Raw genomic sequence first — 126,454 nt, forward strand, 5'->3', positions numbered from 1 at the left:
CCCCGGCCGCGGTGCGGGGGCCCAGGCGGGAGGTGCGCGCCCGCGGAGGGGCAGGAAGCCGCCGGGCGGCGGGGCTGCGCCGCCAAGTAGTCCCGCGCCCTCCGCCGCTCCCGCCGCGGGCGGCTCGCGGGCGGCCCGGGCGGGCGGGGGGCGGCCGAGCCCCGGCGGCGCCCGGCCCCGGCGGGCGCGCCGCGAGCGGCCGGGCCGCCCCGTCCCGCATGGCCGCGGCGGCCGCCGTATCCCTCCGCCGGGCGGCGCGGGGCAGCGCCGCCGCCCCCCGGGGCCCGCGGGCGACGGCGGCGGGCGGGGGCGCCGCTGCCCCGCGAGACCATGCGGTCCCTCCCGCTGGGCCGGGCCGGGCCGAGGCGGCCGGGGGCAGCTGGGGGAGGGGGGGTCCCTCAAGGCGTCCCCAAAAGCAGCCCCCCCCCCCCATTTCGGGGAGCGGCCGGGAGGCGCCGCGTTTGGCCCCACCGCCGCCCCCAAGCTGGTCCCGGGGCGGGGGGAAGGTGCCGCCGCGGCCCCGCTTCGCCCTGAGCCCCCCCCCCCGAGTAGCGCTGTCCGTGCGGCGGGGCCGGGGCCGGCGGGGCGCCGCGCGGAAGCGTTTGCGGGGCGCCGGGGGCTGCGGCGCCCGCAGGTGCGGCGGGGCGGCCGGGGGCGCTCGCGTCTGCCCCGGCGGCGGGTGCGCCGTGCCGCGGCGTTGGCCCTCGCCCGCCCGAGGGACGCTCTGGCGGCCGTTTTCGCGAAATAAACGTTTTGCCGTGTCGGAGAGATCGTATCTGAACGTCAGAAAAATCCAGCTCTGAGTTCCTGAGGAGCCAGTCCTGTAACTTCCTGCGTGTGTCCGTGTTTCTGTGGAGATGGAGGCACTGCCTAAAATTTGCAGGCACGTACAGGATTGGACCAAGGATGGAAAACAATGTTTATGCTGTAAAGTTTAAGTGAGCGTAAGCAGATTTTGCGGAAATGTTGAAAATACTAGCTGCCTGGAAATGTATTTTGAACTTTTATTTTTTTGTTCTAAATGGAAAAACTAAAAAAAAGTACCAAACTTAGGAGTGTCTCTCACTAGCTTAAACTATGTAACTGAAACTTTTTTCCTCCATGTGCCCCCCCTCCTTTTTTTTTTTGACAAAACGTATTGGAGCACCCCGGGATGAAAAAAATAAGGCACAGAAATGATTTACACTTGCACTTTTTTTTTTTGGTGTGAGTTAACTTTAGCACGTGCTTATGTATTTTCAGGGTTTGTATTCATGATATGTGTTTTACAGTCTACTTACTTGTTTCAAATATTGTGAATGTACCATTTTTTCCCCTTCAGTTTTGCAAAACTTTCTGGAAAATTACAATTATCTTTGATACATTTATTCCTTTTTTTTTTTTTTTTACAATTATTGCTTAAGAAGTATTTTTGTGGCTTGTTTTTTGTTTTGTTCCAAAGACAAGCTTCTGTTTGGTTCAAGTTAAAATTTGATGGACTGAGGTACCAATTACTGCTTTCTGTCTTCTTTTTAACAGTTATTAAGCCTTTATACTTACCACTGTTAAGAATGCCTGTGAAGTACTCGCAAAGTGAAGATTTAAAAAAAAAAAAAAAAATGGTTAGGAGGAGTTTGATTGCAATCTGTTAATCCCACTCATAAATTTAGAATTTGTATTGTATTCAATGGTGTTCTCTGATGCGAGAGAAAGTAGTACATATTTACAATTTTTTCTTCTCCACTGTTTTAAAAATGGATACAATATAAGATTGAAGGATTTCAGTCATGCTTTTATTTATACCTTTTAAAATATCTGTCCTTTTGTTTCCAGACCTTTTTTCAGTATTCCTCCTGACTGTGGCCTTTTCCAAGTTTTACATATTTACCTCTTCTGTGTGAGTGGAAAAATGTTAAAAAGGCTGTTGAAGAATTGAAGTCTAGTCTATTCTTAATGAGTAAGTTTGACTTCTTCTTTGATAAAGTAAACTTAAAGATCCCTGGGATTTTTTTAATAATACTAGTTAATAGTTTTATTTATTATGTTGATGGTGTTTGTAGATAGTTGCATGCTATCCAAATTACCATTAAACTTTGTTATTATTTTGTGGTTAATCAGTTAAAGATCTCAAAACAGTTTGGGTATGTCCAGCTGAGACACTTTGCAGAACATATTTATGTTTTATCTAATTAATGAAAGGATGCCCAACTGAGGACCACATCAGCCCCGCATTAAAAGCTTGAGGTTTGTTCTCTGCAGCATGCTGCATTCACTTTTGGTTTTTATAGTGTAAGTTGTGTAAGTATTTCAGGTTTCAGTATCTGACAGTATTCCCTTTTAATTTGAACAACAAGCTGCTATTATTGGGATGATGTATTATATGATGCAACCTGTAAGCTTCATGTGTGGCATCTCTGTATTTAAAAAAAGTTCTTCAGTCAACACTCCCAAGTCATATTTTGGTCACTTATTCTTTATGTTGGAGTTTAGCTTGCTCCTGTTCAACCTCAAGGGATTTGTCACTGGCAGGAGAAGGCATTATGATACAGTATTTTTTTGGTGCAAATGGAGTGTAATATATATGAATTGTTCTTTTCTTAGGGCTAAAAGTAGAGTAATATCACATGTATTAATCTCCAGTGTGGAAGACAGGAAATGTATTGTTGTTCAATTAAAAAAGAAAAAAAAAGAGCATAAAGTGTTTCATTGTAATTTTGAGAGACTCCCAGTGTGATGTGGTTTCTTATACTTGTTTGTTTTGAATATCAAATGTGTAGTTGAAACGTTTGAGGTCTCATAATTGAAGAGCGCAATTAATTGAATTATAATTGATAACGAAGTCTGTATAAAAGGTAGAGATGTTTTGCTTATTTTCAAGAATTGCGTAGAATTGCTAATATCTTTTTCTAAGGAATACAATAAAACATATACTAAAAAATGTGTTTTGCTTTTCTTGCTACTGGGATGCGTAAACATGGCCTTGAAAATATTTCAGTCTCCTTTTTTTTTTTTCTTTTTTTCTGTTGGGTGTTTACATGTTTAATACTAGATACTCCCATCTCACAGGATTATGGGAAAATGTTTGGAAGACCTTAGTGGTCATGCTTATAATGGCTTGCAGCTCTTGTGCCTCAATGCTGTGAGGAGAGGATGTGATCATTCTTTCAGTTTAAATGTTAATAAATAGGATGATCTAATGACTTCCAAGTCTGCATTTCTTCAGAGTGGGTAAGGGAATAGGGGAGCGAGAACTGCTGATCAGATTTCAGCCAATGCTTTACTAACTTCTGCTACTAAAGAAGAAAGTGACGCTATGGCTCTTCCACTATGGAAAGAATATTTAGTAAAAAATACTATATACTAGGAAAGAGTGAGTGGAGTACAGCTTCTTGTTCCTTTTCAGTTTCACTTTTTGAAATGGAAATGATTTTCTGTGCTATTCCATTTCTGCTGATTTATGCTGACATGTGGGAGTGTTGTTTGAGCGTAGACTTCAGCATAAATTGTCGGTGCAGCCTGCTATAGAATAGCTGACATTAAGTCTGTAGAAAGAGAATGATACTGACAATACCAGTTTGAGCCTTTTAATCCATAGAGAAGTACTGTTGGTAGTCATACTCATGTTCTGAAAAAGATTGACCTATACGCAGGAACATATGGTGAGAAACAAAATTAAACTTCTATCTATTGGCTACTTTCTACTATTACACTTTCATTATGTGATACTAAAGGTGGCGTCGTGAAGCATTCATTGCGAATGAGCTGGTTTGGCCTTTTTGTGTGTGTGTGTGTGTGTGTGTGTGTTGATAAAGGTCATTTCTCCATTAGTGAGGGAAATCTTTTTGTTCAGGATTTTTTTTTTTTCTTTTTAAGGGCAATAGTTAGCTACTATGAGAGTAACAGCCTTTATTAGTTAAAAAAAAAAAAAGTTGAATTTGACTTGTTTTTAGTACTTCAGCTAGGCACAATTAATGATCCATGTCACAGAGGAGGTATTGAGTTTATATTTGCATGAAAACCTGGGTTTATCAGATCCTGAGTAAGTGCTAACTTCGTTTAAAAGAGAAAATCTTAAAAGTTCTGATGCTTACAGTGTGTCATAGTGGGACAAAGGTTGATGGCATGAAGTATCAAAATGTTTTCCTCTTTTTCAGTAGATGTCCCTTAAAGCTTTTTTTCCCCACTTTATAAATATTTTGTTTTTTAAAAAATAAAGTTATAATACAGTGCCTCTTTTTTGCCTCATGCTTTTTTCTCTCAAATGGTATTATAGCAATGACTTCAAAGATTGTCGTGTGTTCACTGATGAATTGTAGTGAGTGTTCTAATTGCATTATCTTTAAAAATAATATTTGCTATGTTTGTTCTCTAATTTCAGGAGAATAAAATGGGGAAGTTCTAGAACCCTGAGGATAATTCAGCACAGTAGTTTGCTGCAGGAACTAAGACTAATCTCAAGAATTCGTTAAAAAAAGAGAAGGAATACTTAAAATCATGCCGTCTGAGAAGGAACAGATTTTTTGTGATAAAAAGAAAATTAATTTGTTAAACTGCAATGCTGCAAAGAAACTTTCTATGGATCCTACTTTGGAAAAAGCACAGGTGAATGATACTTTGAGTATGATGCCTCAACCAACAATTGTAGATGTCAGTCTCTCTTATGAACTGAAAAATGTGAAAATTGATTTGCCCAAGGTGAACATTCCAAATGAAGTATTAATGAAACATGAAGTTGATAAATTTAGAAAACTATTTCAGTGTAAACAGCAAACTGCAAGGAAGTCTTTAAATCTAGAGAAAATAAACGGAAGCAATCCCAATTGTTCAGAGGGAAGTCACTTGCAAAATAAACCAGAAGTGCAATTTGAGGAAGGGTTGAAAACGACAGCAAAGATACTTAATTTCACTTGTACAAAGTGCAAGGATAATGTTCGATACAGCCCAAATGATCTACAGAAACATTTTCAGCTGTTACACTATGGCGAGTTGCCTTTGTATCCTTGTGAAATGTGTAACTTCTCAGCTAATGACTTTCAGTCATTTAAACAGCATAGACGCACCCATCGCAGCACTTTAGTAAAATGTGAGCTCTGTAATGATGAGCATATGTACACTCTGTTGGATTTGACAAAACACTTCACAGCAAAGCATTGTGTAAATGGTCACTTTCAATGTGAAAAATGTGGGTTTTCTACCCAGGATGTGGGCACGTTTGTTCAGCACATTCACAGGCATAATGAGGTTCCATATAAATGTGGAAAATGCCATCACATAAGCTTTACAAAAGAGGAGTTCCAGAAACATCTTCTTGTCCATACTGGTACGTTTCCTTTTGGTTGTCAATACTGCAGTTACAGCACGCCACGGAAAGATTATCTTTTAAAACACATTATAGCTTTGCACAGAGACCACCTGTATGCAAAAGAAAAACTGGAAAAGGATAAATGCGAGAAAAGAATAGTAAAGACTTCAGCAGGATTAAAGCTCGTGTTAAGAAGGTATAAAACAGGAACATCAAAGAAAGCACTGTGGAGACGCAAAAAAATAAGCAGTGGAAGTGACAATACGGAAGAAAAAAATTCACAAATATTAAGAAGTATGAATAAAATCCACCTGAAACCTGAGGAGCTGAACCAGTTTGTAAGAGATGTGGAAACAAATGAAGAAAAAGATGAACTTTTATATACTGAAAAGCATAACTTCACAGGTGGAATGTTGTCTACTACTGCACAGTACAATAAAGCAGATGATGGAACAAGTTATGGCCTGGGATTACTGAAGAATGCTGTTCATGGGCCCACGGTATTGATGGTCAAAAACAATAAAATATCTGTTCCAGCAAATTACAGTGCTAAATTTATGGGATTTAAAATGGTAGATGGAAAGCAACATATTGTTATAAAATTATTACCTACCAGTAAGCAAAACTCACATTTGTTGGGTCAGAAAGCTGATCCAGTTAAAGATGGCTCTACATCTTTGCTACAGACTGCTGATCCCTGTAGCTTGTCTTCAGGTGCTATATCACATATGACTGATCAGACAACCTTGAAGAACAATTCTGTTCACCCATTAACCTCTACTCCATTTTCTTTTTCTGCTCCTCATTCAGGAAAAACAAAAGTGGAAAAACAAAATAACTCCTTATTGTATGGTAGAAGCATTTCCCAAACTGTAGCACCTTCTAATGTAGCTGTGGAAAAAAGTTCAAATCATTTGCAAATGAAGTTGGGCTCAACTGTGCCTCCATGTGATGAGGTGACAAAAGTTGGAACTCGAAGTAATATCTCATGGGGGAGCTATAGTCCTCCAAGTCATCCTCAGGTATTACCACCTACTATTACAAATACGCTTCATTATGACCCTATGAAAATGCCCTTCTTTCCTGAATTGAAAATACAAAATGGTGGCCTGAACAATAGTAATGGAACTAATAATCTGTATTATTCGCCTTCAGTTGATTCTTCTAATGAAGGGTTGCTTTCTTTCCATAATTATTCTAAAATGGACACTTCAGATAACCAGTGTAGCATTTGGATGTCAACAGATGACAAAACTAAAGAATTTATATCCAGCAAAACACTTTCTTTTCAAAACAGTAGGAGAGGTGAATCTGCATCTTCATTTTCAGAGTCAGTGAAAGGCTTAAAACCAGAAAAAATTGTGTCACCTCAGTCAAATATTAATAAAACTTATGGACACATAAACACTAAGAATAATTGTATATCTTCTAAAAGCCAATCTAAATGTGTTATTGACAGAGAGTGTTTTATGGAAGACCAGCATAGTAGTGGCCAGCAGTATTTGGACACTAACATAAATCAAGGCTTTGAGAATGTAGCGGAGAAATTTCAAGAAAATGCCTCTGATTGTGTTAACTCAGCCTTAATGCCTAAAATCACATCAGTTTTCTCATTACAGAGTGAACAGGCAGCTAATTATTTGTCACCTGAAATAAACCAGTTATTGCAAGATGTGTTAAAAGTGAAAGCAACTACTCAGCAAGAATCCCATAGCAAGTCAAATAACTGTGTAAAACTGTGTTCTGACAAGTTGCTCTCCAGTCATGAGACAGGAAATAAAACCTTTATGCATTTAAAGAGCTCAGCAACTGCATGTGGGTTTCAGAGGCCTCCAGCTAATGTAGGCTTTCATTTGTATAAGAGAGAGTTGAACTCAAGATGTAGCACAAATGAAGGTATACATTGTGGGAAAGAAAGAAAGATACCCAGAGCATCATTTGATTCACAGGGAGTGGATAAATTATCCAGAACTGCAGGTGCTGGTACGTTGCTTAAAACCCATGCAGATGCAATCGTGACGCAGCAGTTAATAAAAGATAAAATGTGGTCTACAACCCAAAATCCTAGTAGCTTTTCACCAGTTCATCAAGAACAGAAGAAAACCCTTCTAGTTCAGTCCCCACCATCAGGATTTTTTGTACCTTTGCACCTTGCTAACCAGCCCGGACTACAGGTTGTTTCAGGAAAATCTCTTCCATCCACCAGTTCATCGGATGGTCATTTGACTAAAGGTGTACCCGCATCTTTTGTTTTAAATAAAGGACCTGGAATGATTTTGACTTTTAGTGGGGCAATTGGAACAGTTGCAAATGTCCCTAGTGATAGTTCTCAGGTTTTAGGAAGAGTTGCATCTAGAGAATATGGTAAAATAACCATACCAGCTTCAAAAACGGATGTGAGAAATGACAGTTTTAGAAGTATAAGAAGTTCCGGTAGTAGGAGAGCATGTAGTACAGCAAACGACTCATCGAATAGCATGCCATTCAAAGGACCTCTTGTAATTCCAAACTCGTCCGAGTCATCTATGAAAGGAATTTCTTCTGTGAAAGTGTTAACAGAGCATCAGGATGCTGTCTTTCGTTCCTTGGAGTCAGTAAAAGAACAGGAAGTTCAACAGAAACAACATGTTTATGCGCTTTTGCCTGATGGACAGCAGGCAGTTTTTCTGAAATGTATGACACCAAACAAGCCTGTAGTACATAAACATAGTGTTTTTCAGGATAATGCTTATTATCAAAATTGTCAACCAAAGAAAACTGGAGCCATGCAACAAAAGCTTTTGGTGAAAATTAAGACTTCTACTTCGGAGTCACTGGCTGCTGCAAATCGGTCAGTAGGCAGCTCAGTGCCCTCACTACAGTTGGACAACATGCAGTCCCTTACTCCTGCACTAGCACAGAAACAAGCTAATCTTACTTCTAGTGATGCCTTAATCTTACCAGGTAGGTTAATGCCAGCAAATGCCTCTGTGGCAAGCTCTAATCCAGCATGTTGTATTCGTCCTGTAGAACCTGTACATTCTGCCAAACCTGCAGGGACACGGTTGCAAAAAGCTTCTGCCAAGAGTACGCAAGTAATAACAGCTAACAATAGGAATAGCTTTGGTAGTCAGAAGTCCACATGGAGCACCAGAAACAGAATTACAAAAGTAAAACCTCGTTTAAAACGAACTGGGCCTAAAAATTCAGAAACTGTGGTTTTGCAAAGAAACAAGAATTTCAAACGAAAAAGAAAGGATAATTACTCAGAACCTCCAAGAAAGAAAGTAACATTGCACAGAAAGTGTAAGGAAAAGAATCAAACTGGAGTTGTTAGTGAGTCAGGTGGCCCTTATAAACCAAGGGCATCAAAAGAAACTGTGAGGACTTTGAAACTACTTCCTTTTAATTCTAAACAGCTTGTGAAATGCCCTCGGAGAAATCAACCAGTTGTTGTACTTAACCATCCTGATGCTGATGTTCCAGAAGTTGTAAATGTAATGAAAACCATTGCTAAATTTAAAGGACATGTTCTTAAGGTTTCATTGTCAAAAAGAACTATTGAAGCTCTTCTGGAGCCAGCTTTCTGCAATCCTTTGGACCTAACTACTGATGATCTTTCTCAAAAGAGGCACAGGACAATAAAACCTATTAGCCCTGTAAAAGAAAGATTTGTGTTAAAATTGACACTGAAAAAGACTAGCAAAAACAATTATCAGATTGTGAAAACTACCTCTGATAACACCTTGAAAGCTAAGTTTAGCTGCTGGTTTTGCGGTAGAATATTTGACAATCAGGATAATTGGGTAGGACATGGACAGAGGCATCTGATGGAGGCTACTCGAGATTGGAATTCATTAATGTAATGATGACCAGTGAAGAAAATAAATTTTAAATACCATGCAGTACACCTTTTAAAAAGAGAATCTAGTTGAATTATGATACGCAAGTCATTTTGTTTTGTATTTCAGTATTGTAACTGAAATTTAAATATAGTGCAAGATGGTTATATTTTAAAAGGAGGAACAGATTCTCTGTTGGCATCAAGCTTTGAGATACATCAAGGAGCTTTGTGGTTTAGATAACTTGTAACTAATTGAAAATACAATTCCATAAAAATATATATTATTTTTTGTTACTACTATCATGTCCTATATTTTTATTCTATGGAATGAGTCTTCAGGGCTTTTGTTCTGTACATATTTAAGAAACCTAAACATGTAAATATTTTTATACTTTTCAGTTATTTGGTATAATTTTTGCACAGAAGTTATCCCCCCCCCCCTTATTTTTCAGTTCTGTGCATGCACTACTAAAACCAATTTTTAAATTTTTTTTCAACTACACACAGCTGTTATCCTGGGATTTTTTTTCACTTGTTAGCTCTTGATTTTGTTTTTCAGGGATTGAACACTATTGTTAGCAAGTGCCTAAAAGATGTGAAGCAGTTTACATTATGTCAACTGTGTAACCATAGGTCCAAATAGGGCCATTTCCCCAATAGTTTCATTTAAACAAAGCCATATGTGAATGCTTTAAGCTATACTGCTATGCACATGACACTTGTACTATTTCTGTGCAGTTTGTCTACTTTCTTAGTGAAGTATTTTTCATATAAATTAATAAAACATGTTACGATTGTGTTTAATACAGTGAGCCTGAGGATGGAATCAGTTGAAAATATACAGTATATATATTCATAATGTATATGGTGTTTAAGAATGGTGAACATTCCTAATCTGTATTGACTCTGTCACTATTAAATTTGATATAACTTGTGTTTACAGAATATGACTATGAGCATTTATAGAAAATATTTCTATTTTGTTTTATACTATGTCTGGCACAAACCCTGTAAGAGGGGCAGCATATAATGAAGTGTAAAGCAACATTTCAGGCCCGTAGCTGGATAATAATTTTTTTACAGGTGAAAGTAATGTGTCCTCACAATGACTACATAGTAGTTTCTACTGTTGCATACTCAGATGAACTGCTTTTAGGGTATTTGGCATTTGGCAAAACCCAGGCTTCAGTTATTCCTCCCTCATTTTAATGGCCAGTAGGGTAATACTCCCAGGAGCCTGCTTGCTTCCTATTTGTTATTGTAAGGATAAGCAGCGAAGGAGAATGAGCTTCACTTTGCTTAATGTTCATATGAGGGTATGTGAACAAAGTTCCTTATCTGATCCATAGTGATGATGGAGTCTTTGTCCTCCAGATTCTTAATGAATCCAGAAGCTGGAGTGAGCCTTCAGTGGGAGTGCCCTTAGCGTATGGCACTTGGTGTCCATATTAGCCCTTACATGCAGTTTGATTGAGAGGTGAGGCAGTGTACAGTTCACGTCTTCCCTTGTAGCTGATGGTGTCGTCCTTCATGAAGCTCATGGGACATGTTCAAGGAAGAGCTTGAATAACTTTTTTATGGATATCATCACTGCAAGGTCAGATGGGAGATCTTGAGGTTGCGAAGAGTGCTGGGACCCATCTACACTGGTCAAGTAAGCTTGCCAGGAAAGGTGCTCATATCTACCCAGTGCACTCTAAATTTTCCCTTGGTGAAGAATGCGGGCAAGGTGTTTCCAAAGCCAGCTTTACACATGTTCTGCAGGCAAATAGAGTTGGCAGTGGGTGTTCTGGGTTTGCAGCCGAATGCTGTGCTACGCAACAGCATAGGTGTCGTCACAGAGTTTTGCCGAAGTACTGGAAGATTACATCTTAGGTGTGTAAGTCAGCTTCCAAAAGTATTGATGGAAAAAAATTGTCAAGATTGAGTACTGGACTTGGAAAAGGCTGGGGCATTTAAATCACTGAGATTTTAGATTGTATGCAAGTCCAATGGTAGTTCTCTGTGACTGTTTCCATAATGTGAAAGTGGAGCTTGACCTGCTGTCAGTGAAGTAACTAGAAGTCCCTTAGGGATGTCACTGGGAACAGAATTAGATTCATGTTACATTTAAAAAAAAGGTTACAATGAAAATGATTAAAAAAAAACCTTTGGTACTTAGATATGCTTTTTTTCTTAATGTGACCATGGGCAGGGAGATGCATGCCAGCTCTGTAGCTAGAGAGCTACATATAGGAGTCAGTTTAATTACCTGAGCCAGTCAAGACAGCATAGTTTGGGTTGAATTACTATGCAGTTGGAGTGCTTTATATATCAAAATTGGCTCATTTTGTGCTACAAAGTGTGCTTGAACTGTGACATGAGTTCTGACAGGAACTTTGAAGAAGACTAGTGTAGTGATGAGGAAGTTTGTTAGAAAAGGCATTATGAACAAGCATTAAGCTTTTTGGGTTGAAAAGATCTGTTGGCTACCTTGGCTTGCTCTCCTATAAATCCAGAAATTGAACCCCTGAATCCCAGACACTGCAGTTGCCGTTTCTGGCAGAAATATCTGTGAAGTTTGTTGCTAAAACTTACCTACTTGGTGCTGGTTTACCAAGGATGACAGATTTTTGTTACCAGTTACTTAACACTGAGGTAGAAGTCTTGCTGTGGAGTTAGAGGGTTTTCTCTGTATTGATGAATCATGAGGGTGTCAACATACTGTCATTTCTTTTTTTTTTCACCAGTTTGTTTTCCTATGAATTTGGGAGCCTTATACAATACTGTGAAGAACACTGTAAAATCAGGAAATGTTGAAATAAGGTTGCTTTATATGATCTTAATTCATTGTCATGTGTTACTTTATCCATGGACATCTCTCATTCAGTACAGAGAACTGTTGCTCACTAATGAGCAGTGATTTAATATTTTGTTTCCCCACTCTTAACTATGTTCCTGTATTATTTAATGCACATTGCTCAAGTATTGTTCTGAGTATAGATTTCTTTTTTTATTATGAGCTTTTGTATAATGCTTCATTTGAAGTCTTAAGAGTTTGGCACTGCTGTAGATCACATTCCAAGGAATCGCAGGTCAGACTTCCATTAAATGAGGTATTAAAGATCACAGTTACAGATCATCAGTAGAAAGTTAGGCTTAAACAAACTGACCAGCATCACAGCGGATGTGTAAATGGTGCAGGGAGTGCAGGGATGATACACAGTTCTTGAATAAAATGTTCAACTGCCTTAACTGTATGAGGCTACCTTTCTACAGGCAGACTCCTGCAATGTTTCTTTACACCTTTCTCAGCTTCTCCAGCAAGTGGGCAAGGCACCCTACAAACAACAGTCTGTCATTACACAACTATGATTTATCCCCAAAGTATCACTTCTGAACTAAATGAATTATATAAATCTATATGGAAAAACAGTAAATGATCATATATTTAATGCCTGTATTGTAATAGATATTGCTGATGTGACAAATTAAGGTTGCACAGTTTTCTCGATTTGAAAACCATTTGATTTTTGATTGTTTGACTTTGCAAATGTAATATTTTAAGATAGCTTGTAATATTGTGCAGATAGCAAGATAAAACTCTAACTTGGCTATTGTGTTTTGGGACATAAAAATAGGTGTAAGAGCAGGGTCAACAAATGTTCTTCCTATGAGAAAAACATGTAAACATGGATGTGGCCTAGTCCTTATTTGTACAGTGTTTGTGTGTTTCTGACTATGTAAAGTGGCCTTAAAGGAGGCCTAAAATCTAGCCCATTGTGTATTCTTTATAACATCAGTAACTCATTTTTTCTACTTCAATAATTCCAACATTTTAACAAAAAACTTGTGTTTAACATTTGTTCCAGGGCTGTTGTCATGTGAGACTTTTTTTTACAACATTTCATAAGAATCTCTGCCTGCTGCTGGTGATTTAGACTGAAGGAAGAATGTAGTTTTGTAACTAACTTGCATGCCTGAACACTCAAATTTTTGAGAATGCACGTTCTTACTCCTTTCATGGAACAACATTGACAGGAATAATTTGCAATACTCATTGTACTCTCATTTCTGTATCAGGTAGGCAGAAAAGACTTCATCTCTTATGTACCCTAGTAAGTGTGCTAGTTTGCCCTGAATTCTCAAACAAGAAAAAAAATTGTTCTAACTTCATTTTAAAGCCAGATTTTTAGTTCTATAATTTATTTTACTCTTTCCTTTGTCTTTTTAGGTCTTCAGTTAATAACAGTTTTCCAGACCATAAATGTATATAATAATAACAAAGCAATATAGGGGGAGAGGTGTTGATCTGTCAGAGATCAGACTAAAATACCTGCTACCTGGTGAGAACACTTCACAGCTTTAACTAGTGGCAGATGCTGGCACTGTAGCAGTTGTAAGAAAGTTTCAGGTACAGTATTTCATCAAGTTACCATTCCTTAGATTCAGTATTGGCTGTTGAATCAATATGGCCAGTATTTTTAACATAACATGCCCCAGCCTCAGTACTAGTATATCTGAGGTTCTTGGAAAATGTAGATCTTTTGCTCCTCCCACACAAAACTTTCTTCTTTCCAGCTTAGATCTTGTTTCAGAATATGTCTACACTGCAGGCTGCCCCAATCAGTTATAAAACTAATTGGGTAGTGGAAGCAAAGTAACTATTTTGCTTCCCGTACAACACCATGAGCATATGAAATGCGTGAGTGCATACTGTTGTGGTTTTTTGCATGAGGCCTCATTTTGTGCCTAGGATGTTCTCATCTCAGGATGAATGGATTGTTTTGTGGAAGAAGGTATTGCCTGTTAAATCCTTGCCTCATTTTGTTGATGAAATTGTAAAGTACCCGTGTAATAGGGCAGAGAACTGGTAAAAGGAAAAGAGTTTTGGGATGAATGGTTATCTGGAGCATATTATGGTATTTGTAGATCAGCCATGAAATAACGTAGTGCGAGTGCTGAATGCTTAGAGCTGAAGGTCAGTGGCTGCAGTGCTCTGAGTATATGAAGTGCTCAGTATTGCTCATTACTTTGAAAAATCTGGTACTTAGTCTAGCAAATGGAAGCCCACAGCTACACTTGAGTTTCACTTTTCCATGCCTTTTTCTCCCCAGTTGTAGAATGACAGTGATACCATATCTTTACTTCAGAGAAAATATATATGAAGAACCTAGATGATACTTTTGTGAGGAGCATCATATAAAGACCAACCAGAAACAAACAGTTGTTTTAAGAACAAAGGTTAAATGCTGTGGAGCATATGAGTGAGTAAGGCAAGGACTGTATGTGAATGGGAAGAAAGCTAAGTATGAAGTGGCAGCTTATTCATGGAATATTGTCCGTTGTGAGTATTGCTTGAAATGGTAACCTTCTGAAGAGATGTTTGATTTAATTAAAAGATATGAGAATACACATGAAGGAGTAAATCAGGCTTGTAGATGCAGCAGTAACTTTGCCTTTTGTTAATTTTGAGGCCTTGACTTTGCAGTCTTTATGATCTAAAGCTTACACTAGTACTAAGCATAGTAATAGTATAACACTAATTAATACTAATTGAATAACATATTAAACACAGAATTTATGCAGTACTGTAAATAGTATATAATAAGGTTTGTGTAAAGTCTGTATGTACATATTTCCTTACCTGACAGTATCTCATTTGCTTCACATATGGAATAAGTATTAACCTGTATTGCACAGGAAAGAAACAGGCCTAGCAAGGTAGACAGCTATGTGCTGAACATCTTTCTTCTATTAGTAAGCAGTTAATTCTAGAAAACAGTTGCATTATTTTTAGAAGTAATTGCTCAAAATCACAAGAAAGTAGTTGCAGAATACAGCTACAGGTGACTTGCTGAGACCTCTATCAACCTTACAGATCTGGGCCCAAGTTTGAGCCCAGTTTAAATGCTTTACTGACAATCTTAGAGAATACTGCCTGATCTAGAACAAAAAGAACAGAGCAGATGTATATAGAGTGTCAGTTTTGGAAAAAACCTTGATTGATGAGTTTTCAAATCTAGTGAAATAAAACACCTTTTGAACTAATTAACAACAGTTCCTAAGGAGTTTTTCATTGGTGCAATTGATGTACAAAGATTATAAAGCGTAAATCTAAAATTTAGTGAATTGTGCTTTATTGTACTGCATTTGTCTTTAGGTTTTACCAGCTGAGATTCCCTCCATTTAAACTGTTTATACAGCATCAATTAAATTTTCACCGCTTGCCCCAAACCTTTTTTGAATCTTTATCCTTTGTGGACATGACAGAGTTTGTTCACAGTAATAGAATAAGTAAATTAATGTGATAGAACAGGTTTACAAAAAGTTATTTTTTGTCTGTTAAAACTGATTCTGCAAGAATTGAGTTAGTTTAACAATGAAGCAATTTGCTCAGGCCTTCAATAGTAATAATTTGAGGACAGCAGATTTTAAGAATTATTAAGCCAAATGTGTATGCTAGAGATGTAAAAAATGATAGGTTTCATAACAACAGAATTTGTGAATGAGCTTACACAAATGTATACATTAAAAACAAATCAGAGATAGTGAATTGACCCTTTCTTGTTGGAAAGATGCTAACAAGTGTCAGCCAGTAATACTTCCATACATTACTGACTTTACAATATTTTTAATTTTATTTGCACGTTGAAAATACAAACAAAAATATTAATGAAGCACCGAGAGTAAAGCTGAGGAAAAGGACAATGCGTGTTCATTAATCTCAAAAATTCAGGCAGCTTTATTGCCACTAATCACATGAAGTACAGTCCTACTTTCAGCTTGTACACAGTGGTACCTTAGGTTTAGTTGCTCTAACTTCTGGAGCTGTGCACTTTACAAGGAAATTTCTGAAAGCTGTGATGTGTGGTAAATTTAACAAGTGGAATGAGTAGGTCACTGAGTCTTCTCACTTTTAAAGTGAGAATGTCCTACAGGAACTCTATCTTTAAATAGCAGTCAAGGAACCAGGCTGCAGTATGCAGTTGTTGTTGACGTGACTTTGAATACCCATGTTGTCATAGATGCAAACCACAGATAAGACTATGTCTGCTTTGGCTTCTTCTGTTAAATCTGAATGTTTTTCTGATAAAATGACACGGGGTTGAACTTTATGAACTGCGTCTCTTACTATTCAGTGGATGTTCTTAAAGAATATTCTCCATCACTTTGGATAATCTTCTTTAATACCTGATCCACAAATTTTGGGATGTTGCAGGAAGTGATTAAGAAAATCTTGTTCTCAGCAGTTCAGTTTGATTATGAAACTCTTACAATATGTTTCAGTTTTGTTGAGTCTTTTGTGTTGTTTTGGCTGTCAATTAGAACGAGGGATGTGCGCTGATGATTCTCTACTATTTCAGCAACACTGTCAAAGCGCTGGATAGAGAAAACAAAAATGAATTAGTAGTGTTAGCTTCCTTTAATGCTCTAACATTGACAGTAATTACTGTATTATCTTTTTCTCTTTGGTTCTCCCACCACTGAAGATGGTGGAACTGAGACTCTCATTATCAAGTGAGATGCTCTGCCTTTTAGTAAGAGCACTAGTCCTGTATTTAGTCCTGATTCTAATCACAGATTAAATTTGGGCAGTGGAAGAGATTACTGCCACTAGCTGTCTCATCTCATGCTCCTTTCCCTTTGTGGTTGCTGCCTGCACAAACTGAACCATACAATTTATAACCTGGCATATTAAACTGACACCACTTTCAGCTTACTTTAATATACCAAGCTGCAAACTCTGGCAGTTTTGGATCTGCTTGATTTGTGGTTCAGCCACCTGATAGAGGACTGGTGATCTCTGGGAGTAAGATGGTACAGACAGCTAGCAATGATAATTGTTTCAGCCATGCAATTTTAATCCCTTTGTCAATGTGAATTAATACCCTGAATCTGCAAGGTCTGTTGCTTTTCCTTTTGGTTTTCAGCCAAATACATATATGGGACTGTATCTTTCACTTCTTCCCTGAGGTCATTTTTGACCCTTTGTTGAGGGCCAGATGAGCTCCAGGCTATTATTTGTTCTGTAGCCTCAAAATGTTGCCTGGGAGGCAGATAATTAGGCTCAGGAAAGCCTTTCACTTCCCTGAAAAGCCTACTCTATGCAGTGGTAAAACCCAATTTTTATTGGTATTTGGATTCCAAATCTCTGTGCAGCTCTCAGAATAATTATCTGTGTGATATAATAGCCAAGCAGTGATTTTTACACTCTGGAACTAGAGTGTAACATTTTCTTTATGTGAAAATAGGATTAAAAGTACACTCATTCTTTTTTGATAGGGGTTTGAGAGAGGGAGCAGTGATGATTTTTTTTTTTTTGGAAAGTTATTGGCATGTAGCTATTCTTCCTTGTTCTTCCTTTACAGTTTTCCAAGAAACTTAATTGGAGCCCAGGTAAAAGGTGAACAGAGGACTAGAAATGACTGGAGAATTTATCTAGTAATTGCAGTTCTGATCCTCATAACTGCTCAAAATGGTTATATGAGTATGTTTTAAACTAGATCTGTGGTTTTAATTAGTTACAACGTGCAGTAGCTGATGTTACACTGGTTTAATTTGTCTGGTAAATCAGTTATCATATAGGGTATATTTTTATCTTGATGCATAAAGAATCCTTTTGGTCATAGTGCAAAATACCTTAATCCTTGCTTATAAAGCTATGTAACTGAAAAAAGTAAATGTGGAAAAACCACCCTCTCACCTCTTCACCATTTTTTTCTCTGCCCAGTGCATATTGTCGTGTTGATTCAATAAATCGTATAGGGATGTTGTATACTCTTCTGTTATAAAACACAACCAGTGTGTATGGTTGCCTTGAATCCTGTCCAGAACTCTTTCTTATTAGGAAAGATCCATCCTAAAGAAGGAAAAGAAAATAAATGAGTGTATTCAATTTATTTTTTCCAACAGCTTAGTCTGTTTTTAGCTTCATGTTTGTATCTGTATTAGCATTAAACCCTTTTCTCCCATTAGGGAAACTTCATAGCAGGAGATGGGAAGTAGCATGTATTCCTGCTGTCCAAGATTAGCTTACAAACGCGTCCTTTAAGAGCCACCTTTGCTGCTGCTTCTGCCTGTTCTCTCTCAGCCAGAGAAAGGAAGAAGAAATAAACATGCAGTGTCAGCACTCTGTTGGGGTCCACAGATGATTAGTAAATTAAGTTACTGTCAGTAGCAATAGGTAGGCAAGAAAGCAGTGAGAGGTAGAAATAGTTTCTGCAGAGCTGTAAAAAGTGCCCTGATCATGATCATCACCTAGTGTCACTGACAACGTAGCCCAGTGCTCACTAGCTAGCAGTAGCCTATGCTGATGATAACCTCAGGGCTCTGCCCCTCTCTCCTGCTCTGTGGAGTGATACAGAAGAGAGCTCTCAAGAGTGGAAATGTACCTCATGCTGAGGATGCAGCGCTACATGTGACTATTCCCTTTTGTGACATTAGTTTCATGTAGACAGACAAAATAGTTTAGGCAAGCACTTAAATTCTCCAAATAGCTAAATGCATACTGTTGCTGTTTCAAAATGTGTAGTAACATCGGCCTTTCTAAATAGTAACTGTTTTTACATGAACCATTGGGCGCTGGTGGTTAATATTTGGGATGGAGGTCATTTAAAAGCCGCGGGACTTTGCCTTTCATTTTAGAGAATGCATATGAACTATCAGATCTTCCTAGACTCTCAGCTTTCTCTCCAGTGCACTGATCTTTGCTCTGAGTTCCACTGATGATACAACTTTGATTGTCTTGGGAAGGAAAGCATAGAAGTTAAGAGTTTCACCACAGTAATTTCTTGTTTGACAGCATCTGCATGGGATAGTATTCTGACCTGTTCAGCATACAGCTCACATTCTTAGAATATATCTAGCTGTCTTTCCATTTTTTTATTTGAAAGATTTCCTAAAACAGATATTCTTTAAAAGTTTGATATACCTTATTTGATCGGTACAATGCATCTTCTGCTGTTTTTCGATCACAGGTAGCAGCATACCATGCTTTACTATGAACACCAGCATCCTAGAGAGAGAAAGAGAAAGTGTTACTTGTGTGACATCATTGGATATTACTGTCAAACAGCACTCATAAAATAATAATAATAATAAAAAAGAACTTGGGCTATAGGGGAGTTACTACTGAATAATGATGACTGAAGAACTCAAATACAGAACACTTCAGGAAACACAGAATTCAGACAAGCCTTTGGCAGGAGCTCATGGTTTTCATTGGCTAGAGGCAGTTCAGAGAAAAACTACTGTGTCAGAACAGGGGTAATGGATGTATAATAGAAGGCTGATATATGAGAGAAGAAAAATACCCTGAGGAAAGTCTTCAGGTACAGCTGGAGGGCAGTTTGGCATTTTTAAAGCAGAAGGCTATTCCAGTAGAATTTCAGGAGGGCTTTCAGGAAATGTTGAGGAGTAGTTTGACATTAACAATTTAAATGCTGCTCAGCTGTGGCCTAGCTCATAAAATGTCCAGATTTGTTAGGTACGTAAGGTTTTGTGAAGGAAATTTTCCATATGCTTAATGCTATTTGTGAACATGACCAGGATTGCCTCCATCTGGATAGTATGGAGGTAGGCTAAGTGCGTCTTTGGCTCTCTTTGTTGTTATTAAATGAGGATAAATGGATGGTGTCCCACAAAACACAGGAAGCATTAATACCTTCCATCTACTTACTCAGCAGTTCAGCACTCAGTACTTTCACTTGAGACGTATGAGATTTGGATTCAGTTGAGGTTCTCTTGTTGGAATGAGTCTGAATATATCTTCACATTTAAAACAGTGTTCCTGACTAAAAGGCATAAGCTGCCTCATGTTTACCATGGATACCATGGACAAAGATTACATCTGTGACAGAATGCAGAGGGGCTGATATTTTATAACATACCTCTTGGGTACCTTATTTGTGTGGCATGCCCCTGTCAACACCTCACCAAGATTACCCTTCTCTCCGTTTATTGCATGCTTGGCAAGGCTCTGTACAGTGACTGGACTTGTCCAGGAGCTGTTCTTCCAGGCAAAAGCACTGGACAAAGGACTTCGTCATGGGGACATAGGGTTGGATAAAGATACAAATTAGGAAGACTGGCAACCCAAAGATAGGTGGATCCTGTTTTAGAAGATAAAAGTTCTAGTAGCATAAGAAGTGTAAAGATAAAGAGATGGGAGGAGGTGATGGCAGTTGGGAGTGAGTGTGGTAAGAGATTATGATTCGGGTATAATAGGATGTGGTAGAAAACTGGGTAGTAAGATGATTTTTTGGGGGTACATTTGGGAACAGGAGCGGAGTTTAGGGGTAGGGTGTGGAGGGTGAAATTAGAGAGGTACAGAAGAAAAGACACTCCGTAAGACTGTAAGGGAAGGACAGGAATGAGGGACTAGAAACAACATGAAACCTGTGCATTATCAGGCTCCAATAGCTAGAACTAATAGTTTATAAAAACAGCAATCATAGAAAGTGAGCTCCTGGTGAGGAGGGTAATGCAAAAGCTAACCCCAGTGAACGGAGGGGCTTTAGAAATAGTGCTGATAGTGTTTCCTAATGAGTACTTCTGGGTACTGGCCTTCCTGCTCATTTGAATGGTTTGCTCCAACTCTGTAATAGAAAACTTATGATAAAATTCCTTTTTACAGAAGGTTTATGAAACCAGTCTGTCACCTTTGTATAAAACAGATTAAAGATGAAGTTGTATATTATGGCTGAGCTAGTCTAGCTGGCTCATGGTGGCCAAAAAGGGAAGGTCTCGGCCTCTCCCTTATGCTCGTTCCGTCGCTCCTCTGACCCCAGGATGAGATAGTTTGCTTTGATAATTGCGGGAAAGCATGTTACTTTTTTTGTTTTTCTTGTTTTGCGTTTGACTGCCAGGTTGGTTTACTGTCAGTTTAATGAGTTGGCTCATCTCACCGCAGGCTTAGAAGACCACCACAGTAGCACATGGCTTGGAGTGGGGAGGCAGTGAGGAAAGAGCAGAGCCTCCTTTTTGTGGGCATGAAATTCTTGGATTGGCTCAAGCCATATCATGTAACTTTACCCCTAGAGTCCTTCAGTGTTTCTCTCCAGTTGCACTATTAATTGGAAAAGCACAGGATGAGAGGAATTGCAAGTATGCAAGGTGCTCAGCCACTGTGGGAATGCGTGCATTCAACTGAACAAGAAGGAATTGACTGCCCCAAACCCTTCTTTCTTCCCAGCACTATCTGTGGGGCATACTCTGGGAGCAGAGAGCTGCTGCCAGTGTTTGGATGGGAGCCAAACAGGTAATGGACCTACAGTGGCATGAAACAGGTCTGGGAGCACTTGTGTAGTACAGCAAATGGTAGTACTGCTGTACATCATAATTGGTGGGAAATAACACCAACTTCAACAGTTAATTTTCGTTTTTTAACAAAATGGATGTTTTAAGGCTCTGGTTTTGCCTGTGGGTGTTGCATAAAAGCTGTAAATATAATTGTTACAAGCCATTTATTTTAGTGTCTACTGGGTTGTTTATTTGAAAGTGATTTTTATAATAATATCCAGTGTGACATACTGTTAAAATTGTTCCAGAACTTTGAGTCCTTTGTGTTCCTCACTGTTGTATTATCTTTGTCATGGCAGGTTTTAGAACATTTAGTGTTACTGGCTCTGCACAGTAGAGCCTTTGTTTTGCACTCAACAGAACTATTTTTACCTTGTTTGTGACTACTAGGCTAATAAGGACGGCTTCCTGCATTTTGTGGTCTCCCTTCATCCAAAAGGAAAGTAAGGAGTATAGTATGAAAAATGAAAATAGCTTTGTGTTTGCTCAGATGAATAATCTTAATGCTTGATGTTGGAACAAAACAGAAAAAAAAAAAAAGGTCATAAAACTACCTTAGTATTAACTGTAATGAGAAGAGGTCTGTTTAGGGGAGCAGAAAGGAGCAGACCAGTGTAGGGGGAAGCATCACAGAGTCCACAGAGAGGGGCAGCAGTGGCTTCCTTCTCAGTCCCTACAACTTTGCTGACACCCCAAACTACTCTAAACAGGGCAATGTTCATAACGGCATTCTGCTGTGTTGGGCTATTCAGCAGAGCTTCTTCCTTTTTCTCCTATAAATTTCTGGAATTTCTTAGCACATCTCATCAGTGCAGGCTAATGCTATAGCTGCAGATGGCTCATTGTATCTGCCTGGTGCAAAATTTTTTTTTCAGGACCCTAGCAGGCAAAAAAGTATAGCTATAAATTAGAAAAAGGAAAAAGGCAATTAAAAGGTCTTAATAATCATCTGTATCAAGGGCTAGACTAAACTACAGGTTTCCTTGTATCAAATGATATCTGAGTATTATGAACTGGGGATCTGGGAAGACCTGAAACTTAACTAAACTAAGAAGCTTTTCGGGTTTTGTAGAGTGCTAAGGTTTGGTATAATGCTGTTTAAGCATTTTTCTACAGTTTGTTGAAGCTCTCCTATGCTATGTGTTCTAAGCATTTTGGATGAAAAACATTTAGGTTATTTGTGCCGTAAATAAAATTTTCACTGCAGATGGGGCCAAAGTCCTTATATAAAGGGAAAATGGAATGTGTGCGGCCTCAGCAAAGGAGTATGACTTAGGAATGGAAATATTACTTTAAGTAAACTAAAGGATTAGAAGACTTCTGTAACTTGAATTGCCTTTAGCTAATGTTATACCTGGTCTGCAGTACTTGAAACTGATGAAAAACTGCTGCGAGGGGAAGCACCCAGAGAACGGTTTGCAGCTTCTGGCACTTCTAGAAAAGAGAGAGAACAACATGTATAAGTTTTCAAAGTACATTTTGTTTCGTTATACAAAATTGTTTGTTGTGAGAATTTTGGAAGATCTGGAAATGCTTGACCTGTGGTATCGTTCAGGAAAGAGATCTACTTGTATGGACCCTATGTGAGTGCCTTGTCTGCTCACAAGAGGATCCTTGTATGTAAAAATAGAGAAACAGTTTGGAAATAACTCGGTTAATAGCTAAAGCTATATTTAATATGCAAGGAAAAAACAATTCTAAGCAAATCAGAATATAGCAATGAGTAAAGAAAAATCAGGAAGACAATGTGAAAAGTACTCAATCTAATGTGAGAGGTAGTCATATAGGTGAGGGAGTCAGCAAAACTAATGTAGTTCAGAGATCATTTTTCACTTATTTCATCCAAATGAATTGTTTGCACATGCATGCAAGAAGCCTAGGCAGCAAAATAGAGAGGCAGAACTAGCAGGAAAGACTGTGAAGTTTGAAAATAACAGAACATAGTAGGAAACGTGATACTATTTTGTGAAAATAGAGCGTAGTAGAAAATAGCTATTATGGTTGAAACACAGATGTTGAAGAATGTGAGAAATCCAGAAATTAAGAGGAAAATGGTTGAGTACTGTTGCATGCTAATGATGTGACAGAAATATGGGAAATAAATATAGATAATTGGTTTTCTGGTAAAACAGAATCCTGGACAAAGGTAGTATAGGTGTCTGCTGTAGGCACTTGCAGTCAGAGTTGGGTACAGGTGGAGAAATCTCTAATATTAAGAGAAGATGACAATAGAAAGTTGAGTGTTAGAATTGTCAGGATGGGAGGATATATTTCCTGTTTATTTTACTTATTGGAAAAAAATGCTACTAGTATTGTTAGTGCTCACCTATTCCTGGATATGATACTTTGCAGACTGCTTTACCAAATAGTCACTAATATAATTCTGATTTAGATTTTGGTTTCAGAAAGTAGTAAGAATATGATAGTGTTTATGCAGTGATTCAGAGAATTAGAGAATACAGCCGGACTGAAGAGCTCAAAGAGCTCTGTGTGAAGTAGATTTAGATTTTCTTTACAGTAAAGAGGCAGTTATCGGGAAGCTGTATTCCAAGTGTGCGCGTGGGGTGAAAGTTGTAAGGAGCAGTTCCAGCTCTCAGTGAATGAATAATCCCCTGAAGAAGGCTATTAAAGATTAAGAATTTTGTTTTCCTGTCAAGTTTTGACTGACCAGCTGCAAAAGCTGTAGCTGATGACTCCATTGTATGAATAAAGAATTGCCAGAAGTCAGGCTGAATTAGACTTTACAAAGGAAATGAAAATAAGTAAGAGGTTCCTTAGCCATGCAAAAAAGAAAAGAGAAAATGGGACTGTCTTCAGTAAGAATTGTATTGAGTTTAAAGATAATCTAGGTACTAAATTAATAGGAGTTCTGGAAATTGGAAGCAAAACTATGGAAGCTTAGTACATTTGAACTGGCAGGCCCACATAATCTTTATCCCAGAAATCTGAAAAACTGGCACATGAAATTACAGGGCTGGTAGCAATTATTGTAAATAAATTTCAAGCCAGGGTGGTACTGTATTACTGAAGAATACCAAACATAATAGCTATATTTAACAAAATGGAAAAAGTGACCTGAGCGACTACAGGCCTTTTTGTCGGACTCAACAGAACACAAGGCCCTAGAAGAGAATTTGAAGGAAAGAATATTTTAAAATGTGGAGGTAAAGGGGAAAAAAAAGCAGGATAAAATCTGACATTTACCCAAATAGATCAAATCAGACTAACATTATAGCTTTTTCATAAAATAACTAATTTCTGTGAAAAGGGAATATGGTACTCTACTCACTGTGGACTTTGGTAGACCATTTGATAATATGCCATATGAGAAATTAGTGCTTTTAAAGAAGAAAATGAATGTTAGTGCAAGACTTGTGTGGTGATAAGGAAGAGGCAGCAGGTTGTGCTGAAAGGACATTGCAGATTGGGACCAGTTGCATCTGTGATAAAGTTGCTAGGGGCCTGGCACAAAATGAGAGTGTGGTAATGAAATTTGCTTATCAGAGCATCGTTTAGTACTAGATGACCTCAAAGAAGAGGGTAATAGAAATAGCACAAAATTTAATATTCCAGTAGTTACACTTAAGAGATTAGCAAGAATTTATGCTACAAGTTGAAGCACATCAGTTGCATGTGACAGGAGCAGACAAGCTTAGGAGCATCAGTCCATCACAAGAACATGAACCATTATTATGATTCCACAGTGTAAAAGGAGATGTAATTGCAACATACATCAAGCAAATATTTCCAGGAAATTTAGGGAAGTACTAATAACAGTATACAAAGTAAAAGCTAGACCACATTCAGACTGCTGTGTGCAATTCTCATCACCCATGTACATCATTATAAAAGATACATTCAGACAGAAATGCATGCAGAAAAGGGCTGGTAGGAAGGTCAGACAAATGTCTATCTGCTAAGAAGAGACTAGAGGAATATTAGATCTAATTTACACTTCTCTATGAAAGTGAGTTCATATACAAATTACTTGATTTGTTTTTAATTAACTGAAACTTTTCTAAATGCCTCTTTGAAAGTATTATTTACAGAAGAGGTTTAGCATTTGCCATTATAAAAATACCATTTTTTTCCCCGTAGAAAAAGAATAAATGATTGAGTGCAATAAAAAAATCTATCTAGCTTCCAGGCAAAAGAAGCTTGCAACAGCCCAGAAGAAATTATATTTGGAGTTTTTCTGTGGCAAGGAAAATGTATGGAATCTTTATTTTGATGGAAATTGAGCCAAACTGCCTTTCGTAGAAATTTCTAGTAGTCATAAACGGGAGCAAGGCACCTAATTCCCATTGATTTACACAGTAATTCTAGCCTAGTCCCTTAATTTTACTAGCTGAGCTAAATGTTATGTTGGATATTTAATGTCCTGTTCGTGTGCATTACAGAGACAAATGTCAATTCCAAACTAACGAATACACATGGCATCTGAAAATAATCTTAATTCAAAGATTAATTTGAATTTACAGATTAATCACATCTTAATTCAAAATCTGAACTGTACTTACTTGGCAGAGTGGAGGGCTTTTGGAGCAAAGACCTGAAATAAATATCAAGAGATTATAGAAATGTCTGAGGAGATCTACCTAGTTTTGAAAACATTAGAATTGTGTATTTGGAAGTGTGCAAGGGTAGGACATGTTCCATCTAACCCTTTTGCCCACTGAGAGATAAGGACCAGATACAGGTATTTTTAAAAATCAGTTCCCACTAGTACTGGCAATTAGGAATTTAAACATCTGGCTTAAGTCTTCTCCATCACCTACTTAGAGGTCATATCCACCCATGCTTTTTGATGTTGGTTATAGTATTTGGACACATTTGCTAGGTTTTATTTTTTGCTACTGTGAGGCTTCAAGAAATGTGGCTTAAAAAACAACAGCAGGCTACAGAGAAAACTGCTCCCCTTTGAATCTCCCACACCTGTGTCCAGACTGAGCAGTAGGAGCTGGTACACCGAACTATTCAAAAGAAGAGGAAAAGGGATTTTACTTTTGGGCACCACTTGGAAGTGGTGGAAGAGGAAGCTCTTGGCTGGAACCTCGCCGTCGTTCTGCTGCTGTAGGTTTCTCTGTAATTTGGGGAAACAAATTGTAAAGTCAAGATTTCTTCAGAAATATATTGTCCCAAATATGAGAGTCCCAGTACTTGAAGGATTTTAGGTGGTTTTTTTTTTTTTTTAAACATGGCAGCATGCCATCCCGCTGCTTTCTTTATTGACTGGTGGCATGCCACCAAATTTGTAGGCAAATAGCTGTGCTCTGAACGCCGTCAGGAATTCAGTGGGAGCCAGTGCCTTCCGAGGGGGGAGCTATGAGACCCGGGGGGCCGGCTGCCTGCGGAAACTCAGCCGGAGGAGCTGCGGCCACCTGGCTGCCTCTCGCTCTTGTGTTAGGCAGTGGCTCCCGTGGAGCGTTTGCCTCGGGGAGCTGCTGCCTTGCGCTGAGCAAGCCGCGTTTTCTGCCTGGCTGAGGGACTGGCTCTGGCCAGGAGCCGGCTGTGCGTGCAGTGGTTCTCGCTGAATTCAAGATGATGCACTTCCCCTCCCTTCCGCCTTCCCCTCTTTGAGCACTTTATGGCACATTGCTGGTACATTATGCCGTACGTTACCCTGCCAGTAACCTCAGTAGTTTTACTGTGGCTGTTTTTAGAGAACAATGATATTTAGTGCAACTATGGCTGGCCAGAGCCAGTTCTGTACTGCTAAAACCAAAAACCTTTCAAAAACCTAGAATAAACTAAATGTGATGTTGTTTGTTTCATGTTTTTAATAAGAGAAAGTTCTGATGAAAGTCAACTTTTTCCACAGTAGTGAAGATAATTTACCTTCATTTACAGTTAAGGACTCTCTGGATGGTAAACTTGGTTTCTACAATACAACAAAAGGAAATCAAATATTAAATGGCATATTATTTGTACAGAATATTATTTTTAATAGTTTTTGTTAACCAGTTTACATTTAGAATTGACAGCATCTCAGAGGGATTAGGAGATAGGGACATGGCCATTCTGTGACTATCCTCTAGTTGTATGATCGCGAAGCTTTGGATTTTGCAAGATAGATTTGGAAGGAATCCCAGTTTATATGTGTGAACAAGATGGACAAAAGTAAAATCTAGAGATGAATGCTTAATAAGATGAGTGCAAGGAATCCCCCCAGGAGTAAGTTTATGTTTTAACAAATGATTCATTCTGATTTCAAGGTGTCCAAAGATGAAAAGTCCATCCCAAATACTTACTTAAGAATCAAAATTTGAATATTCTCATCTTGGTCAAGCTGTGCCCACTAAATGTCTGAACGCTTCTCTTTACTGAAGTTTAAATTCAGTTTAGCTGACAGTAAAAACTGTCCCAGCCTTTCAGTTTCATATTTTTTCATTTTGAAACAATCAGAATAAACTGTCAGTTTCAAAACATTTTTTCAAATGGATTTATTTGAAAATTTGAACTAGTTCTCCCACTTTTTCCCACAAGAGGTTTTGGGATATTTTTCTAATGATGAAATATTTATTGAAAAACTTTTGACTAATTCTGGTAAAAGCCTACATCTTCCTTAAGCTATCATTCTTATAGTATATCCATGTTCTCCATATGCAGACCCTGTACATTTCAGCTGATACTTCTGAATGGCCCATGCTCCCATTTATTTCTCATTTTATTCAGTCTTTGCACTGTGCATTTATTGTTATAGCCTAGAGTATCATATCCAAACATCTATTTAATATATACATTCTTCTACTTGAGCTTTCTTACTGCTGCTTCATTCATATAACTACACCCAAATGCCTGTAATTAGTTTACATTCTTTATTTCACTCCTTTTTCCCTATTCTTTTCATGCCTTTATGTTGTGCCCAAATTTATGATCAAATGGAGTCTTGCAAGAAAATTAAAAATTACCTGTAAAATTATCACATAATTATGCAATTATAAATCAACTTACTGCTGGACTTACTGCATTAGAAGTTTTCTTTCTGCAGATTGGAAAAAAGAGTATGGTTACTTAACAGATGCACAGAATTCATTTAGCAACTAAGCATCAGGTTCATTGATGCCCAAGATATTTTTGGCCTAGGTGACACGTGGCTCTTTATTGGATAGAGGTAGCAGTAGTAAAAAAGATTAAGGGTATCAGATGTAATGTGGCTTCTCAGTATAGGTACGTGTGATATGCAAGGAAGCTATGCTCTATCCAAGGCCTAAGAAGGCAACTTGGGTGGGGTGGAAAAGTTTCAAGAAAAAAAAACAAAACCCCAATTATCTGCATTCATAAGCATGCACATGCCATTGCTGCAGTCTGTGACTAAATTAAGCAAGCCAGCTAGCATCTGCCCTCAGTGGCAGGCAGTGAAGGGCAATGGCACTGTTAACACAAACAGTATTCTTGCAGAAACAGTGAAGGATGTGATCCTGGCTTGCTTTTACCCAGTCAGGATATGTTTCATGAAAAGCAAAAGAAATTTCTCCTGAATTCTGGTTGCCCCAGGCAAGGATAGGATTCTGCTCCTAATAGAGCTAGCAATTAACTCCATCCCCCTCCGCATAGTAGTTGTATTGCTTTTTACTCACATGACCCTAGGTAATGGAGAAGGAGCTGCTCCAGTGGGAAATCTGGATTCCTGAGTGCTATTGAAGCTGTGATCTAGAAATGCATATGTTATATTTAGTAGACAATATTAGCAGTATCTGAACAGTGGGTTTTCTAAAGGTCCACACTGCAATGGTACAGCCATTTCAGTGTTAAAGTAATAAAAGTACAAAAAAGTATCCTTTGGTTTAAGTTCTTTCTTGACATGTTTTCATGCTGATTAAACTAGAAAACAGTTCAGTAGCCTTCCTCATTGCTGACTGATAAGGATAAAATTTACACAGACACACTCCACTGCATGGTATATTAAGGTCACCAATAACACTTACTACAACAAATCCCTCTCACATCACCATGTCTTCAAAAGAGAATACTTACTTTCTTCATTATCGTTTGCTTCACGGTCCTGTAATGGAAAAGATATGTTAGATCTCACAAGGAGCAATTAAAAAATAAATTATTATCTAATGGGAGGTGCATAAATAATCTGTTCTTGGCAAACTGCTCTAATATTTAAAAAGTATTGGTACAGAATGCATATAACATTCAGCACCCTTTTTATCAGCTTTCATCAGGGAATTAAAAACACTTTAGCAAACAAATTATTTTTGAATGTTTTGATAAGCTTGGGATTTTATGTAGCATAGAGAAAAGTGGCCTAAAATTTTGCAGCAGGATCTTGTGCTGCTGTGAGAGTGAACTAATGAGATGTTTGAGGTGCAATATGGCAATAGAGAGTGTTCTGAAGCCGGAGTATTCTTGTTAGCACTGATCAAGTGCAATCGCTGTCCAACATTCTCCCTTCAGATGGATTTTTTTTAACCTTATATTGGTAAGAAAAGCTGAGAAATCAACCATTTCATAAAAGAGAAGTCCTGGATTTGGCACCATTCAGGAATTAATTGTTCAGCATCTTACAGGATATACATCAAATTAATTGGAAGAATGTTGTGATCAAGTGCAAGGGAAACTAAAATGCTACTGCTGTTGTATTTAGCAGTGGGAAAAAAAAATCAGAAATATTTGGCATATCTAGAAATTTAGAGATTGAAAGTGAGACTATAAGATGTTCTTATACCATCTGCGTTATGTTGTTACCTTAGCACCCAACTTAGGTATGATCCCAAACTCCTAATTTTAAAAGCCTAATTTCTCTGTGTAGTCACTGCTAGAAAATGGTGTTTCTTAAGGACAGTTCAGAGCACTGGGCTGGAACAGAGTTCGATGCACATAGCTTTTGGCACTGATGCTGATGCAGTTACTGTCACCTTGATTCTTGGTAGTTTGCTCCTGATGCGCACTCTCGCTCGTGCTGGCACAAATGTTAGTGAAGCTATGGTGCAGAACAGTTTAGGGAACTAATCTGGCTGAAAAAGAACCTTTTCTGTATTTGCTTTTGCCCATTTGCTGCTCAGTTAGGTACATTTCCAACTTGTTTGCTTCATAAAACCTTTGTTCTTGCACACTGAAGGGGAGAGACTGGGGACAAGGGTAGAGGTAAAAAAGAGATGACGAACACAGCCATAGGAAATCCAAAGCTTATAATTACTGCTTTGTGGACTGCATTTTCAAGTGATATTGGTTATTCAGACTACCCAGTTTGAGATGTCATAGGAAGACTCCATTTTCCAGAAAATATTAATCCTTCATTATCTAAATATGAATGAGGCTGAAAGAAGGTGCTTCAGGTTGGGCAAAATCATGCATTGCTACTGAAAACAAGGTTCTTGGAGTGGCACTGGCATTTTTTAGTAAAAAAGGTTATTTTTGTGGACTTAGACTTATCTCTTAAACCACTTAAAGTTTTTCATAGACCAATACAGATGTCAAGTACGCTTCTTTTGTCCAACAGATTAAAGAACACAATTACAATATTAGATCAATCTGAAATTCAAAGTCATCTGTTCCTGTTATCTAATCCAGATAATAAAAAGCATCCATATATTACACAGATACTGGAAAAGCTTAACAGATTTTTTTTTTATAGCAGCACATTAGTTACTCACTGCTTTTGGATGAAGACGATTTCTGGGAAGAGGCACAATATTTCTGGAAAATAAACAAAATAGGTTAAACTGAGTTTTTTTTGTTGTTTGTTTTTTAATTGCTTGGCTTAGATATGTGTTTCAAGATCTAGAGAGGATGAGGTCCGCAGTAAATGGATGTAGTCGCAGCTAGATACACTTGCAATGACTCTTTGCCTGTAGTGTGGAACTCTTGTGGAAGAGCATCTGTCCTGGACCTTGGGTCCCCCGTGACTGTGCACGGGGCCTCCCTGAACACCCTACCAGATACAGTGTTGTGGATGCCACCTGCTCTTCCTGGGGCATGTGGCCTATTTTGTACAGTGATGTCCTAGAGATTAGACAGTGTCTTGGTTACCTAGCAGCTACACTTCTTCTGGAGTGAAATAGGCTGCATACTCCATTTTCCTTTGCCTCTTTTCCTCCAGAGAGTTGGAATATAAATTGTTAATTTACCACCCATGTCCAGCTTCTTTACCAGCCCTCCTGTGCCTCATCCCCTGCAAGGGGGTAGGGGATGTTTGCAAGGGTGCAGAGACTGACAATAGGACTCGAGACTGGCTTGCAGAGAGGTTTTACTCCTGCACTGCATCCCTAAAGGTATATTATAGAAAATAGTGCTGATTTGGCAAACTGGCTTGAGTACAGAAGTTGACAAGGAAGCTGAAACTTTCGTTTTTAACTTGTCCGAATATCCCTAGCTTGTTCTGTGTATGCGTCGTGACAATCATTCATTGTCCGAAGGGCACACAACAGAGAGGAGAAGAGTTTGTCTCTGTTCATATTTGTTACTGACATCAGCTGCTTTTGATTCACCTGGAAGTATCCAACTTAGGTGACATGTTGTGCATGTGGGAGTGCTCTGTATTCTGAGCAGGCGTAGAAGGAAGTGGCTTAGTGAATCTAGCAAGAAAACATGAATTCAGAAAGGAAAATTTTATTTAAAAATAATGAATAAAAAAGCATTTCTCCTCCCTATCCCCTCAAAATCCTAAAAATGCCCTTAAGAGAGATTTCTTTTTAATATGTATTACTCTGGTGTTATTAAAATTAACAGAGAAACAAACTACATTATTTTTGTGAAGATATTCTGAAGACAGATAATTATTAAGTGTATAGCTAGCTGGATGAGAAAATGTATTTTCTGAGAAATTTCAAGTAATGCACAAATATTCATAGCAATGGATTACCTGGTTACTGGTGGTGGTGATGGTTTTTCCTTTAAGAGAAAACACACTGAATTATTTGGTTGTCTTTAGATTTCATAAAATACATCCATATGATCATATTTTTGTTATCATAGCAATAATTCAGATTTACTAGGGCTGACTTTCTGCCTATCCCATCTTGGTGCAGATTCCTAGGCAGAGTTGTAGAAATCTATACCTCAACACAAAAACGTGAAGCCTTAAGTATGCTGCTAGGCCGTATGTCATGTCAGTAGTGGCAAGTAGGAAGCAAATGACTGTGTCAGAAGTGTCACCGTTCCTTTTGCTGCACTTGTGCTTCTAGAAAGCAGTCCCTCAGGCTGCTGCTTCCCAGCCTGACCACTATCACACAGGACTGGGAAACGTCAAACCTTCCCCATGTATTCTGCTCTGCCATTAAGTTCTAGGTGCAGACAGCAATTTGTTCCCATTTTTCCCCTTTGAAGGGCTGGTAATCTTCTCCCCCCTCCCACCCCCCTGCCACATTTGTGTTTTTCCTCATGGATGGAGGGCAGCATGAGTCATAAAATACATAATGGCCTTACCTCTTCTTCAGGAACCTCATAGACTTCTATAGGATAGGGAGGGAAAAACATGTTCTTTAGTTAACAAAAACGAAGCACAGGTTTCCTTAGCAAAAAAACTGGTTAGGATTGTACTTTTGCTTCTGGAAAAATAATTTGGAGAAGTCACTCAAAGCTTGATTCTGCCTGCTTTGTTAAATTGAGCTGATCCTAAACCCTAAGGTAGCCACACCCATATTCTTTTAATGGGAACTTTAGAAAAAGTCCCAGGAAGTCTGCATAAATAGTCACTGTATAAATGAAACTCTCCTTCCTCTCCTTCCCCCCACTTTTTTTTTGCAAAAAGCAAGATGAATGCTTGTGGTAACATTTAGCCTTTCCTTGACACTCAGGGAGGTAGAGATTAGGTGAATCATAAATCCAAACCGACTCATTTCTGTTGCTAGTGTCCATCCCTGAGCTCTGTCTCACAACTGTATTTTAATTCATGGATATTAAAAGCCAAAAATCACTAGCATCCTTATCTATGTCTAGTTTCTTCAATGAAAATTGAACTACATTTCAATAAATTTAATGTCAGGCTTTGTTGCTTTTATTGTGCTGAAAAGTGTTTAGGTACCCACTAGGGGGAGTTGTTTTATTTTTTTAGTGACAAATCTATCAAGACATGGTTGTTGGTCAAAAACTAATTTACAGAAAGGCCAAGATTGAAAGGGCATTAAAAATGTCTTAGAAGTATGCGACAAAACTTTAAGTCAATAAGAAAAACTTTGTAGTTTATGACTTGAAAGTTAAACACATTACTAATGAATATGCACAGCCTTTTAAAGAACTGTGTTAACAGTTTGTAAAGGTTACTTTCCAAGAAATTAGTATCATGTTGAGGAAACAAAACAGCTCAGAGTTAGCACAGCTAAGGGAGATTAAGCAATTATATCTGCACTTTCAAAAGCAAATGTGATTCCCCTCTTATTTGCTTCTGCTTTTTTTTTTTTTCCAAATAACTGCTTTTTACAGAACTTACAAACTGAAACACTGTATCACAGGGTGTGCCAAACATCAGTTTATACAGCATTTCATAAAGATTGAGTCTTGGTTCCTATAGGGTAATGAGATTAATAACATACTGAGTCTTGTAACTATTTTAGTTGTATTGATCCACTTGAGTTCTGCTACTAGAGCAGAAGACTAAAAATAAGTTAGTTTGGGGCAAATGGTTTGTTCCAGTTTTATTAATTCTTAAAACAGATTTACTATTAAAGGTAGGCAAAAAAATCTGCTACAAAACAGAAATACCTGAGGGGAGCATACTTTTATTTTGCAGAAATATGTCATATGGTTTGTATTTTGAATACATCAAGTGTAGTTTAATATTGTTCACTGTTAGGTTATGCTGTTTTAACAGTGATACAAAATCCACATACCTTGTGTGTCAGAAGTAAGAGAAGGCTTTGCAGAAGTGGGGAAGGCTGACTTTGTTGTTGGCTTCATAAATCTGTTCACAGGAGCTAAAAAACAGATATATGCAGATACAGATATGTGTGTGTGTATATCCATCCATATGTATGTACATACACGTGTATTTTAAAAAAAGTAACATTTATGCAATAAGAATAAACATTAAAAAGGTCCTAGTGATAGCCTACTGTTTTTATTGTGTGACCTTGAAGAAGTCAACCAAGGCAGAAAGAAGCTCTCATTTTAGAAGGGAAACATTATTCACAGCGTTCATGCCTCGCTGAATAGGTCTGATACTGTCAGTAATGTCAGAGAGCAGAACTACATACTCTCCTCTATTTAGTTTTCACCATAGGACTGTATTTTCATTCTCCAGCTAAATATACTTCAGATAGTGAGGTTAAAAAAATTAATCAAAGTCTTTATTTACTGAAAGCCTAAAAAGGCTCAGACAACAGAATTTTAATGCTGTGGCTCTCTTGAATGAGGAGAGAGATCTCACACCATGAAAAGCTGCCTGGATGTACCTGGGCTGGACTTTGAAATAGCTGAATGAGAGAGGTAGGAATTAAACATGGCTTCCAACATACATAAAGATAATTTGCCATGGCCTTGTCATGGCCAAAGGAGACAACTGCCCTTTGGCAGGTTGTATTCTCTTTAACAGCTGCACCTCCTCTCTTTGAACCCTAGAAATAGGCATTAATTCGATCTGTTTTTTCACTGTTGTTCCTAACAGGGTAATAAACAGTTATCAGCTTAAATGGTTAAAAAACTCACGTTTTGTAGGTAGTGACGTGCTGCTTTCTGTGGGTTCGATATAGTTATCATCATCATTGTCCACTGGCACAATGTAATTGTCCTATGAGAAATGCAGGACAGAAATCTACTGGTTAAATCTGCATCACTTCAAAGAACTGTTGGGAATGAAGTCCTGGCAGCAGCTCACAATAGTTGCCATTTCACAGTGACTGCTCTTTCAGACATTTATCATACTATATGGATGGGATTCCCTGACACTAAAAACCCTTCACTAAACTCCAATTACAGACTGGCGGATAAAAGCCCTCCCTTCCCTTTGTTTCTGGTGTAATGTTCAAGGTTGCGCTCTCTCTATTGCCTGCAGCTTGTTATGGATGAGCAGAAACTATTCTGTGCTCTAAATGGCTTCCACGGATACTTGAAGTAAGCAGATACCCACTAGGAATTAGCCTGGTACTCACAGATCATTGCTTGTGATGCACAGAATGATTTGAACTATAGACAGAGAGGCTGGTATGGAGACCAGCACGTGGAACTGCTGCATGGTCTACCTCATGATTGCTGTAGGGCCATCATTCATTTAAACCATCAAAACAAGTATATCTATGAACATTACCTCATCATCACTGCACTCCTTAGGCTTTGGTGGTACTTTTGGTTTTGGAGCAGTAGATGGCAACGGCAGAGATGGCTTGGATGGTTTCTTTGGTCTGGACAAGGCTGGACTGGGCATGGTTGGGAGAGGTTTGTTGATGGGAGGAAGCTGCTGGTGACTAGTGCGATTGTCTTTTAATGACAACAAAACAAAACAAAACAATTTTGGTAAAAATTACTTATTAGCCTCTGGACACTCTACCTATGCAAACAAATCTCTCTACTGTGGCTGCAACTTAGGTCAAAAAGCAGACCTGAGTGCCCACAGGTCCTGATTTTGAGACATGTCTGCAAACTAGTCCTATGTCATCACTTAGGGTAGCAAACCAGTCTTCTCTATCAGGCCACAGAGGCTGCCTAGACACTTGACTTATGCGAACAACTGTTTCTTAACTCCTCTGGAAGAAGATGGTGGCCAGATGGTGTAGCCTATTAGTTAGCATGCTCTGTGCCAGTGTGATCTTTGGTGATGGGAAGTGAAAGAGAACATATCTGTCATGTGGAAAAATGTCTGGGGCAAGGTCAGTGATATTTCCCCATACCTTTGCCTGAATTTTATGGTTAGTGGATGACTGTCAAAGTCTGTAGGCCTTACAATTACATTAAAACTCTAAGCATTGCTAGCAGCAATGCTAACCTGTTTCATGCTATAATAACAAATCATACCCCAGAAAGTTGAGGACCTGATTGTCAGAATTAAAAGCAAACTCTTGAGGAAGGGACAGGTTAGTCCACTTGAGGCCATTTCTCTTTTGATATTGATAAATAAACAATTATCAGGCTGATGTAACCAACTATTCCATATCTACCTGCGTATTCACCCCTAGAGATAGGGAATGCTGAGGGAATCTTCTTTTTCTCCTGCTCACTTGGAGGCGGTTCATAGCTGTCATCAGCGTTCTCTTCACTGGGGACCATGTACATCTCAGAGTCAGAGTGGTCATCTGGATTTTCATAATCACTGTCCTAGAAAGACAGAACTTCCCATTTCTCACTTCATAACACACTTTTGGCTTCATAGCAGGGTATGACATTCAGACATCTTTGCAGGAGTACAATTAACAAAATTACAAAAATGCACTGAAAAGACAAGTAACAGTCCTCTTCAATGTTCCCTCTCCAAACAAGCAGGAACTCCGCCTGTCTCCCCTTCACTTCTGTTCCAGGTCCCTTCGTGGTCCCCTTCTCCTTGGCACCTCCAAGGAGTCTTTGTCATATTAAGAGCTCAGTCTTCAAATTATGGACCAACAGCTTGTTTTTCTTCACAGGACATGTCCTTCCTAGCTCCAGCCAAAACTCTTGATATGTCCTGCCACCTCTTCTTCCTTTCCTCTTAAAGAGAGCTCAAGAGCTAACTCCTGAAGGGAATAGGTCACTTCAGGGTGATTGGTTGTACAGTGTGGCAATTAATTAACTGAGGAAGGTAGCTGGTCATGACTTGCTTCATTCTAATGTTGTCTAGAATCTGATGAGTTGTTTTTCATTTTTAAGAAGAAATGACTTTTTTCCCCCCAAAACAGAAGAACTTCCTTGTTTTTGAAATCACTGTTCAGTTTAAGAAGTCCCTCAAATTGATGCCACATATTTACTTGTCCAAAAGGCTTAGCATTCACGGCTGCCGTTGACAGTGCTTCTCATGTGTACCTTTAAGTTGAATGTAAAAAAACTGAGGCTCCTAAAAATCAGTGGCCTTCTGTAAATAATGTTGATGTCACAAACAAGACACTATTTCAGTGGTATAAGTTCAACCACGAGTAGATAATTCAAAAATAAACATTCATTATTATTGTTTGTGCTGAACTTGTTGCTACAGTAACTTCCTACTACCCCCCAAAAATATACTTACAAAATCATCTGACCATTGTTCCTCTTCATTGCCTGCATGTTCTAAACCAAACATTAGAGTTATTTAAGGAGATGAAATAGCATGAATGTGTATCTTAAGCATAGATTCAAAAAAATCTATCAATCATATTCAGTTAAAAAAATAAAAATAGCGAAGTTTTCTTAAACAGGAGACAAACACATCTGGTTTTGACTGTATAGTAAACTCTCCTTCTACTTACTTGTTTTTCATAAATTGTTATAGAGCTGTTGTAAAAGCAGTATAAAATGGTAAATTGTATCTGGTCTGAACAGCCGAGTGTGCGGTTTACCCAGGGTGTTGTGCTAACGTATCTCATTTTTAAATAGAAATAACAATTTCTATGTAACGAAACTAGTTCTGACCTTCTGGCTATTCAGTTTCTTTTTCTTTGTTAAAAGTCCCAGGGTAGGAGGCTAATGAAGAGTGGCAACAACCACCATTGAACGATTGGCTGATAACTTCCAGAAAGTGCCCTCTTCTGCTTCAGTATTTCATATTTTTTCCTTAACAACACAACTGTTAACGTATAAAGATGGGCATAAAGAAATTTGTGGGCAGTGCTGTATATAGTTCTACCTATACTTTAAGATAATTCATGATGTCATCATTATTATGTTAATAGTATCAAGTGAGTCTGACTCCTATGGTATGGTGATTAATTTGTTCAACTTTTTTCCCATATTTACTTTCACTTCACAGTTTCTGGCAGAAAGGGACAAAATGTGAATTCTACTCCATCTTTAGAGCAGCCTACATATAGCACCCTGGTAAATATTGATTCTGAAGGAGCAGCTGCTTGCTACTGTTTGTTCATGGTGAGACAGCTTGCCATGGTTTTCTTGCTTCACATTTCATAAGTGTGAGTTATCTTCAGAGCTGTTGGTAACAGTATACTTGTCTTGTCAACAGGAAATTATGAGGAAATGCATAGCTGAGCTAATCTAACGCATATAGGCATCAAATACACACAGACGATTTAAATTTCTATTAATCCAGTCTTACCTGAAGCATAATCCCTTTGTGGTACACTTGGTGGCGGTTTTTTTTTTAGCCTGTAAACAATAATTATTAAATTTATGATCTTATATGTAATAATAGCTAGAAGGAAGCATTAGCCACATAAAACGCTGATGACAAAAGATATCTGCAGCTGAAGAAATACAGATTATCATTGCAGATGCTTAGCGAATAGCTGCGAGAGAATGCCTTGAAAAGCTGAAAACACACAGGACATTAGAATCTAATCTGAGATTTTTTTTGCTAAGAACATATTTTGAAAGAACAGCTTCCTTGCCCACCCTCCTTTTCACTTTCAATACAGAATCTGATGATATAGGTCAAAGATAAATACACATCTATCTTAAGAAGAAAATCTGTTCGGGCTTAAGAGGTGTTCCTAAGTCTGTAGCAAGAAAGAAGGGTGTGACCCTCTGGTTCTATTTTATAACTATTGTTTTGCATGCACTTTATTTTCTGATTAATGTTTAAATGTATAACAGGTCTCAAGGCCAGATGCTGGTTCCACTGGCTATTATTTTATGGTGTTATACCCTTTTTTTGGCAAGTACTATTATAATAGCATTTTTAGTACTGAGTGAATCAAAAGATTACTTGTAGAAATACTGAAAGGATCTTTGCGTCTTTGTCTTCAATTGTAGCTTCCTGTGCTATATCTAGATTGTGAATATATATATATCCCTGCTTGCAAATTTCAACCTGTCCAGAGAACATACTGAATTACATAGTCAGTTGATATATCATTTCATTAATCTTCTAACATTATCTTGTAAAAAAAGATACAAATTTGTGTGTAAAGTCAAACCAAATGGTGCACGTGTGATATTACGTGCCAGACTGATGTATCTGAAGACAAGAAAACTTTGCTTTTTGTAGCAATATAAAATATTAATACAATTTACATTAAAATGGCTCTTTAAAGTGAGTTTTAAACACCATCTGACAGTTTCCCTGTAGCACTGATGGGACCTCACCATGGATCTGAACCGTTGCCCACTGAATTTATAGCTTCAATCATTCTTCAATCATGGAATTTCTTGATGTTATTCATTTGCAAAAATGAGCAAATTATTTACAAAGAATATTGTTCATTGAGAATTTAAAATATTTTCTTGTGATTCTCTGAGCAATAGTGATATCTACAAATTTTACTTTACGGAAAGAATTTGACACTTAACATTTAAGTCTTGAGCATACTGCTCAGCTGTTGTTGTTCAGATAACAATGTAACTCGGGGTGGTGGCACTCTGGCACTAACACATAGATTTTTTCAAGCCTGTTTTGAGAATTGCTTTGGCTGCTATTGAGTTGAATTCATGGAATTCGATTGCTCAGATATTCACAGAATAGAAACATGCACGAATGAATTAGTGAATGGTAAAGGCACTGCTCAAGCTCAAAAAAAAAAAAAAATCCAGGCACATTGTTTCAAAATATTTATCCAGCTTTGTGCATTACTAACAACACTAATGAAGGACAGCTGCATCTTTCTAGTCTTTTAACTTCCTGCAGCATGAATATAACTTAGTGTACAAACAGTAAATTAATAAGCATTCGTAACTGCACTGCTGTTGTGTTCTGCCCAGGTTAGCACAGGCATGTTAGAAAGAAAAACCCAGGGCCGCTGCCAGGACAGATAGCAGCCTTAGATGTTAGGTCTGGAGAGGGTAGACCAAAATCTATGCGTGAACTTTGCAACATGTCTGTCATGAGAGGTTCACAGACAGTGGAGACTCGGAAAACGGTGGACTGAGGCAAGAGTGAGAGGCCCTCTGGGTCACAGGGCAAAACATGTGGCCTAGCCCACGTTATACATTTCCAAAGTACTGAGCAGAAGATTTCAACGCTTTGTCCCAGGCCCTGTAAGTCCTGGCAGTGGCCCTGACAGAAAGTGTAAATATGTTACAACAAAAGCATACAAAGCACCGAACAGAGCTCTGTGTCTAAGCAACCTATCGTGCCATTGTGCAGCTCTGAAGTAGCATACCGATCCCAAGTATCTTTCCCAGTTTTGCAAATTAAGGCCACTTGTTCATTTTGGAACCTGAATATCAATAGAAGAAAAGAAATCATGTTTCCATCACAGAGCTGAAACAGTTCATGGCCACATCTATATTTATTAGAATCTCTTCAAATACTTATTCTAAAATTTAAATCCACTTAAAGAAGATCTTACTGTACTGGCACGATTTATTGAGTGCCAGAACTGAAATTCAAGCTCTCTTGAAGTCAATTGGAGCTTTGCTTTTCATTTTGCTGGAGCCAGAATTTTACCCACTTTGCAAACTGCAGCGCAAGCTCGGAAGACCTGATCCCTGTGCCAAGGAGTTGTTATCTAGCTATTTCAGATATTTGTGTAATTATACACATAGATGCTTGCAGTGTGACAATTGACTCATTCCTGTTCCCCTGAAGTTAATGGCAGGGGACTGAAAGAATCAAATCCCATCCAACTGCAGATACATATTTACGTGGAAGATGGAATGATTTTGTAACTTATCTTTTAACTGAGTTCTATAAAATTATAGCAAATGTAATTTCCACGTAAAATATTCTAGCAGTACTTAGTTCTGGACTTAATTAAAGCTGCTGAAATATCTCTGTTTTAGCTCTAATGGAAAAAAAAATCAAATAATTCAAGTTTCCATTGACTTCAATAAGATCAACTTTTTTTAAAATTTAATAGAAAATTAGTATTTTCTGGAGATTTTCAAATATCTCAGAGAAATTTCAGTTCTAAAAGACTCATCCATAAAATCCAAATACGTTTTTGAGAGTATATTTACAGATTTTTAGAAACAATGTAACACATCTTACTACATCATTAGCTTTGATAAATAACCAGTTAACATTGAGGCATTTCATGTAATGGGGCCTCATGCTGCTCACACAAGAACACAGTGCACCATACAGAAACACAAAACAACTTTTAGGAGAATAAATTATTTCATAAACAAACAAACAAACAAACTATATATTCTGAGATGTCCCCTCTACAGCATGCTGCAGTTGATCCAGCAAAGCATTTAGGCATGTGCTTAACTTTGGTCAGCTAACAAGTCCTATAGGAATTACATTTATGCTTAAAGTTAATATCACATATACGTGTTTTCCCAAACTACACAGAGAAGTTGTAATGAACTGCAGCAGAGGTCTGGGTTTTCTGTTCTAGCAACACTTGTTTTTAACAAACTGTACCCAGAAAGGCAATCACACTTCTGTAGTAGTGACTCCTTGTGTATAACACTTAATTCTTCTCAGATGCATTTCCTCACTAGTGTTTTTGCTCCCTCCCCCAGCTTTTAAGATGTGGCTAAAATCTCCTCATTTTCAAGAGCCCATCCTCTTAAACATTTTTACTTAATAGGATTTACAAAAACTATGTTGACATCCTTACTGAGTTGAGTATTTATAGTACATATTACTCCTAAGCGCACTAGATCATCACACTTGCGATTAAAAGATTAATTAATTGAACTTTGTCCAAAAGCTTTTCAGAATTCCAAACATGTGCAATCTAGCTGGCAGATAAACTTTCTGAGCTGTGTTCTCATGACTTAGTGGAATAGTTTGTTATGGCTTTGGAATTGCATGAAATTGGTGATTTTGGGGGGAAAATTTGGTGATTGCACAAAATAAATTTGCAGTTGTTTTTAATATTCTTGCTACCCTTTTACACATTTTCTTTACAACGTGCTGTAGCATTGAAATGGTATATAGTTGGTTTTTGATTTTTTTTGTTTTACTTTAATGAAATACTGTTCTACTAACAAAAATGTTCAGGTTGTAATGTAAAGACACTCAAACCATACTATTCAGCTACATGTGGAAATTCATGTTTCTTCAGAATACAGTTAAAACTTAGTTATTATACTTTCTCCTGATTTCTTTGCCTAAGTGTGATACAGCTTGATTTTAGTACTTTGTTCTCATTACTTAGTGCATAAAAGACCACTTTTCCCTCTGCCAAGGGTTTGATCACAGGTATCTTGTAGTTGCAGCTATGCAGGTTGAAGAGACATTTAGTGACACAGCTGCCTGAAGTTGCTCCCCCTCCAGTGTGCCAGCAGAATGGGACTGTGTGAGCACTCCTAGCCCATTTCAAAGTGACCTGGGATGGTAATGCTCTATTTAAATAGCTTAAGCTAGCCACATTACATGAGCAAATCAGCCAGCAGACTGGAGTGGGAGTAGGCTGCAAATATTTGGGAAGTCATGGGGGAGTATACCTTCTTGAGCTGGCACAGCTCTGGGTGGAAGATGATGTCTGGTCAAGTTATAAGTAGTATAAATAAATGGACTAGACAGATCTGGAGTCTTTCAGTTAGGTAAAGCAGATGAGATGAAGTTGTATCTTCTTGCCATTCTTCAGGTCACATGGCAAACGTGATTTCAAGAAATGGACACATTCGGATTGTGTGCATTATGCACATGTAGTTTCAGCTGTTTCTGATGGCTTTGCAAAAAAAGTTTCAGTAAGATGTGATATTGCAATAAGGTGAGTAATGTGAACTCCTAGTTTGTTATCCAGAACAGTAAGTCAGCACGTACCAAAACTTTAGGGTGAAATCCTGACTTTGTTTTATATGCAATATAAATATTAGCATTGACTTCAATGAAGCTATGAGTCTTCTGAACAAAGCCTCGAGGCTTAGCACTTGTGATCTGCAGATCAGTGCTATGTCTTTACAGTAGGTTTCAAACACAGGCAGCCATCCTGCAGAGTGAAACCAGTAATTTCTCTTTCCGATTTCCCTGTTTTGTATTACCAAGGATGTGGATATGGACCGCCTCCCCCCCCCCCATCCATCTGATTGTTTATACAACTTTGGCTATACCTATTGCTTCTTTAACACCTGAATGCATAATCCTCTTTGAAATCATGATCTTCCTAGCAAGTGGGACACCAGTGTTGTAAACAACTACACATGTGATTAAGGGCAAGCAGGTGAACAGTAGCCTGCAGTAGGCAATAGTTTTACTTTTACAATCAGAGGATTTTGAGTGAGGTTTTAAGGACCTTTAAGCAATGAAGAAACTAGCTCTAAATTTCTTTCCTGTTACCACAACTGTTCAGGCTGTTTCCACAGAATTTTAAAAGCTACGTGTGTATTAGGCATACATACACACCCCCCAAGATGAACTAGCTTGGAGAGTGAGACATTTGATGCAGACACTTTTCTATTCTGTGTGGTTAAGAGTCAATACCGATTTTAGAAATGTCCTAACAAATACTGGTAATAAATCAAATGTATACTGTAAGCCTGAAATTGAAAGAATGATCATGAAATACATGTTATTCGTGACAAATTAAGGCTTGGAATAAGCAGGTAAATTATCTGACTTCTAAGATTATTTCTACTTATAGTAGGTTTGAATCTGAGCCAAAATGATTTACATTTTTCTAGTGTATAGAAAATTCCAAATCCGTGCTACAGAAAGCCAAGTTTTTATACAATTTTTCCTGTTTTCATGATGTTTATGCCTTAGACATTCCATAAAATAATCATATAACTCAAATGAAGTGATCAACTGGATGACTTTTTTTTTTTTTTTAAAGCATTACAACCCTCCCGCCCCCACCCCAAAAAGGGTAAATTCAGTGGAATACAGCCAGTTCTAATTTTGCAAAGCTTAGTTATCTATTGTATATATCCTTCTCAAGGTTGTCAACTCCTGATACTGCAAGACTCATTATGTTGTGGGCTAAAGATTGAGTTCTTTTTTTTCCCCTTCATCTCATAATTTGTACTCTGATTTCATAGCTGGGGGAGGTAGAACGTGAGCTTTGTGCTGCAGTCACACATTAAGAAAGTTTTTATAAGCCTGCTCTTTTTGTGGATTTTTTTTTTTAATCTTGGGAGAATGAAATAATTGCAGCATTATAGCAGCTATCTTGTATCTGACATTTAATGATGGCACCCCTGACCTTCCCAGCTTTAGCTACCTTTAGTTCCTGTTATTTTTGCCTTGTCTGTCCTTCCCTTTACTCTCAGGGAAGGGCACACAGTCAGAGCAATCCTGATTAACAGCAGATCTCATGTCCAGGCAATCCTGGAAGACAATTTGTTGCCTCAAGTTATAAACTTGAAATGCTTCTGTTGTTTCTGCCATCTGGTTTCCTCTCTGAGGCATTTGCACTGGACCCATTAAAACATTATTAACATTAACCACACTTAAATTACTCTGAAGTAGAAAGCCAAAACAGAAAAGAAAAAATCCCCTCCACCACCCACACCCATCCCCAAACCCCCTCCACCAAAAGCCTTGATTCTAGAAGCTAGTCCCTGTGAGCAGGTCCCAGGCAAAACAAAGCTTTTTGCAGGTAGAGATCTGTCTGAACAGAGTGGTCTCTCTCTCTCTGTATATACACATTTACACACACAGTGTTAAAAACAAAAGTGTGCTTAAATTATATTAAAGATCTAAATAGTTGAAATATGGTCACTTTAAGGGAAATTTTGCTTTTAAGCTTGTGTGGAAATAACAAACATATATAACACGTGACTATGATTTACTGTAAATTGCAGATTGCCTGCTTAAGATTTATGGGCAGAAACAGAGCTGTGATAAAGATGCCACAAAGGAGCTCTTGCCCTGCCTGGGGAATGCCAGAGATGGAGCGGTGGCTGCTGCTTCTGGAAGCGTTTGCCCCCTCTGCCCGCGACAGAGCTGCCCCACAGACACCTACCCCACCGGGCTGGCAGCGGGGCAACGAGCTGGAGCTCGCCTGGCTTGCCAGGGCTCTTGCATAGCCAGACTAGGGAGAGCCTTACTGCTGCTCCCACCGCTCCACTGACTGCTTCATAGATACTTAGCACTGGCTCTTGTTAAAATCATACTTTTCTTTCTTGAACTGAGCCATCATGGTCACACTTGTTTAAAAACAGTTTTAAAAAATGTTTACGTACATCTTTTATGTATGAGAGCTGTATTTGTAGAGTTCTTCAATATGTTCATCCCGGAAACATGGTAGATGCTGTCTCCTAATTAACTTTTAAGAGTACTTAGTACTTTAGTAGTCAATGACCCATATGTAAAGAAAGACATCTGAATAAGGGAATCACATCCAAATGGAAATTCAATGTAAATGAGCTATTTCATTAAGGGAAAAAAAAAAAAAAAGCAGTGCACTAAATGGCTGATAGCTTTAAATAGGCGTTTGACTGGAAACAGCAAATGGTGTATTCATTTGAGGAGGATGTAGAATTACTGGAGTCTCACTCCACATATAAATATACATTATGAATATTTTGTGATACTCATATGCATGTGACATCAATATTTATGCTGTTTTGCACTTCTTACTGGAATAAGGATGTTAGGTAATGTTGGGTTTTGTTTTATGGGGCTGAAACACAGAAGAATTTAGCATTTTTATGGGAGTTCTGACTATGATATCTGACCAGTTGGTTCAAGGTGGGGTTCAAATTAAAATTTAATTGCAGCAGGTAGTCTAAACAGCAGCTTGATGAAAAAGGCACACACTCAAACAGCAGGTGATGATCATTGCCAAAGAATACGTAAGAAGGCATTTTACCCAAACAGTGTTTTTCAGTGCTCTAACACAACTTCCCTTTGCAGCCCAGTTTTGTAGCTACTTTGCAAGGCTCATTATTATTGATGGCAGTTCAGCATGTCACAGTCTGGACTGAAGCTCTTAATATACATTGAAATACATCCCTCTAGAATGACATGGTTCTGTCTCTAAAGTGCTATACATTATGTTAGTCATCTGAGCTTTAAAAAACTAGGACTGATATTTCAAACTTACTTTTTGAACTTGTTTATTATCCCAGTTTCATTTTTCTTGATGTCATGCACCATCTTTTGAAGCTTCCTGTAAGATATTAAAGCAGGGTTAAAATTACCATGTGATTGAACACTCATTTATATAAATTAAGAAGAATACAGAAATGTATATAGTTGTTTTCCTTCCATAGTAAACACAAAAAACATACATTAAGCATTTTTAATAAGTAGTTTAATTGCTAATCATTTGTGTATGAAGCTTCCCTCCCTCTTTCACAGAGCTCTTTGGCATGACTTGTTTTATCCTTCTCTGTACTACAACTTGGTTTAAACAATTGAGCTAAGTTCCAGTGCATCAGGAAAGAACTTCATTGCCTAAATTAATAGTTTAGAATATTTTATTATTAACATTTTCTTCAGAACTGACTTTACAACATCTCGCAGCTAGAGAGGAATGACTCGCGCAAAGTCAGAAATCAGATAGCAGTCCCATCAGTGGACAGTTTACCTCATTCCCCTAGTGTTTGTAGTTATTATGGGGTGGGGTGGGGGGAATGATACATTCCTGTCCTACTGTGCCCAGGCCATCAGAGAAACCATTAGAGGATCTGTGCCTCTGAGCTGCAAAAACTCATCATTTCAGGACTCCAGTTACATGGACTGATAGCTGAAACCAAAGCTTGTTCTTACTTTTCAGTTAGTTGCCCTGGCCACATTAAAAACATACTTGTCATCAAGGCAATTTAAGTTGAATAACTCATTCTTTAGTCAGGAAGTATCATTTTAGAATCCCACTTCCCTTCACATTTGAAAAACCCCACCAATAATCAAATCAATTTCAGGAATGCAGATATAACATTGCAAAAATACTGATTTATAACAAATACTGTTAGAAGTTTGATCTTAATAGAAACTCCAATAGATTGCATATATTTTTTTAGTTTCTTCCCGCAGTTTATATTCTTTCTATATACCTAAATGAAACACCCTGTATTAGAGCTGAGCTGAAGATTTTATCTAAACCAATAGAGGAAATGATTTTTCAAAATGGGCTTTTAAAAATTCTGTCTTGCATTTGTCATTATAAATTGCCTATGTCATTTCATGTTTTAGTCTTGCCTATCTTATTGCTGAAGCAAGATCAGACTACCAAAAGGCTTTTCAAAGCTTTGCTTTTAAAGACCAGTACAAAAATCAAAGTATTCTTTTCCTTTTTAAAGGTTTCTTTAAACTTGCTACCTTAATATGCAGACAGTTGAGTAACATGCAGAGCTTTGCTAAAAAGAAACATATCTTCCAGCTTCATCATTAGTAACGGTGGTCCCTCTCAAACATTTAAATAACTTTTTCAAAGGGAATTGGAATTAGATGAGCATCAAATAACCAAAATTGGGAAATAACTGCACTAACATTATGTGTCTATTTGTCTGTGATCCATGGATCAAACTGAGCAGACAGGTAGCCACGCTAGACATCAGATAGTGGTAGAATATTAGGCTTATGCTGAGAGGGATCTTCCTACCTCCTACCTTCTTCTGGGATCTAGTGTGATTTTGGTAATGACAATTAATCCTTATTTTATGAGACTTGCTTAAAAAAAAAAAAAAAGACATTTAGATAGCTGAGTAATGGTAAGTTTCTGGAATCCTGAAATAAAGAACAAAGCTTATTTTTCATCTTAACACTGTTTATTAACAGAGCAATCTGATCTTTTCACAGAATCACAGAATGGTTGAGGTTGGAAGGGACCTCTGGAAATCATCTAGTCCAACCTCCCTGCTCAAGCAGGATTACCTAGAGCATGCTGCCCAGGATTGTGTCCAGATGGCTTATGAGCATCTCCAAGGAGCAGACAACCTCTCTGGACAACCTGTTCCAGTGCTCAGTCATAGTAAAGAAGTTTTTCCTCGTGTTCAGTCAGACCTTCCTGTGTTTCAGTTCGTGCCCGTTGCTTCTCGTCCTATTGCTGGGCACCACTGAAAAGAGTCTGTCCCCATCCTCTCTACATCCTCCCTTCAGATACTTATACACACTGATAATATCCCCCCTCAGTCTTCTCTTCTCCAGGCTGAACAGCCCCATCTCTCTCAGCCTTTCCTCATAAGAGAGATGCTCCAGTCCCTTAATCATCTTAGTAGCCCTTTTCATTATGTCAGCTGGAATTGAAGGGTATTTCTCACTTTCAGCAGCCCTGTCATGCATCAGTCCTGCTCTGTCAAAATAGGTCATGGGTCTGATACATAAGGGCTATTCCTAGACCCTAAATCTTTGCCCAACTTTCCTTAGAAACCTATCTTTTTAGGTTCTCCACTAAGCAAAGAAATCACGAGAATAACCCTCTGACAAATAATTCACAAGCAGATCTATAACTTTTGCTCAAACCTCATACCGTTAATTTACAGCAAAATGGTATAACGTAAACTGCTGATACTAAATAAAGGTTTACTTATAGATGTGAGAAACAAGTGAAAAGAAATGCGTAGAGATTTGCTGCAACAATGCACTATATCTATGAGAAAGGTTTTATTATCTAAACTAAATCTACAAATCTGGGGTCAAGATCTCAAAAGAACTTCTGCTTTTGTGAATTTTTCTAAAACTACATTCAGTTTCTGGTTATGCTTGAAAGATCATAAATAGCCATCTTTTGCACTTTACTGTTTCTGTTTTGTGCCCCAGCTGGCACCTGGCAGTACTTATAAATGAAAAGTAATGAGGAATCAAAAGAATCAGAGGAGAATTAAGTGGTTTAGTTCTAGTTTGGGGAGAATGGTTGTTTGTAAGCATTTGCATCCTTTTCAAAAAGGCTTGCCAGCCTTTAATTAAAATTGCATGTGAGCATTAGTTATTTTTGCTCCAGTATCGATTTATTGTTAGAGACGGGGCCCAAAGCTAAATCCAGCTTTGGATTTAGATCTGAATGTTGCACATGGCCCATCTCTGGCATTCATATATCTTTAAAATAGTATGCCTTTATTTTGAAAACAGTTATTTCATTTTTCACATGACTGATTTTATTTTAGATTGCCACTTTGGTTCAGGTGGGCAGAGGGGGCTTATACTACAAGTTTCCAGAACGGGTTGCTTCTCATCTGATCATATTTAGGTGAATTGATTAGACTGTCACTGTGATGCTTCATGTACATTGAATATGACTATAATTGAAAACAGCATTTTAATTCAGATTTCTATTAAAAATAAATGGATGCATTTAATTTAGAGATAATTGCATGTGCTGCTACAGATGCAGTTATTTTTCCCATGCAGATGGACTGAAACCAAAACATTTCCATTTCGGCATAATTAAATTTCCTAAAAACCTTTGCCTGTTTGTTCCTCATTCTTTTTCTGGACCCATTTCATTTTATAATTACAAATTGTGATAAATTGGTGAGCATCTAATATGCATTTGTGAATTTCTTCACTTTGAATGTTAAGGTGTTGCGTAGCTCTTGTATTAGTTGCTAGAAGACTCAGTTTGTTGCCTGGAGACTGCTTACCTTGCAGCAAGCCCCTGTGAGCAGGCAGGTAAGCAGTGTGTTGTGTAGTGGTCAGACTACTGCAGTCAGCAGCCACGGGTGATCTCCAGGCCAAGTGGAATCCCCTTTGACCCATGAAGTTCAACAAGATGTAAAAACCAGTCTGTCCAGTTAGCTAACAAAGACCAAGATTTCTTAAGATGTCACCTGATAAAATGAGCTACAAGGGACAGGTTTTACAAAGGGCTGTCTGCCTGGTGGGTGATTTTAGAGAGAAGGTAGAAAAGACGAAGAGCAGATATCAAAGCTGGCCAAGAGAGGGACTCTGCAGATCCCAGGAGGCCCTGACCCAAGCCCAAAGGCCCTTCCAGAGTGATGATCAAACTGAAGCGCATTCATACACTTAATGTTTTGCCTGGACCTGTGTATCTCACATCTGGCTCTAAAATACTTTTCTTGATTTAAGACAATCTCCTCAGACCTCCTAAGTAGAGAGGATTTTTTGTGGGAGGAACTAAACAGAGCAGCAGCCTTGAGAGTATCTAGGAGCTGGAGTCTGCCATGGTCCATATGGACGCTCTTTGCTTCACTTAACTGCAACCTTCCTCCTTCACAAGGTTGCAGAGTCAGGACCTCGCTACTGACTACTGCTTATTCTCTTGGAATGAATAGATACGAAAAACATTCAGGGCCTTCAATCAGCTAATACTGTAAATGAAAATAATCAAAGTATGGCTAGTTTTATCTTGTGTTGCAGCTAAAGATAATTAAGAGGTCAAACTTAGGAGTTGTTTTTTAAGCACCAACTCTTCTTTCAACTTTGGTTGAGAGCGTGCGTTTGTTTGTTTGTCTTGTAGTCTAAAACCAGGCTTGCAGATAAAGGCACAGCCTGTGTTACTGTTAATCTCTGAAAACACTTTTCAGCAAGATAGCTATTTTGGGATGCAGTTCAACTATGTGACTAGTCTACACTGGTTGGACCCTTGGATCAGGGACTTGCAGCAGATGGGACAGATTTTCAAACTGCTGCCTTCGTTGCTGATAGTAAGCATGCAAATGAGAAGTTTGGAAGTCCTGGCTGTAGGCGCTGCTTCTACAACGTTTTAAGTTTCTAACAAATATGTTAGAAATTGTACAAGTTTGAAGGAAGAGAGTGTTAAATGAATCCTCCCTCTGTATACACTCAATGCTCCATTTTACAGTTTCACAGCAGTGGACAGCCAGTTAGTTAGTTCAGTGGACTGGTCAGGCCTGTTATATAGGTAATAATTCCCTGATGACTGAAACCCTTTCTATTATAGCTACTGGATAGTGCCTCTCAAATTCTAGTTTATCTCTTAAAACAGCTCTGTGCTGCCTTAGGTTATTAGCACGTTTAAGGCAGAGATCTTTGTTCTTTGTTGGAGCCCAACAAGAAGCATTAATAATTGGTAGGAAGCTGCCAAGTGAAACAATTGGTATTTATGAAGCAGTTAGTAGACCACAAGTCCACACCAACAATTAGTTGCTTCTAGGAAAGGGCTTTTAGCTGAAAAATATGCAAGAAAAATTGCATTCAAATAAAGCTAGCCTATTCCACTTGTCTCATTTGGAACTTTATGAATACAGTTGAAGTATCACTTGCTAAAGCTGAGAAATTGGTCTAGCCTGGGCCTATCCTTGATGTCTCAGTGCTCTCCAAGTGCTTTATGTGTTCAGAGAACTTCACCAACGTACTACTTTATACTTACTGCACTTTTTTGACATAGGCAAACACTATTCCCATATTAGAGAAAAAAATTGAGGTAGTCACTGGTTAATATGAGATCTAAGTGACAGATAGCCCTAGGGAGATTAGATCCAGGTTTCTTGTTTCTGAATTCCCTGCAGACCAAACTGCTACATGTGTGATTTTATCCTACCTAGCTAAAGCAATGAAAATGCTGAGGAAGAAAGATTATTTTACTAGACAGTGATCCAGCTAGGAGATAAGATAGGGAAAAAAATGAGTCTAGTGAGCTAGAAAGTGTATCTGGGAGAAGAAGAGAAAGAAGGACATTTTCCTTTGAGGTCCAAGGATAACTATTTCTAAAAAAAGAGATGCCTTTTTGCTCTGTGTTGCCTGTTTTCCGTATCCTCACTTTTGACCTCCAGCAATTCAGGATTATCTGATATATTGGAAAAGGAGGTCACTAGCTGTGATACATATGTAAAGAAAGTTGCAAAGGTTTACCACTGCAAATACAATATACCTTGAAAGGAGCTGTGCTCAAGGACTGGCAGAGCTGCCTTGAGATAAAACAAAATGAAACAAAACTACCTTCTCTTTGATGTGGTCACAGCTCAGCATATAAGGAATGTAGGTAAAGTGAAGGAGAATGATTACTTAGGGAAAAGCCTATGACACGTCTATACACTCAAAGATCAGCTGGAAACTTCTGACCTCTTTGCATACAAAATATCCCACAAAAGTTTTCCATAGTTAAAAATAGTAAAAAAGAAAATACAAATAACAAGAAGAAGAAAGCGTGTAATAAGCTTTCAACTCAGATGTGAGCTGAGGTACAGAGTCCACAGGTTGGAGAAAGAGAGATCGGTCCTATTTTCAGACAGTTCTGTGTAATAAGGAATTCCCTTGCCACTTAAATGAGTTACTGAGAAACTGTATCTATTATAAATCTGTGAAGACACTGAGAAATATATAATATAGCTAGAAAGACAGTAGGGTTCGTATGTATTTCCCAGGAATTCTTTGTTAGGGAATCCCCTGCTTACGCACTGAGTTTTGGTAATTCTGACCTTTGGTACCCAGATCGCATTTAGACCGCCAGGATCATTCACGCCATTCAAAATCTGCTTCGTGCGCTCACTTTCGCAGGAAGGGACCTGTAGGGCCTTGGTGTGACGTGTGCTCTGGAAAAGCAGCTGCCACTGGCGTTCCTCGTCCAGCCTTCGGCCCGTTCCCAAACAGACCGCAGGGAAGAGGGCGGCTGACAGCAGCCGGCACGAGTTGCTCCTCAGCAGCCGCTGCCTCCCAGCACTCCTGGGAGTGCAAAGGCATCTGTGTGCAAGCGCAGTATGTTTAATTTATTTCTGCGCAGTGAATCCAGTGCTTTGGGCCATCATCGCACACACTGGTTGACCATACTGCAGCTGTGCAGCTGGCGTAGGCACGCGGCAAGGCCAGGCCCATGGCAAATGACACCCCCTGCCGCAAGGCTACGTTTATAGGGGCTCCTGGCTGGGAGGGCTGGGCGCAGCTGCTTTAGCGCGCCTGGCTGCGAGCACAGATGGGCGCACTCACAGTCGGGAGTGGTACTGATCATGTTTTTGGAAACAGTGCTGACTGCAGAGTAACAGGGAGTGGTAGCAAACAAAAACCAGTTTTAAATGAATCACAGGAAGCTTCCTATATTACAAGCATGCTTATTTGTGTTTGCCCGGAGCACTTAAAATTATAACTCTTTAAATTTCCGGCACTTACAAGACAGTCTGAATTATCTGTTGTGCCTTTTGAAAAAAATCCCTGTCTGTGCTCTGGGACAGAATTTGAACAGGATACCTTCAGACAGAAATGATAGGCACCTAGTCAAGCCTATAAGGGAATCTTGGTAAGCAACATTGAGTTGAGTTATGAATCCATACACATTCAGTATGAGGTGACCTGCATATTCTTGCTCCTACTCTGAAGTTCAGTTAGATCTATACTTTAACTGATAAACTTGAAATAGTTCCAAAAAAGGGATGGCGCTCTGGGTTCAGTTCTTGCACCTTTTCGGTTACAGCTTTCGCTCACTGACAAGGCACTGTTTAGTTCTATGTTTAGAAAGTCATATTCTGAAGATACAGTTACTTCCTCCAGTCACTTAAAAAAAGTAAGACAGTCGCACTTCGGGTGCAACCATAATTTTTGTCTTGAGAAGGACTGCCTAACAGATCAAGCAAAAAGAAAAAGTAATTATTTATTCTTTTCCAGGTAAATCCAATGGCTTAGCTTTGAGAGACTGGAAGAAGAAGGGGATTTAATAGGTGCAATTGAGAATTTAAAAAAAAGAAAGAAATGACCGCCGCCCCCCCCCCCAAATCCCCCCACTTTTTTTTTCCCCCCCTAAAAGGAAAAGAGAAAACAAGGAAAAATATAATGGACTTTGGAGAATAAAACCTAAGATAAAAACAAAAATTAAAGAACAGAACGTTAAAAGTTACCACAGCTCCTTCTGTTCTTAAAAATGTGAAATTGTAAAGAAGGAAGAGCATGCCCAGCCCCCTCTTTTACCGCTCCTCATAGCACAGTTATTCTAGCTAGTTCTACTCCCAGCTGGTCTTTATTTTGTGTTTCTATTAGCTTTTCGTTTTGTAAACAGGTGTGCAGGTGACAAAATTAAGAAAGAAGGTTATTGTTTCTGGACAAAGGGGAAGAATCCTGCTTGCTGGGGGGAAAGTGTGCTCATCAAGAAAGGGATGTGTGAAAGCACCACTTGAGATTTTGAAAAGCTTGAAGCTCTTGCTTGGACTATCTTCTCAAGCTAAGTTAATGAACAAGAAGATCACTACCACCACAGGCACAATAGACATCCATCAGTACAGTACCGCTGACTTGCTCTTTGTGCAAGAATACTGATTTCAGTGAACTGGGCGAGAGTATTATCATAAGATGTAGCTTTGTGATACCTGTGCATCTAGAACAACCCAATTAATTATTTAATACAATCTTTTTTTTTTCCTGCTCCAGTTGCTTGGTAGGAAGCAAAATGAAATTCCCAAATATGGATGGCATCTAATTCCTTTCTTTGGGCCTACTGAAAGTGCTTCAGAGCTCCCCACGCGTGCTCTGCTGTACTATATTCTACCTGGAGCAGTGAGAAGGGAAATGCAAACTGGCATCAAGGTGGTGAGTTTTCTGTGACTGCTCTATAATGCAGATGTGCAAAGCTGGATTCTTAGGTTGCAGTCAGATAAACTTTTTCAGTTGCGGTTGGTCTGGGATAGGAGGTTGCTGCCCCTCATGCTCTCCGGGGGCTTATGGCAGCCCACCCCCTGTGATGCTTTTTGTGGTGGGAACGGAGGAAGTTTGGAGCTAGAGGTGGTAACTTGTGGCACCAAACCATCAGTTCATTGCAATGAGCCTTTGATCTTTATCTGTAAAGGCTATCTCAAAGCTGTGAAGAAAGAAGTTGAAAGAGGCTTGCTTATGGGGAGAAATCAATTACAGATGCCTATCTCTGAGGAAGCAGGCACAACAAATTGTCTTCTGCTACGTTAATGAGATATACAAGAGGAGGTGACTATAAATATTTTAGTTTTGTCAAGGATGTTGATTGTTTCCTTCAAGTCTGAATAGCATCCTATTCTGCTCACTTTTCAGTCACCCACTATTCTGTCTAGAGGCAAAAACCATAATTGGAGCAGGTGTGTGTTTACATGGTATACACAGACACAGAAAGGCTAAATATTGATTATACTTTTCATCTTCATATGCCCTCTAGGTAATCTTGACAAACAGCCAATCTCTCTTTTACTAGTAAGTATTAACACAGACAGAATAAATGAAAGCATGTAGCATGTAAAGGCATATTATATCCTTGGCACAAATTAGTCCTAACATGAAATTAAATAGTAAAAGGGACTTAATTTGAGGTGATTGGGAATTCTGCAAATTGAAAGACCCTTTCATTTTAATTTGATCATGACTTAGCCAAGGAGTCATTATCCTCGGCTAGGACTCATAAGTAATATGAATAATTATTAATTATACGACCTGTATAGGCATATGCAGATTTATCAATAGGGCTACGACAATTAAAGCCCTGTCAATGACACTGACTGTTTGGTGCAACTGCTCCCTCATTTTAGATGAAGGCTGAGGCTCATTCTGAATATATATGAGCAGTATATTAATACCAAAGACTTCACCTGTTTAAATTACATTTTTTTTTGAATTAACTTTTTCACTGATTTAGCAGAGAATAGTCGATCTGGTTCCTGTTATCTTTCTTTACTACTTGTGGAGCCATCACAGATGTTTTTGCATATCCAAAGACCAGTGATGGCCAGGTGCTTTTTAGTACAGCTTTTTAAAATAGAAATATTTTATATAGCTCTGAGGGCATTTCAGATACGGACACCTCTTCCCTTTTATCCAACTTGTTCTCCCATTTATCTCATAAAGGGGATGCCAAAAATGTCATCCTTATACTTAACTGGTAACAGTCACGCTGCAAGTAGTACAAAGAAGAATTAGCTATTATGATATGCTAAGTGAATATTGCAGGTCATTTATGGACACAGTAAGTTTGGAGATATCTTGTGTTCTGCAGCTGACTTGCTCTGTTCTGACTCTTCTTGGTTAACTGATCCCTTGTATGCACCAGTTGTCTAGATACCAGCTGATGCATTAAAAAAAAATAAAATAAAATCCCACGCAGATGCTATATTCACAAAGCCTACTCCATTCTTCTGAAAGGCTTGCAAGCAGCAGCAGGAAACTCTAAAATACTACTCAGATTAAAACTCACTGAGCTCCACGCCTCGCTGAAGGACTAGTACTCTACAATCCTGTAGGTTATACCAGAGCAAGGACAGAATTTTAGAGAGTAGTGTTTTTTATACCTCACCCAAAAGAGGAAGTGCAAAGTCATTGCAGGGAAGTGAATAAAGACAGAACTTGGTATGGACACAGAAAATTTCCATCTATCAGTGGTAACATTACTTCAAGTCGCAATTCTACCAGCATTTTTGAAAGGTGAGATAACATCTGTCATTCCTGCAGGCATATAGGTTGAAAGCATGGTACAGTTGCATAAAGGAAATAAAGGTGAATGGAAAAGTATGAAAACCGAGGAAAACAACACCTAAAAATATCAGGGAACTGAACATAGAAAGAGGAAAGCTTATCTTTGATTTGGTGTTGGAATAGAGTGAATTAATTTATTTTTCCACCTCTTACCTCTTTCACACACTTCAGATCTGTCATTTTAGTTCTGGCCACCTATTGAGGGACAACTGAAAAAAATCTGTGTTAAATTATATAATGGTGTGACCAAGATCTAGCCAGATGTTTAAGCACATGTCTAACTTCAACTGTCTTAAAGTTATGTACTGAAATTTTGTGGTGAGGTCTGGCTAATGTAGGCACATAAGAACAGATATCAATAAGTTCACTTCATGATCTGAATGCAGTCTTTATCAGTGTCTGTGTCATTTAAGATTGCTACTAAAATACATTTTCCAAAACAGTGGTTTTAATCCACTGCGTTCATAGACTTTGAAGACTATAAAATGGTGTGCTTTTTCAATGGGCTGGAAAACTTTGTGGGTGCAATAGTATGAAGGCAAGACTCCTTGTCTGTGCTAGAGAAAAGGAGGTCTTGGGTGTTTTTAATCAACTTCTTACTCTTCTCCTTAAACCAAAAGTGCATTTATATGCGTAATGGTCTGCATTTGCTCAACCAAATAGCACTCTGACAACTGAATAAAAGAGAGTAGAGCTTCTAGATATGGCATTAAACAGTCCCATTAACCTGTTTCTAGAGACAAACTAACCCCAGATAACTTAATGCTACCCAATATTTGCAAGTCACTGATATTGGTTCCAATGGAATAGCTTTTAGGTAAATAAGTGCTAGACACTCTGAGTAGAAGATACAAGAAATTAACAAATTCTCTAGTTTTAAGATTTTTAAATAAGGCTGTATTGCTTTTTGTAGAGGCAAGATTTGTCTTAAAAAAAGAAAAAACCTTACTGCCTACTTGGTTCCATTCATACTTGCTCAGCGTGAACAATAATAAAGGACAAAAACCCAAAACACACAACTGGACTTTCAGCATACATTTTAAATTGTCCTTTACAGTCCAGTACTTCTTTTTCCATTCTCTGACATGGTTTTCCTCTCTTAGGCAGTGTTTCTCTATGGGACCACCTGAGCTGGAAGGAGATCAGAATTCTCTTTGATTCCTCTCTAAAGGATAATATTTTTTTCCACTTTCAATCTTTTCCTTATCAATTAGCAGCTTCAGTGTAGTAACCAATTTCCTTGGCATACTTTTGCTTGTTACATAAAGTTTACAGAAAAAATTGAAGATTTTGCATTTTATGTCTTCAGCACTAAATTATAATTATAAATTATTAAATTTAATATCCTTAGTATTAAATTGCCTTTAGCTCAAGTGACTTTACCACTTGTTTAGAATCAAAAAGAGAGGGGAGTAGGGAGATGGACCTATTTTGACACATCTGATGCGGACTAAAGAACACTTTCTGTACCTGGGCCATAAGTGTTTTTGCTCAACCTACAGAAGCATCATATCCAGCACAGATTACAGAGTCGGGTGGGAGCATCTGCACTGGTAGGGATCTAACAGTGGCTACTCATGGATCTGTTTTGTTTATTTTGTACTGAAGTGTAGCAAATTTTGCTAGAACTTCAGGAGAACTATTTTGGTCCAGAGTTATATGGCCACCTTAACGGAGCCTACATAGGCTGCTATTGCAAGGGGAAATCCTGCCCTTCGCTGTCCCCTTTGTTTTGACCTCAGTGCTTATCTAGCTGTGATGGATGAGGGAGCACACCCAGCTGAAAAACTAACTTCTTTTTTCTTTTGCCAATTTGGTATCAGCAAGATCAGATCTGGCTCATCACATGGCCACGGGAACCCTCCTGCCAGTGCAAGGTTGGCAATGAATGGTGGGGCAGCAGGGAGGGCGGCAGAAAGGGACCTGTTCCCTTGGCAGCAGCTCAGCCTTACGCCGAATTAAACTGGCCATGTAACTGCAGCTTCAGTAGCACTTAGCTGCCTCTGTGCTTCTTGCACAGATGCCAGTGTCTATATTTTAAGATGTGGAGGAATCATTTTGCTATGTAGCCTGACCTCTTTTACTCACAGCCCACTTCACCCCTGTACTGAGCTTGAAAAAAATACATGCTCTTGTCTTTCATATTTTTGCCTCATGATGCATTATTTTAATTCTTGCTAAAATATTTACTATTTAGTATAGCATTTATGTTGAGCTTGAAGCATTGCACATCTGGCTTCACTTATATCTGGGGGGGAAAAAAAAAAAAAACTTTCCAAAATGTATATATTAACGGATTAGGAACAAAGATGCTAACAAAATTTCCAGGCTTCCTTTGCCCCTCAGTCATTTAGTATGGCTGTTACAAAACAAACTTACACATTGTATAAAGTCCTTTCACAGTCTACCAAAAAAATCTAAGAGGGTTTCCTACAACCAAATGAGAAAAAACTATCCCTTTCAGGCCTTGTTTTCCAATTCTCTGGTCTACTGAACACATAAAACTGATGATATTTGCTTTCTAAAAGTGGTATTTCCTTATCTATCATATTGTAACATGCTTTAGGATACTTAGAATGTTATATAAAACTAAATATCTATCCTCTAATACAATAATCACTAATACAATAATCACTAATGACAACAAATTGTATAAGCAAAAACTATGTAATGAGCACATATATTCTTTGTTTTCTAGTGGTCAGGGTTTTATAAATCATCTGCAGAAGTGAAGAGAGGTAAAAATGGCTTTCAACTGATTCATGCAGTCAGATTCTTACCTATGACAGAAATAGTTTTGAGGCATTTCCGTTAGATATGTGAAATAGTGGGTCACAAACTTCCCTAAATGCAGTGTGCACCAAGTAATCTTATTAGAAGGTTTACATATGAAATTTGTTTTGAATGAAGAGGGCAGTATGGCAGACAGTGACAGAATTTGGTCCAGGCAGGATGAAGTAGTTGGGGAGAAGCTGGTGAGGTGTCCCTCCTCTAGGTGGGACCCAGATGACATTCGTTGCCTTTACTGCCCTTGGGCCTCAGGCTGGAGGCAGCTGAGGCTCTGCTAGAAAACAGAGCAGGTAGAACAGCAGACGCAAAGGGGCTGCGACTCGTGCGGAAGAGGCAGTGATAAGCAACTAGTAGGGGTCACGCTGATAGTCTCTTAAGGGGGAAACATCTCCTCCGATTTGGGCTCTCAGGCCACAGAGCAGCCTAGAATCAGTTGTGTGCATTTGCATATCCTTTCCTCTGAAGGATGTAAGTAAAAGGGGGAAAAATGTTAAAGCTGGAGGTGGATTCTGGTGCCTGATTCTACAGTGGGGGGCATTCTCTAACTTACTTTGAAACTCAAGTTTCTTTCCTGTCTGTGTTTTTTTTATTTTTTATTTTTTTTGTCTTCTTCATTGCTGAGTTTTTATTATGATTCTGAAATAGTGTGTTAAAATTTGAATTTAAAAAACTAGATTAAGTTGCTACTATTTACTATTAACAGGAAAAAGTTAGTAAGATTAGTGTAATAAAAATACTTACTTATGGTGCAAAACTAATGTTCAATTTTTCCCAGTTCATTTTCTCAAAGAGGAAGTATTCCCTATAATAAAATATCCTATACATAGAAGTCATCAGTTTACAGTTAAATGAACTTATTTTCTGCTTATGCACTTTCAAGAGGAATACCTTTGTAAAACAGAGGGGCAAAACTATAGGCTATAACTTTACTGAAATGCAGTTGATATTGGAACTCAAAGAACTCTTAGACCTAGTTTCCACTCTAAAGTTTTGTCATCAAAGTTATATTGGTTAAAGTTAGGGAGGATATATTGTCAAAGTGCCCTAGAAGAGATGTAAGAAGACAAGACCTAATAGTTATAGTCAAGCTATCTATATCAGCAGAAAATTAGTGAGGACCATAAATACCTTCAAATTTGACAGACATCTAGCTGACATTCAGGTCTTAGGGAAACTCTACTTGATTTTAACAGAATGAGGATTTAAACCCTCCTGTTTAGCAAGGGATATTAAAACAAAAGGATTGGCGTTGTACTGCAAATAAACTCACGCACTTGTCCAACTTGAGAAAAAAAGTTAGTTGCTTTTCATAGATTTGGAAGTTATGGTTGGAGGCAGTGATTTGAAGGCTTCTTTAGGAAAAAAATTGCAACAAGTTAATGAAGTCATCTGACGTGAACATGAAACTGTGCTCTTTAGAGTTGGAAAAGTGACCTTTTTGTAATCTGGAAGTTGTCATCTTTATGACCTTAGAAAAATGAAAGCTTGTGGTAAACTTCTGGTTCATGCCATAGTTTGTCTGTCTCTGCAGTGGTGATGGTAATGATGCCTTTGAAAATGGCTTTGTGATACACAGCTGAAAACAACTAAGAGCAAAGGGTCATTATTAAGGTTTGTGGTCATAACAAAAAATGCAGTAAGCCTGAAGAGATGTTACAAGAGTTGTATACAGCAGCTGGAAATTATTTAAAGAGTAGGAATCATAGAATCTTAGTTTAAAGAAGCTGAACCACAAAAGATCCTGCAAGTTTGGTGCTATATCTTTTGAGTTGCTAACTTCATGTTACCTTTGCCAACTGTCATCCTTGATTACGAGTGCATCTATTTATGTATACATTCTTCTGAAGCATAAAATTATTTTCTGAAAGTTCAGGCTGAAATCAAGGCACACTAAAGCCTGCCATGTTAGCATGGCTACTGCTTGTGTATTTCACTCCGCACTTCAGAAAGCTATTCTTTAAGAAGTACCTGCAAATACTTTGTATGCACCACAAATTAATTTATCTCCTAATAAATTAGCCTAGCCTTGGAATTCATGCTTTCCTGACTACACAGAAGCAATTAGAATGCATAGTGTACTTGGAGGGAATATTTGTATAATACCGTGCATACCTTATCACACTACCTAAAAAAAATTCTGAAATTCCATGAAGTCCCAGCATTCCTATCTGATATTCAAGTTAATTGTGCGACTTAATTGCAACTGCAAACAATGTCCATAACCACAACGTGGTAGTTAAGGAAGCACATAAGACTACTTTTAGTTCTTATTGTTGAGATAAGCAAAGGAGTTGAATGTTAATAATTCAGATCTGATACAAGACTTGCTAATGCAACAAAAAGCTAGGTCTGGTAGATTCAAATATACCCACAGAGAATGGTGAGAGAAAGATTGGTATGAGATTATCAAAACCACTTAACACCTAGTTTTTAAGACCTACACTTGAAAACAAACAAACAAACAAAAAAACCCAAAACCAAAAAGCTCTAGGCTCAGACACCGACTCAACAGCAATGCTAGTCTTTAGAAAAATATTTGAACTAGAATGATACCAAGTGAAATTTTGTTTTGTAGGAATACATCTTAATATATGGAGAAAGTTAGATTCTAATGTAACCTTTTCATGCACATAACAGTCAGTACAAAGTCTGAACCAGCTAGGCATCTCCCATACGCATATTATGAAATCAGCTGCACTGTCCACAAGCCATGTCGCATAAGCGGGTATATGATTGTTTCAAAGAATGAAGCAATGGCTGCCGCCATGTTACACTGGTCTCTTACTGTATTTGCACATCTCTTCTAAATTTATACTCTCAATGTGTACTCATAGAATGTTCTGCCATATATTATTAAAATCCTGATATTGTAGTAAGATCACGTAGCTAAACAGATCCCTGTTTAATAAGGTATTCAGACATGCTCAAGTTGAAGCATGCATGCAGCTCCGCTGTGTGCAATGAGAACGCTCACAAATCTGAGCGATAAACGTACTTCTACGTTCCTTGCAGAACCATGGTGAACTGGCGAAGAGGAGAGGAGAATAGAAAAAGTAGCCTTTGATACTTCAAGATAATAGAGAAAAGTAGAGCTACCTCCTCCTCTTCCTTATTTTGCAACAATATTAAAACTTCAATCAAGATGAAGTGTCAGCCAACCTAAAGATGCAGCAGGGATGCAATGGCATCCCTTTCCAGTTTAGGAGTTTTGAATCATACACAAACAAGTTGCAGGATGTTATAACCCTGGCATATAGAACCTCCCCTAAGTATCGGAAAGTAATCCTGTTTTAACTACTTGCAGTGGTGCATCAGCTGCACCCTGGCTACCATTTTATCACAGAGGGGAGTGGGTGTTTTATTTCTTTCTATATCAGTAACTGTCTTGATGGCAACAAGTTTTCCATCACATCACTTGCTCATCGTCTGAGCCGTGACATCATTTAGAAATTATACGGTGATACATTAGAGGCAGTGAAGATACTTTCCCAGTGTGTCCCCTATCCATTGATCCTTCCAGAGAGTCCTTCCCAGGGATGTGGGATGCAGTCCACTAGGCTGTATTCAGTATGTATTCAGTATACTGGGGAATAGAAGGGCCACTGCAGCTCTCCAGGTACCCTCCCCTCACAGGGTGGATGTCAAGAAAGGCTGTTCCAAGCTTTACAAGGGAATATTTTGATTTCCATGAAAATTTCTGGGTAGATGGAGGGAGGCTGAGAAAGGTTTATAAATTAGTGGTGAGTACTCAAATGTAGGTTATTTTAGAAGATTTGTTTTTCAGTATTTCCTTCTTTTGGGTGCATGTGTGTGGAGTTCCTATTTCACTAATCTGAAATGAGACTTCTTTTCAACATTTAAAAAAAAAATCATATGATGAAAAAAAGCCTTGGGGTGCTAATTCCAGTACGCCAGTCACACTAAAAATACTTCAGTAATGGTCAGCTTCTGCTTTTTCTCTCAAACACTATATTTAAAATTGTTCTCCTCCTTCATTTAGGAAGATTTCCCGTTTTCCAGTTCCCTATATTCTATCAGTTCTTTCGAAGACTAGGAAATATAAAAGAACTTAATAGGTTCCTAAAGAACCTAGGAAAGCCACCTTCACAGGACACCAATGTGTGATTAAACCATTAAGCAGTTAGTTCAATCTTTCTAATTTACGTACGGCTCATTCCCCTTAACGAGTCAAAGATTTTTGTCTTAAAAACTTTGAAAACAGACACGCGTCCGCTCGTACTTTTCACTGCAGAGGAAGCGGGGAGACACTTCGCTTTGCAACCGGCTGTATCTGATTATTCGCTACAGGCCCGTGTTTATCTCCCCGCGCTTCCCTGTGCCGCCCGGCGAGCAGATAACAGCTCTGCTTCACGCGAAAACTTCTGCCAAGTTCCTCGTGCGCCGGCGCCTCCCGGTCCTTCCCCAGGGCGCTGTCGAAAAGGGGCTCACGACAGCTCGTCCCCCCGCAGCGACCTTCCCGGGCCGCCGGGCTCCGCCGGGGCGGGCGGCGAGAGGCGGCAGCAGGTGCCCTGCCGCCCGGCCCCGCTCCGCTCCGCTCCGCGCCGCTCCGCTCCTCTCCGCCCGGCCCCGCCGCGGCGCCGGCACCTACCTGAGCTTCTCCCCGGCCGGCACGGCCAGCTTGTTCAGCCGGTCCATGCTCCGCGCTGCCGGCGCTGCCGGCCCCGCCGCTCCCCGCCGGGCCGCCGCTGGCCCGGCCCAGCCCGGCCCCGCCGCCTCTCCGCCCCCTCGGGGCGCCCGACCGGCGCCGGCACCGGCTCCGCCGCCACCTGCCGCCACTTCCTCCTGCTGCCGCCGCTGCCCGCTGCAGCCAGGTGCCCGGGCGGGGAAACGCACCGCACCGCACGGCCCCGGCCCCGCAAATAACCCCCCGCGGCGCTACATCGAGGGCGCTGCAGCTGCCGCCCCGCGCTGTCGCGGCCGCGCTCGTTCCCCGCCGGCGCCGGCGGAGGAGGGACCCGGTGCCCGAGTCCGGCCCGGCCCCTCGCGGCGCGGGGGCGGCGGCGGCAGCAGCAGCAGCAGCAGCAGCGGCCCCGGAGCCCCGGAGCCGCGGTTAGTCCTTTCGCAATGGAAAAACGAGGCCTCGTCAAGCCCTTCAGACACCCCCTGCTCCTTCCTTCAGAGCCCGCCGAGCGCTTTAGGGAGCCCGTGGGAGAAGGTTTCCCCGAGGATGGGCACTGACAGGTTTTACACAGATAAACCTGGGGGGCTGTGCCGGGGCCAGGTAGCCCCCCGCCGGGCCAGGTAGCCCCCCGCCAGGTCAGATAGCCCCCCACCGGGCCAGGTGCCCAGCCCAGCTGTGCGCGGTGGCCCTGCACCCTGCTGCGCTGGGCTCTGCCTCTGCCTCTGCCCACTCCTTGTTGCTCCCCCAGTTGGGATGTGCTGGCTCGCAACATGCTGCCGTGGGGACTTTCCCCTTCCCAAAGGGTCTCCAGCAAAAGTAGAGAAAACTGTCCCCCCATCTCCTTCCTTTTAAATGTTACTGTCAGAAAGAGAAATGTTTCCTCACCCTCTTAAATTAAGGCAGGAGCAAACCCTGGTCCAGCCTAGGCAAGGCCGTTCCCACCCAAGATGCAGGCAGCTGATCGGTGTTCAATGGCTCTCGTATGTTTGACTCTGGGATTTTTTGTGTAGTCTGTGGCTCAGCCATTTGGTTTTTCTTTTTCAGGTTGATCTCTGTAGGCAGCTGGTTGTTCCTGAGGGGTGAATACGCAGGTATTCGTGTTCGATCTTTATCCTGAAGTGCTGACTAACGGGCTTTTTGAATTCTGTGGCTTTTGTTCTCTCTTTCTATATCTTTCTATATCTTTCACTTGTCTGTGGCTTAGTTTATAAGCTAAGGCTGCTCTAGGTGGGAAATCTACTTTTTCTTTTTTTTTATAAATGTATATCTAAATCATGATAATAACCCTTTGATAAGTGCAGCATGTTTTGAGGACATCAGAAGATGGGGAGATTCTCCAGCCACTTAGACTAGATTTCCACCTGGATGTGTTTCCTCCCTAGAACGTGCTGATTATAACTCTTTCTTTGTGAAAATGTAGTGGCAAAACACTCTTTCCTGTTTAGTGCAGAAGACTGTCTAGTGGGGAGACAGAGAGGATGCCACAAGATTTGTGTCTTTAATAACAGTATTGCTCTGATTTTGGCATGGCTAATGATTTTTGTCTCCAAGCTTTCTATGTGGAAGTCACTGTGTATTTCCATACAGCATTTCTCTAGGGATGGCCAGTATTGAACAAATTGTACTATCTGGGGTATCTTACAAAGTTAATGGACTATAAGGAATAACATAATAATATCATTTACTACACACATTTCTGGAATTCCAGCTTGATTTATGAACTGGACACCTTTGCAAGTTTATTCTATAAAAGTTATTTTGAAAGTTAAGGTTGCACTCTTGCAGTGTGAAGAAGTGGGTGTAAATAATTTGCAGTGTCACTTTACTTTTTGCTTGTATAATCTTCTTGCCATATCTAAATTTATATCAGAATTTGGGATTTGCTCAGCAGGCCCATGCAATGATTTCTCTTAGACAAAAACTGGCTCTTGCCTGACTCGCAGAGAAATCTCTAATTGTTTCTCTAATTGTTAGTGCTGGGCAGTGCAGGGTGCAGAGGGCTTTCACCCTGATCTGCAGAGCGGTGCTGCCTCGTCCTTGGGCTCTGCTCCTGAGAAGGCGTCCCCATGGATGCCGTCTTGTTGGGGCAATCCCTGAGGCTGGACTTGGCCTTGCTCAGTGCTTGGTAGCAGCACAGCTTCAGCCAGTTCCCTCCTCCCTGAGCATCGCAGAGCCTGGGGATCTGCTGGCTCAAGCGTCCGCGTAGCTGTGCAGTGAAATAGACTGGGAAAGGAATCCACTACAAATGATCTAGCACAGAGTAACCAAAGGTAATGAAAAAGGAAATTTTAACTTGGCAGGGTTCTTTGATTTGGTTCAGCGCACAAATGCTTGTGAGAGTGCAGCACCGGGGGTGGGAGGAATAGGGTGTGGGACTGCTTAAACTGGTACTGCTGCCAAAAGGTCACTCCTGAGAAAATTCCCATTGCGCAAGGCTTGCTCATGAGATTTTGTGGCACCTGCCACAAGGCCTTTCACTGGTCATGTCTCAACCTGCTTGTTTCTTCCATGCACACATGTGGCCCAACACACAGTCCTTCCTCACTTTAATATCCACTAGCATTTTATAGCAAAAAAGCTTTTCCCACTACTCCTGCAGGGCTTGTTTTTACCTGACCCTGGAAAACTGTACAGGGGAAGGAGATAAGCACTTGTTCTCACAGCTTACATACTCTGAATACTTATATAGACTACATCTTATTTCCCCTTATTTCCACCCCCATCAAGGCACTCTGACTCTTTTTTTGGAGAGGAAAAGAGGCCTGGGCTAGAATTAGCAGAGGTCGCTAGAACAGGGGTTGGCTCTCTTTGCTCATGCAGAACATGGGCAAAGAATGAGTCAGCCCCTTCCTCCCCAGAAAGAATAGCACACGCAGGGCCCAGTGTCCCTTAGTTATCTTAAATCTAAAGCACGTGACAGAGAGTTTCTCCTGGCTACCTTAGCGTATGCTATGACTGGGAAACTAACGGAGTCAATCGCAGGGTGTCTAAGTCCTGAAATTAAGAGAAGGAGCCCTCCATCTCTCAAACCAGATGATGTCAACCAAAGCCTCTCTGGTTATGATCCCACAGTGAAATCCCTCCTCTTCCCCAATTTAAATGTGTACCTGCACCTGGAGCATTTGGATCTAAACAATGTAGTCTCATCAAAAAAGACTATAGCCTGCTTAGCGCTTTCTGTTCTGCCTCCAAATCTGCGTACATAGCCATCTATCCTGGTATTGACCAAGCTTATCTGGGTAGGACAGGATAGGACAACCACTTAGCCTTAAATAAAGAACAGACCCAAATACCTCCAAATGGCCCAAGGCCTCTCCTTTTCCTAGCAGATGGATTCAAAATCAAATTTCTGGCACACATTGGGACTGATCCTATCTGTGGTCAAGAAGGTTTTTATATAGTCCAAAATCGGTCTGTAAAAGCCTTTACTCAAACCGTAGGTGAGGAAAGCACAAAGATGAGCCATGCTGGTCATCCAGCCGATGCACTGAACCAGAGTGATTCGAGGTAGAAAGGGGGCAGCCACAGTTTTCAGGGAGAAGGAACCCTGCAGACCAGTGAAAGGGCAGGTAGGTGAAAGGACATCCTCTCTCTTTGCCTTTACTTGACACCCGAAGTGGTGCGTCTGGGGCCCTGGGCAGAAGAGATGGGGCAGGGCATTGCTAAGCTCCGCTCCCGGAAACGGCCTTCCTTCCTCTTTAGGAGGGCTGGGACGGTCTGGAAGCAGTTATAATGTCATCCTATTTTTGTAGTTGTTGGCACCCCAGCAACTGCCCCTCTTTGACTTCATGTGCTCATATGGAGAATGGCAAAGAGGAACTGGGATCCAGTTTACCGAGTGGGCGGCATCTTGGCTGCAACCCTGGTTCACACAAAACTCTTTCCCAGCCACGAGCACCGCTCCTGACAGGGGGGGATTTGTTTCGAGGAATGTGTCACCTGTGCCACCTCTGCACACCCTGGCACGTCCTGCAAGCGCAGCCGCCCGCTGAGCCCCACACTGCCCGGCGGAGGGGAGGGCAGCCGGTCCCGGGGAGAGCGGCCACCGCTGTGGCCTGGCAGGTATCTGCAGCGCTGGAGCGAGCGTGCTGAGCACCACAGGGCCGTGTTGTGGGCCGGCATGTGGGGGCTGGCGTGTCGCACAAGGCGGTGACCCAGGGATATATTTTCCTGCCTCGAGTGAGGCTTTGTGCAGGGGCGTTCCTGCAGTACCGGTGTTGTGGAGCATCACCACTCAAGCTCTTTACCTAAATAGTTTTTGCTTATCTAACCTTTTAAGAATCATGTGAAGTCTGCTGTTTTTTGTGATTAGGTGGGTAGCTGGTAACTTTATTTTCCTGTGTGTGGCTATGAAAGATACAGGATAAATTCCTGGCCCCATTACCTAATGCAGGTTGCCAGTTTGTCCAGGATCATTCACAGAGTATTCATGCTCTTTCATTTTTGCTGCTCAAAATGCTATTGAAATTTTTGGCCTTATTAATACTTTGATGGATTACCTAAATACTACTGAGTTTTGCAACATCATTTCCTCATCACTGCATGTGCTGTGGCTTAGTCTGGGTTGTCTCCCTGACCGGACCCTCTCCCAGTATGTCTGTGTAGTTCTCCTCTTATGCTCATAAATAAGAAGATTTTGAAAAGATTTTTCTTTATCTTGCATATTCAGAAACTAAAATTATTGTTACCCCTCTGCTATTATCTGCTGTTTATTTCCCACTGGCTCATTCCTTGTACATGCCTCCTCACTCTGGTAACTTGGTCTAGTTTCTATTTAAGAGTTGTGAAATAGTTAAGGCATGGTCAAAGCAAGACTCTGTGCAACAAACTCTGTCTGAGGCTGTTAGTATCTTCATTAGGTCAAAATTTGTTGTGAATTATTGCCAAATATTTCCTGTTCTCGCAGGGCTCCAGTCTTCTATATCCTATTGTTAAGATCATTTATGATTTGACTTTCCTTCCCTTAGTAAATAGACAGCTCTTGTAACACAGAAACAAGATATCAAACGACTTGTCTGAAGTGATTTAGTCCTCGGTAGATGGTGTCCCTAGATCAGAACAAATATCTTCATATAGAGACATCATTATAGAGAAACCATTAGGCAAAATCCAGAGTTTGATTACTATCAGTGAAGAGTGTGATGTTTTTTCTTGACTACAGGTTTCTGTCTGACTCCTTTGATGACTGCTTTTTCCAGTGAAATTAATGCTGTGTAGTTTAATACCTTGCAGTGTGTAGTTTGTGTGATGATTAGGGGCTGTCAGGGATTCCTGCTGAAGCTGCTAATATTAATAATATTCATATTACAATGTTAAATATTACACAAAATATCAGTAGTACATATCTTCCTTTTAAATCCACAAACTTTAATGTTAGCAGCTTTTTATGGAGACCATTCATGTCACAGTTTTAACGTGGATTATGAGTTCGAGTTGTGTTTATTCTAGGGAACCTGGGAGACGTCTTGAGTTCGTGCTCTGGGTCTGCAGCCTGAGCCACGTCCCAGCCACCTAACAGGGGGAGGCTCAGTGGGGCATCAGCATCGACCCACAGCCTCATCCGCTGACGAGAAAACCTAGGGACATGTCCCAGGCAGTAGAAACAGGGCAACTGGGGAGCCAGGCTGCAGTAGATATTGTGATAAATCCAAGCCAGTATGTAGATGCAGCCTTGGCTTTTGATTGTCATTTCTGAACATCTAAGATTTTGCACAGCTAAAATAAAAAGCTGAGAATTGTAGACTGTATCATGTAGCATAAAAACTTAGCAATGAGGAGGTGAATAAAAAGAACTGCAAATGGATTAATTTAAAACATTATCAATTTACACTAAATCTTTTTAATGTTTTATTTTTAATGCTTTGAGGAGACAGTGCTGCATCAAAGAATCTCAATGAACTATGCATGGTTATTTCAAGAGGAAGCTATTTTTTACAGATTACATTAATGCTCGTAGATACAGTCTAGTGCCTTCAATATACATAAAACAGCTGAGAAACTTGATTTGAAATAAGCAATCACTTTGATAACAAGGTTTCAATTTTATTTATGATATGACCATGTAATGCTTGCTTTTTCTCTCAGTCATGTTAAAAACCCAATTCTTAACCCCTTATCAATTACTATAGTTTTGTCTTCAACATTAATAGAGAAGATTGTGCCAAAAAATGTTTTCAGAAATACTCAAGAGTGAAGAATGCAATTGTTCTTTATAGGAAATAATTCTTGAAATGGATTTCATGTAAAACCTGTCTTGCTGAGTAGCTAGTGTATTTATTCATTTTGACTTCTCCACTTTCTGGGGAATTTGGGGAAACAGAAGATGAACATTTTACTTTTTAAAGGACAACTTCATGAGCTTTTGGTTGGCTTTTCCTTCCAGGTCATGACAAAAGAGCAGAAAATAAGCTTTCCTGAGTAATACCTAAAATGACTGAAAATTCACTCCAAATATCTGTCTGATCTTGCTCTCTTGAAGTCATGGTATTTCACCTAACTCAGAGGTACTTCTCTCTACCTATCTCTACAGACAGTCTTAATTCTCTCTCAGACTCCAATAATTGCTTCAAAAAGGTATTTATTCCTATGTAAAGGTCTCCAAAATTGGAATCTACTGCTCGAGTTCTGACTTTCTGCTGCTACAGGGATAGCACTAAAGGTGAGAGCTCTAGCCACTGAGGTAGTGTAATGTGGATGTAAATGTAGCCAGTCAGTAGAAGGAATTTGGCTTGATCAGTCTGTGTTCACATGAAAGTCAGAAAATAGTTGCTACAGTTCTGTTTCTCAAGGCTGTGGGAGTTAAGTGTTTGAAAATAGCAAAAAATGATACCACCTGAATTTGAACTGGAATCTGTAACAAGGTTGCAGGCCTTAATTTTTGCTAAAGCCTGTTATTTTAAAATATTTTGTGTATATTTGATCTCTTCTGCTTTCAGAATATCCTCGGGAAGACATGTCAGCAATACACGGTGGCGATGAAGAGAAGAGGGGAAATGGATAGTTACCACTAGACTGTCACATGCTGCCTGGATGGGTTTAGTGCATGGTGATGTGGGTCTGAATGCAAATTTGTGGTGCCTGATACCATGGCAAAAGACAGCTCGAACTCAATTGTTTCAAACTATGACAATTTAGACATAGTTTTGTTTCCCCTCTATTTCTATTTCAGTTGATGCATTGCCTACTTAACTTACCGCTCAGTGTCTCTTAATTGGTATTTGGAAACCACGAGTTTATGGAACATGACTCCTCATGACATTATATGTATTTATTACTTGCTGATTGCTATAAACAGGCAAAACACTGCTGTATTTGTTGTTTAAAATAACACATATCTTTTTTTTTGTTTTCCAGGCATCTTTCTTAGACTCTCATTAACTAGTCTATTTGAATGGATCTTTCCATTTCCTGGATGCATATAAGCTGTTTTAGACTAGAAAACACTGTTTCTTGTACAGAAAAAATTACATGTGGACACTCAGTTGTGTCTCAGCAGATGTGAGGAAGGTACTCTGTTATTGCCTGTTCTGTGCTAAGTATTTTAAAGTAATACTCACTTTCAGACATTTTAGTCTCGTCAAGACCTGTCAAATAGCTTAATGCCACAGTGTTAGTTTTGGAAGACTCCTAGCAACTGCCCTAGAAATCTTAAAGCTTTAGTTTGTTTTCACTTCAGGCACTAAATATCTTATTCGAAGTTGTTTAAATAGTAGTAGACAGAAGATGCCTTTGAAAATACAACTCTGGATTTAACTGAATGGGATTTGGGTTTGTCTCTAGCTTACTGGAGGAAACAGGCAGTACATGTAGGCAGGAAACTAAACTGTGGGGTAGGCAGAGATGCAAAAGCAGTAAATTTAGTAGGATTTTCTCATGAAGGGGCATCTGAACAAACTCATTTTAGCACCTGCACAGAAAATGTGTTTTATTTCCCTGGGGACAACCCACTGTGTAGAAAGCTGCACTTCTGCTTTTCAGTTTTGCTGTCATCTGTTCCACATGCGCACAGAAACACAAAATTTGCTCCTTCGGACAGTGTAATTATTTGGTGCTTAAGCTGAAAGTGTTTGAGGCCAGATTATCTTGGAGGCAGTGATCTGTGCTGGAGCCAGCAGACAGCTACCAGGGAGAGACCCGGCTGCTGCACCGCGCCGAAGAGTGCTGCTGATACTCCATTTGCAGGTCTTGTCCCCTTCCAGCGGGAAAGAGGGACTGTAACACGGAGATTCATAGCTAGCCAGCTTTAATCGAACCAGCGAAAGTGAAGGTGCAGTGGCATGGGCTTCTTTGCAGGCTGGCAAGCCAGTCTGGTTTCTAACATTTCTCTGGGGCTGGTACACCTTCGTCCCTGATTGCCGGAGCCCGCTGTATTAAACCTTGGACGGATTTGCCTCTCTGCGCTGCAGTCAGTCCTCCCGTTTGTGGTGCAGACCTGCCCTGGAGGGGACCCAAAAAGACTTAGCGGAAGTGCTTCAGAGCGTGTGTTATTTGGCCCTGGTGCTGAGAATAAGACTTGCAGAGGGACGGAGGAGGATGTGGGAGGAGAAAGTGTTTTCTGTCCTTCCTTTCTGTGTGTGCCTACTCAAGCATCGGTCAGAATTCAGACATACATATTTAATGGTCTAAACAGGGTTGTACCTCTGCTGACAAAACCCCTGTGTATACTCACACTGAAAAAAAATTGCACAAAGCTTCCAAATTTTAAAATGGAAGGGATGTCCTAAAATGAGGTTATTTTTGTGTAGCGCCAATACTGTTCACACGTGTCATGGTGCCGTCAGCACCTGGAAGCAGCCAGAAAACCGACAGCAATTAAAGCACTTCTCTCCTGCACTGGTCTGTAATACAGCCAAGGAAAATGGTTAGTGTATCTTTTCTCTAGAAGGACTTGGTAATCTGAACTGCTTCGGTGACCATAATAATTCCTGTCTGAGCACCTTTAGGAACAGCAAAACTACTTCTGTCTGTAGTCTGTCTTGTTTTCAGGTGTTTCTGCCTTCTTCGGCCTGCGCTGTTCTGTTTCTTGGATAACGGGAATCGCCTGACCCTGTGTTCTGGGAACAGGAATGGCACTTCCAAGAAGCTCCCTAGGTCCTTCTCACCTAAAAGTATAGTGGATTTGAGATATTGCCTTGAAAAACAGATAGTGCAGTGACCAGGGAGATGAAGGAATTTTGAAAGAAAAAAAGCCTCATTAAAACTAAAAGTAGCAAACCACTATGTGAAATAATAACAGGAGTTTAATAAAGGAAAGTCCTGTATTGATGTGGCTCTGACAAAATAAATACATGTAATACTCTCTTCTGTGGAGAAAAATAATTCAGACTTATAACTATAGCCATGAAATTTGTGATCTTGGGCTGCAAACTTTGTGAATTGTTGCAAATATTATGTTTACAGTTGCTAACTTTAATTGCATTAAAACCACAAAACTGTAGCAAATGAATAGGAGTGCCATACCACATCAGTGTGTGTTATTATTTTTTATGTATCCTGTTTTGAAGCATTCATTGTTGTAGTACAGCATTTAAAAGAGTTATTTCATAAGTCTGAGGTCATAAAAGCCTGCATCTTTATACTCTCAGGGTTCGTTAGGAGAAGAAAAATCTACATTCAGCAGCAAACCCTCGGATTCAGAAAAACTATTTCTACTTTTTGGTCATCCCTGCAGATTTAAAATATAAAAAGTACCTAGGGAGAAGTGAAGGAAGTAAGAAAATTTGACAGAAGCCTACATTTAAGGAAATGCATATATGCAAATTTTAATATTTACTGCATTGCAGTAGCACATAGTAGCCTCATTCATAAACGATGATCCCTGTTTCATTATATATTGTTCTAACAGAGAGCAAGGAGACAGTTACTGCCTTGAGAAAGTTACAATATAAAAAAGTTTTGGGATTAAAGAAAGTTTCTCTCTGGTAGTTTAGAAATATATACACAAGTGATAGTTTTTTTCCCAATGTCTGGAGCATGGACTTGGACATTTAAACCTTCTCTGTGTTGTAGAGATCTGATTGGGGTTTAGGAATGTTACATGTTTGAAGTTGTCCTGTTATTGCCACAGTATTTTTGAGTCAGGAATATGTTATAAACAGACTCATGACTGAAAACTAGATTCCTATGAATTTTATACAGTTTGTAATTTGAAACTGTTGAAAAGGTATATATTTTTTGTACAGCTTTTGCCATAAAATGTTTGTGTTGATTAGCAAATAGTTTTCCAGGGTAACAGAATGTTCTAGGTGGAAATTACAGATTTTTAAGGTATCTTTTCCTTAAGGGTTGTGGTTTCCTTCAGGCCTTACTCTTGGTCTGCTAGTTAAATTTCATCACTCAGTTCTCTGGCGAATTCCCTGTTTTATGAAAAAAACCTTCAAAGCATCATGAGCTTCTGAAGAAGTTTTAGAAACTTTTTTATTCTTGGTGGAACTGATAGCACGAACGTTTCCCTGAATATTTGTTCGGAGGTTCAATTTATTTGTTCCAGCGTTGTCCAAAGGGATGCTCTAAGCCAGCTCAGCTAACGAGGTTCGCACCCCTGTGCGTCCATACCCGATGCAGAGCCACCCACCCGCACCCCCGTGCCGCCTTCCCGTGTTCTTCCCTAGGCCCCTGGTGCTGGCTAAGCCATAAATGTCATATGAGCCATAGAGACCTTTGATCTGACTCAGCATCGCTTTACTGTAAATTGAAGTAAAGCAATGCGGAAGAATATTAGGGAGGAAAGAAATGCTGCATCGAAAGGGCAAAATTTTCAGAGCCGTGGAGAACGCGTTGTCGGTGTGCGCCGTAACCCCTGCGGCTGTACCGCCGAGGGGTGGTTCAGATGGTCTCGGGGCAGGGCTGCGCACGAACAGCGTTTCGCATCTGCACAGAAAGCGGGGCTTTCGCAGAAACTAGTTTTCTATCCCGTGGACTCTGCAAGATGCATAGTAGGGACAGATACGTGCTAATGTGCTTTTTTTACATAGGCTGGTTTTGGGCTATTTAGATCTTTAAACCTGAAGAATTTATTCCCATTTTTCATTGTTATTAATGAAGGATCTGATACTATATCCGCCTTGATGACGATGGAGAAGTATTGCTGGAAAGGCATCATCTGTAAGGGCTCTGGTCCGTGATTTGAAATTGGTTACATTTGTTATTTTTCACTGTTTTTTTAGACTTAGTTTCTTTCCCTTGAAGAAAGCTAAAAACCAGTAGTACCAGTGTAATGGTGGTGTATCATATATATTTAGTACTGCTTTTGGTTAAAAGCTGAAATATTTGAAATTTTGATTTCATCTGTAATAACTGGAAAGGGATTAGCTAGCAGAGAATACCTGGAAGACTGTACGTGTGTGCTGAACTTGTATTTTATTAAAAAGATAAAATAATGACAGGAATTATTTGACTTTGCCATTTTTTTCAGAGTATATTTAAACCTATCCATTTGTGGGCTATGTGTAGACAGGAAAGAGAGATATTTGCTGGGTAAATACCTAGGTATGAATCACTTGCTAAGTGTTATTGGGTACAAGTAATCTAAAAGGAGTGTATCTGATAGTTCGTGATGACATTTCAGGCAATACAAACAATCCTGTTACATCTGCGATCTTGAACTGTAATATCTTTTCATGAAAGCAGTGGCATGGATGTGCCTTATACTTCCTTGCATTTCTTCAGAATATTATTGTTTGAAGGCAGAGAAGTGAGATAAGGAAGGTAATATACTGATAAAAGTAATTAACTATGTCGGACAGATCTGGGATTTAGAGGCAGATCTGATGACTTTTATGAAATGTACAGTAAGGCAATGAAATGGTAAGGTGTTTTTAGGTTATTCTCAATACTCTGAGAGAGCGTCGTAAAATAATAAAAAGCAGTGAAACTGGACAGTAAGGAACTAAATAGGAGAAATGACAGAGCTGTGGTAGCAGGTGTTTGGGGAAACTGAAACATCAGAAATGTGAAGAGGAAACTGATACTTAAAGCTCCATCAAGGATATCACCAGCAGCTACCTAAAGCATGGCAGTGGCACAGGGTGGAGGAGAATAGAAAGCAAGAAAACTAGTACAGAAACTGTAAAAAACGTAAAATCTCTTTCTTTTTCCCCAGAACTCTTGACTATTAGGAACAGCAGGAGGTTGTCAGAGCCTGAAGACTCAAGCATGGATTGTGGAAGGACAAAATAAAATGTTTTAAAAAGCAGATTCAGGCAGTACAGCTCCATTGTCATTTGTAAAAGTCATCTCAGCCCAGACCAAGACAGCTTTGGGCAGGGGGAGTGAACTGCCTCCCCGTGCTGGCCAGTGTCCTTTCCTCCTTCTGTCTTTTAGATGGTTGATAAAATAACCTGAGAGAGATGGTCTGAGTAGTCCTAAACCGGCAGGGAGGCTTATGCTGCTGTCCGCATGGCCAGATGTTGGCCATAGTCATTTCACCCCTTCAAGAATTTTCAGCATATCTGAATTCTTTACTTCTAAGAACTGTAAACAAACGTCAAGTTTTTAAAGCCACCGTGTGTTTACACTGTGCAGCGCAGCATGGTGCCGAGAGCTGGTAATGACCGAGCGGTCTCTGGGGCGATACGTGGAGGAGCTGCACCATGGGACAAGGCGTTTTAGCTGCTGTGCAGCGTCCCGCACCGCAGCTCTCCTGCCTTTGGCGGCTGAGCTACAGCTCTGCTTGGCGCTCACTCGTCAGGCTCTGCCCTGTGCCCCCGTCAAGTGTAAAGGGGCTCTGAAACACTGAAAGCTAGAGAAAGCGCGCATAGAAGTTTCCTCTGAATCTTAATTTGACTGCCGTAAATATGTGCATTAATTTAAGTGGTTACAGACAATCTTTCCACAGAGGCCCTCTGATGTTATGAATCAAGTGTTGCAGGAGTGTTAATCTCATCCCTTGCGTAGGTGAGCACAAGTGCCATCACGCCAGTGTCTGGTGGCTGTTAATTCCTCACGCTAGCATTGCTACCGGAAAGGGAGATTTATGAGGGAGGCGCTACTAAACAGGTATTCGTTTGCATGATGAATGCAATTTCTACCCTTGCTTGGGGCAAGTCTTTCAAATATATGTTTTCTGGCAAATGTGGTAATTCTCTGGGTTAGCACCTGGAGCTGGGCAGTCCGTTGGGTTTCAGCCCTCGGATGCTGTTGCCGCGCTCGTTGCACGCCGCAAGGGCCGCTGCGGCGCTCCTGCCCGCTGCAGCGTGCCGTTTGCCGGGCCAGCTGCGCCGAGCTGGCTCGCCTGAAACTGTTGCAAGTGACTGCTTGCCGCGGGCACCAACCGTCTGGCCAGCAGCTGCAGCAAGCCCTCCCACCGCAGCCCCTCACTTCTCCTTGCATCTCATCTTCACATGTTTTCTCTACCCTGCCCGGCTGGCTGACCCTGTTTTTAAGTATTGCTGGCGTATCATGGCTTAGATAGTTCTTGCTCTTCCGCACGTACCTTATCTCAACTTTTTACCTATTTTCTTCTCATTTCTGAACTCAAAAAGAGCCGAATGAAAGAGTTTAATACTTTCCTTTATTGTCTTAGAAATACTGAGTAGGTGACCTGACATCACAGCAAAGCATACGAGCTAGTGAATTAAGTGCTGCATGCTTATATAAAAGCAGAAACAGGTTATGTTTTCACTTGTTATCACAGAGGCTAGTCTAAAGTGAGAAGAATGAAATGTCTCTCCTGCAGAGAGCAGAAGTGTGTGTTGATAACATACAGTAAATTAAATAATGTATTTCTTTCAAAAAATGAGAGGACTCCAATTAGGAGACCCGAAGCAGAATGATCTGTTCTGTTTTCTGCACGGCGTGTGCTTGAGCTGGAACACATGTGGAATTCAGCTAAAGTGAGCTTATAAATTAATAGTTCTTCACACTTCATTGCTTGAATGAGCCAGAAGTTATTTTCTTCTGATTTTTGAGTCCCAGGTGCAGCACTTTCTGACTACCAAATGTGATTTTCTAAAAGGGAAGAAAGACCAGTGAATTGAAACTACAACAACCTGTTCTCTGTGGGCTGCATACAGCCTCGTAATAGAGAAAAGCAAAGCAAATCAACTGACAGGGTGGAGGACGATCCTGTCAAGATACATGATGATGGTGAAGAACTGGTTTGTGAGTCAGGCAGCAGCTTCCATTCCCAAATCTGCTTCTGCCTTTGTGTGTAAACATATGCAGGTCCTTTGAGCCTGTGTCTTAAAAAGCTGACCTCTAATTTTTTCTTTGTTTTTTGGTACCCAACTTGAGTCACCCTGGGACTGATTTTCTATTGATATTTAGGCTGGTCTACATAAATGTTTCTATTTTCACTAAAATGTAGTGAGATTAATCTGACTGTTATGGACCTGGACTTTCCCTATAGCTGGGCCAGCATATGGTTTTTCCTCAGAGGCTGATCCATGCTTACTCTTGAAGGAGGTTTAATATATACCTAATATTATTCAGCACTAGTCTGTCACGCCAGTATCAATAAGAGCCTGTGATTTAGCTTTCTTAATGTCCCTAAAAATGAGAATAGTGTTTCCAGTATTAAAGAAAAACTTGTATAATTATACTGTCAAACCCACCTGGAATGGTATTCCACAGGATGTGTCATGAAAGAATGTGGAGGATGAAATGTGCCATGGGAGATGCCCAGAGAACTTGCAACTGGTTTTCACTGCAGGCACCAAGGGTATTGGGAGGAAGAAATGGGATTTCCTCTGACATCCTCATATCCTATCAGTTCTTTGGCAAACTCCAGATCATTCCAACTGGTATCAGTTAGACTATATTTATTAATTTAATTGGTTGAAAGTGGGATTATTTGCAGTAAGAAAAGATGGGAAAAAAGACAAAATTCTTTCATTTTGTTAGACATTTTGGCTGCATTTTCCATTAAAATAGGGAAAAAAAACAACCTTGACTTAAAATTATTACTTATTTTCTTATTTGTATGTGGAACAATGTCTATGTCTGTAATGCTGAGGCATTCCTTGTCACTGCAATAGTGATTATTCAGTACAATAGTAGTATGTGCATAAGGAAAGCCTTTTGTTGTACTTTTATTCCTTCTACACAGCCTAGAGGCAAAATATGGTCCTTGGAAAGAACTAAAACATTGCCGAGGTAGTTTCCACTTTAACCACTGCTTCAGTACTGCACCATGCTAACATTTGATTTGCTTCCATTGCTATTTGGAAAATAGTAATATCTCCGAAAATATTTGGATATCAGGACTTAGTCAGAAAATACAAACTTGTGTATTCTTAACTTTTGAAAAACCTGTATTACAACTAATTGTACCTGTTTTTCAAAGACTGAATCACTGTTTTATTTACAAACAGGCTTTGTAAAACTCTTGGGGATCCCAGTGATTTATGTAGATAGGTACCTGTTTTCTGTCTGCCAAATGCAGTTTTTAGCTACGTATTTATTTTGGTAACAAATAAAGGCTTGTAATCATAGTCATTTCCTGTCAACTTTTTAAAATATCTTTATACAACTGCAGCTGATGAAACTGTGTAGTAAGAAAGGCCACTGAAGTAGGGGCTTATTAGTTATTGTGTTTGCTTAAAATGTTCTTCATTTAAAATTTTTAAGGGATGCTACAAGGAAACATGGAAGGTAAGGCTGTTGCCTAAGCACTCAGCTCTAAGAGTTTGTCTTAATGGTGAACTGTAACAGATGCTGAGCTGGCAGGATGCGAGTCTCTCATGATCTAAAAGCCATACAGCACGGGACTGAACGTAAAGTGATATACATTGCTCCTCAGCTGGACTCATTACTACCAGGCTAGCACCAAGCTAACTGAACTCGAATGGTGTTTGTATTAGGTTTGGCTTTTGTCCTGCCCAGAACACCATCTGGGTAATTCTAGCTTGCATCTCAAGGCATCACTAAGAAAGAAAACAGTTTTTCTGAAGGTATCTTCCGTGGGGTTGCAGTCATAGCAGAATGTGACGTACAGAACTAGTTTCTTCTATGTACAGTTTTCCTTATACATTATTTTCAATATAAAGAAGAACCATAAAATACAAATTCACTATTCATCTATGGAAAAGTATCACATATTATTGGACTTAAATAGTGGAGAACATATTTTGCCAAGATGGACTATCAAAAATTTTGGGCAAGTCTCAAAGAAATGTTAAAATTTTGCTGAAGAGGGTTTGGATTTACTCTGTGCTAAAAAACCCACCCAGTTATGGATTCACAGAATTGGAATGTGTCTGTCTGTCTGTCTGTGTGTTCTCCTGACGAGATACTTTTCTTGACATAAACTGGGGAGCTGAGATAGGGAAGGTGCCATGACTGTGGTCCAGGTTCAAATCCACACTGTGTGTAATGGTGCCACAAGGCTTTTACACCATAGTCTTACTCTTTACTTTCTTTCAGTGCTAAGTTTTGGCAAGACACTTCTAAAATCATTTAAAAATAACAGTTTTGCCTGGCTTTGGATTCAAGATAGCATAGTGAACAATCTGGTTACAAGAGCAGAGGTGACCTTCCTAGAAGAGCTTGGGACACAATATGTGCTTAAATTGTGAGTGGGTCTTTCCTCCTCAAGTAACTCATGTCATGCAAAAATCTCAGTTGCTAATGGCAGGGTGTGAGAGAAACTGCTATAAAGAAAGTGTCTGTTGCCCCCTTTCTGCTGCAAGAGGAGTATGCTTTCTTTGCTGCTGTAAGAGGAGGCAAGATGGTCTTGTTTTGCTAAGCAGATATTCACCAGATCCTCCTGTGAACTGGAGAATATCTCAAATTAATTCTAATCAGCAGGCCATTACTGCCTCTGTAAATATTTGATGCCTGAGTAGACCTTTCTCATGGATGGGCTATTTTGCCTTTTCATGCTAAAAATGAGTAAATAATACATAAGAATGTGTTTTAAAGTCAAATTCGTACATATATATATACACACATATATAAATATATATATATATATTCGGAGTGCATATTGCTGCCAAGAAAGTGCCCTGTAGTACGTTTCTGTGATACTAGAGTGGTTACGTACTGGAAACCTCTTTTGGTCTCTATAAGGTATCATTTTATTGCTTGGGAGGTTGCTGTATTAAGAGAGTTCTTCTAAACTTGCTGCCCTGGCCTTTTTCAGGTTTCTGCATAAGTGGAGATTTTTAAAGTGGCATTTCAGCTATACTGAGAACTAAGAAAAGCAAGGAGTAAAACCTGCATATTATAGATGGTTATAAAACCATCTTCCTGAGTCAGCACTGGTATTTAAAGGTAACAGGGTAATTTAAAATCCATTATGGAGTATCCCAATGAGAGGGGCAAACCTTTTCTGCTTGCTAAATATTGGGATAGAAGTCATGTACTACTATTACTTTTTCAGCTTGAAACCTTTGCTGGGGTAGAATGGCAAAAGATTTCGGTACTGCTGCACCTCACTGACAGAGACAGCAACAGCTCTGGGACGACTGTTTTTCTTGCTTGCTAAGGAACCATGGAAGGTTGAAACCTCACAGAAACCTCACTGCTTTCAATAGTACTAGTCCCATGATATTAAACTCTTTGGTTAGAGAAAGTAGTGCACAGAAATAAAACAGAGAAGCCAGAAATTAAAATATTTCATAGTGAAACTGAAAATGTCATGTTGCACGCCCTACATTTATTAACTAAGAGTACCTTTAAAAATAAGAATGTCTATATAAAGCCCCCCTCCCCAAAACAGGATTAGAAAACTCTCTGCATGTGAAATTTGAATGACATTACAGTCTCTCAGCCTATTATTTTATTTCCTGACTTTTCCTTTGTTTGATTCTTCAGTTGAACTATTTCTTTAATGTTTACGCATTTAATTTTCTTGTCTGTTTAAATGTAACAGAAGACAATGCATCATGCTTGCAAGTAATTGGAACAGTGACTCTATCCAGATACCTGCATAATGAGTTAAAAACGCACAAAAAGATGTGTGTAAATCTCAGTCAGGATTAGAATAGAATTAATTCTGCCAGCGGTGGCCTCTTTGCCCTCCGGACCGTGGTCATTTTGGTCGCCTCCAAGGCTGGAGCTGCCCCTGGCAGCGCAGGGGGCTGCCTGGCAGCTGCAGCAATGGTGCTGTGGGCCGTTGCTTGGCCAATAATCGCCACGATATTCTGTTCTCCTCAACGCATGCATCTCCCATGTCCCCACGGCATCAAAGCTTGCGAGTGGGACCTTAGAAAGCAACTTTATGGCTTTAATCTACAGTGTGGTTTTACAGTTTTCCATATTATTTGAAAAAAGGGCTTCATAACTTCTGTTGTGAAGGTGGGGAAATACTATTATTCCCATTCTGCAGATGGGGAAGGAAGCATGGCATGCTACAATAATTTGCCCAAGTTTACTTGGGAAGTCTGTGGCAGAGCAAGGTTTTAACCCAACCTTTATCAAATCAATTTAGTGACTATTAGACACCTTCACTCCAAAATATTTTGTCTTAAGAACTCTCCCCTGGCCAGCTACAAAGGCACTGAGAGGGTTCCAGTCCTTAACGCCTGATATATTGGCCTAGAGTAAGGGTGAATAACTTGGTTTGTGGTGTTTAAATGTTGATAGCTGTAGAAATCCTGAAGAGTGAATTTTCCAAATTAGGTTGTTTGCCTTCCTTAATGAAGGAATAAAAGAAAAAGGCGGGTGGAGGGGGAAAGATGAAAAATAAGTTAATGTATAATGTTTCTAGCTCTAGCAGTTTGATTTATGCGACTGCATACATTTCAAGTGGAACATCTCAGCATTACAAAGATACCCTTCTGATATGAAATGGCTCTTACAGTTTAGAATTTATTCATATGTCTCAGGAAAAGCAATCTCTGTTCCTTGGAAGACAAGAATGAAAAATTTCAACCTAGATTTATCATATTAAAAAATTATGAACAAGTGAAAAATAGATGTTAGAAAGTAATTTAGAAATCAGTCTTAACTACACAACATTTACTTGATTTATGAATTGCAATTTTTTCCTTCATATACTATAAATTCTTGGCAAAATAAACTTGTGATATTTTTCACAGCAGGAAGAAGTGGTAGATGTTTTTTTCAAGACAAGGAATTCAAATGCTGCCCACACCATAATTAAACAAAGCTTGTAATTATGTACTCCTGTCACAATTCACCTATTATCCAGGATCTTCCACAACTGCATGTCACCATATACAAATGATAGATGCAAGATCTGACACTTCATATCTGATTTGTGGGTGTAGATTTCCTATTTACCTGACAATCTGACACAGCTGGAATAGGCTTCTGACTTTGCACATATGATAAAAAGAACTGGTTTGGTAGTGAAAGATTCCAGTTTTGATTTTGGAAAACTGTCCTTAGAGCATATGGGCTGAGAGCAAAATTTATTTCAAGTTTGGTTTGGGATGCATTTCTAATTGTATTAGCTATAAAGAAAGCCTTTTAATTTCATGGTCCCTGGGAAAGCGAAACTTGAGTAAGCTGAAAGTATTGTGAAATAATTTCTGCCTAAACATCTGACACTAAAGTCTTGAGCTACCTCTGCTGAGGAGATTGAGCTGTAATTACATTTCTTTCTGAAGATGTGCTTCCAATTATGAGTGTATATCATTTGATTACAGCTTATATGTCAGGTTTGCTTCATACAGTTATAAATTCCAGTTTTATTTGCACAGCTTAGTAAAATGTTAAGTAAAGATACCAAGAGAGCATGTCTGGAAAGCACCTAAGTTCCAGTATTTGAAATACCTGTGGTATGAGGCTGATTTTGATATCTGCTCCCTCTTAAAGAGTGCTCCTGAATTTCATGTATTATTCTAGATAGTTTTCTTCCTGGAAAACATTTCAGCACTGAATAAATCAGCCCATGGCTAATTTAAGTAAGATGTTTGAGACTTCTCCAGTGGGAAATACCTGGGAAGGTCTGTTGTACTGCAGTTCTTGAGAATGAACTTGTTCAGTGTTCGGGAGTTTTGGATGACCCCAGGCTATCAGGGATGAGTGTTTCAACCAAGTCTGATGTGCAGAGCGAAAAATAGAAAAGTGCCTCTGTAGACACCTAGGAAGGACTTCTAAGCAAAACTCAAGATTTCAACATGGGGTCAGGACTGCTGGAAACTTATGAAAACGCAAGAGCCATTTGTCACCCGATCCTCACAGCCAAAGCCAGAGGATGAGTTTTTGGGTTTGTCCCTCAGGACGCTGCTGTCACTCGTTTGACAGCAGCACTTACCCTCTTCTATTATTATTTTGGAAAGCATGGAGGGAAATCTTTCATTATTGCATTTCACTAGCAGGCCACTAGTAAGAGATGGTCATTGGTAATTTCGCTACTATGTTGGCTAGCTGCTCGAAGCAATCTAGATAGCACTGTGGCTTTAAGTGTAGATGAGAAGTAGTTTACATTAGGCTGTCATTAGGCTGTCAAAGCCAGTGCTAACTGAATTCAAGAATATAATAAGAAACTTTTCTTAAAAAGTCTAGTGTGAAAAAAGTTTATTTCAAAGTATTTCAAAACAGAATTACTACAAGAAATGCTTCCCAGAGAAAACATTTTTGTCTTTTTTTGCTTCTGTTAGCTTGTCCCACTGAAGAGTAGGTTTGGTACTGAGCCAGAGGGAAAAGTACCTTCCACTGAGTGTGTGGGCATATTTAGTGCAGGAGTCAGGGTGCTATATCCATACTTGGGTGCAGCTTGCTCCTGGTACATCTGTGGGATCTTCTAGCAGAATGTAGAATAACTGCATGTTTCAGTTCACAAAGTATTTATAGCCTTCCACACTCATATCTTTCTAGTGGATAAGTAGAACATGTAGTGTTTCACTAATGAGAACCAGAATGGGGAAGGCAAAGAGCTTTTCAGGGAGGTGCTTTGAGGTAACCAACTTCTGTCTAAGGACATGCATGAAGAAACTTTTGCAACAGGCAGGGCACCTCACACCTTACCTGGAGCACTGGCCACCGCCAGGAGAAAATGTAGGATTAGGCGGTTGCTCTCACCTTGTCTGGCAATAGCCATGTTCCTGTTGATCTATCCTTAGTGCTTTGATCCAGTGTGGACTACTGCTGTATATACAGGCTGGAAGAGGCCTATTCATCTGGCCTAGGTGGATCAATGTAGGCCTTCTTCAGTTAAACCATGCAAATTGTTTGAGTGCTAGACACTTGGGCAATTTTTGCAATAGCAAGTAGCAAGATATAATAGAAATAGCCCTTAGAGTGAAACAGTTGGTGCTGGGGACCTGACATCCACACTATGCATTTTAGGAGTTTATTACTTTGGACTGGCTCTAGTCTGGCCTTTTGTTTTCTACTTGACAACAGAATTCCTATTACAAAATTACAGAATTCCTATTACAGAATTACAGAATTCCTATTAGAAAACATCTTTTGCTATTCCAATTTACCATGTGAGAATTCAAGGACTAAATGTTCACATCGGTAGAAGCCCAACTCTTGGTCTCAAATCAGTAGACTTCTATTGGCCCTAATTGTATACTAGGTCAGATTCATATATATAACAGAAACAGAGGTCACATCCCTGCTTAACTTCATATTCATGCTCTCTACATTTCCTGTCAAAATGATGTCCCATTAGACTTAATTACTTTGCAAGAAAGTCCTTTGGCATTTGACTTATTCATCTAGTTAATTATTAAAACGAACCTAGGAGAACATTAACTTACACTCTGATCAAATTCTTATCAACAGGAATATGATTTTGATGTGTAAAATGGCCCTCAAGTTCCTTCAGCTTCTTATGAGTAGAGTGGGATTTGCAAAAAAATTCTGTTGTGGTAAATAGATTTCAAGTTTTCCCAGCTAAGAAAAAAAAATCTTACATGGAATAATAAAAGCTGTTAGGTGAAATAGAGCAACTCACTCCATACTAAACTGAATTCTTCCTGATTTTATTGTCTCACAGAGAAAACTCCTTGGTATTATTTTCAGTGCAAAGTAATACAAGCAAAATAATATATCTGAACATAAAGGCTATTCTTTTACATGAACTTGAATTGTCACGAAGTGTATGAATGCATTTCCTAACTGTTATACCTAAAGTTGCTTATTCAGTATTCCATTTAAATGAGAGATATTAGTATGAAACTTTGCCTATAAATATAGTAGTAATTGGAATACATCACCCACATATATACAGACCTTTCACTCAGTTCACATAAGAGATCAATAGCAATAGCTTTTGGTCATTAGCGTCTGTCTTCAGGATGATTGGGTAACTTAGACTTTTTAAATCTTATTACTGAAATTTTGAGCCAGCTAATATTAGAGAAGGTATTCTGAATTGACAGCAGAGACTTCAGTGGTTTGGGGTTAGACCCTAATCTTTTCTAACTGCATGGGGTCTGAAGGGGTTTGGATAAGCAGTTTGAGTTTTGGCTCTGTTCTGTAATATATGGCAATCTGCAACGCCCTTTCTGCGATATCCTTGTCATCTCACTGGGCTGATTTTTACCTCTCAAAAGCCTCAACGTCCATTTTTTTCACAATAACATTTACATCCAGATATTCAACATAGCACTTTGATAATCTGATCACTTAAATCAGCCCCTAAGCAGCCCATGAACCAATTCTGAACATTTGGCCCCATACACTGTACAGCAGAAGAGCTTTTACATTCCAGAAAAAAGTTGAGCTTGTGCTTTTCCTGCTATTGAGGTTGTCCCTGACTGTTTGGAGGAAGCACACTGCACTGGACATGGTACAGGAGAGACTTTCTTGTCTCCTGACCTGAACCACGGTTCTTGTAAACCTGCCAGGGTTTCTGTCCTGAGAAAGTCCCACCCCAAACAATCAATGTCCTTAACACGCACAGGTTACAAATCCCATTCTTCCTTATTTATTAACAGAGAAACTGGCAGCGTACAACAGAGCATTAGTCATTTCACTGGGATGCAGAAAAGAATGAGAAACTTACGGCTGATGCATTATTTTGAATCGGTTCAGCTCATACTCTGACATATTCTGGAAGGAGAGAAAACAGGTTTTGTTATTTTAAATTATGAGACCAATTAAACTGAGACCTATGCATTAAGTGAATTACATGACATTTTTAATAGTGAACTAAGCAAAGACCTAAAACCAGTTTTTATTTTTGTAGCTCATGGTGTCTCATCTTGGTTAATGCTTAACTTATTATTGGCATTTTGTAACATTTCTGGAAGGCAGGGAGCACACACCGCATTGTTAAACTGGAATTTAACCTGGCATGTGACATATAAATTATGCTGGTTAATGAATCATTCAAAAAGTGATAAGCAAGCCACTTGATATGGTCTCTTTCCAGCTTGCCACAGAATTTCTTTGGAGGTTTTTACTAAAATCAGCAGAAGATCAGTGTAACAATGGTTGAGTGGAAGATTAGTTTAATGATGGTTAGGAGACTATTAATATTAAGTCACAGTTTGGTCTGTTACTGTGCTAGGCTTCTGCATAACTCTTAAATTGATGAAAAACTGGGGATGAAGAAAGAAGATACAGAATTTTTAGTGTGTCGTCTTGGCACATACAGTGCTGTGTAGAGACACATTATTGTGCCAAGCAAGCTAATTCTGGTACTGGGAACAATTTAGCCAAATCATCTAAAAAATCCGAGTAGCTCAATATAGCTTTCAGCTCCACATGCTTGATTAGTCCATGCACTGCACTAAAGCAGGAGAAATAATACTTCTGATGTTCAAACTAGTGCTGTATCTTGCAGCCAAACTTCTCAAGTCAGTCTTTTAAGCTAGTCTAAATTAAAGTTATATTTGTTGTTGATTGCCTAGGGATTTTCTTTCAGTGCAAAATTTCCAGTAAAATCTCTGCGCATTGTACTCAGACCAAGGGTGTATCTCTATAGGTAATTGCATGGCTTTAGTCCAGAAACCTGAATGTCTTCTTTGTCACCATAGACTGCAACAGGGACAGGTCAGGCTGAAAGCACGTCCATGTAATAGACTGAATGCTAACGCTCTTTCTCTTTTTGTGTCAGGAAGAGCAAAATAGTCTTCTTGTTTCCTGAGACTTCCTAGGCACAGCTATAGTGGATGTGAAATCTCTGAAACTGGTATTTTCCTGTGATTTAAGCCATGCTGAGTTAATTGTAATATGGTTGTCTTTAGTCCAACTCTGTCCGTTTTTCTGAATAATATCCCACGCGTCAGTCCCCTTCCAAACTATTTTGCCTTTTCTCTCACCATCTCATCAACATGATAGGTGAGTTTGTCTCACGCATGCAAAATAAGATGCTAACAACAAGGATATGAGATGAGCAGATCAAGTGGAGAACATGTAAGATCTCAAAGAATACTTTTCCTCAGCCTGTATTTAAATTCAAGTGGATCTTTGCATTTATTTAAGTTCTTCTATATTTTTGTTGTGAAAATATGTGATTTCAGACACTAGAGAACCCCCTGTACTTGATCCTTAGCCTGTCATTATCCTGTAACAAAAAGCAGCTGCATAGCTACATGTAGTGTGCATGATAATTAGCAGCTCATCTGGCAGATGTAGAAATCACCAAATTCCTGAGGAAATTTAAAAACTATATTGAGCTATCTGATTGCTATATGGCCTTTCTGGGCTCGTTCAGACTTCATCGCCAAATTGCCACTGCAATGAATATTAGGACCATTTCCACCTCTGATAGTTTATCTTCTAAATAAGAGGAGGAAGTTATGACTTTTATTGTAAGGACTCGATTCTTGTTCATGCCCTTTTCTTTGCAAAATAGAATCTGTAAACATTTACTTGTTTATATTAAGATTGCAAAGGCATAAGTGCTCAGTGATTGCAGTAAGATAGCTAATGTAATTCTCGCTGCCATTCCACACTGGTAGTCCCTGGCATGCATTTTCTGAGCAGCGCTCTTCCGTAGGTGTCCCTTCGGCATAAGCATGTGCTACACACACAGCCAGATCAGACACTTTTTTTTAACTGGCATTTAGCTTAGCAGAGGAGGAAACTATGGACTCAGACTTTTCTTATACTGATGAATGTTTTAGATACAGAGTTTTATCTTGCTTGCTTTTTTAGAGGTAGTATTTAATAGTAGGATTAAACTGTGAGTCTTCCTGAAGTTTGAAGAGATTGGCATCTATGGGTCCAGCTGAAATTCTTCTTTTCTTATTTAGTATGTTCATTTTTGCAGAAAATTGTACCATTGTAACTAAGAGCTGCTGCTGCTTTTTAGCAACAAAATTCTGGTCTTAGGAAAGAGTACAATTATATCATGCAAACTCAACATTTATGAAATTACATGGTAGCTTCTGGGGGAAGATGAGTAATTCTCCAAGTTTTCATTATCCACTGTTTCTGTTGTTGCTTATGATATACACTGTTAGTGATTCATACTGGCAAGAGTGGGATGTACTGCAAATGCACATATATGATAAAGAAGAAGTTCAAGTAGCTTCTTTCCAGGAGGGATCTGGACTACAGAACATAAAAAGAGGAACTGAAGGGACACATTGGAGACTCTTTGTATTTACAGTTTCATGTTAGAGTGCAATTCAGCAAGCATACAAAAATTATGTTCTCTTCAAACCAGCTGCTGATTTCCTATCCTTTACTGGCCACTTCACTCTCCTGACATCAACTTTCTTAGTAGCTCACTTAGCTGCAGTAACCAAAACTCATAGCTTGCATATCGAGCGAGCCAGCTGTGTTTGGCAGGTAGTATCATGCTGGGGAGAAATGCTGCAGTGCTGCAGGTGTTTGAGGTGTGTCTCACTCCCATGCTTGCAGATGCATGTCTTGGAGCTGAGCCTATCCTGCTTATCAGCACAGACGCTGAGCAGTGGGAAGCTTTACACCAAAAGCAAAGAGCAGCAAAATTTCTGGCCAATGTGGAGCTGCAGAGTCAGGAGCCATAAGCAGGGTTGATGCACGTTTGTCAGGAAAGGCTGAGACAGACTCCTGCCATGTGGACCATGCAGTAAGTGCACAGTGAAGCGAGGTGTCCGAGTTGCTTCACAGATGGCCAGCACACGTGCATGCCACTACATGCCTTGCACCGGGGAGGGGACCTATTGCCTCTACAGCCCGGGGTCATGCCGGGGATGACTGGTGGCTGGGTAGGGAATAGTCAGCATGGGAATAGTCAGCGGGGTCCTGGTTTGAGGAAATGGGAAATGTGGTAGGAAGGCAAGGGGAATGTGGCTCTTAGACACGATAAAATGTTGCAAAACGGCGTGTAGCATATGGGAGTTTTACCCTCCCCAGACTTGACACATGCTCCCTCTAGTTGTTGGAAATAGGAATACATTTCATTTTTAAGGAAGACTTCGAAGTGGTAAATCTAGTCAGAAGTCACGGGACCCAGCATGTTTTGTCCTCCACATTTGTTCCAGAGCTTTTGCCATGGTTTCACACTTCCTACACTGAGATACACACTTCCTAGCTAAGGGATATTTTTAATATAGTCATTGCCTCAAAAAAGTTATCAGATGACTTTGAAGACGGTTCTTGGTATAGATGATTGTATGGCATGTTTTTTTCAACTATAATTTGAAGTACATACAAGCACTTCTCTTTCCCTTTCCTTACTTTTCAACCCCTCCTTGTAGGTAAGCACCTGTATAATATGGTTATGACGGCAGCTGCACATAGTACTTTGAACAGTCCAGGAGGGCCCTGAAGGATCACTAGGAGTCAGTGGTGAATGAGGATGGAGGGGTTCAGTTGGCTTTATGATAAACAAACATACTGTGTTGCTAGGCAAGCTGTCAATATCTGGCCATTAAAGCTCCACATGCGGTCACAGTCTTACAATAATGTAAGATGTAATGTAATAATGTCTTATAGTCTTACAAGAATACTGAGTGACATTCTGCAACAATACGAGTTCTGAGTGTGAATTAGTTTGGAGAGGTTTGCTGTGAAAAAAAGTTTGTAGTTTTTTCTATATAACTATTCATGTATGTGAATATACTCTGGTATAATGAATTTCCTTCCTCCTTATTTTCTTCATTTCTTCCAGGGAGGTAAAACCCCAGATTGGATTGATGTAAAGCAATTTGATGTTGTTTTGGCAAAGTAAATGCAAAATATATTATAAAGGCTCTGTATTCAGTATGATGAACTTGTTTATCTTAAGACCATGATGCAATCTGCTTGATATTGATAAAAAGACCTGCAAGTATCCAGAACCAAGAGGAATGTATTTGTTGAACACCTATATTTTTATTTTCTGAGCGGTAGAAACTTAGAGGGTAAATAGAACTGATCTGAAAAAAAAAAAAACTGAAAATCATAGAATTATAATAAGTCATGTTAATGATATCCCCTATTAACTGCCAGTGTGGATTGTCCATAATTGGTCAGAGGGGATTTTACAATTCTTAGTAAAACTGTCCTCGTATAAAAATACCTTTATGGAATACGAATAAGATCTCAGTGCTGTCCTCTAGGAATACAATCTGAACTGTAGCGTTTTGCCAGTGATATCTGGCAAAAACTGTCAGGGTATCTTAGACTGAGTAAATCATGAAATAAAATGTACAGTGGAAATTCTTTAGGTCTTTTTTATTAGGTAAACTGGTGCAACACAGGAAAAACAGCAAAAGAGAAGAATGAAAAAAAAAAGTGTCATCCTTAAAAATAAAGCTTAGTCCAGCAAGCATGACATAGTTAAGAAATATGTTCATATTGAGAACATAGTAGAATTACTATTTTTGGAGTATTTATCCATTTTAAAGTGTATAAAACTGACATCTAGTGGTAGCAAGAGCACTTTGTGTGCAACATACCTTTATAGCAATATGAGTTTGCATAGCAGATTAACCAGCTGTAACTCTGTCACAGGAAATTGCAATCTCAATTTGCCTAATTCAAATCATGTTTCTTTGTGTTACAGAGCCTTTTAAATTAAATCTGCCTCCTTTAGTAATATATGACTTATGCGAAGCAAGATGGTGGTGTCTGTTCATCTTCACGTATGCAGAGTCCTATCACCTAAGTTTTGTCATCCTAATGGACAGTTTTATTAGAGAGGAAAAGGTTGGAAGAGATGTTAGGACTAAATTATTCCTATCCAAAAAAGTGAGATAAGGGTTGAAGAATATCGGCAGGGAAGCCAGAGGAGCTTGTTCTGCAGCTACCAATTTTAGACCTATCATGAATAAACAGGAAAACTGAGGCTTCAAAGCTGTGATGCATTTCTCAAGTGTGACGTTACCCAAGTGTGTAAGATGCTCTGGGCTGGGAAGCAGGACTCAGGTCTCACGTGAATTCAGGTAAGACGTATGGGGTCTGAATCAGCAAAGTATTTGGGCATGTGCTTAAATCATTCCCACTGAAGACAGTAGGAAATAAGCACTTGCAAAAGTCTGTGTTTAAGTACTAGTTGTGCTGAGTCACGGTTGATACGGTCTTTGTTTCCATTTTTCATGCATAATGTTACTGTAATAGCATTTTCCTTTTATATTTTCTTCTATATTTTGTCTGGCTTATCATTTAGGTTTTAGTGTCTTTGAAAAAAACCTTTCGCACTCTACAATGCCCACCCCAATGAAGCTTTAATTTTAGCTTTGCCTCCAATGCTATTGTATACATAATGGATAAATGGCTAATAAACAGAAAAATGAACAAAATGATGTAAAAATGAATTATTTAAAAATATTATTTCAAAATTGTACTTAAGAGTGCAATATCTATAGTCAAAGGATGCAATTTGAACTGAACACTGAAGAATTTAAAAGTACCAATCAAGTCTGTGTAATTTATCTTCCAGATGATAAAATGAAAGAGATCATCAGCAGAAGACTGGGGAAAGGCACTGGGATGGAAGACGGGGACAAATTTGAAGGAAGAATGAAAGGAAACATTCTCCCATGGAAATGTAATTAGAAGTGGGCTAAAATAAAAATCATAGCTTATTTTTTCAGGATTGGAAGTTTGTGGCAACAAACAATTGTCAAAATACAGTGGTGAAAAATTGTCATTGTAAATCTTTATTTTAACCTCTTCTCAGTTCACAATGCTAGCTTTTGCAAATATTTCAGAGGTAAAAAATGCTGGTAGCATAACTCTAGTGAAACATGGTTCCGCTTGGTTTCAAGGCTCAGGTGAATCATGTTACGCTGCTGCTATCACCCCATCTCTCTGGTACTTTCAAAATGTGGTAAATCAGATTTGTTGAACACAAATGTTGGTATTGTGCAATGAAACTAAAGTCGCAGTTATAGAAGTGCTATAAGAAACAGCCACTGTCATTTCAGAAGCAACGGTTGTGTTTGTGTCAGAGCTGCTCTGTAAGGAGGAGATTACGTGTTAGCGGTCCTGCCAGCTAGGGCTGGGCAACGGACCCTTATCTATTCTGAAGCTGTAACCCAGTGCAGGTGTTTAACCATCCTAATATATTTGTTGACCTTTCAAGACTGACTGTGAAAGAGGTTGCAGTGGTGTGAGCCTAATTGCTATGGACTGAGTCACCCAGGCTCTGTCCCATGACTGGCTGGACACTCATGCTTTTCCAATACAGTGGACATAAAGATAGGTCATGCTAGTAGCATCACAGTTGTATCATATACATGAAATATTACAGATCTAATGGTAGTCATCTCTACATTTGGCTTATATAAGATCTCGCATAGTATAAAGGAAGTTGCACTATGATTGCAGCAAGGGAAGATATTCAGGAAAGGCTTGGTGTAAGACCGTTGAGGATGGGCATCCTCAGCTCCCTGTGGACCTGTCAGCCATCAGGAACTGCTGCTCATATTTTGTCCTCAGGCACGATTTTATTTAAACAAAACTTTTCATCTAATATTGTGTTACTGTCTAAGGGCTGTCTTCAAGGCACAACAGGAGTGTGAGGTCAAGATTTCTCTTGTGCTGGGTGGAGCAGTACAGTGTTTTACGTGTTCAGGATAAAAGCAATTATTTTAGCACTGTTGACGGAGATCTGTTTGTAGCATTGCTGAAGTATCTTTATCATTTTAAGTGAAAATCCAGCTTTTTCTGAATGATTTGATTAGGTTTAATATGCATTTGACTGCTGTGGTGTTTGGCCAGAACTCAAGGTTGAATGGTTTGTATTGCCTACCCTTTGACATTTATTTGACTGGTGAGACATCAGAAACTCTTTTTTCCCTCAAGAGAAAGATATTTTTCTGCGATTGTACCTCTATGAAACCTGCGGTTTATCTTATTTTAGGGAACTTCCTTCTGCAGTACTACCTAAACTGTACACATTTGAAGTTAACCATTTTTACTTTTGAGAGAGCTCCAATGAAAGATTAAACTAGTTTATCCTTTCTTCTGTTATCTGCTACCTCGGATTTTCTCCCTGCTCAATCTCCCAGAAGCTGCTAGCTTCCACCTGGCTATTGAATCTTTTTCGAATCTGTCCTGTCTAATCTCACACACTGAATGAGTGGTCTCCTCCCTGAAAGCTGGCTGTAGAAACAGCCTAGGTCTAAGAGTAAAGCCTGATCTGCAGCATAAATCTGTCTTTTGACTGCCTGAAATAGGAATCACAGAATCACAGAATGGTTGAGGTTGGAAGCGACCTCTGGAGATCATCTAGTCCAACCCCCCTGCTCAAGCAGGGTCACCTAGAGCACGTTGCATAAGATCACGTCCAGGTGGGTTTTGAATATCTCCAAGGAAGGAAACTCCACAACCTCTCCCAGTGCTCAGTCACCCTCATGGTAAAGTTTTTCCTCATGTTCAGACAGACCTTCCTGTGTTTCAGTTTGTGCCTGTTCCCTCTTATCCTATCACTGGGCACCACTGAAAAGAGTCTGTCCTCATCCTCTCTACACCCTCCTTTCAGGTACTTATACACATTGATAATATCCCCCCTCAGTCTTCTCTTCTCCAGGCTGAACAGTCCCATCTTTCTCAGCCTTTCCTCATAAGAGAGATGCTTCTGTCCCTTAATCATCTTAGCAGCCCCTTCACTGGACTGCTTCAGTAGCTCCATGTCTCTCTTGTATTGGGGAGCCCAGCACTGGACACAGTACTCCAGATGTGGCCTCACCGGGGCTGAGTAGAGGGGGAGGATCACCTCCCTCGACCTGCTGGCAGCACTCATCCTGATGCACCCCAGGATACCATTGGCCTTCTTGGCCACAAGGGCACCTTGGTGGCTTATGGTTAACTTTGTGTCCACCAGGACTTCCAGGTCCTTCTCTGCAGAACTGCTTTCCAGCAGGTCAACCCCCAACCTGTGCTGGTGCCTGGGGTTGTTCCTCCACAGGTGCAGGATCCTGCACTTATCTTTGTTGAACTTCATGAGGTTCCTCTGCCCAGCTCTCCAGCCAGTTGAGGTCCCTCTGAATGGGAGCACAGCTCTCTGGTGTATCAGCCACTCCTCCCAGTTTTGTATCATCAGCAAACTTGCTGAGGGTGCACTCTGTCCCTTCATCCAGGTCATTGATGAAGAAGTTGAACAAGACTGGACCCAGTACTGACCCCTGGGGGACACCACTAGCTACAGGCCTCCAACCAGACTGCACCACTGAGCACAGCCCTCTAAGCTTTGCCTTTCAGCCAGTTCTCAATCCACCTCACTATCTCACACTTCCTGAGCTTGCCTATGAGGATGTTATGGGAGACAGTGTCAAAAGTCTTCCTGAACTCAGGGTAGACAACATCCACTGCTCTCCCCTCACCTACCCAGCTAGCCATCCCATCGTAGAAGGCTATCAGATTGGTTAAGCATGATTGGTGAATCCATGCTGGAAAGTTCATGCTATTTTTCCTAGAACAGGGATGCCCTCATTAGTCTTAGGCTGACCTGACAGAGAGATGGCAGAGATATTCCAAGGTACTTTCAAAATTTTACCCTCCCTGACAGCGTGATGTTCTATGGGCTGAGCTCTATATTTGCATGTCCTTATTGAAAGGACGCTTACTGGAACGCAGAAAATAAAACCACTTCCCATGTCTTTATAGTAACACACTGCTATATGCTTAAGCAAATTGAAATGGGTTTTGGTGTTTGAAAAAGGAAACAACTCACCACATATAGAAATAGCAACTATGACCAACAGGAATGCAGCCTCAGCAAAAAAAAAAAAAAAAAAAAGCGGAGCCTGCTGCTGATGTGGACTGCAAGTTTAGGAAATCTTATTTTTTAAGAGATTTGAGAAGAACCAGCTGAAAGTCTTCTAGCAGAGCCATTTATCTCTAAAAACGTTGCATCAATTAAAACAAATTGTTTTGCATGACTCTTCTCATTTCATCAAAGATTAAGAATATAGAAAAGCTTTTTGGCGAAGTTGAACCACTTTGTTTTGATACTTTTAATATAAGGTAAAAGGCCAAAATGAAGCATGTCAGTGCTATTACTTTAGTAGTTCCAAAATATTTTATTTTTACTTCTAAGGGAAATTTGCAACTATTCATTCTGATTCAGAACAAAGGAAAATATTGAAATGTCAGGATTTTCCAAAGAATAGAAGTTCCATTTTGGCCAGCTCTAAGAATTAAAGGCTTGGAAAAATATTTCTAGCCAGTAGTCAAAATGCCAGTGACCCGAGATCTCCAAGAAGCAGGACACACTGCAGCAACATCCTCAGCATGGGACTCTGCTGGAAGCAGCACTGGCATTTTAGGAAGTGACCTTTCCTGTATTGAACCAGGACACCAGTCTAGAGTAGCAAGGCGCTATACTGCCGACAAGTTTGGGACCCAGTTTAACAGTGGCATCTCACAGGATTTACAGTGTTAGCTTCTTTTTCTAATCTTACTCTTCAGCAGGGCTACATCTGAGGCCAGCTGCAGCCTCCAGCCATCTAAGTCTCTTTCCAGTAACTGCAGCCAGATTATCTGAGCCAAGCAGTGACCTTTCCTTTGGGTCTAGCTTATTAAAACAATACAACGGTGCAGTTGTCAAAACAAGGCTTTCCCTCAGCCATGTGGTATGGGCAGCTCCTTTCTAGCTCATCTTTTCCTAATTAAACAATCTATTTTTGCTACTTGGTATTTCCTTAAATTAGCAGACCTCTTCACCATGGCTAAGTCTACCCAGCTCCTGCTCAGGCAGGAGTACAGGAAATCATCCAGGGACTGCCCTACCTCTGAGAGAGTCTCTTGCCCATAGATAACCAGAACTAGTTTTCTTTTAATTACCTCAACTCCATACTTGGGCAGGTGCTTGACAAAACACAGCTAGTATTGAGCTCTTTTGTTGCTTATTCCCTGACCCCAGCTGGACTTGTGGAGGGAAGTCTAAGGGGAAGCCTTAGGAGGCAGCTGGACTAGCAGCTCACTGCTGGTGCTGGTGCTGCTGGAAGGGCCACCTCTACCTCCCTACTCCCCTTCCCCTTTTTCCCCTCACTCCTGGGCTGAAGTTATGTCTCCAGTCCTTATACTGACTCCAGGGCTCCTCAACCTGTTTGTGAGCTGAACCAGCTGCAAATTATTAGGGCTTTTGGTGAGCTGTTTTTCTGATGGCTAAATGAGTTGAAGCTGCTTGCCAATACTTCAGGTGGGCACTAAGAGAAGCGTCTGGCTATAAAAAGAGTGGGGGAAGAGAAAGAAAATTGGTAGTGAGACCAGTACTGCTGCTGGGGGTCTCTTATGTTGTTCTGGCTTCTATGACTGCTCCCACTGAAACTGTATTTTCACTGTTGTTTTAAACCTTCTGAAGAGGTAGATTCTCTGGGCAGCATGTTTCCTCTACCTCCTCCATGCTGCTGCTAGCAATCATGTGGCAAGCTGGATTAGAGAAGCTGAAAAATAACCCTATGAAAGAAGAAAAGAACTTTCCATCTGGATGAGTGTAGCTCCTTTATGGTCAGGTGAGTGCTAGAGCTAGTGAAAGGGGGAACATTGGCCCTTTAAGCAGCTATGAAAGTGCCCTTCAGATAATCTAATTTCTTCACTGAGGAAGAAAAAGGTTAAGGTGGTTGTGGTGTTGGTGCTTAAGTATTTGAATATTGACTTAGTTGGAAGAGCACTGTTTTGGGGAACATCAGCAGAGGCATGTCTCAGTGGAAGATGCTGCGTGTACTGTGTTAAAAACAAAGTTCTCTGTTTTCTGGGTATTAATACTTTCCATCATGCTCTCATGAGGGAGGCTGAAAATGGCAACAGGAAATAGCACAGCAGAAATCAATTCTTAGATCGCTGATAGGTGAGACTGGCAGGGACCCTTGTTACTTGGGGAAAGTTAAGCCATAATCCTACTTAAATGCTGCTATACAGGACAAATAACTGAATACAGAGCCTCCATAGGTGTCTGGGGCTGTTTGGATCAATCTTGGAGAATTGCAGAAAGCGGGGGACTTCAGGCTCCTCTCTCAAACAGTCGGTCCCTGCTGGCCAAGGGCCTGGGAACGGCGCAGAAATGCTCCCTGCTGACACTGTCTGCAGAGCAGCTGCCTTCCGCCTTCCTGCATCTGGGCAAGAATAATAATGATTATAACAAAAAAGGCTGGGAAATAGCTTAGCTTGAAAAAACTGTACAGAAAGTGTGTGAGAATTGTCTCACCTCTCAAAGCAAATATTATGGCAGAAGTGGTCGGCAATCTTAAGACTGCAACAGCAGTCTTAAAACCGAAACCTATCCATGAGAGTCATCTTGAAAGATTAAGAAAGACCAGATGTATTGTTGTAAGTACACTAAAACGCACTGAGGCAACTAGAAGCAGCTAAATTTAATAATAAGAATAAATGTCCTTGCTGAATCAGGAACTGAAGGGTGACTTTGCTCATGTCTGGCAGCTCCAAACACTCCAGTAGCTGTTCACCTTTGGTTTGGAAATAAACTATGTTATAAGCTCCTTACAGTATTTACATTAAACTAATAAATTTGTATGCCCATATCTACTGACTTGTTTAATTTTTAAAGTACTCTTATGGATAGTGGGATAGATTCGCCACATCTTCTTTCACTGTCTTATACTCTTGATGTAGTGCTTTAGTTCCACTATTTGGCTTGATCTTTAAACATTCCTCTTTTCCCCAATTTGGAAACTGGAAAGACAGCCTGTAAATCTAACACCTCCCTTGCCCTGGGATGCCATTAGATTTGTTAATGTGCTTAAATGGTTTAATTAAAATCTTTTCTGGTCTAACGCGATGAACAATGTTTTCTGTCAGTGCAACGCGTCTGATGCTAGTGCTGCTGCTGGATGCTAGATTGTTTTGGGGACAGCTGCAAAGGCAAAGACTGATTGACTTTGAGAGGTGTAATTTCCTTTTGCTTTAGATACTGTACGCTAAAAGGATAATGGCAGGAGCAAAAGAAACCGCTTTGAAATTTTCGAATCTCCTCTGTTCTGATGTGGAAACTTAACGGTACAATGACCTATTTGTCACTGTGTATCAACTTAGTATGTGTTAAGTCATCAGTTGCATCTCGGTAGCAAAAAGGAGATCAAGTTTTGGCTAAGGGACTTGTTATGTTAGGCTAAAAAAAATTCCTGGTGTTCATGGGCATATTTTGTTTCTCTGTAAAAATATTAGTGCAAAACTATATAATATCTGTCCTCTCTACTTCTGTATTGCTGCTTGATCTTTAGGCTTGTATATTTATTCATTTGGAATTTATGCTGAATCTGAGTACTTGGAGTCCTGGAGCACCCCTATATATTTCTCATTTCCTTCCCTGTCAATATTATGAATCTTTAAAAATGTAAATATTGGTCTTTCTCTTCAACACTTGACGTTAGTCAGCAAAGTCACTATCATCTTCTGAATTTCCCAAAGCTCTCAAGTATTCAGACTATACAAGCCTACTCTTAGTGTGCCCTGTGTGGATTTTACAGCAGTAGGTACTGCTTGGGAAGGGACACGAAGCAGATGTTCTTTTCACTTTTTTGAAGTGACCTGTGTTATTTGTGAACAGGGCAATGAAGAGTGGGTTATTTCTTTAAAAAAGCCATTCCACTACATAGTGGTGTATATATATAAACCTATATAAGTAGGTTTCATATATAAACATATATGAATCTCTCTTAGAAAAACTATTTCTAGCAATTTTTAAACTTATCCTATCATTTGTATTTTATTGCCTAGCTGGCCAAATTACAGTAGTTGGCAAGTATGGTTCTTGCCGTGAAAGAAATAGTAGGATATATTTAAAATGTCTGAAAAACTGTGTGCATTTCAAGGTTTTACAAGTAGATGGTCCAATAAGCTGTTGACAACCAAGATTAAATCCCAAATTTTCAGTGATGTGCAGAAATTGTCTTGTGTCCTGGCAGTTCATGAAACATTAAAATTTAAATTTCAGTCAGGTATCACTTGACCATTTAGGAGCAGTATATCTTTAAATCTGTTGTCCAGTTTGTGCAGAGTTTGAGAGTTTGGCGTGGGAGGTGAAAGGAATGGAGATGTGTGTGGGGGGTGTGTGTGTGGTTTTTTTGAGCTTTGAAAGCTATTGCAAGTTTTGGAATGTTAAAAGGCAAACCAGCTGAGAGATGGGTGAAGAGCAAGAGAAGAGGTCAAAACTGTACATGCAAATGTTCTTTCACATGCTAGTAGCTTTTAAAGATTCACATGGCAAAAAGCTAATTCCAGGGATACAATCTGCATATTTGAAATAAGTTCTAATATTATATTCTGTTATGATGGTATCTGAAAGCCAGTAATGATATTTATGCTAGCACAAAAGAGATTATTTGCATGTTCATTTTAAATTAGGCTCCAGCCTCAGTTGTCTTGTGGGAGTAATTCCTTTGGGGGGGGGGGGGGAATAATTGCTTGTTGACTTTTCTCTGCATTTCTCACCCATCAGCTTCTGACTCATATTGAAATTTAATTTACAGTGAATATCTTTGTTTTTGCTTGTGACATAAATCCTTTAATCAAGGGTTTAAAGCAACTTAAAGTGCAGATTGACTGTCATGTTCTATTATCTACATGTGAAAGCAAACTAAAAATTGAATGAGAATTGAGCACTAATACAAAAATCATATGCTGCATTCCTGATGATTCTATGGATCTCACGAAAATCAAGAGGCAATAATGGACAATGTACAACTATGTTATGTGATAGCCATCCTTATGACCAGGTACATACACTTGTAAAACAGAAAAAAAGAAGAGAAAAAGAGGAAAAACACTTTGACTCTTGATGTGGCTCAGTTAATCAAATGTTGACAAACTTTGCATCTATATTAGAAGTTAATCCACCACTGTGTTAAAAGCAATGCTAATGACTTTCATCAAATTTAAACCCTGTCTCTTTTCAGGTGACCATAAGCAAGATGAAATCACTTTAGTGGATAAACCAGTCAATTTTAATTACATCAGTTTCCTTGGTGTTTTGACAAAAATGGCAAGTACTATTTGTCAACAAGCTTTCTCATGTTAACTCTAGTGACTAAAGATACTAGCAATGTTCGTATCACTTCAGTTACAGAATCCAACTGCTTGGAGCTATTTCTGGTACAACTAAAACTTAAAAAATCTAAACAAAGAACATAAGAGGACATGTATCTTCTATTGGCCCAACTTCTTAAATTGGGAAGTAGGCCTATCTCACTGATGGCCATAGAAGTTTAACAATACCATTCTATGTTATAGTCACTTATTTTTCTCAGTACTGAGGGGGAAATTCAATTTTTATTTTCATATATGCAGGCTCAGGGACACAATCTATTTCCAAATTTTTCCTTATAAATTATTAAAAAAACCCCACAATCTTGTGTACCTCCTATATAAAGCTAAACAAAACTATCATATTTCTATTCCAGAAAGATATAATTTTAAGTAAAAAATTCAAAATTAAAAAAACTTTCTGCAGTACCCTAAAACTCTACTTTCAACATGTGACACTAATTCCCTGGCTGCGTAATGTATCTGTATCTTAAGATGAGATGCCACCTAAAGTAACTAAATATGTAATTTCTTTTTCCTTTTTTTCTATTCCATCATCTGCCAGATAAAAGATCATGGCTTTTCCCTTGTCATGTTTGTAAAATGAACACTGCTCCCACTGTTATGTATGAGGGAGAGTTAATGTGCAGCACATGCTTATGTGAGCATGCACACGTGAGGATGATGAGTGTTGTGATGGTTGTCAACTGTCTCACTGACGGCCATGTTTACGGGGAGTGTCTGTGGACCTGGGTTCAATTCAGCATGACAAAAGTGGCTCTATTTGGCTCTAGCTAATTAAAATTAATTTTCTAATTTTTCATGAATATGGCTTACTTCAAACTGGAAGTCAACAAAGGCAAAAACATTGAAGAAATTCTTGGCTTCAGAGCCATATTTCACACTTCTGTTATGAAAATACAGCTATTGTCTGTAAATGTCAGATTTTACCCACTTTATCTGTGCTGCCAAATGGATATTCCTCCTATTTGGAATTGATCTGGTGTTTTGGGTTATGGTGAAGACTATAGGAAAACTCTAAAAAACCCTCCAGTGACCTAATTGCTGAGGTTCTCAGTTTCTTATGCTCCTGAATTTATTCATGAGCATAGTCACAAAAATCCTTCAAGACACAACAGAAAATGTAGCACTAAACTGTAAAGTTCAAGAACACTTAATTGGACAGGGAAAAGGAAGAAATGAGAACACCATAAATAATGCATGGCAAACCTGTAGAAAAGACACAAAGTTTGTTGGTAGAGGACTTTCTGGTTGGGAAGTGCCTGTGTTAAGACTGAGCACAACCCAAGGCTTTAGGTACAATACCCTCATGCTTGCAGACTTTAACGTGTCTTTCCTCTTATTGCCTCTTTAAAATTCAGTGCCCTGTTTGCACAGATACACTGCAAATACTCTGTGTACCAGCTGCACTGAAAAAATTGCAGTGAGTAAGACTGGGGGTTTTTCTTTGGTTTTGGAAGAACAGTCAAGAGTCTCCCTTGCTTACAATGTGATGTTGGCATGTGCAGACCCTTCTCTAATCTGCTGCTTATACTGCAGGAGCTGAGCAAGCTAATGTGCAAATGAACTGTGGCAATATATACTTCCCCCTTCACAGGGAACTAGAGATTCAGGGCAAGCCACTGAAAATGGTGCTAATGTCAAAATATTTCATGGGTATGAGTCAGTAAAGTAGGTTGTCAGCTGTAAATATCAAATATACACTTGTAATCTAGTGTCTGTAACTTCTTTAGCAACTAATTTGAACCATCTGTATAGTTATTTATCCCTACATTTTCAGACATTCAGGTGGTTAATACTGGATGCTTATATTATGCTGATCAAATCTCATCTTGGTATACAGGAAAGTTAAATGGAAAATTAAGTTTTTAATCTATGATCAGGGCCATACCATGACAAGAACCCAGGGCAGCTGCAAGGCCCTGGATATTTTTAATAGCCATCGATCTTATCCTTTTCAAATTATCCCTGTTGTGCCTATGTTGCAATGGGTACAGGCAATGACATCTTAAATGCAATCTACTTTTTAAAAAAGTATCAAGGGACAAAACAGTTAAACTATTAAGCCAAAAAACCCAACTGCATAGAAACTGTGGTGGAAATAGAAGGAAAAGCACAGCAACTAAATAGAAGCATTCTGCAGCAGGTCTCATGGATATTAATTAACAATTTAAAATACCTGCAGTAGGAATTTTGAGGGTTTTTTTTGAGGCAAACACTGCAGATAGTATTACCTAGAGGAGACCAAGGTACCTTATGAGTACAAGATGTTTCTGCATTTGCCATGAAAGTGGGAATTTTGCGTAGATTTTATCTTTCAGTATTCCAGAGGCCTAAAACGTATGAGATGATTCAAATTCTTTTTCTTCTAAGGGCTGGTTTTGTGGGTACTCCAGGAATTCTAATTTCTTTCCAGTATGCCTCTCTGAGCTTCAGTGTATAATGTGGTTTTTAAGCAATGCAACCAGAACTTCAAGCCAGATTCTCTGATATTAAAGTCTGTACTTATGGATGGAATTGGCACTGGGAATGCTCACTAATGAAAGATCTCTCCAATTGTTTTCATATTTTTTTAAATGTGGGCAAATCCCATGAGTTTTCAGATACAGATAGATTGATAAATACTTTAATAAACTCTGCTGAGCCATTCTAGGAATGGCTGCAGGCTTGTGTTGCTGTGTGCTGGTAACTGACAGGCTATGCAAGCCATCTCCTGCTGATTGTTTTAAATTAAAGAAAATATTACATTGAAACTAATCAGTCACTAAACTTGCAGGAATCTTTCAAAAGTTTCTGTTTTCTATGCATCTTTTTTCTGGCTATATGCTTATTCAGAGCAGATGATGTAATGTTGGAGGAGGAACCCAGGATGGCTTCATTTTTCTAAGGGAAATCCCCTGACACTTGGTAACTTGGTCTTGATCTGCCTTTGAGGGTTTTCTGTGTTTTTGTAATTTTGCATTGCCAAGTTCACAGATTTTCATTTTAGCTATGTTAAACGCTTTAATATAGCCATAAAAACTCTGTCAGCATTAGCAAAATGTGCTCAGGTTACTGTGGCTACATCCAGCTCTTAGGCTACAAGCGTGTATGAGAAATTTATCAGCAGAACTGTACTGGCATAATCATCCTCATGTAACTACCCATGTGGGTGTTGTCTTGGAAATAATAGTGTAGTTTTTGCTTTAGCTTGTCACTTTGCATCTAGTAATTCTGTAGTAGCAGACAGTATCCAGACAGATTTGGAAGGTGTTTCAACAAAAATGTACTTTGCTTTTTGGGAAAACTTAAGTTGCTTTTTTTATTCTTTACGGCTATCTCTGACTTCTGCAATCAGGCCTCCAATTAGTCCTGTTTTGATTCAACAGGCATAGCAACTCAAAATGCATCTCCTTGGAAATTCTTCATCTCCTACTGGTGATGCTAGTGCCAGAATCCTATCAATATTAGGGGCCTTTCCAGGTTCCCTCTGTTTGGAATGGAAACTAATGCTAAAACCAGCTGTAATATTTGATGCAATCCTGTATTTACAAAGAAAAATCATGAAGTCCTCTCTAGTCGCAGTGGAAATAACTAGTAACTTCAGAGTCCCCCTGCTCTGTTCCTGAGAAGCCATCGCTCTCTGCCACGCTGTCTGGTTCTCATGATCTCTAGCTTTCAGTGGAGCCGCATGCATGCAGCTTTCCCAGCCAAACGGAGCCCTGAGAGTTGTCCCTGTCTGAGGAAAAACTCCTTTACAATGTTGGTTTAACCTTGTTCATACTTCTTCATATGAATCAGTAGTATTCTGCTGGCTTTAGCCTTTGCTGCAGAAAGAAGTATTTCATCAGAAACCTTTAGAAATCTTTCAGGCTAAGAGCACTATGGCCTCCCTTCAATGAGACAATTAAATCAATGTGACTGCGTTATCCTTGGGATCTCTAAGTGTTTGATTAGATTGAGCACTGTGTACTTGAACTGTGTTGCTTAACTTTCCTTTTCATGATGCTAAGGAGCCAGAGTTATGAGCTTCATCTAGTCAGTGAGATGGCTATGTGCATAACCTGATGTCCTCACTGCTGCTCTTCCACCACACAGTTACTAGACTTTCAGTATTTCTTTTTAATCTTAAAGTACTATTTAGGGAAACTCTTTAGTCATCATAAATTGATACTGAGAGAGTAAATTAAACTTTCTAATATACCAGAATTTCCAATAAAAAATATCCGAGAAAAAAATTAGACTCCCAAATGAGCACAAGTTTACTGTTTCCATGATTGTATTAAAGAATTTGTGAGAACATCAAACCCAAATGGGCTCAGGCTTTCTTCCCTGCAGACACACCTGTTAGCTACTGGTTTATTTTCAGCTTTTCTTTCAGTTCTATAGTTCCTGCAATTACTGTTGTAACACATCGTTTCACAGAGCCAGCGTACGCTCTGTTGTTGATTAAACAGCTTGTATACTGAACTGCTGGGGATGTGCAATGTGAACAGGAGAGAAGGGTTTTTGTGTTGGAGTGAGGGAGGGGACCCCGGAGTAACGATGAGTCTCAATATGAGTATGGTTGTTCTCCCTTTATTAGAGCTTACACAAAGTATATATATCGACAAGCAATACGCATGCGCTAGCAATAGTTACATGATTGGTTACAGTTTCTGTCCATACGTATAAAGCGGATACATGATTGGTGCAAAGTTGCTGACTGTGCTCCATCGACATTTATGGACCCTAGTTCCGTCCAGACTTGTTTACCAGGTTTGTGAATACCTTCTTTTGTAGTGCTCAAGGCCGCTATACGGCCACGTTCAGCAGGCCTCAGCAGGTTCGCTTGCCTTGGCCTAGATTCCTTCCTCTACCCCGAAGATGGGATTGCTCATCCCAATCAGAGCATGCCTGCTCTCAGTTAACCATTCCTCCACATTTTTGTTGTTTTTGATTCTCTAATCCAGGCATTTTAGGTTGACAGAAAGCAATATGTGCAAAAGGAGACTAAGTTAGCAATTGATTAGTATTTCCTTCAATTAGTTCACTTTTTTCCCCTCATTCTTCTGTAAAAACCCTCTGAACTTCTAAAAGTCAACTGCTTCTGCAAAACTTATATTCATGATCACTATTTTTTCCCACTCTGCCAGAAGGGTTGAATACCCATCTTGTACATGTGTCCTTATCTAAATATTTATCTCTGGGAAGTTCTTGCTGGTTGTCCCAATCTAGTTCTTCATTAGTAGAAAAGCATGAAGTATCACTTCCTTAAATGCTTCTACAATAAGCAACAATCTGCTAGCGCTTTCCAACTGCTTTCTCTTGAGTGAGATTCAGGCAGTCATAAGCATGGTTTAGTTGTCCAGTTTGGTAGCTTTACAGTGCTAAAGACGCAGAACAATCAACGTATAATGATGCATCTGGTCCATTCATGCATATGCATATATATGAGAAGTATGGATTGAAAGAAAAGAAAACCTGCTGTCTGATCTGCTTGAGATGTTTTGCTGACTTCCTGTGGAACTTGCTCACTAAAATTTAAAATTCATTAAATAATCTTTATGCAACTTACAATATGTCATTGCCTAGTGATATTTTTCTGTCTCTTTTAATGTAAGATCAGAGTCTTGTACAGAGATAAATAATGAAAAAAAGGAACTTGTCACTGTAGTATCAGCTTCTCACATTCATCTGCTTCCAAGCATAAAAGAAAGAGGAGACAATTAGGAATTTATAGCCCTGTATTGGAAGCAGCTAAAGGAAAGTAGGACTGAATTGTGACATTTTAGGGACTCTAGGAGAAAATTTCTGAAATGGTTAGCAGCTGGTATTTAACAATAGGAGAGTGATTATAGTTTCTGGCTAGATTTTTAAAAGTGACTAATGATTTCAGGCATTAGTGTTATGAAGTTCCAACTTGCATGCATTGTAAAAGCTCTTGATTTTTTTTCAGGAAAGAAGGAGTAAAAGAACACCAAAAATGAAGATTCTTCAAATCACATTGTATCTAAAGATAAACTGGAGTTTTTCCTAAAATGAGCTCGGGGGGGGGGGGGGGTGCATTTAATGTAACTGGGATGTTTGAATGAAGCAGAAACAGAAGGAAGTTCGAAACTGGAAATCCTGAGACCATGTGGAGTTTTTCTGTTTTTCAGCTCAGGGCTTACAAAGTCAAGGTTGGAAACTGTGACAGAATGGCTTAAATTTCCACAACTTCTCGCACTCCTTTTTATGTTCTTTGAATCTGAAAGGTCCACAAAACTTGAAGGATTTTTCTGTAACATTTAAAATTATCAGTAAACTCTAAGAATAAAGAACTCTGCATCAAAAGATTCCTTTAATCTAAATGTCAAATTATTCATAATTATATTAAATATAGAATTTGATTGTTTTGTGACAGAGCTTTAAGGACTGGGAAGCAGACAAGCACACTCACAGCTACTGCATGAAACAAACAAATTCATGTTCAAATCACTTCTGGCAGCAGCATTTAGAATGTGAATAGAAATGTGCTTCTGTCTCAGTAAAAACTAAGGACCTAGTCCTGCAATGAATACTTTTGCATTGGCTCAGGATTTTTTACAGCAGGATTGTATTTCTAGATCATGGCATTAGACAGTTGTATTAAATTACTCTTGAGATATTTAAAAATACTTAGCAGGAAAAAGAATCAAAATGGCTGCATAGGAATTTGGTTTCTAAACTAACTTTCATAGTCTTCTGGTGGTAACAGTGCTTGTAGACTGTACCTGAGCCTGAAATCTTGCGTGTTTTCTTTAATATAAAAATATTAAGCTAATAATAATAAATTGGCCAAAATAAATTGTGTTATGTGGCTGAGATAATAATGTGTAACTTTGTGGTGCCATGCACTTCAGAAATCATAGCTATATTCAGTAACCTATCTTCATATTTATCCTTTTGGATGAATAAGGATAAATATGCAGTTCTTGCTTTTGTTTTCCAGATGCCTTATGCTTTGTAAAAAGCATGTGAATATGTATTGCCCTTGTACCTGACTATTTAATTGAAGATGACTGATAGTGGCAGATGCACTCAGCTGTAAAATGTCTCCCTTCTAGCCCTGGTCTTAAGATCTCTTTAAAGTCATTCTTTGTTTCTGGTTACTTTATATGTTTAGCAACACTTTGCCTTTTTTTCTATGGGATTTTTCTTATTGTTTTTTCTCTTCTTGAAATGACCATGATTCTGCTTTTAGCTTCCTGTTTAGCTAGAAGCAGAAACAACCCCCTCCTTGCATACCGGATGGTGATGTTCAAAATGACCTAGAAAGCAGTCAGAGTTTGAGCTCTTCTCAGGGCTCCTGGCTCCTGCCAGTGCCTGGGCTCCTCATTGAAAAGGTGAGCCCAGAGCCTGGAGAAATTCCTGGAAATGGAGGCATTTCGGAAAGAATACCTTTCATATCTGAGCCAGCTCTGTTGCCTCTAGTGGGGGGCATCTATAGCCAAGAAGGACAGAAATGAGGAAAACCCATAGGGCTGGAAATCACTGAGCAATGTCACTAGGAGAGATTTCTGTCCCTGAAGCATGGGAGCTAATGGAGAAGAAAAGGGAAGGAGGAATCTGGCCTAACACAAAGCAGAAGTAAAGCCCTAGATGGCTGGAAAGCACGTGAGGGGAGGAGAGAGCAGGGCTCGGCACAGGCCAAGTGTACTGGGGAAGGGGAGGAGGGATGTGCGAGATGGTAGCTATGTGCGAACGGGAGAAAAGTGTCAGAGGAATAGAAACGGCAAAAGGCAATGAACTTAATGCACTTAGATGGCCTTATGTTTTGCAGCTGAAAATATGTTTTTCTTATAACAGTGCTTTTGTATGAACAATTGTTGCTTTTGCCTCAGGGACCACATATGCTTGCCAAAGGCAGGACAGAAGGTGCTAAGATCACTTATTTGCACAAAACACTCTGTACTCCAAGACTTTGGTACTGAGGTTTTGTGTGATGGCAGAAAAGCCTTTTTTATTTTTTGACTTTCTGTGATAAGCAGAGTGCAGTTAAACAGCACTGGCTATGGAATTATGGCATTTAGCTGTTACAAGCCAGCCTGAGAGATTGGCTCACCAGTAGTAGCGCAAACATTGAAGATAGTGTGGCAACTTTTGCCATGTTTCTCTAGACCTCACCTGTATGAAAGCTCTTTGTACTGGCCTGTGCCGCAGCCTTCACCTGGGGGTCAGACTTGGCAGTGATCTTCAACAGGCTTGGTGCTTGGGGGAAACACTGCAGGAGTTTCTCAGTCCTTGCCCAGGGCATTGGGTCATGACTAAGACTAACAAGTTTTGTGTTTTGGTTGCTTAGGTAGGACCCTACATAGCATTGCTTTCCTCAGGAAACTCAAGATCCACAGTTTATTTCCAAAGATAAGTGTGCAGGGGTGTCAGATCCAATTGAGCATACTTGGTCCTGGTTAGCTCTGTCCTGATAGATATCCAAGCAGCCCAAAGTCACTTTAATCTGTCCTTCTGCCTATCCCTCCCCCATGCCACTGAAATATCACTCCTGGTACTGTGCTTACAAGGGGGGGCTGCTGTCTTTGCCGAAACTGGGGAAGTGGTTTAGGACTTGTGGGACTCTGGCATACAGGTACCTGCAGAGGAGTTTCAGTTCTGGTGTTTTCAGTCACTCTGGCCAGTAGAAAAAGGAGGTATCGTTCTTGACCCCTTCCTGGCTGCTGCTTCCCTGCAGGGAAGGGAAGGAGCATCCAAGTGAGGCAATTACTGCCTTTTCTCAGGATTAATGCTGACATAGATGGATGTCAAAGTGCAGCCCCAGTGAGCTGAACCTGGGAAGCTCTGGAAGTGTTTTGGCACTGGTGGGGGGGGGGGGGCACAAATCTCCTATAGGGAGACCAAGCTCGGTTCTTCAAAGATTACTCCCCCCAAACCACTAAAGTATTGGTGAAGAAAATGGGCCTGGCACTCCCCATATTCCAGCCATGCTATTCAAAACACCTTTTGAAATAGCAAAATGGGTGGACATCAATTCTAAACAACCTTTATGTATTTCTTTTATTTCTTGCTATGTGCAAGCTTCTTTTAGCATATTTTATGTACATATCCAATAAGAGTCTACTGTCTTTCAGTTCTCAAGTTCAGATCAAAATTCACTGATTTTTATGTTGTTTTTCAGTGTCACTGGAAATATAAAAATGAAATAAAAAAGAAACAAGCAACTCTTGGAGAGAACAGAAAAGCAGGGACTGTGCACCAAATTCAGACCTCAAAAAGTGTGAGACTATAATATGCTCTGTGTAGTGCAGCTGTGGCTAAATGCTGATCTGCACATTAGGACCAGATTAGCATCATTCAAATGTGACCTGCATATTGAATAACTATCACAAGTATGGTACTATTGATAGAAAAGGAAAATGAAACTGCATGGTATGCTTTAGATCTAATGCACAATCCTTTTGCATCTTTAGCTTCTATAGAAGTATAAAGGAAGAGTTATTTCTAAGTTTATGTAAAATGCATGTAATCTTTCTTCCTATAAAAGATCAGTCTGAAACTCAGTATGTTTATAAAACAAAATGTAATATTGCTATAAAAGTGATTGTCCTTTAACCACTCAAGACAAGAAATCTTCAGAGAAAGCCATCTAAATGTTGATTACTCAATTCTGTTCTGAAATCAGTCAAAATTGATTGAAGGTGTTGTGGCCATCTTGCCACATATTATGTGGCATTATACTGCATGCATGTCTTGACTGAACATTTTAAACTTTAAAAAGACCTTAGTATTAACAAATCCATTTGATTTATTTTCAAATAAAATATAACTTGCATTTGATATGAAGTACACGTTGCACAGGAATCCCTCTCTAGGAAGTTTACGTTAGTTGTGGTAAGCGTTAGGATAACTACTACAGCATGTCCTGGACTTCTGAAAGTATTCTTTCTCTGGAAGAACTAAAAGGATCATGCTCTCTCTAAAGCCACACAGGAAACGGAGGCACAGCTGGTGTTGGTGGTTATATGCTGTGATAAGTGTCACGCAAGATTGCTTTCCAGGAACTGTACCTTCCAGCAAGGCCAGCGCAATGCCAGCCCCACAGCAGTGTGCCTCTGATCCTGGCATATCCCACTACTGCAGAAAGCCTGTGCAGCAGATGCTGAAGATATCAATGCCACAACAGGGAAGCAGAAGGTTTGGGGCAGGCCAAAGGGGTTTGATGGTGAGAAGAGGGGACCTGACAAGTCTGCGTTCCTGACGGTGGTTGATAAAAGTGAAACGTGCACAGCGCTGTTTCGGATCCACCAAAATGAATACAAGCCTGCCCTCCTGGGAGCAATTGCTCTGGCTCCCTGCAAATGTGGGTCAGCATCTCTGTACGGGTTAGACTGGCAGCTTGTGAACAGTGTTTGCTTTTACCACAGAGGCAGAGGTCTTTAATGAATGTAGACCCAACGGAGGACAACGAACAGGTTTGTCTATACCCCTCTGGACTAACAATTAGCACTTTACTGAGCTGTGTGCCTGAAAACCTTGGGAAATGCAAATTTCCTCTGGTTTCCTTCTGCCCTAACTGCAATGTTAAAACTTCACACAGGTCTGTGAAAGAGCTGTGTAAGGTTTTTTTTATAATATTCTTTGTGAAGATTATGCTGTTGCCTACCAAAGGTTCATTTGAGGTTTGTACAGGGCTACTGGTGGGCATTTAGGGAGCTCTTGTTTCAGCCAGATCTCTTGTGCTCTTCCCCTCAGCCTTTGCAGGCACTGTAATATGCTTTCTGCAATAGCACATGGCAAAGGAGGATGGTTTTTCAAACCATGCAAAGGCAAAGCAGAAGGCTGTGTCTCTGAATGCACAGTGGGGAAAAGATCACTAAATTCGCCTGGAAGACACCACACATAGCTGCACTCTTCTGTCCCTCCACTTAGGAGGGAATCTTCTGTCCAGAGATACCAAGCAGAGCTCATAACAAAAACTTCCCTGCACCTAAGTGCTAAGTACCAATCTAGCACTGGGCAGGTGCACAGTTTGTACATCACATAAGATCTCCATCTGTCTCTGTGCCTGCATGTACAATAGCCAGAATACAGTGAATTGTAGTCCCATTATCACAGAATGATAAACTGAGGTGTAAAACCTAAGGTATTGTTAAAGGTGCTAAAGGGTACAAAGGTAACAAATTTGGGATTTTGGAATTTCAGATTCTGACACCTATATACAAACCAGCAGATTCCTTACTGTTAGGGAATGGCAATGTTCTTGTATACTAGGCCGGGAGCTTGGAATGGAAAAGTAGGCTATTGCTCTAATTACTTACCAGTTAGCTTACATATTAGCTTGTACATAGCAATATTTGAGTAACTCAAGATACTGTTCTATTAATGATGCCAAAAACATCCTGACAATATAGGTTCTTGAATCATTCTCTTTTTTAGTATTGTCATAACTAATTCTGTTTCAAGCACAGCTTAGTAGAGACCTAGCATGCTGACAATGTTACTGAGCAATTCAATTAAAGAATGCATGAAAGCTGTAAGAATCTTACTACTGGTGCGAGACCTGTCTCTTTTTGTATAATACAATCAAAAATGGATGTTGCTCATTGTACCACACGCACTGCAGAAAACATGGCAGTACAAAATAATCTTTAAAGAAGTGTTAAAAAGAATATAGTTTGGAGAGCATACTAGCAAATGCTTTCATTTTTGAACATATTGCTTTTTAAATATCCCCTCTCACAGAGCATCTTACAAAGGTCACCCATGGTTCCTCTTTGCTTTTTTCACTTATGTTTTATGAGGTTACCACTATGTCTGAAAACTTCTCATACCCTTTGCTGCTGCTGTGGTATGGTGCTACTCGCAGCAGGTACAAGGAGCCAACACAAGCACCCTCAGCTTTAACTTCACTCCCTCTCACCCAGCATTAATGATGCTGTGGCTATAGGGTCTTTAGCAATTTATGATGCATGAACAGAACAGGAACTGGTCTATATATCTGACTGCTTTGTTAGCCCTGAGGCAGTACGAACAGTTAGTAAATCTGTTTTATGCTGGCCATGCAGCATTAAACCAAGTAACCTGCATACACCTGAGGAAACTGGTCTAATTAATCAGTTTGCAGGATGAGGCCCTCTAACGTAACCAGCAGATATAACTCCTACTGCACCCAGCAAAGAGCTTTGAGTAGCAAAGTGCCAAGCAAACAGTTCCTCTGCATGGCATGAGTACGTTGTTACAATCGCTTTACCTTTAAAATAGGTCTTAGTCTCTTATTTCAATAGCTCCATGAATGGAATTAGATGGTAGAGGAATTGCTCCAGTACTAGGAGTTATTCTGTTCCTTTCTACTACTAAGTTGAAATCAATTTAACTACATCCTTATGCAAAAACTCTAATCTTCAGTGAGGGGAAAAAAAAACCTATGAATTTTTTTTCAGACATTGTTCCTTGTGTCTGTAAACTCAATGTAAAATTCATGTAGAATTCTGTATTAAAATGGTTTTAATCATGTAAGTTTTATGGTAAGCTTTCCCATAAAGAATATCTATAAAATATAATTTCTTTAAAAAAAAAAAGCTGGAAGTCATTTTTAGTAAGAGACATTTGCTCCATTTCTGTGTGCTAACATATGATTCTCATATCTTCGAACGGGAAGAAGGGCTGGCTGGGACTTACGCTGTGTAGGAGGGGCCCCTCGAGTCAGAGATGTAAAGAACACATGAAATCAGAGCAATGGACTAATGTGTCTACAGAGGAAAAGGCCAGATGATTTCCTGCTGCTGTAAGGAATACAGGCCTTGCACTGAAATATGGATGACTGATATGTCTTAGGAAAGATTTGCTTACCAAGAGTTGAGATCCGTTCATGCCCAGTTTTTCTACAACCACAGCAGATTCGGACATTCCAAACTGAGGTGAGGGGAAAAAAGCAGAATTAGTGAAAGAGTATGCAACTTTTGTAAGCAAACTTATTAATTTTTTGGAATATTTAATACTTATTAATACTTAATATGGAAATACTTAAGGTTTCAGTAGTCTTTATATATTCTATTTGGCATGGATTGCTAGGAGGGGGATACTGGTCAGAGAAACAGCAGTGCTCAGAAATAGGTGGTAGCTTCCACACAAGAGATAAAACAGGATATTACTTCTTTCTTTGGAAGAGATTACAGGGGATAAGGGCTGATAAAATCATGAATTGAGGAGATGAGGTGAAATTATGAAGCAGCAAGTGTAACAAATTGAGCGGTGAGCATAACGGAAACAAATTGTAGAAATTCAATTGCCGTTGAATAAGAAGTGGCCAGAACTATAAACAGGTTGAAAAGGGAGCGTGTGAAACAGGTCTATTGGTAGCTGTACCACCACCCCAGGAAATGCTACGGCACTGCTTGTTGGAAACTGAAGGCCAGGGCAAAAGAAAGCCTGGTCTTTACGTGCCTGTTCACCAACTCTGTGTTGGCTGCTGCCTGGTTTTAGGAGCAGATGTTTGGGCTAGGTGTGTCTTTGGTATGAGAAGGTAGGATGGGCCCTCAGCTCTCATGAGGGATGAGCATTGCTAGAAAGCAATTCATGTTCAGAAACAGGAGCTCTTCTCAGTAACATGACTTCTTTTTCCTAAGCAAGTTGGTGTTGCTTATAAAATAAAATGAAATAAGAATGCCCAGAAGCAGTATCTCCTCATAATGGAAACTAAATAGTAACTGGAAAAGTAGTGGATACATTGGATTTCCTTGATTAAAACAAACAAACAAACAAAAAAACAAAAAAACCCTCAAAAAATAAACTGGGCTGAAAAAGTCCTAGAAGTCTCACTGATTGCTGTTATATGCTTTAGCCTGGCTTTTCAAAGAAATTGCACTGTTACGCATAGAAAGTAGAAAGAAAATCTAGACCTGTTTTCATTAAGAATGTATAGCTCTTGAAATGAGTTTTAGTATTCATAATACTTAATCAAAGTATTCAGTCTGTCTATCTGTTTCAGCTCCATTAACAAAATGAATTTTAAAGCCAGATCCTATAAATTAATTTCATTAGTTCAGATGTGAGCCACTGAGCTCTGGAAAATTGTTAAATGCATGATCTTGATCTTCAGAAAGAAGGTAGGTGTCTGCTTCCCATAGCTGTGCAAGATCTCCCTGCAATTTATAAGAGGCTTAGAATGAGCATCCAGGGCTTTTCAGGAGTGGATCGGTGACGGTTTAAACACTTGTTTGTTCTAAGCAAGCGAACTATGCATTTCCTAAGGTAATTCTTTATTTCTAGAATACTTTTCTTAAAACTGCCCTTAGAAATGTCTGAAATGAAGTATTTTATCTACTTATTTTGATTCAAGCAGAAAATTCCAATGTATAAATCTGCTTGTTTTTTAGTGTTAGGATTTCTGAGCTATTCAGACAATTTGTTTGGCCTATACACTGATATTTCTGCATTTGAGTTTATAAGCTGCTCTTTTATTCTCTGACTGGGGGAGCACTGCTTGTTTGCAGTTCAGTTGTGGCTTCGGGATCCGATCGCTGATCACATCACACATGCGAGGGTTGCTGCGGGTGCTGCAGCCGTGGCTGGGGGGAGCGCTAATTTGCCACTACCACAGTTGTACTGATGTTGGAGGAAAGGAGAAGGATTGAGATAACACATAGTTTCTCCTCTTGGCTTTTGCCCGTCTTTCTCCAATTACTGACTCCAATGAGCTCCTTCTCTTTGGCTTTGCGTTACGCTGTTAATCAAGCATGTAACTTTCATGCAAGGGAAACTTTGTTCTTTTTACGTTGTTAGTTCGTTAGACAAGAGGGTGACAAGCTGACGTCTCACTGTTTGTGTTTAGTGATGGTCACTGAACTGTCACCATTTTATTTCCAGCGTACTTCTGGAGGACGCAGTGTCAGTCAGAGTGCACAAAAGCTGCTGTGACTTTCATGAACTGCTGTCCAACATATCCCGGTCTGTTCGCTGCTCCCTGCTTAGCTGCTCTCTCGTGTACCATGCGGTACTCAAACCTCCCCCTGAACCCAGAATAATAATTCTTCATTCTGAGCCCTTCTTTAGCGTGTTTTCTCGTCTGAATGCTTCAGAAATATTAATTGCATTTCATCAGATCACTTTGTGAGATCAAAACTGTGGTAATAAGGGGAGCTGAGGTGCATGGGAAAAATACCTTCTAGTGTCCAGTGGTTTTGAAGTCTAACTAAAATCTCTAGGACCTGTTTATATATACGTATATATATGTGTGTGTATCACAGAATCGCACAATCACATACACACACGTGTATATGTATATCATACTCAGTAATTTGGCATTTTTATCTTCTGAGCAGAGCTCCCACTGACTTTTGTTGCAATTCTCAGTTCTCACCACTTCTGCAAATCAGAGCCTGGGATTTCACGCCAGGCAACGGCAGGTTTTGTACGGGTGACTTGCAGGGCCCCAGGTGAGAGTGCCGGGTTGGGGCAGTGACAGCATCCAATATGTCAAGGCAGAAATCAGCTGACATTACCATAAATTCATCCTCTCTCTTCCAGCCAGTCCTGGCCTTGGCCCCTTACTGTTTCCATATCAGCCCAGAGCGGGGCACAAGACATAAGTCTCTCTGCATGGGAAGAGGCAGGTTTTTGTGAATGGAAAAAACAGTGCATGAAGAAGCAAGTACAGACTGTTGTAATATGGATGTAAAAGGAGGCAAAATCTGGTTATAGAGGTAAACCCAGTTCTGGCACTTTTAACATCTGAGTACTTGCTCCTGCAACCTTAACGACGTTATTTTATGGTTTGTGTGTGCGTATGCCCCGTCCGCGGGGTGCGATGCTTGCAGCCCCCGGCAGGCAGGCTGCTCGCAGAGCCGAGGGCCGTAGCCGGCGGTCAGCTCGGGCTCCTTGCGGGCCGCTGCCCAGCGCTGTGCGAGCTGCCGGAGGCGAGCCGCGGCTGAACGGCTGCCGGCGCTATGCCCTGAGCCGCAGGGTGGCCAAACAGCGGTGGTTATAGTGCGGTCGTTGTATCGCTTAGCTACCGTGACCAGTGATGTGAGCGTGGTCACAGGCATTAGCGACTTGATGCGCACGTGGAAGAGTAAGGTTATAACGCTTCTCTTAAGAAGTACGAACTCAGTAGTTAACCACTTGCCTACTGAAATTTCCCCGGAAGTTTGAGTTGCTGAACAACTGTTGTTAATTTTCTGTTTTATATTCTGGTATAGAATTACAGGGTACTTTAAAATTTAATATCTTCTATTAATTAATCTGATTTCCTTTAAGATGAAAGGCTTTGAGCTAATTAATCCTCTGGGTAGCTTTCCATGGTAATAATAGAGTTCACAGCTTAGCTGATACCTTATGATTAAGGTATGTATTAACTTCATGGAACAGGTTAGCTTTTTCAGCCTGGCGACTGTGGTCTGCCTGTGATCCATCTGCATTGTAAAACTCTTTTAAAATTGCATGCGTGAGAACAGGGAATCCTTGCACAATGTAAAAGTGGACAAATAAAAATAATGCAAGAACATTTAAAATTTTGGCCTACTTTTTATGTGGTTATAAATGCAACCATTGTAGAAACACTTCATAACACTAGTTTTCCTCAGAAAAATTGCATGATCCTTCAATTAAAAAGGATGAGAAACCTTGGTAATAGATTAAATTCTCATGTTTGGTGTAAAGCAGGTGCTATCTAAGATTGTGCACCACAGTTAGAAGTAGAATGCACACAGGTCAGAAAAATTCTAGATGTGAAATTATATTGAGAAACTTGCATTGAAAAAACAAATGTAAAATGAGATTATATAAAATGTTGTGAATGGAGTTATTTATCTTATAGGTATCTCTGTTATTTAGGGATATAGGTTATAGGTATCTGTCTATCTTGTAAGTATCTATTATCTATCATATAAGTAAGTCGCAGCAAAACCTGACTCATAATGTTCAGTAGGTTACAAGGAAAAAATCTGATAGCCAAAAAAATAAGAACATATCTTGGAGAAGATTATTCAAGTAGTGAAGGGATGACTGAAGAAAAATCTGGAGTATTTTGCGCACTTCAGGTTATCTGCATATACTTTGCATTTCAGACATTGCAGAAGGAGTAAAGGTACAAGGAGACAAAGGAATGATTAAAAAAAGCAAGCCTTCAGGTACCTTAAGACTATATCTGGAAACTACTGTTGGTATGTGTGCATTGAGAAGAAAAGATGAAAAGCAGATTGTTATTGACAAGCTGTAAATTTTAAAGTGATGTTCAAATAAAAAAACTACACCCACTTCTAATGAAATGGTTATTTCCTCCCAGAAAGAAAGTGTGGCATGAACTATCTTTTCTAAGAAATATCCCTCCAAGCAAACATTTTTATATGATTTGTCATGTAGGAGATCTTAGCTAGAAGAATTAAATTTCTATAAAAACTGGGAGAACACCAAGAAACTCACAAGATTATTAATACAAATGAGTTTTTGGGGGTGGTAATTGCTGACTAATCTATTTTTGGTACCGGTTAATGTCTATGCTATGTTTAGGATATCTGTATAGGTTTTACAAAGATAAATAAATCCAGCAAGGTTTCTGCTAGCTGAATATAGAGGAACTGTCTCGCGTGTTACATGTACTTTCAGTACCTGTCTTAGGAGATCTGCAACTTGAAAAGCTGTCCAGCTCTCGCATTCCTCTTGAGACGGTAGTTTTGTGGCCATGTTGCTATCCAGTGAGAAAGGCTTGATCTATACGAATAACAGTGAACTGTTGCTTCACTGGTCTTTACTGAGCTGCTGTAGAAATCCTAAGAGGAAGTCCTTTTTGCAACTTTTTTCCTGTTTGCGCAGTCAAAGTGCACGCCTTTGAAAAGTGACTTAGGAAGTACTGATATGCTGGTGCAAGTGACCCTTCTGAGTCTAAGGAATCTGTAAGGGTTGTTTTATATTAACATATGCAAACATCCATCATTAATGAAGTTGGCCAAGAGGGTTCTGCTGAAAACCACTGTATAAGATATTTGAGTCATCAACATCTGATTTATTTATAGGTGCAACTGTGGTGTGACTATTTTTCATATCTATTATAAAACCTGTCAGTGATAGCTAAACCTGGCTTGCTGACCTTGAGCTCCTTTGTGCAGCTGCTTGGATCCTCCTTCAGACCGTGTTTGACTTGGTCCTGGGTTTTGACACACTGTGCTGTGGTGTTTATATAGAAGAAACAGAGCTTAGTTACAGAAGTTGTGCTTCCATACAGTCACATTAGTTAATGTCAGACTTCATGTCGAGTCTGGGCACCATACTCGGGCTCAAGAAAGTCACTCAATTACTCAAAGGCAATATATGTTCTAAAGAAGGTTCCCCCCCCCCCCCCCAGGCTCTTAGTACTGTTAAAGAACAAATTCTTTCCAATACTATGTTACCTTTTTAAAAAGGTAAGGCTATGCATGTACTGTTTATACATGCATGTATAAAATGTGTGTACTGGGTCAGACCAGAAATTTGTGTAGCCCAGTATCTTGTCTTGACTGTGACTGGAAGTGGGATACCTAGGAAAGGGTATAGAAACAGGGCAAGCACCAAGGATATCCCTATACTCTTCCAGTCTCCAACCGTTTTGAACTGGGGGATGTCCTGGGCTGGATGTGGGTGTGTGTGGGGGGAGGCATGTTATCTTCTATGGAGGGAGCTGTGCAATGTCCTGGGTCGACTTGCAGCCGGGAAATGCTCCCGGCAGCAGGAGGAGGAATGAACACACCAGTCTGGCAGAGGCTGGGCCTTGGAGGTGGGATGAAGTAGTGCCAAAAAGGCTGAGGGTGGCACTTCTCTGCCCTCTCCACCCCTGTCCCCATCCAGCCATCTCTTCCAAGCTGAATCCCCCGCCCTGCTTCTCCTGGTCCCTATTTACCTCTAGCACAAAGCACGTTCCCAGTTTGAGATGAGCTGCATATGCAATTCTTAAATTGGAGAAGGGGTCAGGGTACATATTCTAAAGTGGAGCAATAAGGGAAAGTTTGAGAGCCATTGCTTTATGCATTGGGCAACAAAATTGTCAAGATGCAGCTGCAGCTGCTGAAACAAACCCAGATTATTTTGCTCAGCAGTTCTGAGTCACCACGACGGGAGAAATAGGAAAGTTTCCATAAAAGGCTGGAGACCAATGAATGAATATTCTGCTTTCCAGTTACTCTTCCTGTTTTTTTCCCAAAGCAAAATGGATTTTGGGCACATTTTCAAAGATTAAAATGGATTCCAACTAAGTTAAAATGTCTCATCTGTTATCCTTCTTTAAATTTTCCTGCATATATTTTTGCTGTTAGTGACTGACAGGTCAGATATAGGTTGTTGCCACCAAATACTCTTAACTCTTTGCTCTGCCATGACTTGCCAGAACATTGAACCCAGCAAAACTCAAATCCTGGTATTTCAGAAATGCAGAATTAACATAGATGCCCTTGCAACTTAAACTTTGTCTTCTCAGAAACGAAAATAATCTGAGTGCCTGGCCATGCATGCTCTAAGAAATAACATGTTGAATTTTGTAGAGTTTGATCTTAAGTATTTCCAAGGGGGCAACACGTCTCTGGACAAGATGAGGCAGCAATACCATCTTCTAGTGCGTGCAGAGGAAAGAGGTGCATGTATCCCATAAGGGATCTGTGTGCCTCGCTTCAGCACAGGAGCGATTGCGTGAGCAGGTCCCTCGCGTATTATTGCCGGAGGCTGGCAGCAGCTGGGTGGGAGATGCATGTGGGTGATAGGTTTAATGGTTGCTTAGGGGAAATGGCTAGGTAACAGATGCCATCAGGAGTGAAACGTGAGTAAAGTTAAGTTGCAATGCTGTTACTTCTGTGATACAGGCTGTGTTTGGTCCCTGAGTAGGTGTAAGCGGTTCCAGTTCAGACATCTCAATGACAGACTAAAAACAGTGTTTTATGGGCACTTTGCAGCGAAGTGCATGTTGCCAGCAGTACGGGCTCCCCTGCCTGCCACGGCCTGTTAGGCCAGTAGCGTTTCTAGGAACCACTGGGTGCCTGAAGATGCTCCTTGCTGCCTGCCGCCCTCCGCTGTTGTGTTGGTGCATGGCATGGGAGCTGGATCCGGCCCCAGTTGCGCATCCCCCTTGCCGCCCCGGCTTCCCTCTTCCCTGCATGGGTGCTCGGTTGTTGCTCTCCACCTGCTAACCTTTGCCTTAGCCGCCTACCATCGCCTGGGCTGACATCTCCTTAGTTTTGTGTTCCTGGTTTTTTGGGAGAGGACCCTCTAGGGTCCGACGTGATGCAGCTAGTCGGCAAAGCGGGATGCAAGGAGGAAGGGTGCCCAGCCCCGGGTTTAGGGTTCACCTCCCTCTGCCAAGCGAGATGTGTCGCGTGGGCAGGTCACGCTCAGGTCTGCCTTCCTGGGGTGGCTGAACCGCAGGGGCTGTCGTTTTGTCAGAAACTGTTACCTCTTGCGTTTCGGTCTGATTAGAGCATTGATCACAACAGCATAATTAAACCCGGGGACGGGGGGCTGCTCACCCGGGATCCTGCAGCTGCTCTCTGATACTGATACTTATGCTGGCTTCATCAGTGCTGTGGTTTTCTTTCCTCGGGCGTGCGCAACAAAGCGATAGCTTGTTAGCGTGTGTTTCCTCTTGCTTTTCACTGCTTCCAAGGGGAGTATTTGAAAAACCCTTGGCTCGGAGGACCCGGGCTTGGTTACTAATTCTGCTTAGTACCCTCGTACTCCTAGTTACCCTATACCAAAGCTCACGGCAATCTGAGTAAATACGTGCCCTTGAACACACGTTGGCTGTGGGGACGGGCGGCCTGCAGAAGGGGGGGCCTCCAGCATCCCCCAGAGAAGCAGGGACGAAGACGTGGTTTCTTTGCAGATGACCGGGCCCCAACAGCCCCTGTTCGGGCAGGCTGCAGCGACCCGAACGTGAACCAACACCAGCCCTGGGCAGGTTGTGCACGAAGCTGCTGCATACGCTCTTGAGCCTCTTGATCTGGCATGGAAACCGGTGGGTTAAAATGTTTGGTGTGTTGAACCGGAGTCATTAACCGCTTTCATCAGTGCTGTTTACTATTGCACTCCCCCCAAAAGTGGCATTGGAGCTGGTGCTGTGTGCCTGGTAGGGTAAATGTGAAACACTTGGGACAGCTTGGGGGAAGATTTGAGCCTTGGAGCCCCCAGAACTATACAAAACTGATTCGTATAAATTAAGAAATTTCATTCTTCTGGAGCCCTTAGCAAAAAAGGACATCTAATGCTGTGCCCTACCTTGCTCTCTTGAGAAGCACCAAATATCAGGGGAATCTTAGTTAATGTGCACATTTTAGACACCAGATAATTTGACCTTTTAAATAGAAAGGAATTCTCATACGTAACTCCTGTACATAAAGCAGGGTTAACAGACCATTATAGTATATATTTGAATGAAATTATTTCCTTCAGTTTGGAATGTGCAAGCCACATAAGAGACATGTTTTTACAGGCTACTGCTCCTTGGAGTTTCATAAAGTCAGTCCTCAATTTGCAATTTCATAGAAATCACTAATGAGTACAGAAACTGGTTCCTAGATCATGCCATTAACATTTCTTACAAAATAGGGCTATATATTTTCATGAACATAGCCACTAAATGTGTTAAGCTTGCTTCAAAACTTTCAAGTCAAACTCTGCTTGCAAAAAGAAGGGGGAAAAAAAAGGCAGCTGCATGCAACATTTTATTGGATATAACACTGGAATACTGCTCTCGTTAGCAAAATATACTTGAGCAAAATCTTAGCTAAGATTACTTTATACAAAATATAACCCATTGGCACTGATATTTTTATGGCCATTTTGTGCAAAAATAACAAAAAGAACATGACTTACCATATACTCCTTGTTTTTCTTTTCCCAGCACGCGTGTTGGAGTTGATTCCAAATAAGTTAAAGGAGCAGTTTCTCATGTCTGCTCTCTCCCCTTAAACTCTCCCATATGTTTTTTGTTGTTGTTAGTCTGATTGACAGGCTTGGCATTCATGGTGGGTGGGAGAAAAACATTCTTAAAGTAAAAAAACTAGAATAAAGTGTCATAGTCTGAATAAGTTCACAGGGGACATTGGAGAATGAAGGCTTACTCACGGCTGTCTGCTAGAACTTTGATAAAGTTTTGCTAATCGGTTTTGTTTTTTTTTTTTCATTTAACAGGAAAACAAAATAACAGAAGCATAAAAGTCATAGGGCCTGGAAGGGACCTTGGGAGATCTAGGCAGTAGAGAGGCAGGATCACATATAACTAGAGCAAAGTGGCTCAGTTTTGGAAGTCAGTTTGGTAACCCCTTTTTCTAACTGCAAGGTTTTGGGGTAGCACCAGCCTCACTGTATCCTGATGTAGACATGGCAGGAGGAACAAATATAAATTCTGTGCTAGACTGCTGGAGAAGGTGCCCCTTGGTAAGGCTCGTATTTGCTATCCAAGCACCAGGTGGCCTGGAGCTGGACCCTTGGCCATCAGTTTGATCATGCTGCACTAGGACATCCTCAGAGATGTTTGTCCAACCTGGTCTTAAAACTTCCCCTGAAGGAGACTTTTATAACATCTCTTACATCCTGTCCCTGTGCATCACTGTCCTTACACATTTTTCTGTTTCACTGTTCCCTAACTTAACTCTTTTTCTTTCTGAAAATTAATTTGTTTTTTTGTTTCCTTTGCCTGTTGAACCTGGTGATCACCCACTGTACTGCACCTTTGGAGTGTATACATTTCTCTCTCCTTTATAAAAACATATATGTGTGTGTGTATATATAAATATATATATTTTGTGTGTCCTCTCTTTCCTAAGGAAAGAAACCAAATTTTTTCAGCTTTTCTTCCTAAGCAGTGATTTATAGAGCTTTTCTTAGTCTTTTTTGTTCTCAGCACTCTTTTTAATTTGGCTGTGCCTTTATCGGAAGCAAGGGTGGCCAAACTGGTCCCTGTATTGTAGTTTTTTTTCCTGTGGCATCTGTACCTATCTCAGTGATATCTGGATGTACTTTAGAAGTGCGCTCTTTATTTCGACATCCATGTCATTAACAAAATACTGAATACAGTTAAGGCCAGAATAAATCTCTATGGGACTTGACTTGAAATAACCTCTGAGTCTGAAAGTGAACCACAAGTATCTTCTCTGAGAGCACCATCTGAGCACTTACTTATGGTGCTTTATCACACTTCTGTAGTTTGCTTATGATAATTTTACGTCGGGCCACAACAAAAGCCTTTATGATCATATATACTTCATGCTCCTAATCCACTAGGCATTTTTCCTGTCAAGGAAGGAAATGAGACAGGTTTGACACAGTTTGAGTTCACTTGCATTGTGGTATTAAACAATTTGTAAGCATATTGAGGATCATAATTTGCTGTAGCGTATTATCTGTGAGAACTGAAGTTGGTTTGATTGTTGTGTCCTTGTCCTCCTTTTCGCCTCATCTCGAAGGATGGACGTTTGCCCTTCTCCAGCTCCTTTCCTGGCCTGCAGCGTGTGCCGAGTTCCTCGTGCTCGGAGTTCGAGGATTGTGATGGCTAGGTCTGTACCTAATCCGTATGGCGAGTTTCCATATGCCGTTCCTCTTGGAGTGTTCTAGTCCACCTTAACGTAGGTAGCAAATACTCTGAGCCTTTCAAGCTGGTTCCTAACCCTTACTGAAATTAAGCACCTGGTCACAGTTTACCATCTTGTGTAAAGACTGATTGAATACTTCTGTTTTCTCTGATATTTGTTATTCTTTTTTCCACCAAGTAGTGGATCTATAATTCCCTCTGTTTTCCTCTTACTAATATTTCAAGAGCCAAAGCGACTTGAATGGACTTTGGGTGAACTTGTGAGTGAGGTGAGTGTCATGGGTGTTTGCAACAGTGCTCACAGGTAAGCACTGAGGAAGGAGTTTCTTACAAAAATGTTTCTGCAAAATGTCTTTGGGTGCTTGGGACAGCTTAGCTTAATCAGTCTGGCATGCGCCTGTGTTTTTGAACTGTTTTTCATTTTTCAACATTTGATTTTTTTGGAAAATCTTGCTGAAATTATAAAAATTACACAACAAGAAGACATTCAAAACCACTTCTTTCTATAGAGCAGTGCTGTATTGCTTAAAACTAGCTCATGTTCTTACAGTAAGTTAAATGGTATGCCAGATTCATAAAAACTTTTGTAACGGCGTGACCTTTCTTGGAATGTGACTCACAATGTGGGATAGTCAACAAAACCTTCCAGGTTTTGCAGAACAAGTGGGGATTAGGAGCTGTAATCACTGGTTACGTGTGACAACGTATGCTGTAACATGTACTACTGTGGTTTTTTGGTTTTTTTTTTGAATTGTAGCTGAATTTTGGATTTTTCTGCTGTAACAGTTGAATATATGAGGCCCAGAAATGGAGTTCAAGAGTTCTGGGTGATGTCTGTGAAACACAGATTATTTTTTATGATTTAGATAAATCAATTAGGGGGTCTTTCAGAGGCCAAAGGGAGCTTGGCCTGTCTAAATACTTAATGTATCTTTGCAAATCTCATTATTTTCTGTCCTGGTGTTTTCCTCTCTCCCTCTTTGTTTTTGTGAGAGGATTTAATGCTGTGTAAGGAAGAACCATAGGGAGACTTAATATATCGGTGATTTCCCACATGTTATGAGAGCTTTTATGTTATAAAAGGAGTGTATGAGTTCTGTAATTTTGACTTTTCCTGTTAGCTTTTGAATACTGTTGTATTTTTGGTTACCTAGGTAAAGTTAAGCAGTTAGTAGACATTGTCTTTCCAGTTCTATTAACTGAATATTACATTCATTGTTTTTGTTCATTGTGTTTTAAGTTGTAGTACAGAGCCGTAATCTATAGTCCATCTCTGGGCAGTTATCTCAAGTCAACATAATTTTTTGGAGGATTTTGGTATCTAGACTATGTTACTGAAAGATAACCAGATGTACATTGTAAAGAATGAAGAGCACCTGTTTTGCATTGCTTAATTGAAGTCTCTATTTACTCTGTCCTAAAAAGTAAAATGTTTTCCCCCTTGTGATCAGAAAAGACCAACACCAAAGAATCTTCAAACGGAAGAAACAAACAAACAAAAAAACCCTTGTTAAGAATGATTAACAGCATTGCTGTGCCAAAGAGACAGTGGCTGAAAACTGATTGAAAGCTTGTCAGCTTTAAATCACTTCCACTATATGCAGTTTGCTGCATAGATGCAACCTCTTTCTTGTTTCACTTGTTCTTCAAACCATTCCTGAGACAGGTCCTTCCCCCATGTCACTTCAGCTAAATTTAAATTGTTGTCAAATGCTAGCTTTCCTCTGCTTTGTGTCACAGAGGCTGGATATATAAAAACCGTTGTCAGGGGCACTTGCTTGTTGTGTTATTGCTCAGTCTTCCAAAATCTTTTA

At 39.8% G+C, this 126,454-nt stretch overlaps 2 protein-coding genes across 2 annotated transcripts; one reads left to right on the plus strand and one right to left on the minus strand.

Annotated features, from left to right (window-relative positions):
• Positions 1-1,732: 1,732 nt before the first annotated feature.
• Positions 1,733-10,029, plus strand: ZNF518A (zinc finger protein 518A). Its single transcript, XM_013951154.2, has 2 exons — positions 1,733-1,936; positions 4,358-10,029. The coding sequence occupies exon 2, from the start codon at positions 4,474-4,476 to the stop codon at positions 9,124-9,126; it is 4,653 nt and encodes a 1,550-aa protein (XP_013806608.2). The 5' UTR covers positions 1,733-1,936; positions 4,358-4,473; the 3' UTR covers positions 9,127-10,029.
• Positions 10,030-15,810: 5,781 nt separating this feature from the next.
• Positions 15,811-63,948, minus strand: BLNK (B cell linker). Its single transcript, XM_067300086.1, has 23 exons — positions 63,902-63,948; positions 46,274-46,339; positions 40,487-40,543; positions 38,485-38,534; positions 37,462-37,502; positions 36,425-36,581; positions 35,578-35,747; positions 34,980-35,061; positions 34,166-34,249; positions 32,763-32,788; positions 32,200-32,228; positions 31,826-31,912; positions 30,992-31,034; positions 29,364-29,391; positions 28,967-29,039; positions 28,341-28,371; positions 27,225-27,267; positions 26,391-26,469; positions 25,907-25,938; positions 22,741-22,820; positions 19,018-19,101; positions 17,791-17,946; positions 15,811-16,466 (listed from the first exon to the last, which is right to left on the minus strand). Exons 1-23 carry the CDS (start codon positions 63,946-63,948, stop codon positions 16,347-16,349), a joined length of 1,665 nt encoding a protein of 554 aa, XP_067156187.1. The 3' UTR covers positions 15,811-16,346.
• Positions 63,949-126,454: the final 62,506 nt, after the last annotated feature.

The sequence above is a fragment of the Apteryx mantelli genome, chromosome 7 (genome assembly GCF_036417845.1).
Source record: "Apteryx mantelli isolate bAptMan1 chromosome 7, bAptMan1.hap1, whole genome shotgun sequence".
NCBI classification, from domain to species: Eukaryota; Metazoa; Chordata; class Aves; order Apterygiformes; family Apterygidae; genus Apteryx; species Apteryx mantelli.

Coding starts and splice junctions, on each gene's coding strand:
- ZNF518A (XM_013951154.2), top strand. CDS start 4,474: ATGCCGTCTGAGAAGGAACAGATTTTTTGTGATAAAAAGAAAATTAAT.
- BLNK (XM_067300086.1), bottom strand. CDS start 63,948: ATGGACCGGCTGAACAAGCTGGCCGTGCCGGCCGGGGAGAAGCTCAG. Junction 32,789..34,165: donor TCTTACTTCTGACACACAAG/GTATGTGGATTT, acceptor CCTATCCTATAG/AAGTCTATGAGGTTCCTGAA. Junction 28,372..28,966: donor TCTCCATTACCTAGGGTCAT/GTGAGTAAAAAG, acceptor TCCAATCTGCAG/AAAGAAAACTTCTAATGCAG.